This window comes from Pararge aegeria, chromosome 10 (assembly GCF_905163445.1).
Source record: "Pararge aegeria chromosome 10, ilParAegt1.1, whole genome shotgun sequence".
In the NCBI taxonomy this organism is placed as follows: Eukaryota; Metazoa; Arthropoda; class Insecta; order Lepidoptera; family Nymphalidae; genus Pararge; species Pararge aegeria.
This window is the reverse complement of record NC_053189.1, coordinates 9,169,275-9,313,453: the sequence shown is the minus strand read 5'-3', so window position 1 is coordinate 9,313,453 and position 144,179 is coordinate 9,169,275. Positions and strand designations below refer to the sequence as shown.

At 34.9% G+C, this 144,179-nt stretch overlaps 8 protein-coding genes across 11 annotated transcripts; 2 read left to right on the top strand and 6 right to left on the bottom strand.

Moving 5' to 3' along the window:
• Positions 1-46,247: 46,247 nt before the first annotated feature.
• Positions 46,248-59,813, bottom strand: LOC120626885 (WD repeat-containing protein 36). The gene is made up of 9 exons (XM_039894669.1): positions 59,770-59,813; positions 53,194-54,239; positions 52,283-52,452; positions 51,065-51,301; positions 50,435-50,617; positions 49,526-49,721; positions 48,731-48,809; positions 48,069-48,231; positions 46,248-46,958 (listed from the first exon to the last, which is right to left on the bottom strand). The coding sequence occupies exons 2-9, from the start codon at positions 54,138-54,140 to the stop codon at positions 46,258-46,260; spliced, it is 2,676 nt and encodes an 891-aa protein (XP_039750603.1). The 5' UTR covers positions 54,141-54,239; positions 59,770-59,813; the 3' UTR covers positions 46,248-46,257.
• A 1,067-nt stretch (positions 59,814-60,880) lies between these two features.
• On the bottom strand, positions 60,881-72,710 carry LOC120626993 (splicing factor 3A subunit 3). The gene is made up of 11 exons (XM_039894830.1): positions 72,454-72,710; positions 72,306-72,353; positions 71,452-71,610; positions 70,595-70,667; positions 69,059-69,150; positions 68,480-68,701; positions 66,872-67,032; positions 64,913-65,041; positions 62,151-62,343; positions 61,440-61,641; positions 60,881-61,072 (listed from the first exon to the last, which is right to left on the bottom strand). The coding sequence occupies exons 1-11, from the start codon at positions 72,547-72,549 to the stop codon at positions 60,939-60,941; spliced, it is 1,509 nt and encodes a 502-aa protein (XP_039750764.1). The 5' UTR covers positions 72,550-72,710; the 3' UTR covers positions 60,881-60,938.
• Positions 72,711-74,450: 1,740 nt separating this feature from the next.
• Positions 74,451-76,584, bottom strand: LOC120626905 (glucosidase 2 subunit beta). Its single transcript, XM_039894694.1, has one exon. The coding sequence runs from the start codon at positions 76,459-76,461 to the stop codon at positions 74,884-74,886; it is 1,578 nt and encodes a 525-aa protein (XP_039750628.1). The 5' UTR covers positions 76,462-76,584; the 3' UTR covers positions 74,451-74,883.
• Positions 76,585-76,755: 171 nt separating this feature from the next.
• On the top strand, positions 76,756-83,332 carry LOC120627031 (ATP-dependent RNA helicase DDX18-like). Its single transcript, XM_039894870.1, has 9 exons — positions 76,756-77,131; positions 77,711-77,860; positions 78,576-78,740; positions 78,994-79,132; positions 79,470-79,632; positions 80,424-80,576; positions 80,861-81,028; positions 81,452-81,629; positions 83,222-83,332. Exons 1-9 carry the CDS (start codon positions 76,882-76,884, stop codon positions 83,272-83,274), a joined length of 1,419 nt encoding a protein of 472 aa, XP_039750804.1. The 5' UTR covers positions 76,756-76,881; the 3' UTR covers positions 83,275-83,332.
• Positions 83,333-83,441: 109 nt separating this feature from the next.
• On the bottom strand, positions 83,442-91,364 carry LOC120627027 (probable ATP-dependent RNA helicase pitchoune). The gene is made up of 11 exons (XM_039894865.1): positions 91,083-91,364; positions 90,398-90,499; positions 89,767-89,901; positions 89,213-89,473; positions 88,575-88,724; positions 88,079-88,243; positions 87,534-87,675; positions 86,500-86,659; positions 86,078-86,230; positions 85,492-85,662; positions 83,442-84,868 (listed from the first exon to the last, which is right to left on the bottom strand). The coding sequence occupies exons 1-11, from the start codon at positions 91,186-91,188 to the stop codon at positions 84,545-84,547; spliced, it is 1,869 nt and encodes a 622-aa protein (XP_039750799.1). The 5' UTR covers positions 91,189-91,364; the 3' UTR covers positions 83,442-84,544.
• An 831-nt stretch (positions 91,365-92,195) lies between these two features.
• Positions 92,196-101,228, bottom strand: LOC120627028 (probable polyamine oxidase 5). 2 transcript variants are annotated; one of them, XM_039894867.1, is made up of 8 exons: positions 101,188-101,228; positions 95,257-95,439; positions 94,860-95,069; positions 94,420-94,636; positions 94,105-94,283; positions 93,708-93,972; positions 93,518-93,621; positions 92,196-92,968 (listed from the first exon to the last, which is right to left on the bottom strand). In XM_039894867.1, exons 1-8 carry the CDS (start codon positions 101,202-101,204, stop codon positions 92,731-92,733), a joined length of 1,413 nt encoding a protein of 470 aa, XP_039750801.1. In that variant the 5' UTR covers positions 101,205-101,228; the 3' UTR covers positions 92,196-92,730. The 2 variants fall into 2 exon arrangements, with proteins under 2 accessions (XP_039750801.1, XP_039750800.1); XM_039894866.1 differs by lacking the exon at positions 101,188-101,228 and adding an exon at positions 97,471-97,632.
• Positions 97,842-107,077, top strand: LOC120627029 (probable ATP-dependent RNA helicase pitchoune). 2 transcript variants are annotated; one of them, XM_039894869.1, is made up of 11 exons: positions 97,842-97,924; positions 98,194-98,268; positions 98,580-98,906; positions 99,588-99,740; positions 100,462-100,623; positions 102,326-102,467; positions 103,480-103,642; positions 104,541-104,693; positions 105,599-105,766; positions 106,592-106,766; positions 106,930-107,077. In XM_039894869.1, the coding sequence occupies exons 3-11, from the start codon at positions 98,663-98,665 to the stop codon at positions 107,013-107,015; spliced, it is 1,446 nt and encodes a 481-aa protein (XP_039750803.1). In that variant the 5' UTR covers positions 97,842-97,924; positions 98,194-98,268; positions 98,580-98,662; the 3' UTR covers positions 107,016-107,077. The 2 variants fall into 2 exon arrangements, with proteins under 2 accessions (XP_039750803.1, XP_039750802.1); XM_039894868.1 differs by lacking the exons at positions 97,842-97,924; positions 98,194-98,268 and adding an exon at positions 98,269-98,348.
• An 80-nt stretch (positions 107,078-107,157) lies between these two features.
• Positions 107,158-117,348, bottom strand: LOC120626811 (zinc finger and BTB domain-containing protein 43-like). 2 transcript variants are annotated; one of them, XM_039894563.1, is made up of 4 exons: positions 116,959-117,348; positions 116,345-116,490; positions 114,289-114,877; positions 107,158-109,270 (listed from the first exon to the last, which is right to left on the bottom strand). In XM_039894563.1, exons 1-4 carry the CDS (start codon positions 117,161-117,163, stop codon positions 108,963-108,965), a joined length of 1,248 nt encoding a protein of 415 aa, XP_039750497.1. In that variant the 5' UTR covers positions 117,164-117,348; the 3' UTR covers positions 107,158-108,962. The 2 variants fall into 2 exon arrangements, with proteins under 2 accessions (XP_039750497.1, XP_039750496.1); XM_039894562.1 differs by lacking the exon at positions 107,158-109,270 and adding an exon at positions 110,575-112,614.
• Between the last annotated feature and the right edge of the window lie 26,831 nt (positions 117,349-144,179).

Here is a 144,179-nt window from a genome sequence, read left to right as displayed (position 1 = left end):
TAACATGATCATGTACTAAAAAAATTGATTTGTAATTTTAATTGTAAGTGTAATTTAATGAAAGTCAATAATACTCTTAATTAGTAAGTATACTCAAGACTTTAATAATAATAAATAGTTAATTTAAATTGTAAATAGAAAAGAATTAACTAATTAATTATTTATGTAAATAGATAAAACAGGTGCTACACAAATAATATTATTTACAATGCCACGGAAAAAATCTAATATCGGAAGATCAACGAGAAATACGAAGCAACAGGCAACCAGAAGAACTACAGAAACACCGCAACAACAAACAACACGATTAGAATCAAACAGACTTTGAGCTTCGTTTTTGAGAGCTAATGAAACAGATAGTGAACGTGTTGTTCGAGTTACAGACCTACGATCAAGAGCGTCTTCATCAAGAGCTGCCGAAAAACCTGACGAACGAGCTCAACGTTTGGATGATCAAAGATTAAGACAAAATCAGTTAAGAACTAAAACCGATCTTAATAAAGCAGCCTTTAATTACGATAAGAAATATGATTACAAGATCCATCCCGATGTGGTCATTGGTTCAATGAATGTAGTATGTCCGCATTGTCGCGCTAAGAAGTTTCAAAAAGAAACTGCCGGTTTGTGTTGCTCCAACGGCAAAGTTCATTTACCACCACTGGTTGAACCACCAGAACCTCTTCTTACCTACGTATCTGGAACTACTAAGGAGTCTAAACATTTTCTTCAGCATATTAGAAAATACAACTCCTGTTTTCAAATGATATCGTTTGGAGCAACAAATATTGTAAAATATAATCATTTTATGCCCACATTTAAAGTGCAAGGACAAGTATACCATCAAATTGGTTCACTTCTCCCAGTACCTGAAGAAAATCCCCAATTTTTGCAAATTTATTTCATGGACAACGTAGAAAAAGAGATTGACCGACGATGCATGTTCAGTACGACAACTAACCGGGAAATTATTACTAAATTACGGATTATGCTTCATGAAAATAATTGTTTGATTAGAGATTTTAAATCTGCATTAGAAGGTGCGACAACAGATGATTTAAGGGTCATTATTAGAGCAGATAAAAAACCTTCGAATGAGCATGAAAGACGCTTTAATGCACCCGTGGCTTCTGAAGTCGCAGCTGTAATTGTTGGTACAGAAATTACAAAAAGAGATATTATTATCACTAAGCGAGATCAAACCAAGCAACGTGTAAATTTTATTAATTTTGTTTTTTTTTAAGCAGCAAGACCTTTTTTTAACCCTTTGTAGTAAATTTAACAAATCAAAAATAAAACTTAACGTGAGCGAAGCCGCGGGCAAAAGCTAGTTATAATATAAACACCCAGACACTGAAAAATATTCATGCTCATCACACAAACATTTTTCAGTTGTGGGAATCGAACCCACGGCCTTGGACTCAGAAAGCAGGGTCGCTGCAAACTGCGCCAATCGGCCGTCAAATTAGTTTCTGGATCTATTTTTATCGAAATATTCTCACTCACTCTCATAGGAGATAGAGATTTAGCCAAGCCATGCTTCAATTCATTTTGGCAGGTTTATAGATCATAGTCACATTTACATTCTACACTGCTCTTTCCTTTTTGTTGTACTAAAGTCTAAAGTCACACTTGCATTATTACTTTTGGATGCATTTCTATCGATCTATTAATGTAGACTACTCTGCACAGGACCCACTCTCATGGGAGAAAGATTAAAAAGTATATACCCGCCAAACTCCTTCAATGCAGGTTGGCAGGTTTATAAATCATCGTCACGTTATTATTATTATAACTTCTCACCCTGTGTAGAAGGATTAGGCTTAAAAGCTAAGACCATCTTGGTACTAGTACGGTATATACTTTTTAAAGCGGTGATGGCTCAGTGTGTTGGACTTCGCTTTTAGACGGCCGAGTTCGAATCCCAACATGCACCTCAAACTTCTATAATTATGTGTTTTTTAAGCAATTAAAATCTCGCTTCAAGCGTGAAGAAAAACATCGTGAGGAAACCTGCATGCCTGAGAGTTCTCCATAATGTTCTCAAAGGTGTTTCGAGGCAACCAATTCGCACTGGGCCAGCGTATTGGACCCCGCTCAACCCCTTCTCATTGTGACCCGTGCCCTATAGTGGGCCGGAAATGGGTTGATATGATGATGATGACATAGTTTATAGCTTCGATTAAAAATAACCTATAGGAACAACGCAATGATCTTTCCTAACAATACCTCTATATTTTAGACATTTGGTAGTACGCTGAACTTTACCGAAACTGATCTCAAAAAGTACTAACAATTTGTTTACCACTTCACGCTCCACAAAGAGCTGTTTCATCAATAAACCTTTTAAAGTTCAACCATTGACTTTTGCAACGACACTATTATGGGACCAATTAATCAGTGATCCCGGAAATGTAGGTGCTTTATTTCTTCCTCTAAATATAACGTATTACATACTCGACCAAGTTATATTCCTTGTAATTTTTCCGTCGATAAGAGAGTTTTTATTATTGAATTAAACAATCGTTATAATATTGTTTCCTCAAATAGAGTTTCGTTTTTAAATTGCACAAAAATAATGTACAAAAAATAACTTTGTCGTTTGGACATTGGATTGCAGGCGTTACTTTGCGGAAATCCATAATATATTATGAAAATTAAGCTTAATTTGCTAAACTCCGCGGCCAGCAGGAGAATCTGTATGGTGTAATTTATAATTACTTCAATCCGTATACTCCACACAAAACAGATCGCACTCGGCAATGTACCCTCCATTAGGAGGGAGTATACGGATTGAAGTAATTATAAATTACACCATACAGATTCTACTGCTGGTCGCGGAGTTTAGCAAATTAAGCTTAATTTTCATAATATATTTGTCTTTTGGAGTCCTACAGTCGGGCACAGGCAGGTCCTAGACGCTGCACAATTACGGTTATAATAACATGATTAGTGATAAAGGTAAGGAAAAACTTTACTATAAAAATCTCACAATATTGTTTTTTTACAGTGATAATGGACGGACCAAACAGACGGCCTACCTGACGGTCATTGAAAATCATCTCCTGAAGACAGAGCAACACTTCGTAGGACATGCCTAAACTCGTCCTCCAAAGTGACGCCCTGTGACCATAAATCTGAGGTGTGTGTTAAGCTTCATGTGCCTTCAATTGAGTAGCGTGCATACAGAATATGCACGGGGTATGCAGGCGATATAGAATAGAGAAAATCTGCAGCCTGGTTTATAAAAAACTTAAGGGTAGGCTATTTATATCTCTAACAATACCTACGGATGCGTATACGGATACGGTGTATGCACTTTAATATATTTATTGTCTTACAGCTTTGCAACAATGCAGCTTGACGGCAGAAATAAGCATGACGGTAATTTCGCACGATCTCTGTCACAATAAGCTCTACTACTACAAAAAAAATTACTGGGGAAACATTTCTACGGAAACTTTGCAAGGAGGTTTTAGAGACGCCGTTGTTTTTAGTCTGTTCCTCCCCCGCTCTGATGCATAAACATAACCTTTCGCTGCGCTAAATTACTTCTAGAAACTTCTACTGTTCTTGGTGCCAAACAGTATTAACATAACAGTAACAGAACAAAGCGGAGTTACAATAGATTGTAACCTGTCAGTGACGACCAACTAAACCTGAGCCGCAAGCAGAAGAAGAAACGGGCTCTTGGAGGTACGGGTGGCAACTGGAATATGCCTGAATGACGTATCATAATGACTTCATTCAATGACGCTTCAATACCTAACAAATTGGATCGGAAAAACCGACCTCAAGATCCTGTGATCTCTAATTTGACCGAATTATAGAATAGCTTTCATGAAAAACCAAAAAACAACGTATGAAGCCGCGGGCAACTACAATGCTAAGTTACATTTGCAATTTTTTTGCCATTATAATTATAATAAAACGTGACAGTTAATATTAATATATTTAAGTCAGTGTTTTAAATTTAAAAATTCTTAGCCTACAATGTGCCAAAAACTTGCGTAATAATCCAGCCCTGAGACACTTAAGTCGTAAGGTACAAAAACTTTTATAATAAACTCAGTTTTATAGCATTTATCTATGATTAAAATTTTCAAATATCATCTTTTACTATTCGTTATTCAAGTATGATAAATTTATGTTCAGATAAAATTAAATATCCCCTTATCTTTTAATGGAATGGAGGCAAAAAGCAATGTTAGTGTGGATGGTTTTGCGCAGAAATGTAAGTATTATATCTGATTAAAATAATAGCTCGGAAACCAATCTCTGGACTGAATTAAGAAAAATACTTCATTTACATAACATTTATTCTTCTGATAACAATAATGAAGCTTGATTATTTTATTAAATAACATGTTTAAATAAATACAATCCTTATACAAATAGAAGGGAATTTCGACCTTTCGTACTTACACCAATATGAACCAAAAATAAAGCTATTGTTTTTTTTTTAATTTTCTTAATTGTGGGCTACTTAATGGATTCGGAAAATATCTTTTGTATTTGATAGTCAACATTTTGGGATGGATTATACGCTACATACAATCACGCTGTGCGCCTTTTGAAGCCAAACAAGCGAACTGATAATGCTGTGTTTATTTTTGTTGTATATTTATTTATTATTCATTTATTTTCGAAAGGTCGAAATTTCCAGAAAGAAAACGTTTTCGTTTGCGACACCGCCGCCATACACTTTATTACCCTTCGAGCCATTTCTTCAGCATTGGTTTCACGATGGAACTCGTACTCGTAAATAACAAGATATTAGGTATATTTTATTAAATGAGTCAAGCAGAGAATAAACAAAAAGAAGAAAAAATAAATGAATAAGGGTTGTTAACACAAAGGCATGAGTAAATAAATAGCTGTATAAATTTGAAATTAGAATTCCTAGCCAAAGGGGAGATATTTGAGATCAAAGTGGCCATGTATGACAAAACGCCTATTTTATAAGTAAGGACCGAATATATTTAGTAGAATAGCCGATTAAATGAACCTTTGAGAGAAAATTACTTATCGTAAGTTGTATGCGAACAAAATTCCTCTAGTTATTTCTATAACATGAGAAAAGCATATTTCTTAAAACCACGTAAAGCTTATGCATAAAATAAACATTTATTTAATTGCAGTATTTTTACTGTCTTAGAATTTCACTTAAATAAAACACAGTGTTCTTTTGCTGAAAATTAAAACGTGTTGCAATTTTAATAAAATTACACGAGCTGTTGACTTTTACTGAAATACCTTGTTTGTTACGCATACCGTTTGCATACTAGAATTAAGTCGAGAATGAGAGTTGAAAATAATGTTGATTCTTTTTAAAATTATACATTCAAAAGTTTGGACTCTTGGATATTTTAATAAGTTTTAATAGTGTTTTTATCTACACTTGGAGGAATTATTAATTTTATAAATTTAAAATGCATATAAAAATTTTCGGAACGACTCTCTGGCAATCGCGGCCTGAGCGCTTTCTCCAATTACGCTACGGCTCTCCTAACGGCGATGCTGAAATTAGTATATGGCTTTCGAGGCTTTCGCATCAGTCTTATAGAGACTAGCGTCATCAAGAAGGAAACGTTGCAGTTTCGATCTACTTTTTCAAAGGTTCATATTACAATGAGACACATTTGAAACAAGAGATGACAGATTGCTTTTTTATAATTTTTATTAGTGTTTTTACCTAACTTGGAGGAATTATCAATTCTTGGATATTTGTCTCCTTCTCGACAAAATGACTACTTCTATTCAATAGAGATAACAAAATTAACACATAGACAATAAAACCTGATTAGAAATACGTCTATAAGAACCAAGGATATACTACTATGGGCATCCTATAATTTAAATTAAAACGCGCATAACTCCGAAAGGTCAGTGGTGCGTGCCGGGGCTCGAAATCGGTCTCCATGCAAGGAAGCCGAAGCCACTAGGCTATCACCGCGTACTCCCACTTCCTAGAAATCAATAATATTAGTACTAAGGTTTCATAAAATTGTCATTGGTCAGATTTAAAAAAAAAAAAAATACTAAGAAATCAAAGACACCGCTATTTCATATTAAAAGAAAAATTTTCTGAACATAAAAAAATCATGGCAACGAACTAAGAAAGCGACTCAATTACTATGATAATGAGAAAAGACATAAGAAGACGAACATAGACATAGCAATCAGCTCACAGTATTATTTTACAAGATAAAATATTTATTCTTATAATGAAAATGCTTCTTTTACTATTTTTTAGTTAATATCTTTGTCTACGTCTACCTTGAGGAAGAAATGTCATTGCTAAGGCTTTCTTTAATATAACAAACTTTATTTTTTATAAACCGTTGGAGAAAAGGACTGTTTTATAAAGACTTATGCCGAACGAAATAAAATATTCAACCTGAAGGGCCAGATATCTTTAGCGCAATTCAATCTTATAATATGGAAAATTCATCTCTTCTCTTCTCTACATAGTATATAACAAAGTCGGTTTCCGCTTTTGTCTGTTTACCCGCTAACTTCTCCACAATGGATTTTGATGCGGTTTTGACGATCGCTTATATAACTTTACACAGATGGTTTATGTATATATTAAAGCCTATTTTTTCATTCCTTAACAAGTTAGCCCTTTACTGCAATCTCACCAGGTGTTAAGTTATTACGCAGTCTAAGATTGTATTGGTCTAACCCGTTAGGGAGTATGGCATTTATATTAAACCCATATCCTTAATCGGTTTCTACCGGAACGCTAAATCCTTGGCAGCTCGTCTTTTTTTTTTGGCGTGATGGAAAAGCTTTATTGCTTCCTCCAACCCTCGGGAAGGACGGAGGTTATGTGGGACTCCCCCCTCCAACGGGGGGTATACCTAAACTAAAAACCACCACGACATAACCCTATTGTTGGCTTTGTTAGACGCATGATTGTTGGGGCTCACGCGCCCCCCGCCCCCCCAGACCGTAGAGAGGCTTGCGTATTGACGGGTAGCTAAACCACGGTGCAGTCTCCCACAAAACAAGACCAGATAAAAATAAAATTCAAAAATTATAAATTTCCAAATTGCCTCGCCTGGAATCGAACCCGGGACCTCTAACACCACTACGCTCACCGCTGCCCCAAATTAATATAAAAATAGAGTATTAGTATTAGTTAGTATTACAACCAATTTGCCGATACTTATAAAATACATGGCAGTAGAATCAGTCTTTTTTCTACTTTATGACTTTATGAACCTGAGATGTGAATCGCTAGTATAATTTAAATTGTTTTCTATCTATCACCCTACCTGCGTGCCTAAACTTAAGACACTTAATAACCATTCATTTAATTGTTGCATCTAAAGAAAAACATTACAAGTATTCATCCGCCCAAGGAAATCGATCGCCTGTGAACTGAGATAGACTTAGCAAGGCGTGCCAGAAACACGTTCTACAAAGTACCTCTCTATGTCCGCCAACCTTAGGCGTCGGATATTAGGCCTAATGTGTCTATAATTACACCGACAACCCCTTTAGAACGGAACACAACAATACTAGTTAGCGGCAGAAATATTCATAGCGATAGTACCTACTACTTACCTGGATGGGCTCTGTCGCTAAAAGCTCTTTAAGAATTATTTATTTTCGACAGGTCAACCCTAACTTTTAAAGAATTCATTTTTAAGAAATAAAAAATTGCATGATATATTTTAAAGTATCCTCTTCAAGATTCATTAAGTAAAAAAAAATCATAGCAAGACTACAAAGTTTCAAATCGAACAGACAGTAAAATAAATATTAACCGTTTAACTACAAACCGTAATAAATTTGAGTCTAGCATTTACTTGAACAAGTCACTGTTTGCTATTACGTAAATCAAGATTTTGCTGGCCTGCGTGTAACGAATAATCGCATTTCACGATCGAGGTGTGTTTGCTGTCGGACGGCGAATCAGTGATAATTGTGGTAAATCTGATGGGGGCGCACTTCGGCCACCCGTTGCATTCGTGATCGCAATCAAAGTGCGACGAATGCATACACTGCTATGAATATTTAACGAAAAGCGCCGTTTGCAACATCGATCAACAATGCAACTTTAAAAATCAAGCTTACTACCGACATTAATGCCACTAAAGACTTTTTTGTAATCTATACATTTTTGTACTGTATCGCATTTCATGATCGAGGTACTCGTATGTTTGCCGTCGGACGGCGAATCAGTGATAATTTTGATAAATCTGATGGGTGCGCACTTCGGCCACCCGTTGCATTCGTGATCGCAATAAAAGTGCGACGAATGCTTACACTGCTATGAATATTTAACGAAAAGCGCCGTTTGCCGATTACCAACTCAAATTGGTAAGCGTTAAAGTTGACAATGGTTAGGACTTCGGATCCCTTTAGTGGGAACCAGTTAGATCCCCGGCACGACTCTTACTTGCGGAGTTACGTGCGTTTTTATTTATAGCAATTAAAATATCACTTGCTTTAACGGTGATGGAAAACGTGAGGAAGCCTGCATGTCTGGAAATTCTCTATAACGTTCTTAAGTGCGTGTGAAGTCTGACAATCCGCGCTTGGCTAGCGTGGACTATGGCCTAAGTCCTTCTTATTCAGGAGGCGACCTGAGTAATAGGTTTATAATGATGAAAAATTAATAAACAGGCGATTACTATTCTTAGGATTATAGCAGATTGGATGCGTTTCTTTAATGTTGTTTTTCGATTGATTTAAGTCAGCGCATTTACAATAGCAAAATTCAAGTTGAACGGACAACTGGTAGAAAAATAAATATAGAAGAAGAAGAATAATCGCAGTTCACGATCGAGGTATGTTTGCTGAAGGGCGGCGAATCAGTGATAATTGTGGTAAATTTGATGGGGGCGCATTTCGGCCACCCGTTGCATTCGTGATCGCAATCAAAGTGCGACGAATGCAAACACTGCTATGAATATTTAACGAAAAGCGCCGTTTGCAACATCGATCAACAATGCAAGTTTAAAACCACTCCACACACTTATATTTATGCTGCAAAAAACTATTTTTTGGCACCGTTCATTTAATTAAAAGTACTTACTGTAAAGGCCCAACAGTGTAACACCCTGGCTCTTGTTAAATCTAAGAACAACAACATCGATAAAAAGATGATTTTATCTTCATGGATGAAGGTACACTGGCGATTGGTACAGATTTTACTTTATAAAAAATCAAATAGGTATTATGATTTATTCATCAAATTCACTTCTAATTAAAGTAAATATTCACGGTTTGACTACAAAACAATAGGCTTGAATAAGATTGCTACACAAAGTAGGCGCGGGTGTGACGTTTCATATATAAAATTATTGAAGATGACCGGCCGTTAACCTACCATTAACTTTTTATTAGGAAATAGCCTTTGTATTCGAGTGGTTATAACTAGTTGTTATATGATTTCTTATTTCTTATTTTAACACACGATTTTTGAAAATAGGTGCTATAAAGACTCCTTCGTAATTTTATGAATTTAAAAAGCATATAAAAATTTTCGGAACCGACAGGATTTGAACCTGCGACTCTCTGGTAATCGCGGCCTGAGCGCTTTTTCCAATTAAGCTACGGCTCTTCTACCATCGATGCCGAAAATAGTACCTTACCTTTTTACATCAGCCTTATAGCGACTGTAAACTCCTGCGTAATATTCAACTAGCCCAGTTTAGAAATTTTGGCGAGATTAGGAATTTTACCGGTTAGGTACCGGTTTTTTTTACTTAAAAAATACTAAGCTAATAATAAGTACCAGCAAGAAGTTAGGGCATTGGCGTTGTTAACTCACCCAGCCCTAAGTCTCGGTTATTATTATGAGCGTGTGATAATAATAGTTAAAGCCCGCCAACCTACATTGGGGTCTACGCCAAATATTGGGACATTAACAAGCTGAGGGTGATTACATTTAAAAGCGCAGCTGAAGTCCATCAGACGAAATAAAACAAGCTGCGAACGCAATAAATGCATTACTTCCGCAAAACCAGTATGCAGCATGCGTACGTAAAAACGCGCGCAGATTGCTAATATTAGTTGTTAAAGGATGGAAACTACCTAGTCATTGCAGGATGCTTTGTTAATGACTATGGTCTTTTGATTAAATCTTATCTCTTAAAATATAAGCCCAAAGAGGATATAAACACTTTGTCACAAGCCATCAAACTGCGGCCACACTTATTCAAAGTTAGATTCAAACGCAATTTTTGTAACGTGGCCTTAACTACAATCAAGTATGGTCTAGCTCAGACTATGAAATACAATGACAAAGACATTTGAATGGCATAAGGCTGTCCAAAGCAAAACTCACCAAATAAGCTACAGCAATTGGTAATGGCTTTGTTGTGTACTTGCAATTTGTCGGTAACGGAAATTCCTTACTGCAGTATTCGAATGCAAGCTACCGCTTGAGAGACGTAGGTATGTGTCGCAGGGAAATTATGAAATAAGGAATTCGTCTTATTATTGTAAAATAATTTCACGTATCTCTTGTATACCTAAGTTGTGATAGTCTATTTAAATTACGTATTTACCACTGAAAGCGGTATGCACTGCTTCAACACATCGTGAGGAAACCTTCATACCTAAGAATAGTCCATAATGTTCTCAAAGCCGTGTGGAGTCCACCAATCCGCGCTGGTCCAGCGTGATGGACTACGGCCTTCACTGTCGGAGGAAACCCGTGCCCTATAGTGGGCCGGTAATGATGATGATGATTTGACACTGAGCTACTATCGTTACGATTTACCGTCCAAATCGGTTGTGGTTAATTTTTATGCCTTTATCAAACCGAGCAAACACGGAAGAACCTTGTTTTTTTTTGAAGATACAGAAATAACTGGATTCCAAATATAATCTCTCATTATCATCTTGTTCGTTCTTCTATTCATCTGGCCATACTTCAAATAAATTACCATGTACTAATGTCTCATGATCTATCAAGTGTTAAACTTTTGTTATTGTTTGTATTCGGACCATATTAGTATCGACTTTTTTTGTTACATTGTAAATATCGAGAGAGTGATAATATGAATGTATGGTTCATTGTTGCATAGTTCCTAACTCATTTATTACGGGCAATAAAAGCCGAGCGTCTGTGTTACTTGTGCATTACGTGTGCAGCATTCAATCCCCTTCGTGCCTTCTACATGACGAAATCTCCTGTTTCCAGGTGGTTGAAGTGAAAGCCATTAAAAATAATCGGTTAGTAATAATTAGGAATTAAGTGAAATGACTGATTACGACATTTCCCTGCGACATAATATGTATACCTACTACGATGTTAAAATATGAGTACCTAAACAGCTAGCTAATTTATAGACAGCAAAAAGCACTACGGAACCTTGTCTTGGATTTTTTATTTTAGAATATAGTGGGTTTACCGATTTTGTTGTACCGGTTGACCGAACAACCCTGCCTAAACTATGTTTTAACTATTATGGTTTGAACTGGTAGATTTGTTATACTGTACTGTATTACAAATGCATCCTTTATTTTGAAATACCCACCGACACAATGTCTTAAACATTCTCCGTGAATGAAATATAATTTTAATTTTTCAACTATTCAATAATTAAGTAACAGTTATTAGTACATTTGTAAAAATTCTTATCAATATGATAAAACACCTCATGTCCTATTGACGCAGCGAACATTATAATTGTTAGTGTTTTTTTCTCTCTTATTTTTATAATTATTTGTATGTTGCTGCAAGAGTTGTTGTGGTCAATAAAGCTTTTTAAATTTTTAAATGGAGTTAGAGTTATCAGATATTTAATTGTTCACCCACTTTACAACATAACTAAAACAAAATATAAACTTTTACCTTAGCTTTAACCATTACGAGTGGACGTCAGTGTCACAACGCAGCGACAAAGCGTGTTTGCTATCGCGAAATGGCGCTCAGAAACTGATTTGCTCACAATTTGTGGTCGTTTCGCTGCTACTTTACGTAGCTACTTACAGTGTGTACAGTCAAGTGGAATAATGGACGGAGCATTTGATTCAATTTACGTAAAAGCTCGAGGAGCGGGAAGAGAGTAGATATTCTAGCAAATCTTTTGAATCTGAAAATCGTGAATAGGAAATGGATACGATTACATTTTTTATCCTAATATTATAAATGCGAAAGTGTGTTGGTTTGTTTGTCCCTAACTAAGCAACCAATAAACTTGATTTTTGACATGAATGAATGAATGAATATACTTTTATTGCACACCACAAAAAGTACATAGAAAAAAAAAGAAAAGTGTAACAAAACAACGTACACAATGTGGCGGCCTTATCGCTCCATAGCGATTTCTTCCAGGCAACCAATGGCGAAGATAAAAAACAGGTACAGAAAATAGTTACGTGGTGGCATATAGTTAGTTAAAGGATAGAAGGTAACATACTTTATATGCCAGGAAAAGAAACCGTTCCCACGAGAGAACGCAGGCGACAGCCATTTAATAAATATTAAATCCCGCAAGCCTGCAATGGACGGCATGGTCGATGTATTCTCAAATCCCTCTCTCCTATGAGTAAGACTGATGATAGTGAAGATGAATCCAAAAACAACGTTCAAAACATTACATAAATAACGTTCAGAAAATGATATAGTTTCGTAAAAATGTGAAGCGCAGAATAATAAAAAAAATAACTTACAACTAATGCTGCGTGGGCTCCAAACGCTCCTGGATCTAAAGGCCGTGCCCAGCCGTAACACATTAATAGCCTGGCTTTATAATGGATTATTAAATTGGCAAAAAGTTATGAGGAGTAATGAAAACTAAATTAAAATCTGTCACCGAAATGGGTTATTTGTAATAAATAGAACGCGCATTACTAATCCAATCATGTACCCAAAAAAAGCCAAACTATAAAATAAAACACTCGAAACTTTAAACGGTTCTTTAACGTTTCAAACAAATAATAATTAAAATACACTTTTCAATTTATCAATCAGAACTAAATAAATTTTTAACCGACTCCAAAGAAAGTATTTTTGTAAATTTTTGTTCACCGATTTCTCCATCAATAAGTTTGTTTTTTGTTTGTTTGTTTATAAAATATCTTTATTAATTAAATAATTGTATTACAGTTCATATCCTGGTGACTAGCCTAGGTTGAACAAATCAATAATATACTCACAGTTTAGCAGGTTACAACACCTTTTTAAAACTTTACAGCATATAAACTAAACATTTTGAACAACTTATTGAGCCACATAACAGATAATAATAACTTTTTTTACGTAGAACTTAGTACAGACGTACGTTTATATAAAAAAAATATATTAATCCATCAATAAGTAATTGAAAGGGTAAACAGGTAATACCATCTCGAATCGTGAGGATCCAACGAGAAGATCCCATGGAAATAGATGGAAAACCTGAAATTGTTCAACACTCTTAAATCAAATTAAACAAATGATTCAGATGTCCAAATCTGCTTTTTTACTAAAGCTCTTCTTCTAGAATGAACTTAAATATAAAACAACAACGATCTTTTATATAACTCACATGCTAACAATTTACAGATTAGAGTAATGTTTGTTCATGGTGCAGCTTTACTGGTGGCCCTTATTTTGTTTTGAGCAGTTAAGGTAAACATTGAGGATAATATCAGCATCCCTATTTTTGTAAATAAATTATATCACTTAAATTATTATTTAACTATTACAGACATAAGCTCTTAGACGATATAATTCCTTCACCACCAAACACCATTTGGCACAGTCGTAATTTCCATTCGAATATACTACTCAGTAATTAATTATGCACTTCGTCTAAAATGTCTTTCATTTAACAAGCGGAGCTGTGCAAGTTTAAATTTCGTGTCTCGTCTTTATTTGGCAAATTAATTCACAAACTCCTGCCCTTAAGACATAGGGACAGGGCAAAATCTGTTTGCTCGAATAAAGTTCGTTTGAGTGTTTTGACGCTTTCAATTAGTGCTCCAATTGATAGTCTTTTCGTTTTTGTTTTGTAAACCGATCGACGTCCACTGCTAGGTGTAGAAAATAAGACCTCGTGGGTCTGGTTAGTAAGTACACATACATTATTTTCCAAAAAGGCTCGCTATTTGGAAATTGGCATGGTTATCCTCTATGCCCCGGAGAGCCCGATAAGTCAGTAAGCATGTATTTATGAAAGCTTAAAGATAAAAGGCGCGTTACAAATATAATCAAAAATGTAGCAGAAAATAACACTAGGAGTGAAAGTTGTTACAAAATATAAACAAAATTAGACAGACGTCGGTCAGCTAGTCGTCGGTGCGGCAGTCGACGCACCCATTGGTAGTGTTTTCACTAGGCCATAGCCTCTCTGCACCAATATGCAGAAATTTCGAAAAATGTGCAGGAAGTGTTACATCTTGGAAGGCATAATCCGCAATTTTGAGGGAAGAAGCACAATAGAAACAAAAACACTAGACCAACTTCACTGTAAGAAAGCATTCGAGACACTTTTACAGTTAACTTAAAGGTTTTCTCGCGCAAGTTGTAACAGTTTAAAAGCACCGTTGTGAACAAAACTTGGCAGTGTTGCGTTGTATAGAGAATACACAGAGGCTTTCATTCAGAAGTCGGTGCGACGTTTTACAGTTGCAATTCCCGAAGGTTTCCTCCAAGCTACTTACAGCACACGCGAGTTTTCATACCGTCGCGAACGCTATACAAAATAGGAAATTTTCTGGTATCAAATCAAATCCGTTCGCGTTTGCCTGTTTATCCGCTAAGGCCTCCAATGAATTTCGATGCTGTTATTTACTATCGTTTAGATAATTTCACATATATGGTTTATATTATTATTATTATTATATAATAGACTAAGCAGCTTTCGCTGATGCGTCTATATCATTTCTGGCGCTCTTTGTCTTTTTGATGTTTATCCAGTCTATTCTTAAACTGATTCAGTGATTCTGCAGTCACTACATCTTCAGACAAGGCCACATTTGTATAACTCTATTGCTGATAAAGTGCTTGGAAGGATTAGACGATGCCTGCTGATATTCAAGTTTGAGACCATAGCTCCTTAATCCTTATATTGTATAGATGTAAAGCCTAATTACATTCTTTTGTGAGTAAAATAAACCGTAAACCGTAATTTTATCCGTGCTAAGTCGACGCTGGTCGCAAGTATATTATGTATTACAGATTTAAAGATTATCCTCTATTCAAGGACTTGCTGCTAACCTTTAGAATTAGTAGAGCTTTAAATTTCAGAGTTCATCCGAGAAAGTACTACCGCCATACTAATTTCTGCAGAAAAAGCAGCATCATTGTGTGCAACGCTGTATTCCGAACTGAAGGGTGTGTATACCGGCGTAGTGACAGGCAGATGAGGCCTAACACGCCTCAGGTTAATGGACGCAGGGCAGCACGGAGTGGCGTGCATATAGGGTATGCAAACGGTATGCAGATGATATAAAATGAAGAAAATCACAAGTTATAAATACTTAAAGAAAATTGTAAATTGTAAGAGTTATAAAAAGCCGGGTAGGCTCTTACAATTTCACTTTTACTATGTAACTCTTTCTATCCTTAAGTTTCTTATAACTCTTACGGGAAATTTTCTTCATTTTATATCATCTGCATACCCTCTACACACGCCACTGGCAGCACGTTGCAGGACGTGACGCTGTTTATAGGCGACGGTTTTCCAGTTACCATCAGGTGGGCCATCTTGGTCCGTCAATAAATACTATAAAAATGATAAATAAATAATGGAGGTGAAATTTCTTTCAGATATTATCGAACAAACGAAATATCGTTTACACATTTTAATCCACGCGGTATTCTGTATTAATCAAGTTGATTGCGTAATTAAGTTTTAATCCATAAACACGCGGCCGCTTCGGGCGCAGATGTCGTATGGTAATCCCGAGCGCCGCAAGTGTCTCGGTAAATTTATTTTGAACGCAAATAAATACAGATTCATCGCACCTGTAGCAATGTACGGAATATATTACGTCTGTTGCTTTTTGGGGTTCTGTACCTGAAGGGTGCCAACGGGGCAATTTAACTAAGCCTCTACTATCCTTCCGTCCGTCTGTCTGTCAGCAGGATATAATCTCATGAAACGTAATGGATACAAAGATAAAGTTTTCACGGAAATCAACCAGTCTTAGTTTATTGTCAGCTTTTTAGGGAACGTTTCAAACCCTCTTAGCTTTAGTTATACGTTCACGAATAGAGTTATCGCCATCATCTCACTACCATGTACCTACACATTCTTTATATATTGTAACCTACGCATCAAATTCATCTGTGGACATTTCAACATTTGACTTTAACTATTTAATTTTGCTGCTATAAGCAGCAAAGATAAAGCTCGAATGAATGAATGAATGAATATACTTTTATTACACAACAAAAAAGTACATAACAAAAGAGAAAAGTATAACCAAACAACGTTCACAACAAACCAGCGGAAGTACAGAAAGAAACGCGGCCAAAATTAAAATGGTGTAAAAACAATTTTAAGGAACAAACAATACGAAAACGTGGAAATTAAAAGATATCACTGAATTTATAAAAAGATTAAAATGGCTTACGACAGCACACACATTTCCTTACAAATCGAAAATGGACGAGACGTCACGGAATGATAACCGAGAGAAAACCGGATACCAAGAAAAGTGTGAGAAGATAATGTTAAAAAGGTAGTGGGACCAAAATAACGCAGAACAGCACTGAAGAGTACGAGTTGGAGGTTTTTGAAGAAGTTTTATGTGGCAATACAAGCTGATGCAAGAATAAAGGCTTTATAATATCCATCCATACGGCTACTAAACTCGGGAGTTTTGCTCTCTGCGTCTATATGAAGTCTCTGCGTCTCCCTGGTGCTGTGGTTCTCTCCGGGCAGGAGCAATTTGGGAAATTATAATTTTGGGATTTTGTCTGGTCTGGTCTGGTGGGACGCTTCGGACGTAGCTCTTTACCACCCTACCGACATAAATGTGTCGCCAAGCAATTAAACGTTCCAGTGCGAAGAAACAAACACACACTAAAACCCTTCCAGGTTCGCCCGCTACCATCTTAGACAGCATCATTACTTACCACCAGGTGAGATTGCAGTCAAGGGCTAACTTGTAGTGAAATATGAAATAAACAGAAAACAGCTGTCTGGACTCTGGAGCATATACCCACAACGCTGCACCAATGCGGGTTGGCCAGCTTTGGTGATAGCACGCATGCCTTACGAGGCAAGAGGTTCGATGATCGATCGCCAATTTCCTCGTGTGCTGGCAGGGAATAAATAATACATAGCATATTTGTACAGTGTTCTACTTACTAAGATACAGAAGATGTTTTGTATTAATTATGTAGATTCCCTTACAAAACATAATTTCTGTTCCAATTAAACTTTTTTTAACTTTTGTCTTTAAATAAAAAGGCAAAGTCTGTTATGTAATACTTTCAAAGATTCTTTGTGCTTGATAAATTAAATTATCTCATTTTATTACAATTGCTTTCTTCTAGTTTGTGACCATTATATTAATATTTAGATTTAATTATATTTTCAATTTCGCGTCCTTTGTTTAAACTTACTTTTATATTTTTACATGACTGCTTAAATACAAGAAGAAATTTTAAAGAAAAGGTGAAGAAAGTATTTTATTGAGGTAGTATATTCTTGGTCGAGTCAGCCCCAACGTTCCTTGTTGGATATAATAATTACTTACTTATAAAGTGAGATGTAGGGGACATAAAAATGCCAGGAGTTTTCTCCAACACGTGTTCAGCGCAAGCGGAAGCGGCGCGCTTATAAGCCATTTATCATTTTATCTTCTGCGCATTTCTTACACGTCTTTTTCATATTATTTGAATTTAATGTATGCGTATTATTTTAATTTGATTTAAGTAAATTATAATTTAGCGTAGGAATATTTAGGAGTTGTATATAACTAGATATACACAAAACCTTATCTATTTTCTATGCTCATCATCATCTCTATCCAAAGCACTACCTTGCCACAACAGGGCCCGAATCTCCTCTTAGAAAGACAAGGATTTGCTGGCCCAGGGCGGATTCTTTGAGAACATTATGGAGAACTCTCCAACGTGCTGGTTTCCTCACAAAGTGTCCCTTCAACAAAAAAGCAAGTGATATAAAATAACATAAATTTAAAAAGTTATGGACTATGAAAAGTTAGAGTTGCGTGCCGAGGATCGCACTCTGTCCCCCCTAATGAAGGTCGAAGCGTTAACCACTAACACATCATCGCTTCACATATTCTGTACAATTAAATTAAATTTAAGAGACTATTTGCAAAGTCTAAACATTCTTTCTTTCATGCATTTAGTAAAAAAAGTGGCTAAGTGGCTAAGTGGTAAAGTGGCTCCCTATTTGCCGTCGCCAGGATCTGCACGTTCTGTCGCTTCTGGACTGTGTGTTATTTAACCTAAAAACTCCCTCTTACCTAAAGGAGAAATTTAATTTTCTTGGAGTGCAGTCAGATTTACGTTCGTGTCGCACGCTGACTTTGAGCATGCCGTTTCATAAAACTAAGTTTTAGAAGCATTCATTCATTGTTCAAGGTACTGAACTGTGGAATGTACTCCCAATAAGCATACGACAGTCAAGGTCACTAGACATATTCAAAAATGCTGTTAAAGCCCATTATCTTGAGCAATAAAGACTAAGGAGAAGCTCTTACTCATATTTAAGTATGTTTCAGTGTATATTAGTTTATTATTTTTTATATTTATTATTATTAGTATTTTATGTCTATAATCTTGAAAAGTTTTAGTTTGTAATTGTTCGTAAGTATGTATATAATAATAATGCACCCCACCAATCGGTTTCCCTTGGTTTTCCTAATCCTAAGGTTGCCTGGATGAGATCGCTACTAAGCGATAAGGCTGCCCTTTGTATCCTACTTTTTAAGGTTATTTTTGTTGTGTCCATTGTTTTTTTTTTTTTTCTATTTTTGTTGTACAAATAAAGTGTATAAATAAATAAAATAAAACATTTTAATTATAAACGGTGTGTATACTTTTAACAGAAAAAGCTTTGTTATTCATCTGTCTGTTTATTTCATACTAGCTGTTTCCGCACTTCCAAACGTGGTGGACCTACGCTGGCCAAGTGCGGGTAGTCAACGTCACTTTTAAGACCGTTATGGAAGACACTTTGAGTACCTCAGATTTGTTCTCTTCACCGTTCTGGTAAGTCACATTTAATTGCTTAAAACGCACAAGTTTGACAAGTTTAATGTGCGTGCCGGGAATCGAACTCTTTCCCCCTAAAAGCTAGGCCGAAGTATTAACTATTAAGTTAATAATAAAAAGGTATATAAATAATATAGTTGCATAGTATTTAAATCTATCTAAAGTACGTAATAATAACTGAATGTCATACGTGACGTTCAGAATTACGTACCAAAATTTTACAACTGTACGTTAATGAAGCAATATGAATATTGTTTTCCATAACAATATGCATAGCAAAGTTTCCGCTTCTAATTTGTATAAACAGCAAAACACAGTTTAATGATAAGTAAGTTTCACTGTAGAACGGTCGTCTCTACGTGTTCCTTATGGCCTTCACACACCACATTGACTCAAAACCATCTTCATCATCATCTCAACCACAGGGCATCCACTGGTGGACATAGGTCTTTTGAAGAGATTTAAAGGTTTAACAAGGTTTTGTGCTGGTTTTATCAAGCACTACCTGCAACTCGATTTTATGTCGTCTGTCCACCTTGTCTACCAACACTAATATTTCCAGTATTTTTAGCTCGTGGTTTCCACTCCAGCCATTTGGGTCACCAACGTCCATCGGTTCTCCGAGCTATATGCCACACTATAGTTTTGCTACTGGTGGTAGCGAAGCGCCCAGTGATTAGGACTTCGGCTTCACTCTCGGGGGGCCGAGTTCAAATCCAGCACGCACCTCTAACTTTTCTAAATTATGTGCGTTTTAAGTAATTAAAATACAACTTTGCTTTAATGGTGAAGGAAAATATCGTGAGGAAACCGTGAGAGTTCTAGATAATGTTCCCAAAGACGGGTGAATTCCACTAATCCGCACTGGGCCAGCGTGGTACTATGGCCTAAAAACTTCTCATTGTGGAAGGAGACCCGTGCCCTGTAGTGGGCCGGTAATGGGTTGATAATATAATGACCTCGTTGATCTATCTCGGTGACAACGGTCGCCTATAATTCTTCTGGTGGCGAGGTGGCAATATGGTGTGTTAAGGCCTTAACACGGAGAAATGTCGCTGTTCTTTTGGAAGAACAAGTTCGTTTTTCCTTTATTTAAGTAGAGTAATGACGTGTTTTTGGAGACCTCATTTGAATAAATCGAATTATTATAAAATAATTACCTACCGCTAATTAATTATTTATATTATTTAATAAGTGTCACCGCGCAAATAATCTTGAACCTTTTCATGAGTTCAAGGACGAAGTGCCATTTATTCATGAGTTCAAACGACCTTAGTGGGTGTCAAATAGAGAATAATAAAATTAAAAATATATTATAAAAACAAGCGCAACCTTGTATGGGAAAATTCTATTACCTTACAAATGTCACGCAGAAAAAGGCACGGGAAACTGCTTCCGAATTTCTAAATGCAGAATTTAATGTTTTAATTTTTTAATGAACGGTGTGTTAAACTTAAATAATTATTGTTACTATAGATAGATTAAAAGGGACGACAAAAAAACAGTGTAGGTATATAACTTAAATAGATGTTTTGCGTTTTTTAAATCAAATTTTGAATTTAAGCACGTTAAAAGGGTCGCACGCCAATCGTAATAATTAGCATAGGTGATGTAGCAAAATATATTTCTTTGATATCCGAGGGATCGCTGTAATTATTTGTGGGCTTTTAATGTGGAACCTTTTAAAAGTTTCGCAAAAAAAGTGCTCTTTTCTTTATTTTTTTTATTAATTATTTGAATAAGCATTGTTTCGCTGCCTCTAGAGATAACCATGATCGGGCCAACATTCCAGTCTTAATGCCAGCCCTAAGTTAGGAAATAGGAACTGTCCACCCCATACGGAAAAATCATTTTAGTGGTAGGTCCCGGATATTAACGTTATGAAAAAAGTCCCGCCAATCCATTTCAGAACAGCATGGTATGTCGTGCTTGTACCTAGAACCTATCAAAAAGTGAATGATACACTTTTATTGTACTCAACAAATAAAATATATAACAGAAAACTAGAATACATAGAGCAAGTGATTATAACAGGTTAATTTGGCGACCTTTTTGCTACCAAAATCTTAAAAAGACACAGCTACAGCTTGTCGTTATATTTACATATAACCAATCTAATAAAGAATAATTAAAAATTGCCTCTTCGTATTCTTTTTCTCGCAAGGAATCTTTACGGTTGTGGGTACGTAAAGAATTCTGTCTAGTTCTGTAGGTAGCAACTTTTTAATTTTATTTTGAATAAGTACACACTAAATTACATTCTCATACATCGTAGACAAATGCTTAGCTTAAATATAGAAGAAGCCTATCCTCGTTGTTCCTATAGTTCGAAATACTGTAAAACAAGTAAGTAGACAGACCACGCAAAGCACGAATTTACTCCATTAAGTTCTGATGGAAATTGAGGGACACATCTAAATCCATGGTATTATACGAAAGTACTAGGGCCTCATAAACTCATGTCTAACTGGGGCACCAATTACAACCCTATTCCGACCCACGTTGACATATCCAGCCAAATTGTGCGGCCATAATTAAAGCAATAGGCACTACGGGAAGCAATACAAGCTGATCGAATGTGCATAGCTTTGGATCGCAGCCATCTTTAGTACAAGCAATGGTATTTTATTTGAAGCAATACATTACTATGAATGTATAATAGGCACAGCTACTTGGCAATCCAATTGTAGAGACTTGATTAATCAGTTTCTTACAAACAATTAAATTTAGGTATTTATTATTTATTTATTGAATTTTAATTTTAATTTTTTTTTTATATACTATAATTTATAAACTACGACAACGCACACATCGCTATCTAGCCCCAAAGTAAGCGTAGCTTGTGTTATGGGTACTGAGATGACTGATGAATATGTTTATGAATACATAAATACTTATAATGTACATATAAACACCCAGACACTGAAAAACAGTCATGCTCATCACACAAACATTTTGTAGTTGTGGGAATCGGCCTTGGACTCAGGAAGCAGGGTCGCTGCAATCTGCGCCAATCGGCCGTCCAAATGTGAATAGGGTAAGATTGCTGAATTAAAGCAATATTTCTTCTTCCGTTCCTGGGCTCGTATCCGTGCCTGGTTGGCCGGAATCGCTCCATAAGCTTAGCTACCCAGGTCGGAGTTATGCTAAGGTGCCAAGTTACGCTGCCCGTTGTTTTGCTACTCTGTTGCCTTGGAGCATTACGTGTATCGGTGTTTCATCTGCCTCCATGCATGCTCTGTGCAGAGGACTGCCAGTTATACTTAAAAACAAAGGTGTTTATTTAGTGGGCAATGCCCCGTTATCATACCTGCTACGTACTGTCCATAGTTTGACCCGATTTAGTCGTAGTAGTCTGTTTGTCATTCGTGGATTGAGGTCCGGCATGGCCTGCTTTGTGTGTTTACACTCATTTGCGTTAGTCCACAGCTCTGAGTATGTGGACTGCGTGTGTTTATGTAGCCATGTTTTGTATTCACTGAAGGGAACTGGTATGATTGGTTCTGGACCTACCACTTGCAGTAATGTGGCCACGCTAATTCGTCGGCTGCGTCGTTATCTGTATCCGTTATGACCTTGTATCCATCTCAGGGTCTATATATATGACAGTATAAGTCTTAGGCTTTTAGTACTGGCTGTCACTGACAATTCGATTATAGTAGATATGCAACGGTGCAATTCACATGTATTTTTTGCATTTCTAGGTTTTCTAGGTTTATTTCTAGCTTTGCTAGGAGTCGTCGAGTTATCAATTAAATTTTTTATTATTTATTTTATATACTTTATTTTATTTAAACAATAAACTTACATCATTAAATTTTTAATTTAAATCTCATAATATATTAAATCATTTATTTCTCTCGGTATTCATTCTCTTCTATTCTCTTCTCGAGCGGGTGAAGATCATTATCTACACCCATGTAGGTACACCCATTATAGGTATAAATTAATAAATAATTAAAAAGGTTAAAATAACCAATATACTCAGAAATACCTTCACATATATCAATTTTAATGAGTAACTAGAAAAAACGGTCACCCTTATGGGAGATGAGGGCTGTGCCCAGCTGTGGGACGCTTATAGATGCGGATGATACCGTAAACTTAAAAAAAACTATGACATTTTTTTCTATAAAGAAACGTTTTACTGGATCGTAAAAAGCTGATAAACATTTAGTCAGAAATAAGCTCAAGATTATTATATAATTTTTCGCTTCGACAAAAAACATACATACCTGTATTATCTCATCTTTTAAAAGACGGCAAATTTCTAAAGATTGTTAAACTATAAAATGATGTTGTATAAAAGCATTCTGCTGAGTTTCTTGGCGGCTCTTCTCGGTGGAATCTGCCTTCCGAACCGGTGGTAGAGAAACAGCAAACAAACTGACTTTCAAGCTGCTTATAAACCAGGCCTACTTGAAATAAATGAATTTTGAATTTGACTTCGATTTCGATAGTTTCGTTTAACCTCATTTAGCCGCACTCAGCACATTCAGATCAAGCAAAGTTATGGGACCGAATTACAAAATGTAAAGCTGGTGTCTTTTAATTATAGTTTTCTCAGACTATAATACAACGGCATATTTTAAAGAGCTATATGTCTACCAAACAGAGAAATTGAGCTCACAAGCTTAGTTGTAAGAGCACCCTTTTGGGTGACCTTTAACTTTTGTAGTTATGTGCGTTTTATAATCATCATCATCATCATCATATCAATTTATTACCGGCCCACTACAGGGCACGGGTTTCCTCCCACAATGAGAAGGGGTTAAGGCTGTAGTCCACCACGCTGGCCCAGTGCGGATTGGTCAACTTCACATACTTTTGAGAACCGTGAAACCGAAACCCTTACCATTAGGCTTGCATCGCTTCAGTTAGGTAATATATAGCACTAGTGTGAGAATAAACTGTGCCGGTAGTAGGTAGGTATATTCTACAATTATCACTAAATTTCCTATATGAAAACGTTTCCGACCGCGCGTATTACGCGGAAACAGTGTCGCTCGTAAATCGGAGCTTTTCCGTTAGTGGCGCGCCTGCAGGCGATTACTAACCATGTGAACTGCCAAAATGATATGTTAATTACAATTAATTGCATACTAATATTAATATTAGTATGGGGTGACCAGTAACCTAGTTTGACAGCGGGCGTTAATTTTTTTATTACTTTAAAAACGTATTCGCGTTTAATTAATGAAAAGCGTTAGGTACCCTTAAAATAAGGTTTATAAGCAATGCAATCTACTAGTTACTTTCGAGTTTCGAAACACCGTACTGTCAGAGTAAAATGGAACTCTACCTCGATTTAGTGTTCAAATTCTATTAGGTACATATCTACAGCCAACGCTATTGACGGATTGTTTGTAATCCAAAAACCTGTAGCCTTAGTACAAGATTTGCTCGCTTGCAATCGAAGACTCGTTTCCCTATTTCAAAACCCACACCGTCAAAGTAAAATGTAGTTTCAGAACACCGTACTGTCAGAGTAAAATGGAACTCTACCTGGATTTAAAGTTCAAATTCTATTAGGTACATATCTTCAGCCAGCGCTATTGGCGGATTGTTTGTAATCCAAAAACCTGTAGCCTTAGTACATAATTTGCTCGCTTGCAGTCAAGGCCTTGTTTTCGTATTTCAAAACCTACACCGTCAAAGTAAAATGTACCTCATAAAATTCGGTTGGAGTCGCAACGTACTTCAAATTTTTATTTTACTAATGGTTTGCCAAAATTTAAGACTTCTTGTAAATTCTAATTTAGTTGTCGTAAGCAAACAGGTACTTCATCATCTTCATCATCATGACATCAAACCGTTACCGGCCCACTACAGAGCACAGGTCACCTCCTACAATGAGAAGTGGCTAAGGCCGTTGTCCACCACGCTGGCCCAGTGCGGATTGGTGAACTCCACGCACCTTTGTGAACACTATTTGAAACTCTCAGGCATGCAGGTTTCCACATGATGTTTTTCTTCACCGTTGAAGCATGTAATATTTTAATTACTTACATGAGTAAAGCAGGTACTTATACGATTAAATATACGCGTTTACGCGTTACTTACAAATACGAGTGCGAAATTTAAATAATTATACAAATCGTTACGCTTAATAAATGATATATATGGTTATTAAATTTTATGTTCATCTGCACATAATAACAATATCCGACTTTCATAGAAATAAATATTAATGCGGAGCATAACATTCCACGTTACCAAGTTTTAACGATGAATTATAGTTTTAGTCGGAGAGCTGATGAAAAATATTATAAAGGTATTGCGTGCAGAACAGTACCTACACTAGGTTTTTTTTTTTATTTATTTATTTATTTATTTGTGAACAATAACATAACTTAATGGCTAATTAATGCAACGATGATCACTGTAAAAGTATGAAACTGCGCAGTCTTCGCACATTGTCTATACTTACTTATTAGTTTACTAGATGTTGGCGGCGTCTTCGCCCGCGTTTGTCAGATTTTATATATAACACGTGACAACTGTTTATTTTCCGGGGATAACAAGTAGCTTATGTTACTCTCCTTCCTTTCAGGTAACGCTATTAAAATCTCAAAAAACATGTTGGTTGGTTTCTTAGTTAAGGTGTTAAGGTAGGACAAACAAACAGACGTTCGCATTTATAATATTAGTCAGGACTTTAAAGAAAATTATTGAAAACAATATATATCGTAAGGTCAATAGATGGTACTCCATAGATGCTCGGAAGTACAAGCGATCATGTTTTTATTTTTAATTATTCTAAACTATGTGTCAAAATCACATAGTGTAGGTAAAGTGCAAGTTGTATATCTTGATATACAACTTGCATGTTAAACCTTTTTAAGGTTTCTTTTGTAAGGATTATCATTCTATTACTTATTAAATTACTTTGTCAATGAATATGTTAACGTGGCCATTTTAAAGCGCCACCGATAGAGAAGGTTGGAAAAGGCTACACCGACAAAAGCTTAGCTCTAAGTTAAAGAAGAGAAAGACAAGTATTTTAAATTAATATACCTAGTATTTATATATGTCATATTTAGTTGCGCACGTGAATAAAGCATCTCGATAACGCATTTTCTTCAGGCTGGCAATTAACATAATTTCTGTGAAAACTATTTTAATCAAATCTTTCCTCCTTATAATATAAAGAATATATGACGAAACCGGCGGGACACGACCCGCCACCGGCAGTCGCGACCGGAGCATCTAAACTGTAATGTTGTACTCTACGTGGCATAAAATAGATTATTAAATAATATAAGCAGTTTCGACGCCAAATTAGATAAAGGAGCTACGCGAACCCAAAGACATGAGGGACAGAGCCCTGTTGGTTTCGTAATAAAAAATAATATAAAATACAATAAAAATATAAGAGAAATACGTAAAAGAACTGTTTCTTCATTTTTCCCATATACCCATAGATGTAATTTATACATGCAGCATATTATTTTGCCAATATTTATCTTCATAAGATTGATTTTATAATAAAGATACTTTTTTGTAAGGATTAGTATTGTATGCCTTATAATGACGATATGAAACCACCTTATATTATTAAGCGCATAAGATGTTTTGGATGTCGTTGCATATCGTTTCTTAAATCCTGGTACATTCACGGAAATAAGGTTGAGGAGAAATTTCATTATTTAATCACTATAATACCCCATCCGCTTGAAACATATTAAATCGATGGCGTTGTAAATATATTTATTATATATCGAGTAAGGTACCTAAACCTACTTACTGAAAGCTTGTAATATAAAGTATATCTTACTTACCTGAGTACGTGCCAGCCGGTCTGTGATAGATTTACGATATTAAAGTTAGGTCAACCTGCCCGCCCCTTGTCTTACTGGCCTGTCATTACGTATACTGTATGGTAAGCACAAGTAATACTGTGTGTCAAAAAGACAGCACTTCTTTTAGACAGTATTGACGATGTTATTTTGACGACCTATATGACGCAGCGGTGAGCACTTTAGCTTTAAAGTGGGAGGTCTCGGCTTTAATCCCCAGGGCAATTTGGGAATTAATAATTTCTGAATTTTCTGGTCTGGTCTGGTGGAAGCTTTAGCATCTCTGGTCTGATCTAGTGGGAGGCTACATTGGCAAAGACATGCCTCTAAGCAACAAAGCATACCGGTATGATCTCGCGTAGAAACCAATCATTTATATGGGTTTGATATAACAGCTGTAGCTTCCTCTAACAGGTTAGTAGGTTACCATCTTACACTGTACCATTACTTAAAAACAATCGAGAGGCGTCAAGGGTTAACATGTATAAAAAAACCTATTGCCTTCCAAAATACCTATGGTATGGTATGTGAACTTCGATTAAAACTTTTTTTACCGTTTCTACCAAAAAAATACCTTTCTAAAATGATCCTGTCAGCTCTCGTACCATTATAACTACATCGTGCCGCCGTTTGACAGCGCTATCACGACGTTGCAAACTACTATGCCTAATGTTCAAAGGATTATGCTGTAATGGAAATTTCATTCAAGCACCTAATTTTAACTAGGTATACTCACTGTTTAATGTACTTTTTATCAAAGGTGGAACGATGACAGAAATAAAACCGGATATTATTTTATACTAGTTGTTCTATGCAAAGAAAAATGTCTATGTCATGCCCTGTTAAAAACCAAACGAAATCTAAACCACGGAATCGTGCATTTTTTCGGATATAAAAGTGGCCTATGTACTGTTCCAGACTATTAGCTTTCTTGGTGCTAAGTTTCATCCAAATCGATTCAGACTTACTAGCGTGATTGTGTAACGAATATCCAGACTTTCGCATTTTTATATTAATATCTATAGATTAAAAATGTGACCTTTAATATAGTGTACATTATTCTTCTTTTTTCCTTTCATTTGATTTATTTATTTAATTTATTTAAACAACTTTATTGCATAATATAGGAAACACACCCAGGAACACTTACTTAAATTTAATTATGTGCAAGAGATTTGATACCCATCCGTTCAGGAAATACGATACCACTGACAGACACATAAAAACGTGGACGCACGCACGCACGCACTCTCGCACGCACGCACGCACGCACTATTATTCCCAAAATGTAAGTGATATTATGTATGCATTACAGAAATAAGTTAATCATCAAATGCAAGCTTCTCGGGGGCGCGGTAATAGCTTTACTTCATAATGTAAGTGTAAGTTCATAAAGATGCGAAAGGATTGAAAAGGCCATTTTAATCACCGTACGCTGGAGCCACATCAAAAGGGAGAAATCAACCACATTTCACTCTCATCCATTGAGTTGATACGGACAGCCTCGGAGACGTAGCTGCAACAGACAACTTCTAGTAGTGCATTAAGGGAGCGGGAAACCGGTGTTCATAGAATTTTGATAATTAATATTTCAGACGATAGATTTATTGTAAACGAGTTGGCACGTAATTAATAATAGAGAGATAGGTACTAGTGATAAGCCTATAAGTAATAAATAATAAAATAAATAATAAATATACTACGACAATACACACATCGCTATCTAGCCCAAAGTAGGCGTAGCTTGTTTTATGAATAATATACTTTAAGACTTATAATATACAGACAAACACCCAGACACTGAACACTGCGCCAATCAGCCGTCTAAAAGTAATCGTATTAAGTAATAGTGTTAAATATTGTTTAAAGTGTTACGTAAACTTACCTATACTAAGAAAAAAAGAATTATATTATTTAAAATTTTATCCTGAAATAATTCCTTAATTCAGAATTCATGGGAATCAAAGGACATAGGGACATACGCACCGACAAACAGGAGTGCGGGCACTAGGACAAAATATATTTTGCCCGAATAAACTAGATTGGCTCGGTAGATTAGATGTATTATAATCTATTAATTTATATGTTTCTTAGTATAGTTTAAAATCCAATAATATGTTCAAAGGTGCAAAAACACATTAAATATTCTCTCTTTAAAAACCTGCCTTCGCTTTTGTGTGTAATTGGGCTGTTTCTTTGTTACAGGGGGTAAGATAGATAGATAGATGCTAGAGTTACTGATCTCTAGAGCGTCTTTCAAGGAATTGTCCGCGTTGCTTTCTGTTTTTCATCATATTAGCGTGAGAATGTTATTACAGTCATCCATGGGCACCGCGCGCCGGCAGAAAGATAGATGAGGGTGCGTTTGCACCCCCCCTAGCGTGGGTGTGTTTTTTAATCGTGTGTATCTAGAACTATACTTAAAGTTAGACCCGTTGATAGACCCCACTCTTTAGAAAGACAATGAAGATAGATTAAACAAGTACCAAAGTATGTATGTGGAAAATCCATACCGGTGACCTACTCGTATGTCTAGCAGTGGGCGTGCACAATTGAGATAATGACGATAATATTAGGTTATTTTCAAATTTCTTCCCATAATCGGAAATATTTATAAAATTGTAAACATTCAATTTCTTTTTAAAACTTCATTTTAGTAACAAAAAAGTTCTGGGGATGCAGGTTGCACTTCCTTGGTTCCTAAAAGGAACCTTTATCTTGTTTTTCCCACAAAACTAACTAACTAAAATAATAATTAGATTAAGAAGCTATTTTTTATTTCACTAGCCTCTAAATTCATTGTTAGCATCAACATCTTTAAAAAAAAAAATTAACAAAAGAGCTGTCTCTCGCATACGTTTATCACATTAAAATAGCATGATTTTATTATTCACAGAGCAGAGCTTTGAACATTTTTGTACATTCTATATATCACAATTTAGAAACAGTTATGAGTGCGAGCGACCCTCCCTTGAAATATCCTGCCGACGCCCATGTATTCGTCAACCATTGCGTCTATTAGGTAAAATATAGGTAGGAAAATGTAGTAACTGCCTAACTGTGATATTGTAGTACCCCTAGTCGACTATTCAACACGTTGTCCAGAGTTTGTCTGATAAAACCGCTGGACCTATTGTGAATGAAACTTTTGTTGTAAGAAAGATTTAAACACGCTTCACCTATGTACAAAATTGCTCCATAGGAAAAGGCAGGCAAAGCTAGAGGCAAAGACAACCAAATAAATAAATATTAAAACAAAATAAATCTAGTTTCTTTAACGGAATCTTTAGGAAAACTTATTATTTATTTGTAGCTTTTCTAAGAGCTTCTTTTAAGATAAAAACTCATTTCAGTCAAAATGAAAACTAGCGACAGTCGCCTCCACACCATAAATGTAACTTTAGGTTTTAATTTAATATTGAAGATTTGGGCCCCAAAATTTCAATTAACTGGTCTGACGCGAAGTGTAGATATTCAAAAGTTATTGTTAAGTGGGTTTCAGATTACAGGATTATATGAATTAGTTTTCACACAATAGGCGAGGTATGTTGGCTTTATACTAGACTTATCTCGAACATGCGCGGCAATATTCAATTTTCTTTACAAAAAAGGAATATAATTTTTTTGAGAATGCTTTATTTATGCCTCGGCGAAAATAAAAACTGTCTGACTCGTATGATTGAAGTCCTCGCCTTGGGCTCAGACTTCTCTACTTTCTTGGCCTCGATAATAATGGACTATTCATCACCCGCTTCATCACAACGTGAAATACATAGTTTTGGCGTAACACCGAAAACAAATGCACGGAGTAGTGATGATCTCAATTATGTTTATTACCGCTGCTATGACATGGTTTAATAGTTAATTACTTATGCTCTTCATTTAGTGATGTTCTTAATAGTTTAAACCTATAAAATTGCTGCTTATCAATTTTATATTGATAAAAAACGTTTAAACAAACGAACAACGCCCAATGAATTGCTGAGTATGTAGGGGTGTAGCTAATATAGGTACGTATGTATTTTCTGGCCTAAAGAGTAAAGGTTAGTTAGCCTAAAGAATTTTTACATCCAATTCAAATTTAAATTCAAATTCTTTATTTGGAAAAAATATGGTAAACACTTGTACATGTTATGGATGTTATCATTTTGTGTTTCACGCATATTTTGTCGTTCACATCGACGTCCAAATATTGAGGTCAATTAAAATGCATAATATTAAGTATAATGTCATTATAGGTAATTAGGTAGGTATATACATATCTAGTCAAATATTTTTGTGTTTTCTAAAAATTCCTGAAAAAAACGAATTTTGTAAGAGCCATCTCTTTAAAGCTGGTTTGAATCTTCTCAGAGGTAAAATCTATATATTTTGTGTTAACAGGTTGGAAATCTTAATGCACATTGCATAACAGCTATTTAAATAGGTAGCGGACTTTGAAGCTTTATAAAAGATCAATCTTTCTGGATTGCTAACATTTCTTGGGAGTTTGTCGTTAGCTTTTTTAAACAAGTGTAATTACATTTAACAAAAACTGCCAATTCGAATATGTATATGAATGGCAAAGTTAGTACCTCCAAACTTTTAAAAAGGCGCTTACATCTGCCGTAAAAGATTTACCACAAATTGCTCGTATGCATCTTTTTTGTGCTATAAAAGCTCCATTAAAATCATCTATTTCTTATTTATATAAATTAGTGTTTGTTATTTTGTTGGTAGACGGAACTAAGGTAGACGGAATTAAGAAACTATAAATTCCCAAAGGGGTTTTACCCAGGGTGGAATCATGACATCCGCTTTTCGCACGGCCCACGCACGGACCGGTCGACTACTACTTTTTTCAATTAGAGATACTACGAAAATAACTCTCTTCATAGCCCACCGAATTTCTTTTGTCAACATAAAGAATCAATCTTCAAGGAAAATACGGTTCAATACGAATAATAACTAAGAAGAGAAATAAAAACTTATTCAATTGACGATAAGTTTATTATAATGCAATACAAACAGCCACGAGGTACGGAAAAGTGCGAAGTTGTGAAATAAATTCTTAATTTAAGACCAGAGTTAACGGAACATAATAGGAAGTTGTATTCAGGCAACCTCACTTCCTACCGTTTCGAACATAGGTACTTATAGTTGGGAATAAAATCGAATGAAATAGAACACTGTAATCACATAAGTAATCAAAACTGATTACAGTACTAATTTTACAACTTTTAATTAAAGCAATTTAAATATCACTTTCTCTCAACGGTGAAGGAAAACGTCGTGGGAAAAACTGCATCCCTGAGAGTTCTCTATTATGTTCTCATCGGCGTGTGAAGTCTATCAATCCGCTCTTGGCCAGTGATAGATAGTGATAGACTACGGCCGAAACCCGTTCCCTGTAGTGGGCCGGTAAAGGGTTTATGATGATGGCTTATGTTCCATCACGAAAATAGATATAAAACGTCTAAGTCCGGATAGGCCTTGCAAACGGAAGGTATCAAAGGTGCAATAGTAATGTTTTGAATAATAACATCTGATGACTCTTCAATCTGCGTAATCTTTAATCTGCTCTTCAATTCCAGGTTCTAAACTTTCCACATTCAATTGTACGTTCGACGTAGTCCAGAATGGTAACCGAGGTAGTTTCCTTATTTGAACACTTGGTGTTGGTAACACTTCGATTCGCTCAGAGCAGACTGACTCCGTCTGATTTATAGTCGCTTTTATACCACTTCTAGGCATCACAGACTTGACAAATAATAGTTAAATTATAAGTTACTCCGTATGTAAGTCTGTGTGTGTTGTTCTGGTAAATAAACATTTTCTATTCTATTCTATTCTATTAGAGCCAGGAATGATCCAGAAATATTTCAAATCGAATCGATTTCACGTGCGATTTAAATTCCTTGTCATAACTTTCTTTGTTATTAACGTTATCAAGATCGAGTAAAAACACAAAAAAAACAACAGCGCGAGTTGGACTTGTACACGAAGAGTTCCGTACAAAGGTGCAAACATTAAATATCTGTTCATTTAGGTTGCGTTGAATAATTAATATTAATAACGTAGATATTTTTTTGTTAAAGTGGCAATAGAAATACACATTCTATGAAAACAATATAAATATTGACAATAATATTGCTTGATACTAATTGTATTATGATTTCAAAATTGATATAATATCTAGTGTCTGTCTATCTGTATTATATTAATTTTCATACAAAATTATATTTAAATTGGAAATAAACAGTATCAGTGCGAGCGTTGATTGAGTTCATTGGCGGCTAGTATTCGATATCCAACAGAACAGCCGTGCCAGCATCTTTGGCGAGCGAGCGTGGGTGCTATCTTAGTTTCTTTGTACTAAACGCTACATTCGTTTGTACAAAGTCACGTGCAAAAACTATTCAAAGGATGGTTTGATATTTCATACATCGTTCCAAAATTAATTTGTTCGAAATCATGAAACCGGTTTGACCTAAATAAATATCGGTGAATTCGATATGAGTTTCAATGCTGAAACAAGAAATAAACCAATGAAAAATCTAAATTAATTGAATAGTTCTGAAAACGGTCAACGTTTTTCATTTTGCGAATTAAATTAATCAAATACTTAGGGACATTCGTTATTAGTTATTAATAGGCATCGTGGCAGTACCAAAGAATGATAGAATCGCAAAAATATCGATTGCACACTCGGTTTCTACGCGGCATCGTACCGGCACGCTTAACCGCTTGGCGGCACACAATCCAACCTGCCAGAGAAAATATAGAAATTATGAAATTCAAATTGCTCCTGATGGGAGTTGAAACCAGGACCTCTTATTTATAAAACCATAGCGCAGTGACTTCGGAGATAAGAGAAGAATGCTAGTTCTTCGTATTTTAGGTATCCTCTAAAAGTCACAAGGGTTTAGGGCGTACTCCACCACGCTAGCCAAGTTAGGACTGCGGATTGGACACGCCTTTGAGAACATCTCTCAGGCATGTAAGTTTCCTCACAGTGCTTCAAATGCTTTAAATTAAAAGAAAGCGGTATTCGGCGACTGCCGGTAAAGTGAAAAATAAATCTATCTACATAATATATTATACACAGTATACCTACATATAGCCCACGGAAAAAGTGCGATGTCGATGACGCGAGTTTGACACTTTTTATTCACCCAAAAAGTACACATATACAACGTGTAATGGAATTTTGAAATACTGTTGAAGAGAGCATAAGTATATTTCATAAGGAATGTCCTTGTAAAATATGAAATCAAAAGGAGTATATTTATTTTTCCATACAAACGAATTCAAAACATTCCGAATGTGTACTTATGACAACCCTATTGAAGATAAAAGACCGATACGCGCATAGTACCTACGGTACCTAATAAATTGACTGGAGTCACATGATTTTAATTTTGCACGTAATGGCTGTATCTGATTTCAGTAAAAACTATTGCAGTGGTTTACTCAAAATCTTTTAAGTACCTCTTATGCTTGTGAAGTATTATATCGGTTTTTATTTACACTTCGTATGCCTACACAGTGCGATATAACTAATAGAGAACGTTCGGTGACGATGACGCGAGTTCCATGATTTGTACACCCAAAACGTGCTCAACTCGCTTTAAGAAGTTTTTACTTTAAAAAAATGCTTAAAAGGTAAGTATGTGGTAGACACAACGAATTTGTTGTTCAAATCTCAGTCGCTTTGAGTCCCGGAAATTATTCAAAGGCGAGTGCAGTACACGTTCGGGAATTGAAAACACGAGTTAATGTAACTGGGGGTCCCTCATAAATATTCCATATGAAACCCTTTTTTTTGTCATTACGTACGTATAAACGGACCCTTTTAATATTCCCATTGCTAATAGTAGGCTGGCTGGGATTAATTTTGTTATGAATATTATTTTAGCTCGTTTCGTCAATTTATTAAAGTCTCGGTTTATCTTTTTTTTCCTATAAGAAAGGTTGGAAGTGCAAAGCAATGGGATATTCATTTTGCCTTTTTATAGTATCTAATAATTGAGTAGGTTTAGGCATTTATAATATCATGATACCTAAGGTAATTTTGGACTTACCAATATAAAAAATAAGTTTTAACAAAACACATTTAATCACTCGTGGTTAATACACGATTGATGCATTTCTTAACCACAAGGCTGCTGGGAAGCAGGCCGCTCCGCTCTCATCTCTCCCAAGAAAATTCTAAAGATTCTAAAATGTGAATCTACCTTGTGAACCGGTGGTAGAGTCACTTCAAAATGAATGACTTCACGTTTCAAATATCGTTTCAATAATTTCCCTGATTACTTAACAGACTAATAAAGATGCTGCTTTGCTAGAGAAAACCTTTTTGTTATTCAGATAGGTTAAGGTATCCGGATGCGACCAAATCAATTATTTGTAACTTAAGCTTTTCTACAAAATTTACTGTTACTGTTGGATTCTTTGTTTTTAATTTATTTATTTTTTGTTCAAGCATAGCTTTGTCTTTTATAGACAGATTTGCAATTTATTTATTTTTGGACCATTTAAAGCTCGCATCAGATTAAGAGTCATCAGATTAAGATTTTCGGAGATACAACGGAACTCTTAAAAAAACAGACAACAGCAAATCAAACACGATTCCTGCCCTCCCATATACATGCATTGTTTACGCAATCAAACAACTTATCATCACGCCTGTACACTCGGATGGGTTATGCAGACGTATTCAGTTAATTGGGGTACACCAACACTTTCTATCAAAGTTAGTCGTAGTTGCAAATTCGCGACTGAAGGCTAGTAAAATGTATTTACATTTTAGTTGGTGTAAAATTTATGATAGGTTTTATTTTCGTTAAAAAGATACTCTCATGATTAACTTTTAGACGACATTTCGTAATCCAGTTTTCTACTTCTACTCTCTATCTACTTATTCGATAAAGACATTTAAAAGGCAATTATTGAAAGTATAATTTATCACTATTAGATATGTTAAACTCTTATTTATTTTTCATGACGATTAATTTTTTAATAAACATTTTTTTTTAGCTTTATTTCCTAGCTTTTTATATTATTTAGTTTTCATAACTCATCTCGTTAATTCCTCAGTGAACTAATAAATAAATAATGATAGGTAGGTACAGGTAAATCTACATGGGTACATTATTGCAGTAGAAACATTTGAATTTTCCGGGCTAAAGTATGTGCTAATTTGGGTTATAAGCTACATGCCTTTTAAATAACAGTACAAAAATAAAACTCAAACAATGTGGCGTGAAAGATTATCAAATATTCAAACAAACAAGCTTTCATTTAAAATCAGATTGGCATATAAGTAAATGTTATATTTATTCTTCTCAGATATTAAGTCCGCAGTAGAAACTTTTTCTTCCTTTTTTGTTAGAGAGGAACTGCCAAATGTACGAGAATAAATCACTGACGAGAACCGAGTAACCCATCCTACCTAAAGTCTTCTACCTGGAACCGCTAAAATTATTTGTAATTTCGCTCATTCCGAGTTGCTGTTGATTATTCTGTTCGTGAAATCAAGTGCTCGGAAATGAAAACAAGCATTTCCCAATGCGGGAAACACAAAGTGGTACTATAATGTTTGGTTTTAATTACTCTATGACCAACAATGCCTGATAGACTTTTAATGAAACATTTCTGAAACAGATTTTCCTGCAACCATCTAAAATTTCTGCTGAAATTACCTATATGTAAATGCACGATTGGGAAAGTATGCGTATACGTATAGTCATTGGTATGCTTCATTTTTTCTTACTCGTCTTATTATGTAAACATTTACTTATTATTGTAAAGTTGTTTTCATAATAAACAATAAAAGCATACATTCATAAAGTAAAGCTTTGTTTATTTTATTCATTTTAACATATTTGTGTTTCTTCTATTTTTTGTAATATATTTTACACGAAAGAGTAATCAAAAGATAAGATAGACATAATAAGACACAAGAGGCTGGAGTGGTGACCTCGAAATGTTAAACGCAGCGTTTAAGAACCCAAACGAGTAACAGATAGCCGCTGAACCAAATCGACACAAAACAGTGGTATGTTAAAGTCCCTACAAAAGGCAGTGAGCGTACCGTACCTATCACGCAAAAAGAGCGCTACAGAACTATATCATTTTATTCTCTTCATTTATTTTACAGGGTTTTACACAATATTCTGCAACTGACAGTCCTATCGTACCTTATTTATTAATAATCTATAAAACAAATTGTAATTCAAAAATGTTGCAAAGTGTAATCTAGACTTTTATATAATTTATTTGTGTATTTATAAATCTCTACTATCACCACAGAATTAAAAACTTACTGAAACCGTGTACTCGCCTTATATTGAAGCAACAAAAACCACTCCACTATAGAAACCTTTCTCGAACAGGCGGTCTAGGATGGTCACTTCATTAAGATGTTTTAAAAGTTTACCATAAAATGGGGAAAAAGGGAAAAGTTTGTGAGCTAGCTTCATTCCCCGGGTGTGAAGCGAGGCTTGCGCGGGACGTTTTCACTGTTTTTGGACAATAATGCACTGCAAACAATGAGGCTGAATGAGGATTCTGTATGTTCTTGATTCTGTGCTTAGCCCTGATCTATTCTTAACACTGATAATATAAAAAATAAATTGAGTTTTATCTGAATCGGATACTCAGTTTTCGCAATTTTAAAAACGTTCTATTGCGCAGGTCAACCCCGAGAGCACTTTTTACATGCCGCGACCTGTACTTATTTCAATAAATGAAACTCAAGATGAAATCAATAGGGTAGGAGGAGTGGATAGATTGATTCATAAGGCAAAGGAAGCGCAATTAGATTGTCATTGCAAACCCTCTCTTCCTACCTATCGAAGAAATGAATACTTATTGGAAATACGAGAAGGCCATTAATGAACGCCGCCTTCTGAAGCTGTGAGCGATGGCCGCGGTTTAATTCCCTTCAAAAAATATTCAATAAACGCCCGGGAGCCATTGTAGATCTATTCGCAGATATAATTACATGCAAATCCAATGTTTACCGTGAACTTAGGTAAAATTATATTAATTGTGTGTTTTTTCCCTTTATTTACAACTAGTTGTACCCTGCCACGCTTCGCTGTGGCACATTGTGATTGAATGGTTGAGAAAAATAGATAAAAACAATCCTTGATGTGTATCATGCTAAAATTTCAGCCCGAACATTGCAGAACTTTTTGAGTTTTTGAAGCGTACACATACCATGTTGGTTTGTGTACACAGTACAACATTTTCATATTGAAGCATTTTGTGGCCAAGCTTGTCCAGGGAAGTCCCTACTACCCCCATGCCTATTTAAGCTGCTAAGCTGCGTTCCAGTCCGAAGGGTGTCATTTCATAGGATGTGTTCCTTGCATGGCATTCAAAGTGTTCCTCTGTTTATGTATTAAAATATGGTTTTTCACTAACCATTAGGTTACCACAGCTTGGTCCATCACTTATTACTATAAAAAAACCTTTAGGATGTTATCAGCAATTATAATTATATAAATAATTTTAACGCCCCCACAATCTCCTCTAAGGCTAAAAAATTTTACATTTAACAATAATTAAACTTTTATTTAATTTTAAGTCTGTGAGAATTTTAGTATAAAATTTTCATTTTTTTTCATTAGCACCCCCGTAACCGATTTTGTGATTTAAACTTCATTCAATACATTCTTGTTTGCTCGTAACATAGCCCAAAAAAATCTGTCCAAATTTCATGTCTAAAAGAGTTAAAATTCAAAATTTTGTTTTTTATAATTTTTTCTAATCATTAACGCCCCCGCTATACTCTTCGGTGATTTAACACTTATAAAAAAGTTAGCCTATCCATTAAGTCAATGTATCCCCTACATGGATGCAAAATTTCATTTCAGACGGATGTATAGTTTAATAGTTTTAACGGAACAACCGTAAAAAACTCCATAGATTTATATATTAGTACTAGCTGTTGCCCGCGACTTCGTCTGCGTTTGATATTGTTTTTAAAGTATTCAGTATCGCTAAGCCTTAAATGAGTATAGTAGTATATATATAACATGTGACTGTAAATTAATTATAGACAAATAATTTGCAATAAAATAAAATTGCGACTATAATTAAAGATCTAAGCTATCCTATCTCTTAAGTTGGACCAGACTGCTCACGGTGTGTCAATTTAATTTAAAATCGGTTAAGTAGTTTAGGAGTCCATCGCGGACAAACATCGTGACAGGAGATTTATATATATTAAGATAGATATAGATAGATGTTACACTAAAACTCGAAAAATCCAAAATTCTAAATAATTTTTTTTAAGTATGCCTAATATAAGCACTTTTAAAACGTCAAGTATGTCTGTTTGTATTGACTCTAACACCGGTTCGGAAGGCGGATTCTACCGAGAAGAAGCTGGCAAGAATCCCAGCAGTTGCTCTTTTCCAACATCATTTTACAATTTAGCAAACATTGTTGTATCTTGTGTAAGATGAAAAGGGGCTGCTTGCTTCCAGGCAACCTTGTCATTAAGAAATTCAGCAATAGTTAAATGTAAGTGTAGTAGGTATAGTATTAAACGATGTATTAAATGTATTTTTATACATTCCTTAAACTTATGTCATGTTAAATCTAATATTACCATCGGTATCTTATTTCTCAGCCCAACAAAGATTTTCTGCTCTTTCCTAAGACGATATGCTGATATCACTAATTTATGACCGTTTCTAGTAATTCGATTGTTTATATCCACTTTTCTTTTATAAAGATTTATGTTTAGTTTTACGAAGATTAAATTGTTATAAATATATTGCGAAGCTACAGTAAGTATACCTACTTCTTTAAATTTGTCAAGGAGAGATTCGCGTGATCTATGTTTATATATTGATCGGACAGCTCTTTGTTGTAATATTAAGTATCTATGTCAGCTGCTTTGCCACATAGCAAGATCCCGTAGGACATAACACTATAAAAGTACGCAAATTAGTCAAGCCCAGCAGTTTCAACGTCTGTAAACTGTCAATTTTTTCGGACTGCATAGGCAGCTAAACTAAGTTTACCCGCTATTGTCTCTATATGGGCACCCCACTGAAGCCAAGGTCTCTCCTAGAAGAACTGTGGAATTCTCCATTTTTATCGTTGCTCACATTTGGTTAAATAAATTCCACTGGAAAAACTGGAATAAAAAGTAGCCTATCCCCCCTAAGTAGTACTCTCCCTCCTTTCAACTCCATGCCAAAAATCAAGATTGGTTGCTTTGTTAAGGCGTGTAAGAAGGACAAACAAACACCAAATTGCATTAATAATATTAGTAAAGATAACATAAATTTAATCCGTCAAGGAAACAGTATCTACCTACACGCTAAAACTTTACATAAAATAATGTTAGGTGAAGGATTCTTGCATAAATTTATTTCTCGTGGGAGTATAAATGCAATTTGCTAATCTAACATCTTACGTACTGCTCGGGATCTTGTGACTTGTATTATCAGTATGCGCCCCATTGAGCTTCAATGTTCGTTTTATCTAACTGCAGAGTCCAGAGAGTACCCACAGATTTCGCGTCCAGAATTAGTTCGGACTAAACAGAGTTGCTAATTACATTTTGAGCGATTTCAGATCTATTGTGAATTTCTCTTGCATGTCTCCCTAACGCTTAATCGCTTTTCTAATTACGGTTAATTAACTATTGGATAAAATTTAGATTTTGCGTCTATTAATCAAATTTTGAATAGCTTTGGAATTATTGTATCATTTTTATTTATTTCAGCTATCATATCGGAGCATCTCGGATTATTGCCTCGTTCGTCGGGTGGTTAGCATGTTTAACTATGATCATAAGGTCATGGGTTCAAAACCCGGGTCGTGCCGAAACTTGTGAGGTACGGGGTTTTTCTGTTAAATAATTCTCAGGGCCAGGAGCTATGAAATCGGCGTTGTAAACCCCGTGCCTCGGAGAGCACGTTAATGTTCGGTCCTGGTTATTAACACTAACATGTTGCATTCGAAAAAACGTAGTTGGTCCATGCTCCAAAACCCTCTCTCATATGAGAGAGGATGCGTTTACCCTGCAGTAGAACGGTAATTATTTAAGGGGATATTTTATAATCGCTTCAGCTTCAATCCTCCGCATCACATCGCACGCTTTTACTTCGTTTCTACGTTGTTTCTCTTTCTTTTTCTAGTTATAATGTAAAATATTCTTAGGAGGAGGGAATATTTGCGAATGTGCAGGTGCGAATGATATGAACAAATGGTGCTATTTAAAGGAAAATGCACAAGTTTCTATAAAAAATACCCCAATGCCTTAGGTGTGATAAGTAGCGTGCATACAGCGTAGGTATGCACAAAGCGGGTTATATGTATGTACGAGTTATAAAAAGCCAAGCCTTCAGTTTTTATAACTGGTAATCGTACTGGTAATTTTCTCAACTTTGTCATCTGGCCCGCTTCGTGCATAGGTACCCTATTTACGACCTGCACGCCTTGGAGGTTTACCTACCTACAATATTTGTAGAGTCGAGTTTGATTTCTCCAGATCCGACTTATACATTTCAATCTAATGATAATGGAACCGTTTCGAACAATTTTTTTTTTCAAGTCGGTTAATTAATGACGGACTTCTGAGGTTACGGGCATAAAAAATACGAAACAGATTTGAGAACCGCACTCTACGCCCACAAACAAGGAAAAAAAATCTCTGGTCTCTTTTTTAAAATATTTACAAATTCCAGTTTTCACTAACGACGGAGTATGTAACGCCTAAACAAAGAAGATTCCTACATTTAACTTTTACCTACCGATTTTCACTAGGCAACTAATATAACCTAACTTGTCTAGGGTTCTTGCCACAAGGTGTGGTATTTTGTGTTTGTATAATGATATTTTTCATTATTATGGATATGTTATGTTCCGTAAGGATTAAACGTTATTGAAAATAAAACCGAATTGATATTGTTTTCATCTGTCAAGTGTGTTACGAGTACCCTAAATTTTGCGACCCGCCAAATCGGTGTCGCAAAATTTAGCGCCCAAAATAAGTAATCCATTCAAAGGAAATTGTACAGAATTTTACAATAAACTACCAGTTGATATCTTGGAGATGTCTCTTAAACGTAATCTTATAGAAAAGTCCTATTATAATATTAGGTAAGGATACGTCAACGATAAAAATGCTTGGGTGTAAATTATCGCTCTAACCAGGTTCAAAAAAAAACAACCGGCTAAGTTTGTTGTGGGCTTCTGCTTAGACCAGGGAGCGTTTTAGAAGTAGCTTTAGTTTTAAGTTGACGAATTTAGTTATCGCCATCAAATCACTTCTATGTCATAATTTACATGAAATAATAATAATAATAAAATTTTATTTCAGGCATAGCCCATTACCATTTCAAAAAAAAACACAAAAAAAAGAAGCACAAATTAAATTAAACATAATACAAATAATAATAATAAAATATAATTTAAATAATAAAATAATAAAAAAATGTACGCATCAAAAGTGCCATCTATGTTCCTGTTTGAATAAAGAAATATTTGGCTTTGACTTTATTAAAGAGTAGAATAGTTACCAAAATACGTAGAGTTACCTAAAACACCTGCTGTTTTTGTGGTCCAAATTATTACCCGATGGATGTACCCTATGTGAACAAATTCGTCCTGCGAACTGCGATGTGCAAGGTAAACTGCAATGTTTGCTTTCAATTACCTATAGGTAAACAGTCAGCTACGCTCTATATACCTACACTTAATGCAGTTCCTTGTTTGCGTGCATTTTACGAACTGGTAAATTACTGCGTGTCAACAATTCCTCAGCATTAACAAGAGATTAAAACTGATTGCTTCATGATTACGTGATGAACTCTTGTTTGCCATTGTATGCTCGATAAATAGATTTTTTTATTGCCTCGCTGGTCTAATGGTGAGCATGTTCGGCTGCAGACCACGAGGTGCTGGTTTCGATCCTTGGGTCGGGCCAATGAATTGTACCTATAGGGTTTTTCTATCAAGAAATTCTTTGTCTCAGCCTGGAGTTTAGAATTTTGCGGATTCCCTCCCGTGCCTCCAAAAGCACTTTAAGTTGTTTGTCTTGCGCCTGATCCCTTTCTGGTCTTGTCAGACTATCAGAGTAAGGGAACAGAGAGTGGACCTATGTTAGCGCACTTGTGGATTACAGTATTCCCGCGTAGTTACAAAATCTCACTGAAGATTGACCACCGTAGCAGAAATCGGTCCGGGCTACTGGGACATAGATTTTCAAACCAGTTGGGCAACACCAACCCGCATCGGCGCAGCTTGGTGTGTCAAAACAGCATCTCCTATAAGAGAGGATACATGTGCCCACCAGTTGATCGTTAACAGGCTGCGAATTCTGAGGGTTGCACCAGTTGCGTACACAAAGTGGGAAGACGGCATAATAAAGGTAGGCTGTGTAGGTTTGCGCACGTATGAAGTGCACGCCACTAGGTGTACGAAATAGGTACGCGCAACGAGATAAATATGTCTACTAATTTCACGTCCTATTTTGGAAAGATAAGATGACTAAAAAAAATTGTTTCTTGCTTCTACCTTGGTTTACGCTTATTCAGTACAAGTACTTCCACCATGTTTATTTCTCCCACAAAGCCGCATTGTTGCAATGCTGCGTTTTGGGATGTATTGTGCGGTTGCCGGTGTAATTACAGGCACATGAGGCTTAAGGGGGCGTTCATAAAATACCTGAGATGTTTAGGGGGGGGAGGGGGTCGAGTCAAATCTAATCTAATCTTACGTTGGAGAGAAGGGGGTCTTGGCAAATATCCCGCAATTTTCCTGATTGAAACAAAAGAAAAAAAATATTCTGGTCCATTGGTCTTTTTAAAATAACAATCCAGAGCGTTAACGTAAGAAACCTATATTTTGGAAAATCTTACATGAGATTGAGGGATGGGGTAGGGGGTTGAATAAAATCTCACGACATCTTACCAGGGTCGGGAGGGAGGAACAGAAAATTAAAAAAAAACCTCACGTAAATTATGGACGCCCCCAACACCTATACCTCTGGTTAATGGGCACAGGGCGATACTTTGCAGGACATTTCCCTTGCATACCCTGAAAAGTGTTGTTCTATGTAATAAGCGATGCTGCTCTTAACATAAGATGGGTCCATCTGTCATAAAATTACCAATGTTGGGTTTTTTAATCTACATTTAGCAGTAATTAACTTCATAGATTTAATAATAGTAATAATATATGAAGACCAAAGACCAAAGTTTTCGAACAGTGCGTATTGCCTAGTGATGTATATATAGTGATGACCTATAGCTCCGAAACATGGTAGCTAACTATGGGCCTCATAAGAAGGCTCGAAGTCACTCAGCGGGCGATGGAGACAGCTCGACGAGACGCGAAGCTGAAGTGGCAATGGGCGGGGCATATAGTTCGGAGGAGGGGTGGACGTTGGGGTCCCAAGGTGAAATGGCAGCCCCGCACTGGTAAACCCAGCGTTGGTCGACCCCCTACGAGATGGACGGACGACATTAGGCGCAGGTAGCCGCTGGATTCAAGCGGCACAAAACCTTGGAATTTGGAACTCCAGACCTATGTCCAGCAGTGGACGTCTATCAGTTGAGATGATGATGATAAATAACATATTGTTTGAACCTAATTTTGGGATACTTAGCATCTTAAGCACAGGGTGAGATTTTGAGATGGGCCAGCGGAGCGAGAACTTAAACTATTAGTAACATTAATAATTCATATTTTAATAGTTTCTAGCTACTTACTTAACACATCGTCCGTTTAATCCCTGCGGACATAGCCGGCCGCAAGCTGTGGCCTGTTCTGTGTTCCACTTTAAGCGAAGTCTCAACAATCAACTGTCGAGGGAAAACTTTAAACGGCTCGGAACCGCATCGGTTATGGAAAATAAGAGCCAATCTTAATTTCTTTCTTTAATATTGGAGGTTACCTCGTGGAAGAGATCGCTACTAAGTGATAAGGCCGCCTTTTGTATCCTACTTTTTAACTTTCCTCTTGTTGTGTCCATTGTTTTTTTTTCTTTAATGTTATTGAAAATAATACTTCTTTTTTGTCGTCGGTTTAGATTTAGGTAACGAATTGGAGCCATGATAACCAACCATGCTTCAATGCGGGTTCCGCATCAATGAGTATTATCATTGTTAGACCAACGTGCTTTTTGAGGTGCCGCTAATTTACCTACTAACTCTGGTCTGAAACCTAAGACATTTCATCAAACATTGGAAAACAAACAATAATAAATAAATTGTTACAATACTTAATTATAGATCTTATACAAGCCAATAAAGTTTTCACTATTAGTAAATGATCTTAATGATACGGGACTTATATGGTTCAATAACTAAATGGACAACTAGCATATACTAACTAAAAAATATTCTAGACATAAAAACACCAAACAATATAGGTAGCTCTTCCCGACCCGGGATTCGAACCCAGGACCCTGTGATCCGTAGTCGAACATAATAATCATTATAGCGTCGAGACATGCTTCTGGCTTATTTATATTCAAAATAGAATAGAATCTAGGCAGCGAGTCATATCTATAGAGAAGTCCACAGAATTACGAACATACAGAAACCGTGTACACGACTGATATTGAAACTTCAAAAACCATTCGTCTCTAGTAGTGTTTCTCGAACAGGCGGTTAGTCACTTTATGACATTTATTTTATTCTATTTATTCTATATAAACGTTTACCATAAAATAGGGAAAATGGGAAAAGTTTGTGAGCTAGCATCAATCCGCAGGTGTAAACAGAGATGTGCGCGAGCGTTTTAACTGTTTTAGGATAAATGCACTGTATACAATAATGAGGGTTCTGTATTTTATTAATTCTGTGGAGAAGTCCTTGCAAAGTATGTCAATCCAACAAGTCGCGACTCTTTCTGTTTCTCTTATTGCGATATAATTTTACGTTTAATAATATCACTCCTTTAACTAGTCTTGCCTTGTGAAAAAATAGAAGAGCAAGCGAGAGAGAAAATGTGGTTAGGTAATAATATTATCTTTTGAGTCAAATAGAAAAGAAATATTTTAATTTATAATAGTTAATAATTCTTCGCCTTGTGTATTAAAACAACACAGTAATATATTAATGAAAGAGTACATGTGTCTGGTGGGAGATTTTGTCTGTGGCTGTGATCCTACCGACGAAGACGTATTACCATAGGATTTAGCGTACCTTCACTGTCGCATAGAAACCGATCAAAGGTTTTTCGTTATAATATAACTGCCATCCTCTTAATAGTTAGCCATTATCATTTACCACGAAGTGCAATAAAAGGAAACCATGTATGTAGGAAATAATAATAAAACATTGAGGGTATTCACATATCTTTTAATGCTTTAACAACGCATATATTATACAACAGATGGCTCTGCAATTTAGACCACGCCTGTGACGCCGATTCCTCAACAGATTCGAGTGTTTTACGCAAATCTTCGTTTTCCGAAATCGTTTTCGTGTGCACTTTTAAATACAAACTCAAATAAGATTGAGCTAATTCGAAATCTTTATTCGATTTTAATAATACGTCGATCATTCTTAGATAGTGTTTCATAACGTCTATTGAACCTCCAACATCTGGGGCCATACTGGTGACCTCTGCTTCGATTGAAGATGGCGACAAAGTTTTTAACTTCTCCAAACATTCTTTATAGTCCGCGGATTTTTCGCAACCGTTCAGTTTCTTTGCGAATGGAGTTAATGTCGATAAAGACTCCGGGATCAGAAGCTTCTTATCTGAGCTAAGTTTGTCTTTCTCTAAATCGAACTCCAGTTCGAGACTGGGAATTGTGGGTAAGAAGAAAGGAGCTGATTTGGGCACCGTTAGAGATGTTTTCGGTTTATTGCGCTTTTTAACAATGTCCAAATTGAGTAAATTCAGCCATCTTGAAGTGGATTGGCCGGATAAAGTGAGTAGTTCTTCACTAATTTGTTCCGGAGATTTGTATTCCGGTTCTTCGTATAACTCTAAAACACCTATGTCTTCGATATCTGGTTTTTCAGCGGCGGTGGTTGGTAGATCTGTTTAAATTTAAGAGTGTTAAATATTTGCTCAGAATAATTATATACGCATACATTGACAACTTTCTTTATTTTTCGAGACTATGAAAACCCACAAAAAAATATATGATGCTTGAATACTATGCTTGAGTAAATCCGTGAGCTTAGGGTGTCAAAAATTCAAAACAGTTTCATAAAATTAAACCGACCTAAAATACTATAATTTGTTTCCTATAAGGTGAGTGATAATATTATCTACTCCAACATTCTAAGAGCAAAAGTTTCTAAGCTCGGACTTTTCCTACATCCAAAACGAAAAATGTCTGAAACTTATCATCTGATTGCAAAAATTATTTCACTCATACAGACACCTATGGAATTTAAAAAAGCCCGTAAAAATTGTCTACGGCAATGTGGGCAAGGTTTAACGGCCCCTATTAATAAACATGGCAAAACGTCGGAGTAGTTTCGTGGCTAGTTAATACCCTATCCAAAAAGACGTGCCGCTAAGCGATTCAGCGTTCCGGTACGATGTCGCGTAGAAACCGATGAGGTATATGGGTTTTATATAACTGCCATACCCCTAACAGGTTAGCCCGCTATCATCTTAGACTGCATCACCCACCACCAGGTGAGACTGCAGTCAAAGGCTTGCTTTTAGTAGAATAAAAAAAAAAAAAAACGTTATGTAGTGTTCTGACACACTGGCAATCGCGGCCTGAGCGCTTTAAATTGGTTAAATTTAATAAGCTACGGCTCTCCTACCGTCGATGCCGAAATTAGTATACATCAGTGTATATAATTAGGTTTTATATCAGTATTATAGCGACTGTAAAAAAAATTATATACATTTTAAATATATAAATTTGATAATTCCTCCATGTGTACACTAATAAGAAAAATAGAAAAGTTACAGGACCTTTCAAATGCCAAAACGCAAAAAGCACGGCTTTTTACAAATATTAAACACACTCGTAACACAAGTTACCTTAGTAAATGTGTTTAAGCACTCCTTTGTGCACAAATCAATACAGCATGACTGTGTCTAGTCCATATGAAGATTCCTGCTGTACACATTTTTCTATATGAAATAAATAAATTATCATTATTATTATTAAATGGATAACTTACTCAATCGAGGAATATCAATAGATTTCCTATCGATAGGTCTAAGGAAGACTTTATCGTATAACAGCTTGTTGGCCCAGAGGAATACGCCCAGCTCTCCCACGTGGGTACTCGCTAAGAAGTCTCCAGTAGGGGACATACTGAGCGATGTGCACGGCTGCTCTACCTGAAAACATAACGGATAATTATTAATTAACCTATTAATGTTGCACTGGCTTTAAATAATCCCAAACACAGACATGTTTCCATTCGACATGTCTGTGTCGAGGCAAATAAATCTTTGACCCTCCGCACTGCACCAAAACACTCCTAATTTGGAGGAGTCTGAAGGAGAGAGAAGCTTCAACGATAGTTATCACATGTAAGTGATGATTATTACTCAGACCGACTATTAAAGTGCTTTTCAAGATATGGTGTGTGCGAAGCTAACTGAAAGATAACTGAAAATTTTAAATAGAAATATCCTATGCCAAAAAATATTTGGCTCTTCTGCGGGAATAAAAACTTTAAGGATTCAATTCTCAATATATTTACAATACATACTTAACTAGCGTAACCAGCCTAACCCTTCTTATTCCGAGAGGAGACCCATGGCCTGTAGTGGGTAGGTTTTAGGTTGATAACAATAAAAAAAACTTAAACTCTTAGTTATGACATTTACTTACCGAGAATATATCAACAAGTTGCCCACTCGGTATATCCCATGTGCATATAGTGCAGTCCATTGATGAAGTAACTAGCCATCTAAAACATAATAACTAAGTTTTATATATATATTATTAGCTAATTAATAAATAAATTAGTTTTAAGTTTTAAGTTTACGAATGTGGTTATCGCCATCATCGCCATCATCTCACTACCATGTAATTCTTATCAAAAGTGCCACCAATGGGCCTACTTGAATAAAGATATTTTTGACTTTGACTCACATAATAACGGGAAAAGTTTGTTTATTTATTCGAACGTGGTAATCTCTGGAACTTCCAGTCAGATTGGAAAGATAAAAAGATAAAAACATTTAGCGGGAGCTTCGAAGATTGATGCCTTGTCTGATATATTTGAAGGAACTTTGAGGTTTTTTTTTTTAAATTTATATATAGTTTTTGCAATAGGTTTTCGCATTATTACCTATTGCAAATAACTTTGACATTCAGGCCATCTGGATCAGATCAAAGACAATATTTGATAACAGTTGTTAAAGTTCTCCAACCCGCATTAGAGTGTGGTGGGTCTATGCTCTAAAACTGCCTTCCCTATTTAATGAGTAGGAGTCCCAGCAATGGGACAATTTTACTGGGAGTACGCCGGTCCTTAAGTTATTATAATATAAATTCATCAATGGCTTTAATTTTTTTATTTGTAGTTTAATAGTGTGATATAAATGTAGCTTGGGGATATGATTTTGAAAAATGTAATGTCTCTCTGGGTATAAATAAATAAATAAAATCAATACAACTTACCGACTCTGACAATCAAAATCAATATCATTTATCTTCCCTATGTGGCCTTCAAATTTTCGCACCACGTTCATAGTGTCAATATCTACAAGGGTAATTGAAAAGTCCTCATTCGCCAATGCCAGTAAGCCGCTGTCTCTATGACATTTCGTCATATTCACGGATTCGTCTAATCTTAACACGTGATAAGGCGATGTAGCTGAAAATTACTTTTAATAAAAATAAGGCTGAATTTTTAGAGGTTTTTATTTACGCTCAGTGCATTTTTATTTTTTTACTATTACCAGGCTTTAATAACTTGCTTATACTCTTGTCAGTTGGAGTAATTTTTTTTTGACCAAGTAGTATTGGTCTATACAACATATAGATCTACAGTAGACCCCCGGTAATCTGACCCCTGTCCAATCGGGGAATATATTTCTGTCAATCCTCGTTAATATAGACAATGCATGATTGGAAAGGTTATACACTTTGAATCTTATCATTGGATTGTTATTTGTCGGATTACAAGGGGTCTCCTCTGTAAAAATTATCCAGACTAGGGGGTCTTAGGTAGTACTCTATAATCCGAAAAATTGTTTAGTTCGACAATGCTGTGCGTTTTCCAACTCCCCGGGGTCCACTGTAAATACAATATAAAGAAACTTCTTGATGAGCTGGGGGATTGAAATTCTAACTATAACTAAAAATCCCACGATAATACGAAAAAGAAAAACTATGGGAAGATTTAAAAAAAACTCAAATAAGTATTTTTTTTTTTTGGATAAGAGTTTTTATCGAGAAATTTCATGTTTGATGTTTTAAAAGTGCTTATTATTTCAACTACATTTTAAGTTATGGGTTCTAGCATCAAACATCAAACTAGGGGCACGACAGTATTGCAATATTTATTTTATAAAAACACATACATACCATCTTTAAAATGCCAAAATTTGAGTTTATCGTCCGCCCCAACTGTGATCACCCTCTGATTGCACAAATCTGTCTCCACTCCTCTCAAAGCTCCTTTGTGAGCCTTCCTATTTTCTTTGCCATAGTGACCCCTGTATATACCAGACTGCATGTTGAATTTGTGAACCTGACCATTGCTGTAACCTAAAAATTTAATATATATCAATAACAATTAATTATACCAATTAAAAATAAGTAACAAGTATGTTTCTCTCCATCTGTTTATTGTAAATTATTTATATATATGACACAGAGGTATATTATAATATGTATCTTGGGCCAGACCTGTTAATCTCTGTGCAAGCAGAAGCTAAAGTGTGACTAAGGTTAAATTATTGCTTTTAAACTGCGAAACTATGTCACAGGCACCAAGAAAAAAAAATTATAGAATAATGCATCCAGTTTTCTTCAAAACTTTACATAAGTAATCATTGTAAGCATTTTATTTTATTTTCAAGTTTCTCACAAATTTTTTAATTTAAAAAAATGCCCGAATGAATAAAATGTAGAAAAAACATCAAATCTTATCATGACAATATGTCTATATTATACATAGACTAGTATATAAATTATGTATAGACTGGTAATCACCTATGACAACAAAATTTCCGCAATGTGTGACTGTTAAACAAGTTGCTAGTACACCCTTTTCCATTTCTGGGGGTTTCAGTATATGCTTTCCCATACAGATTTTGTTGTAAGACCATGTACTGGTGAGGTACTTATTCTCGTGTAGTGAGGCAATGCTGTCCCATTGCTTATCCCTTTGCATGCAGGAACTTAATTTAGTTATCGATGGTAGGATTAAACTGTCTACTTGATTTCTTTCTGTAACAAAAGAGGACAACTTAGTTATTTAGGTAGTGAATTGTGAACTCGATCCTTGTGAAAAAATTTCAAGCTAGAAAATTTACTAGTTATAAGAATACATTTAGTATTCCATAAACTTTATTTGAGTTTGAATTTAATAGGAAAGTTCTCTTGCTTTCTTTTATTTTAACTGTGGTAAGTTTTTAGCGATGACTGTGAACAGTTTTTTTTTATTGGTATATAATAAATAAATATACTACGACAATACACACATCGCCACCTAGCCCCAAAGTAAGCGTAGCTTGTGTTATGGGTACTAAGATGACTGATGAATATTTTTATGAATTATATATACATAAATACTTAGAAAATACATATAAACACCCAGACACTGAAAAACACTTTCCAGTTGTGGGAATCGAACCCACGGCCTTGGACTCAGAAAGCAGGGTCGCTGCCCACTGCGCCAGTCGGCCGTCAAATATGAACATATCAAGTATGTTTTAAATCACTAACAATAAATATTTCTTGGAAAACTTTTTGCATACCATCTCTTTTCTAAATAATACTTATACCAATAGTTCATATTTAAGTAGACCACACTGTGGCCACACAACTCTTGTGAGAAAAATTTAATCTTTGTATGCATGCTTTAGAAACACATAGCACATACCAAAACCATTGAGTATTGCTAACTTGGTTTCAGTGACATGGTACAGGCCAGAATTCCAAACGGCTAATTAAATATTTCAGCAAGAGAATCACACAGCTGATAATCTGTGCACTTTGGTGAAATGGAAATTTCATGTACCTAAATTTCAAATAAAAAATACATGATATTTATATAATGTATTTAAGTCTTCTGAAAAAATTATTTGCAATAACAAAACACACATAATTATTCACTTACAAATAGAAAACTAATAGTGTATTTACGCCATTTCAAGCCCTACATAACTTGCATGTATATAAGTCAAAATGCATTGGAATGTCTCTTACTTTTTTTCTTTGAAGCTTTCCTATTTTTAGACGCTCGTCCCATACTCTTGTTGAATGTTTCAGTGACTGTATTCATGATATGAAGACTGCTATCTCTGCCTGCAGCTAGAATGTTTTCACCAGTTGGCTCACAATACCGCACCAGGTTTGGAGGTAATGCATGACCTTCTCTGAAAAAATCCATCATTTAATGTATATTCCTAAACATTAAGCATCTAATACTAAAGGCCAATATAAATGTAGAAGAATATTTTAAACTAGAATTTAAGGCAAATAGATGTAGATCCAAGTCTTGGATAAAAGCAGGCGTTACTTTGTGGCGATCCATAATATATTATGAATATAAAGCTTAATTTGCTGTAGTCTGCAACCAGCAGGAGAATCTGTATGGTGTAATTTATAATTTCTTCGCTCCTCCAATTTCTTAAATTAAGTGGTACTTAACAATTATTCATTGTAAGGCAACATCTCCTGAGGATGCTTCGGAGCAAAACATGCGTAGAGGGTACATTGCTGAAAATCTGTTTGGTGTGGAGTATAAGGCTTAAAGATATTACAAATTACACAGACAGACAGATTCTCCTGCAGTTTGCGGGAGTATAGCAAATTAAGCTTAATTTTCATAATGTATCCAAGTCTGTTAAAGTTTGTATAAAATAATTGAATAATATATCATTTTAATTTGTGAAATTTTTTCTTTCATTGTTTCAATTTGTTCATGTCATTAATTGACCACAATATTAAAGTTGCAAACAAATCAATATTACAAAAGGTATGGCAATTATCATCATTGGATGATGATGATAATTGCCGATTGAGATGACAATTCATATTGCCCCATCATAGGCCCACTACAGGGCTCAGATCTCAATTGAAAATATTATTTAAAGAAGAAGGAATTTGACGATTACCTTTTTTTCAGCAACCTCGCTCCACCATCAGGCATGTCAAATATCCACATCTTCAGAGAATTATCTTGAGAGTTAGTTACCATCAATGGCTCTGACATTAAACATTGTAATCCAGCAATACTAGAAAAGTGTGCTGACTGTATCTGCGACTTCACTTTTTTCTCTTCCAAATCCCACATAACCAAGTTTCCCTTTGCACTACCAGTTATCATTATGGGTACTCCGTCCATTCTGAATGTTAAGCTAGTTACCATACCCCAGTCATGTATGAATTCCATAACAACCTGATTATAGCGGATATTATGTAGAATAATTTTCCCATTAGCCAGAGCAATTGCCACCACATCTACTGCAGGAGCCGGCTCAGTTACATTAACCCTAGACTTCCATCCATCAAATGTAAATACTAATTTAGAAGTTCTTATGTTCCATAGCTGAAGTTGGCCCTGTTTGCTACCAAGTAATATCTTATTAAGGTAAGTAGGTGGATGACACATTGTTGTAATTTGAAAATGTTTTAGATCAAATCGGAGGTCTAGAAACTCGGATTCATCTTTAATATCGAATATTTTTAGAACATTATCTTCGTCAATGGATATTATGTGTATACCGAAAGGTAGGATCTTATGTACAGGCGCTTGGTGTCCTTTATATACATGTTTAAGTTCGCAGCCTCGTCTCCATGCGTAGATATCATTATCACTAGCTGTGTACACGTGAAAGCTGTCCCCACTCATACATGTTATGGGACCAGGATGTTCCCCACTAACACTTAGCAAACGGAATTTATCGCATCCGTATGTATGAAACCACTTTCCTACACTAGTGCATAACAAAGTTTCACCTCGTCTCTTTATAAATCTAGATACAAATGGTACGTGTGTACTGACATAACCTAACACTCGCGCACCGGTAAATATTTGGCTGCGCCTGTTTTCTTCTGCCATTTTTAATTTACTATTTCGATAAAGCAAACATTAAAGGATTCGTTCATCAGGTTATGAACATCGATTTACTTAAGCTTTCGTAAAAACACATAACACCACCACTTTGTTCAATTCAATTCAATTCTTGTTTATGGCTTTTGTCTGTGCCAACTGGGCACAAGGTACTTCGCCAGTGTCTTGTAGATGAAGAAGGCACGAAGGAGATTGATCGGTGAAACTAATGAAAAGTTAATTTTGAATTTGTACCAAGAAATAGTTGTTATTAGCTAGTTAGCTCTTTAACCTAAGGCAGCACAGACAACACATGCATATATATCTAACACGGATATTTTTTGTACATTATACTTTAATTTTATTACTTACTATATATTTACATAAAAATCTACAATAAGGACTGAAAACAAACATTAAAAAACATTTAACACTCAAAGGACGGGGGACTTTGGGAGGAAGAACGTCATAGAGGGGATAGGTAAGTTTGGGACAGTTAAAAATAATATGAGTTATAGTGCCCTCATCCAAGCCACACTCACAGATGGAGTTGTCCCTTATCCGGAGTTTGGCCAGATGTACAGGTGTGCTAGCATGACCAAGACGCAATCGGGAAATTGTGGATGAAGTCCAGCGATTTGTACTCCGAGAGTGACAAAACCAGGGTTGTCTTGGTATGTTTTGTTGGATGGTAGCGTAAAACTTACCCTTAACCAATTTGGAATCATTCCAAAAAATTTTCCAGGCTGTTTCCATATATGTTTTGGCAAGAGTACATAGGTCCTGCGATGAATTTTTAAAATGATCTAGAGAACCTGACTCAACAGCTGTTTTGGCACATGAGTCAGCAGTCTCGTTTCCTGGAATACCTGAGTGGCTTGGAATCCAAACCAGTAAGATGAATAGTCCTTTTTGATTGCAAGAGAGCAGAGCCTTCCGGATTTTTAAGATAATGGGAAATCGTGATTTGCTGCGAAAGGGGTTTTCTTTAATAGACATTAAACAGCTTAAAGAGTCAGTCAGAATAACCGTCTGTTGTACGTTATGGGACAGTGCAAACAGGATTGCTTCCAAAAGAGCAATGGCCTCTCCGGTAAACACAGAAGACTCGGGAGGGCATTTAAATTTTAAAACAATTCTGTAAACAGGAACCCAACATGCAGCACCAACACAACCTTCTGGAGACAGCTTTGAAGCATCAGTATATAAAATAAGATGATTTGACCAATTTTGACTAATATGCTTTTGTAGTTTGATATTGGTATCTGGGGATCCTTTACTCAGACCTAGATCTGTGATGATGGAAGGGTTGTATATTAATGCTTTAAATGGGGTTGAATATAGTGGGTTGATTGTGAAAGATGTCAGGGGATTAGGAAGGCTGGTATACTTTAGGAAACTATCTAGCAAGTAGGAAGACGAGTTACGGGAGCAAGGTGCGTGTGATAGTTGGCTTAGTCGGTGCCAAAGAGGATGGGATGACAGCTGTAACATCTTGCTGATAAAGCGGTCACATAGATATTGTCGACGGATGGATAGAGGAGGGTCAACGCATTCTACCTGCAAAGCATTAGTGGGGGAGGATTTCATTGCACCTAGAATAATTCTAAGGCATCTATACTGAATTTTATTTAACTTTTCAGCAGCTGATTTATTAAAAGGCTCTAAAACAAACATACAGTAATCCATGTGGCTACGTACTAAGGCATTATATAATAATTTTAAAGTATAGGGGTGAGCACCCCACCAAACTCCCGCTATTGCTCGTAGTACATTGATGCCTTTTTCACATTTTTTGATAATGTGTTCAGAATGAGCAATTCCATTTAGTCGTGTGTCTAAATAAACACCTAAAAATTTAGCTTTAACTGCAAGGTTGATTGCTTGACCTTCAAATGAGATGTTGAGGTTCGGGAGGTATCTTTTCCTTGTAAATACCACTGCCTGACATTTGCCCACTGATATGGACAAGCCATGGTCAGACAGCCACTGGCCTAGATAATACAAAGCAGAATTGATACGACAGGATACTTCCTCTATACTGCCTGAGCTGTGATAGAGGACAATATCATCAGCATATTGTAAAATGGTACAAAAACTAGAAACAGACAATTCGAGGTTGTGGGTATATATGCTATAGAGCAGAGGACTGAGAACAGAGCCTTGAGGGAGGCCTTTCCAGATTAATCTGGGGGGAAGAGAATTATTCTGATGCTTTACCAGAACATATCTGCAAAACAGCAGATTACATATGAAATGAACCATCCTCGAGGGAACACTCAGCTTAAGTAGTTTCTGCCTGAGCACCGGAAGTAGGACATTATCATATGCAGAAGCAATATCAAGAAAAGCACCCACAAGGTACTCTCCTTTTGTAAAGGCTAATCTAATATCTGTTGTTAATACACTGAGACTGTCTGTTGTACTCATACCCTTCCGAAACCCAAATTGGGAGGAGGGGAGAATATTTCTACTTTCCATTAACCATTCCAGTCGGTTTTTAAGGAGATGTTCTGTAACTTTAGCTAAAGTAGATGACAAAGCTATGGGTCTATATGAATTTGAATTAAGGGGATTTTTATAAGGTTTAAGGATAGGAATAACAATTTGAGATTTCCAGGAGTTTGGGATAGAACCAGTTTCCAAACATTTATTGATTATTTTAAGGTAATAAATTTTAGCTTTGTCATTTAAGTTAGCCAGGAAAGAATATGGAACGCCATCTTCCCCTGGAGCTGTATCTTTTAGACCATTGAGAGCAATTTGAAGCTCAGAAAAGGAAAAGGGGGCATCCATTTCATCCGTAGCTGGAGCTGGCGTAGTAGTTAGAAATGAGTCCACATAGGGAACATAAGGTGGAGCTAATTTGTCTGCAAAGTTGTTAAGCCAGTCAGAAGGATTATTAGAGGAAGGATCAACGTGGCTCAGGGAGCGACGGAATCTCCTCATATTTTCCCACACAATGGTGGAGGGTGAACGAGGGCTAAGCGATTCACAGAACTGCGTCCAACTTGCTCTTTTCTTTTTGAAGACTAATCTTTTAATTTTAGCATCTAGTTTTTGGTAACTATTAAAGTTATCCTGAGTCATGCAGGCTGAGTATAATTCTTCTGCAGCAGATCTTTTACCAAATAAATCGCTGCATTCATCATCCCACCAAGGAGAGGAAAGCAGCGGATTTTTCACAGGGTGTTTTTTTGGAATATGGGAATCGGCCGAAGATATAAGAGATTTTAAAAAGAGATCATAGCATACCAGAATGTTTCCATCACTTTCCAAATCGGGCAGAGTGTCTACAATGCAATCAACGGATAGGGCATAATCTTCCCAATTTGCTTTTTTAAGTTTATACTTTAAAAGGGGATCATAGTTAGGGGTAGGTAAGGATTTATTATTTAATGTAACAATTATAGGAAAATGATCACTGCCACAGGTTGACTGTAGCACGTTCCAAGTCAGGCGCGATGCTAGGTTAGCCGAACATAGGGTGAGATCAACCGCTGATTTAGGGTTCTGATTGGGGTATACCCTTCGAGTAGGAGAACCGTCATTGAGGATGCAAAGACTGACATCATCAAGTAAATCAATCAGCAATGGAGAAAACCCGTCACTAGCATGGCACCCCCACATCGTGTGGTGAGTGTTAAAATCACCCATGGTTATGATAGGGCTGGGAAGGGACGACAAGATTGCTTGTAATTCGGGAATAATAGAAGATGAGGGATGAGGAATATACAGAGATACAAAAGATATGTCTAGGGTACGGACAGCAACAGCATTGATATGTTGACTGTGGGAAGGAAGAGCGATTTGGGTGTAGGGGAGGGAGTGCCGTAGAAATACAGCACTGCCTGCATACCCATCACTCCTGTCATCCCTCAAACAAGAGAAGCCCGGCACCCGTAATCGTGAACCAGGCCTCAACCATGTCTCCGAGATGGCAAGAATGGTGGGATTATGAAGGTTAATCAGAGAGATTAACTCATGTTTCTTGGGACGTAAACTTTTACAGTTCCACTGTAGCAGGGTTATTGGGCCCATTTTGGAGTAGTTTAAAAAGTTGGCTTAAGTTTTTGGCAACGTTGGGCGGTAAGGGAATTTCACTACATGGAGCGACAATACTAAGTAGAAATTCGGAGATAAACTCAAGCATTTTACCTTGGGAGGGAGGGTTCTCAACATTGTTGTTGAGAGCGCATCCATTAGGAAGGGATGAGGAGTAATCACCGACAATAGTCTGAACAGCTTTTTTATCGTAGCCCTTTGCTAGAGGAGCTCGGGGACGAGGAGAGCGGAAAACTGTTTGCCGGTAGGAGGTTTTGGTGGAAGTTACATTAGTAGGAGTAAACATTTCTTTTGTTATCTCAGCATAGGACCTGCGGACAGGAGGAAACTGAGATGATGCTTCAATGTAAGATTTATTATTCTGAGACATGACCATTTTAATAGATTGCTGCCTGGAGAATTCTGGGCAGTCTTTATCAGTAGCAAAATGACTACCAGAGCAGTGTAAACATGTAGATAATTCCTTGATGACCAAACATGAGTCACCTGTATGGGGCTGAGCACATCTGTAGCATCTGGGCTTAGATCTGCAGATTGTTTTAATGTGGCCAAAACGGCAGCAGTTCTGGCACTGTATTGTTGGAAGTTTATATGTTTCAACTGGCAGTGAGGTGTGGTATGAATATACCTTAGCAGGAAGCATTTGCCCCCTGAAGGTTAGGACAACAGATTGGGTAGGCACCCAAGTGATGACACCCTCTGTGACAGATTTTCTGTTCAGTCGCCTTGATTTCAGAACCTCACCACAGCCAGGCGGGAGCTCTAGCGAATCAACAAGCTCGTCCATCGACCAGTCCACGGGAACTCCTTTCACCAGCCCCATTCTGGTTATGTTGTATGTGGGAATTATAGCTCTATATTTGCATAACTTCAAAACTGGACTAACCAGAAAGTTGTTGGCAGCTTGGGCAGAAGTAAACTCTACAGTAATTTTGTTGCGGCCTATATTTTTGACGCCGTCGTGGATAATTGAACCAATTTTGTGTTTGTGCAAGAATTGACCGAAATTTATAGCCCGTAATGACGCTCCAGAGGATGGGTCCTCCACTTCCCGTGAGACTTGGACGATAAAAGGCCCATTATCATCGTCAGAGTATGACTTGGCGCCTTCGGTGAAGGAAGGATGTATGTAAAGGCTTTGAACGGATGGGTTTACCTGAGTAGGATCAGTTATAGTTTTTTTGGCCGCATATACGTTGGTATCCTCTCCTTGTCGTTTGCGAGACGAGGCTGATGCCCCCGGGTCGGGCGGCTCAGGAGGTGTATCTAGATCCATTTTACTGGAAACACTATAACTACAGACACATAATAAATATTTAACCAACACCAAATACGGTTAGATTTATACGAATATCACCAATGACAACTATTTCTGCTGCTGTGTAAATTCACATAAAACACCGAAATTACACCGGAATCTCACTAACACGTGTGCACAAATTGACAGGCCAAGTTACAGTTCAATATAAACAACACCAAATCCTTTTCAAGACGAGTTTACAATAAAATCAAAGGAAAATTTGAAAAAACCGCGTCCGCCATGTACGAAGTTTCCCGCCGAAAAAAACACCACCACTTTGTTATGACATGCTTTATGGCACCACGGTCCACGAGTAGATGACATTGACATATAATATTTAAATGACAGCTGTCACATTTAACCATAGATACTTTTACACTTTTTAATTATGGAGGGTAGAGTCATCTTATATGGGAGAAAAGTTGAAAAAGTGTCCAGTTGTTGCGCTAAATAACAGTTCAAAAATCCTCCACAATGGCGCTGGTGGATGCACAGGGTATGGTATGAATGTAGCAATCGTAGATGAATTGAAGTATGCCGAGTTAAAAAATTTAATGTCATTATCGACTAAAGTAGTTAATTATTGAGAATTTCAACAACTTACGTTGTACAAAATATTGTGGTAAATATAACCTTACTTCCTTGTATCTCCATACTTCCTTGTTTATTTTTCAAGCCTACTCTAACAATATTTATATATGGCGCTTCTTTTAAGAGTTACCCTGATGCAAATGTGGCGCCATCCTAATTTAATACATTTTGACGACACTTTTTCATATACACAGATGACTCTCCTTAACTCTACCCTCCATATTTTTAATGCAAAATAAGATCTGGAATTGCATCAGACTAATTCAGCGTTCATTACGTAAAAATAAAATCATTACGTGCGCCAGGTTTTAGAAAGCACCAAATGAAATTCAACTTATTTTCAATACATCCTCTTATTGATTTTGCCAAATTTTGTTAGCATTGCTCATACTGTGTTTGTGCCTGTGTAATTTTGTTAAATCGAGAGGAAAACCAAAAAAAACGATGCGAAATGATAAGTTAGTGTAGTGGGCATGTTAAAACCGCCCTTATTCGTGTGCGAGGCCGCGAATCAGCCGCGACACACAAGTGCAACCAATTCACATATTTTTCTCGCTTAGCACATGTTCGCACCTTGTTCCCACAGTTTGGTGTTTTGTTGAACACGCCCAATTGGGTGTTTGAGGTGGGAACTTGACAATTTTTACTGCAATACACGCAGTAATCTTTAACCTTACAGCACTTATGCTAAGTAAGACTAAAGGGCATGCTAAGAATGCGTGAAAGCAATGAAAACTAATTTGTTCATAACAGCCTTTCGTTCTCTTTACAGCAAAATAAAATTTACTTTTTACTTTTAAAAACATTTAATCCTAGCACACAAAGATTGTTGCAATATTACACTATATTATTTATAGAAGCCCTTGTCTTTTCAAATCCTCATACGTCTTCCTGTTAACAACATTTCCTTGCGAATCCTCATATTCTTCATCATTCTCTGCCACAAATCTCTCACCCTCCTTTTGGTTTTTAATTTTTTCCCACACTGAAATAAAAGAAATACTTAGTTTATATTTGTATTATTAATAAAATTTTGGAACCTCAATTCAGATTACCTAAAAAAATATTGGATAATAGATTAGATTAAATTAAACCTGTCTAAATAGACAAACAATCGATCTGCAGGTTTACTAACATTTCCTAAAGCAATATTAATTTAAATGTTTAATGGCACAATTTAGCGTACCTAAAATAATTTTACTTTAAGCTGTGGTAGTAGGTTTCAATACTCAAATACATGTAGTTACCTTAGTTTAAACTTCTGTCTGTTATAATATTTGACAAAAGATTTATTCAGACTATTAGAGAGAGTTTATCCACCAAGGCGGGTTGACAAAGAGGTGTGTACTTACAAGCAAGAGCATCCTCAATCTGTGTAACATTGGCGAAATGAGCCGTGTTGGGAATGCCAAGACACCGCATGCCGTGAGCGTGCCGCCACTCGGCGAAGTGACGCTGGAATGCTTTGGGCCCCTTGTATGTGAAATTACCACATATTTCGCACGAGTAACTGATATTCAGCCCGTGCAGTTTGTACAACCAATATGGAATGGGCTGAAAATAAAATAAAATAATTTTAATTCATTCGGTTTCCTTTACACAGTGCCGGAGATGAATTATCGCTCAACATGGTCGCTCACACAGCTTAGTAAGAAAGCGTTAGTGAGAGGTCTGGAATTAATTACAGTAATCATAAGATCCCCGCCTGAAATACTAAATACCCGTATTAAACCGATTTAGAAGAAAAATGTACGCGATGTGTTTCCTCTGTTATCTTAATGGCCGGTCATTTGATGTGATTTGAATCGTCTTGTTAAGAAAACATTACCCTTACAGCATGTTATGTTATGAAAAATTACTAGTACGAGATATACGGGAGAGACTTACGCGTATGAGTAAGGTAACCGCAGGGCCAATATAACCCTACGTTAAGACCTTTAATTAACGCGGCTGAATTCACGGGGACGGAGCCCTAACCATCTGTGGCTGCATCATCAATTAGCAGGCGAGATTCAAGGGCTATCTTGTATCGAGATATAAAAAAAGGTAACTAATAGAATTACCTTTCCGTCCCAACCCAACGGCAAGTTCTTCGGGTTGTATGGCACTTCATCGTCGTCCGAGTCGACGTCGCCTGTAACGGACGTGTCACTCTCTTCATCGCTCTCGTCACGACGCTCGCCTGCGGCTCGGGCGGCGCGTCTTGTCACGTTTTCAATTGTGGCTGCACGAGTACTGCTCACTATATTTGCGAATCTGTTGCAAAAATATTTTTTACTATATTAGGTTACTGCGGGTTTTTACACATAAAAAAACACATCCGAATCGGTCCACCCGTTTGGTCGCTGCTATAGCACAGAGACCAACACACAGAAAGACAATGCAACCAAACTAATAACGTAACACACATTGTTTTGTGTCCGGGATTAAGAAAGCGCAACGACTAAGTACCACCGAATCGTCGTAAGCGTTCCTACCGCCAAAGGATTAAAGTTTTAAGTACAATGGCGCCTAAATAACGTTTCTATGTTTAGGGGTAGCGTATAAATAATTTACCCTTGACACGTCACAATTATCTCGAGCTATATGTACGTATTGTTAGTAGCGCGACTGGCTTCCTCGTGGTATAGTGTCCCCATATGATTTGCAAGCTCCTATATTATAATCTATCTTAAAAGGGCCTTATGTTAGTCGTTTGATGCCCGTTTTCACGAAAGCTAGGCATCGCCGAAATCGATTTGATGTCTATAGAAAAAACCCATTTCACCAACTCTTAGGTGATAACTAATGGTGAACGGTTTTTTTTATGCCAATACAAGTTAACCCTTGACTGCAATCTCACCGGAACACTAAATAGAATAGAATAGAATAGAATAGAATTTGTTTATTTATCAGAACAACACAAACAGACTTACATACGGAGTAACTTAAACATTTAGGTAGTACTTATTTAATAATAGCTTAAGTCTAAGATTTGTGTCACGTTCACAAAATCACTTAGTGGCACGTTTTTGGTGGTAGAGTGGTAACTAGCCAAGGTCAAAGCCTCCCACTAGACCAGGCCAGAGAAAATTCAGAAATTATAAATTCCTAAACCCGGACCTCATACTTAAATTCACAGCGTTCACCGCTGCGCCAGGGAGGTCGTCGAAAATGGACGTTGATATTTCATATGCCTATGAAATTAGTGACAACGAGCATTAAGAGTCTCAAATATAGCCTTAAAACCAGGTATATAAGTTTTAGTGGTCTATCGTTTTAGTGTTTCCATATTCCTTGAAGATTATAACTGCCTCGTTGGTCTAGTCGTGTGTACGTTCGGCAGATCAAAATACCCTGGGTTCGATCCCCGGGTCGGGCCAATTAATTGTATCGTGTTTTTCTATCAAGACATTCTTAGTACCAGCCCGGATTTTAGAACTTCGCGGTGATTCACCTCCGCGTGTCTCGGAGGGCACCCTAAGCTGTCAGCTTACCTCGGCCAGATCTCTTTGCGGTCGTGTAGGATCTTCCGTAGCATTCGACTATGTGAGTGAGAGAATAGAGAAGGTACACCTGTGTTTGCGCACACGATTGTCCACTATAATATCTCCCGCGTAGTGGCAGATTGCACACCGTGGCCGATATCGGGCAAAATAACTATTTGTTTTTTTAATCAGCAAGTGACGTGCGCGTATAATAATGATATCATTTTTCTTTGATAAACAATGGAATAAGCATTACGATTGTTGTAGATATGATAGTATGAGGAAAACTATTTTAATCAGTGTATGTTCTACAGTTATACGGTTAATTATTTAATTACTATTCCTGATTCATATTATAGAATAGTTTATAAGACTAATTAAATCCCCCGTTAAATGTGAAACATGATATTGAAAATACAATTAGTACGTTAAGTTAAGTTTAGTAAATATGTATGATATATATAAAATATTAATTTGCATAAATAAAAATGGTACACGGTTGCACGTTCATACACAGGAACACACACACACACACACACACACATACACACACGCTTATACACATAAAATTGAATGTTGATAATGTAAACTTCTAAATATGTATCTCTATGTCATTTCTGTCTAATCTCGATGCTCATATGGGAATACACTGACACTGGGTAATCTAACAAGAAAAAAATTGTAATTTTAATCAATTAAATCTATTATTATTATTATATCGCACGTGACTAACTCACGGGAAACACTACGATGCATGCTAAAAATTATCAATTTAGATGTCTGTTGATAAATTAATTTTTCATCCTAGATCCTATCCTAGATGGAAAAAGACTTTTTCATGGTGAAATTCGAAAGTATAGCATGTGGTACTTAACTAGAACGTAAAGAATTGTTAACTGTAACTGTGAACACAGTTAAGATGTGCATAATTTGTAATACCTATTTCACCTGTACAAGCAAACAAATTTAATTTAATTTGACGGCCGATTGGCGCAGTTTTCAGCGACCCTGCTTCCTGAGTCCAAGGCCGTCGGTTCGATTCCCACTACTGGAAATTTTGTGTGATTAGCATGAATGTTTTCCAGTGTCTGGGTGTTTATATGTATATTCTAAGTATTTATGTATATTGTTTATAAAAAATATTCATCAATCATCTTAGTACCCATAACACAAGCTACGCTTAAATTGGGGCTAGATGGCGATGTGTGTATTGTCGTAGTATAAATTTTATTAAAAAAAAAAAAAATTTAATTGCAACATTGAATAACGCAATACTTATATTTATATTGAATTAGCGGGAAAAAATTGAGTGTATATTTTGTTTTAGCACAAAGACAATTTAGAAAAGAAAACTTTACCTGTAAACTTGGGCTTCAATAGCTGCAATATCTTTGTGCCGTTGCTGCGTTGTTGCCTTGGCCTTATTTGCCCCTTTCTTTGCGACCAGAGATTTATCAAGAGCCGTTTGACCTTTCGTGCTAAATAATCTGTAAAAAAAAGCACTCCTTTACCAAAACTGATAAAACATATATTAATTAGGTAAACATGCTTATCAATGCACTTTATAGGTTAACAAGTTTTGTTATCGGAATCAAATAAAATTGGAAACATTTATGCAAAAATTCGTTGAATTGTATTTTCATGTTGATTTATTTTCCAGTGGTTCTATCTTAATTTTAAAATAACTTCATCACAGGCATTAGGTCCATAAATCACGTGAGGTGTTTTTTTTTAATTTTCTGTCCCGGCGTGTCTAATTCTAATCAGTTCCTCCGCGGTTTAGCCGTGAAAAACCAACAAACGTACGGACACAATTATATTAATATTGTGGATTAGTCGTAGAGCAATTAACAGTAATTAGTATATTATAATTATTATTATTCCTGGGACTGTTGTTAATGAATGCTTAGAATCTCACTGTTGATTCAAATGAATCATAACACAACTTGCAACACAAAATACGGACTTTTCTCTGGAAAGTGAAGGTTTTGTGTTGCAAGAAACTATGCGATAATTATGATCAATGAAGTAAATAATATAATCAATAGAAATTATAGATAAGGCTATGAACTTTATTACATCATATCAACTTACTACGTGTTCGTTATTAAATAGTAATTACGGGCGAGAATTTATTATCAACATTTAATCGTACAACAAGGTTAATACTCTTCGAAATGTCGATGGGTTTTACTAAGTTCTGCGTTAGACACGCTTGTCTAGAAAATATATATTTCTATAATGCCTTGTAACACTGACACTGGACAAACGATCAAGGCCTTAACAATCGTATCAGAAACTAACCATACTACATAATTAATAGAAAACATAAAAATTGCGAGAATCTATCTAGCAAGGTTCTACGAATTATGAGATCTGTGTGCCAAGCTTTAGCATTGGCACACACAACATATACATATACATATTATATATAATTGTCATCCACGCATGACATCATACACATATTATATTATATACTTATAGTATATATAATATGTGCAAGGAAATATAAATATTTAATATGCAAACAAGTTTAGTGAACTTTAAATCTAGTTATGAATTAAGGAAATTATTTAAGGAATGCATCCACATCATAACTTTAAGAATTACTCATTTATTGCATTCATTATGGAACGTTATAGAAGATTGGGGGCCAACTGCCACAATACTTGTTACTTGTTACTTGCTGGGATAACCGTACATGTATTATTGGTACCAAAGTAAATTTGTCAGATGGTGCTGCAGTCAGTTTTAACTCATAACTTAGTTGTATCCATACTAATATTATGAATGCGAAAGTGTGTCTATTTGTTCATTTATTTGTTTGTTACCTCTAATCGACTCAACCGCTACAGCAATCTTAGTGAAATTTCACACATACATAGCGTGAATTTTGGAAATTGACATAGGTTTTTTTTATTCCGGGAAAAACACGCTCCCACGGGATTTAAAAGAGAAGAAGTAAAAAAAATGCGGACTTAATCGGGGACAACAGCTAGTTTAATATAGACTATATTTTAATAAAAAAATATTCCTCAATCGCCAATCCACTTTGGAGCAATGTGGTGGGTCTCAGCTCCAACCCGTGTGCCCAGTTGAAAGAACAACTGCGTGAGTTTGTTTCGCCGTTGAAACGGTATTTCATGTGTTGAGTCATTTCATAATACAATTCCATAAATTATATCAGAATGAAGGCCCGATTTCACGGTTGTAACTAAACGCGTTCAAACTGGGTTCAAGGCTGCGGATTGCAAGTTTGAATGTATAGCAAAACGTAATTTTATTAAGTTTTATTTACGGTGAAATCTGCTACATACCTTTGTGCCCTTTCTTCTAAAGTCCCGCCGCATTTTAAACCAAGCGCCATAAGAGCTGACTTCAATCTATCTAACCCAAGTGACGCAAGTTCCTCCCACGACGAGAAGGCGGATAAGTCCAAATGTGCACCTACATTAGTCAAGGCACCGCCGGTTTCTTTCTAAAATTAAATACATAACAAAATAATATTGACAATCTGCTTACCTTAAATAAACAGAAATAAAATGCCGCTCGTTAGATGTCTGGAGTCTCGACCGATTTCACTGTTTCCTTTTTAACTTAATATGTTCATATCGCTCCAAACAAAAAAAATCATATTCCAATTCAAAATTCATTTATTTCAAGTAGACCTACTATATAAGCACTTTTGAAACGTCAACTATGTATGTTTGTAGCGACTCTACCACCGGTTGAGACAGAGAGACCACAGAATTAAGAACATGCAGAAACCGTGTACACGACTAATATTGAAGCATCAAAAACCACTCCACTTTAGTAGTGTCTCATGAACAGGTGGTCACTTCATTCCATTTTGCAACTGACCGTAATTATTTTACCTATAATGATTTAATCGTTTACATTAAAATGGGGAAAATGGGAAAGTTCTTGAGCTAGTAACATTCCGCGGGTGGTTTTACAGTTTTTGGACACAATGCACTTCATAAAATAATGGCTGAATGTCTGTGGTTCCAAATATGGTTATTAATGAAAAAAATTGATACGTTGTCGCGGAAAACAGATAAACACAGAAAATTGAAACTGCGTTTCACTATGAAGTTTGTATGATTTAGTGACCGCTGACCAAGATTGAGTCGAATGGCACAAAATCGTCCGAAAGGTCGTAAGTGAAAGGGGTCACGTCCCTCAGCAATCAGGAACACGACGTAGAGAGAGAGAGAGAGAGAGAGACCAAGATGGACAAAACAAAATCGTGGCATTTCGGAGCTAAACAGCCAAACTGATTTGCGCAAAAATGAGGCAATCTTTCAGCCCCCAGTTGAGTCAGTTAAACGCCGTGTAATATTGAATTAAACGCCATGTTTAGCTAAGCGCGGTTTATTATGGCATTTACAAGCCTGTATTCAAGTTTGAAAAAGACATGTTGTATCGAACCCACACGACAAGATATCATTTTGCTTTAATGCGATATAATCTAATACTTTATGAAGCTGTAGAGTTTGTTTGTTTACTTGAACGCGATTATCTCAGGAACTACTGGTCCGATTTGTTAAAATATTACAGTGTTAGATAGCCCATTTATCGAGGAAGGCTATAGGATATATCATCACGCTAAGACAAATGGGAGCATAGCACCAATTAAGAATGTTTCAAAAACGGGGTTTCGCTGCGTAAATGATAATAATTAGCTAAAATTAATATAATATTTAGTTTCGATAAAATCATGTAAGATAAAATTGTTCCTTTTTAAAAGTTCTGACAGCATATATCTATCATTCTTTTAAGATTGACTTAAACGCGGACGAAATCGAGAGGGACCGCTTGCATCACATAAAACGCTTTGTAATATTGAATTAAACGCTGTGTTATATTGAATTAAACGCGGTGTAATAACGACCAAAAGGAAATAATATATATAATATACGTACCGGCCAACCAGGAAACATCCCAGGTTCCCAAACTTTAAGAAACTCCTGATGCGCCGCAGCCATTTCTTGCGCCTGATCTTGAAGGGGCTTCACTCTACTCACGAAGTCTTTGAGATACGTCAGCAGTGCCCTTATATAGTTCCTGTATTCGCTGTTCTTGCGCTCTCGCGGTATGTCAAAAAGATGGTCGAATAAACTTAAATACGTAATGTAATCGACTTTCTGAAATTATGACAATAAAGTTAGCCTATAATCTTTCCTTACGCTAGAGTTTGTCGCATTCAAACTTACTAAATCTGTAGCTTTATATCATGAAGTTTAGGTTTTTTCGAATTTCCAAAAACGATTGAATGAATGTTTGAACGAATGAATACACTTTTATTGTAGACCACAAAAAGTACATAAAGCAAAAAATCAATAACAACACAGCCTAAAACAATGTTGCGGCTTGTGTAAGTTACAAAAATACATGAAAATGAAAAAGTATGTAATATTTAATATAAATCTAGTTGAGTACTGTGGTTTACCATTAAGGAAGTAAAAAAAAAACAGTTCCAACTGTTTATATTATGATAATACCTCTATTCCCTTCAAGTTGATATATTTTTCATAACATTCGTGCAAGTCTAAGTATTTTCCATAGCCCTCCTCATCGGAAAACTCAACTGGTGCTGTAATAAAAGAATTATATCAGCATACTCACCATTTTACGTCTATTGACCCCCCTGTTTTCAAGTGTATGTTACGGACATTCAAGAAGTATCTATCTACCTTTTTAGGTTATTGTTATTATCCGCTAAGAAAGAGTTTAGAGTTTAGAAAGAGTTTTTAATATATCCATGCAGGAGGGGTGAATAAGAGAAACAAAGTGCTATTTTTTAAAATAAAATAACTCTTACACAGTTTCATTTGTAGAGTAGGAGGTAAAAGATTGTATGCTTTCGTTTTATATTATAAATAATGGTCAGTAACAAAGTCAGGACTACTTTTTTTTTTCCACTCAAGTTAGCCCTTGACTGCAACCTCACTTGTTCTACGTGATGATGCAGTCTAAGATGGTAGCTGACTAACCTGTTAGGGAGTATGGCCGTTATAATAAAAAAATAAATAAATATACTAAGACAATACACACACCGCCATCTAGTCCCAAAGTAAGCGTAGCTTGTGTTATGGGTATACTAAGATAACTGATGAATATTTTTATGAATTGTATACATAAATACTTATAAACACATATAATACACATATAAACACCCAGACACTAAAAAACATTCATGTTCATCACACAAACATTTTCCAGTTGGGGGAATCGAAGGCACGGCCTTGGACTCAGAAAGCAGGGTCGCTGCCCACTGCGCCAATCGGCCGTCGTTTTATTAAAGTCATACTCCTAATCGGTTTCCACGCGACATCCTGACGCATCCCACCAGACCAGACCATTGAAAATTCAGAAATAATAAATTCCTAAATTGCCCTGCCAGGAATCGAAACCGGGTCATCTCACTTAAATTCACTGCTTAACTACTGCTAGTAACAAAGTCAAAGTCAAAGTCAAAAATATCTTTATTCAAGTAGGCCCACAGGTGGCACTTTTGATGTGTACATAAGAACCACACAGTAGTGAGATGATGGCGATAACCACATTCGTTAGCTTAAAACTAAAGCTACGAGGGTTCCAAACACGTCCTGGTCTAAGAAGAAGCCCACAACAAACCTAGCCGGGTGTTTTTTTTTGTTATCACCATCTCACAATCTCATTTTAAATTATTAGAAGAGCAATCTGGTTAGAGTAATAATTTACACCCAAGCTTTTTTATCGTTTACGTAGTCCTTTATACTATAATAGGACTTTTCTATAAGCTTACGTTTAATACAAACTTTGAACTTTATAAGAGACATCTCCAAGATGACAATTGGTAGTTTATTGTAGAATTGTATGCAATTTCCTTTAAACTAATTATGAATTTTATGTAACCTAGTATATTGCACTAACAATGTGTGTACTTAAATTACTATTATTTGTCTGCACACATAAGGCAACTTCTATTCAGGATGGCAATCAATGACAAACAAGGGAGAAATGACAAAATACAATTAATTTTAATTTCTACTTACTTGTATAATCTTCGGAGGGATTCTCTCTCATTTTCGCAATTTCCTCAAATTCAACTGACATAGGTACACATATCTGAAAAAAAACCATACATTGTAAGGAAACTCTTGTTTTTACTTCTAAGAACACTGTTAAAAATATGTAATATTATGTAGGTATGTTAAAACTGGAACATATGTTATTTATATTTACAGTCATAACTCTGAATCTACAACTATCTTTTATTTTTTTATTTTTGGTATCCTAGTACCCCTTCTCCATATTATCTTGAGTAAAAGTAATGAAAACATAATAATAATACAACATGGTGATAGCCTAGTCTTCACACTTATGTCTTCACTTTGGGACCAAATTTGATCTCCGGCACACACCTCTATCTTTTTGGAGTTTTTCGTTTTAATTTAAAAAAATATATATATTATACACTTGCTTTAACAATGAAGGAAAACACATGAGGAAAACTGTGTCTTAGAGGTTTCCATGATGACCTCAAAAAGCATGTGAAGTCTACTAAACTGCACACTTAAGGCCATGGTAACCAAAACAGGTGAAGGAAGCTGTAAGGACACCTGCAAGGATGTATGAAGTCAACCAATGTGCTAGCGTAATTGGCTAGCGTAGTGGACTATGGGTTAGTTCCCTTTTCAATCTGAAAGGTATCAGTCCAATGGCAACAGTTGGAGGAGACCTTTGCCAAAATGCACACAGAAACAAGGGACATTTTATGACTTGTTTTCTGCAATAGTATAGTAGCCAATGACCTCTTAAATTGTGCACCCCCTCTGTGAACTGTCCACTCTAACATACATAATCAACTATTGATCAACAAATAATATAACTTAAATCTATTTTCACAAACCTCATTGGGATGTTTTCTATGAAATTCTTTAATCTGTTTAAGTCTTGCATAGAACTCCTGAAACTCATTAGGACCAGACAAAGCTGCAATTTCCTCTTTGCGCAAACCATCTTTGTCTTCATACAGCTCTTTAAGCCTTATTGAAGATTCTATGTACCTCTGTAAAAGTAATTTAAAAGCACTTCTGTTTAAAGTAAAGAGATAAAATTATTGAGTAAGATATTACATCAAAAGCAATATTTATAATCAATTCAATAATTTGAGATTTGACATATATAGGTAGATCAGCTCATACTCTTGATACAGCAAATAAAGTTCTTATAATATTAATTAATTAATATTATTAATTTGCCAAATAGCATCCTTGATGAAAAGAATGTGGGTAAGCAGTAATAGCATTCTGAAAGCACTAGTAAATCGATACAACTCTCCAATTTACATGTTGTATATTAAACTCCACGTAGGGCTGCCTGGACGCAGAAATTTTAATTTGTAACTTTTTTCTTATATTAATATTTAATATAACTTTTTTTTATTTAGTTAAGTTTTTAATTATTCTATTTATGGTATAGTGTAGTGTGTAGTGACGGGTCATAGATACCAAATTATTTAATTAATTAATTTTTGTCTGCATACACATCTGCTAAAAACATTTTTCGAAAAAGTAACCCCTCAGTTTTATAATTTTAGTATAGAAAGTACAACTTATTTTTATTACAGCAGTTTACACAGCTTGTTGGAGTTCACTTTCCTGTTGTCATTACCTAAGCATCTATGATTGGTGTAAACGTCGATACCATTAGACAATTTTTTTTCTATTTTACCTAAACATTTCAAACCATTATTTAACTTACGTCATGTAAATTTTTAAGACGGTGGTCTGCATTGATAGTTTCGCGATGCTGAAAGTAAAATTTTAGGTTAGTTTTCATAGATTATTTTGGTATATACTATTTCATTACAATTCAAGATTTAACAAAAAAAAAATCCTCATTAACATACCCCAGTCTTTTTGTGCAAAATCTCTTTAACCATTGCATCCATAGCTCGTTCCCTCTCTTCATGGTAACTTCGTTGTTGTTCCAATATAGTCTCCATTTTCAATAGTTGTATTCTTACGTAAAATATTATAGGAGAACGCTTTTGATTATTATTCTTATTTAGTTAGTTAATTAACAAGATTTTACGTTATTTTAGAAGAAAACAGTAAAGTATTATTGTAAACAAGCAAAGCGAGCACAAAGTTTAGCTGTTTTAGATTTGTGACATTGACAAATTATATTTTTTTATTGTCTGTTTTCTTTCACGTTTGGTAGAGACAAAGGTATATCACTGTACAGCCATGTCTTAATTGTAATCTTATTTGATTGTAAGGCATAAAGCCATTCAACAAAAGGGCCGCTTCTGAGGCATTAGCACTCAACAGAAAAAACCTATGCATCCTAGTGCGAGCGCTTACGGGGCACCGTGGGCTTAACAGACACATGTTCAACCTAAAGCTGCAGGACACAGATCTATGTAGACTCTGTAAGGAGGCTGCGGAGACGCCGCTGCATTTGATCTGTTCCTGCCCCGCGCTGATGCATAAACGCAGCACTCTTTTGGGGAAGCACATAATGCGACCAGAGGATGCTAAACTTCTTCCAGCAAGGAAAGTGCTGCTTTTCCTGAAGGCGACCAACGCTTGCTGGGATATCTAGACAGCAGCGTCACAATAGATCGTAGCCGGTCGACGTGACACCAGGGACCAGACGAACCTGAGCCGCAAGCAGAAGAAGAAGAAAAAGGCATAAAGCCATGTCATTAGTGTTTAAATTTTCACATTCAATCTCATTGTAAGACGTAAAACCATGTCCTAACTCTTAAATATTTATATCCAATGCCATAGTAAGGCATAAAGCCATGTCTTCAGAGGAGTATTTTTTCCTAATTTGGATAATTAAATGTATTAAATTGTTGATGTAATATATAATTTTGTAAGCTTCAGACTTCTGTAAAAGCTCATGAATAGTGCGCATCGTAATAATCTTTGGTGGTTTATAAATCTGATAATTTGACAATGTACGGAAAAAAAGCAGGAACCCCCGAAGCAAAAAGGCGCGCCTATAAGCAAAAGTCTAACCTATCTTATATCTTCTATGACAAACATCCACACACAACAATTTCACACATCCAATCCTTATTTTCCCTGTTTCAATTGATATCTCCGCCCTCTGCAGTCTGCAGCCTCTACGAACACCGTAGACTCACGCACCTACTGAAGAGTGAAGACTCGATGAACGCTTGCACTTCCTTTTCTTCCCCTCCACGTTACTTCAGACTCTCCTTCTCTATATATCTAAAACCAAAACTTCGTGAGATCCAAAAAACGCGCCCTCACGCCGCGTTTTCCCGCCGTTCTTTATTTACGTTAAACATAGAACTTGGCCACAGATATCTATTATTTATTGCGTAGCTAAAGAGAATTTATGTTTTGAATTTAATTTTGCTTCATATATATATATATATAGACTTCAATATTTTTACACTGTACTTCCTAAATCCTACTTTGAATTTTTTTTGTTTTTCAGTTCATTTAAGTTCAAATTATTATGTTACATAATAAGATAATATTAAAATTATCAGATCACCTACATTACCTAATATGGCTATGCAGTATGTTTTTATCTTGAAATTGTTTAAAACCATTCAATCTCTAATCTAGAATCATTAACTGTAACTCTCGTATTGCATTTGTTGATCTGAAAGTACTTATCTCAAAAATAAACATAAACAGGTTTACAGGTCACTGTGGTTTACTTTTTAAGAAAGTCTGGTATGGGCTTAAATATTTCAGTTTTTACTTGAAAATAGTGAATCACAATTTGATTTCTAGATCACTACCTTCTATAGGTTCATATCATACTACCTGAACATAATCATGTAGCTTATAAAAATATTAAAAAGTAGTAACAAATAGCTGCTTAAAAAAAATACAAATAAATAACTATACCACACCATAATCAAAAACAAGATTTTATTAATCACTTACAATGTTTTGTTCACATCATGATTTATCATCTCATATGTATAAGAAAATAATACAACTTCAACTTAAGGAATGTGTAAAAACAAATGTTAGCCAGGACAGTCTTTACTTGAAATAATTATTTTTAATGAAATAAATAAGATTATCTTAAATGTAACATGTGATAAATGCTTTCTACAAGTTCAACAAGAATGTTAATAATATATGAGAGAACTACTTTTTTGTCACATTATGAATGTGGAACACTCAACATTTGATACCTAGTACATATTTAAAATAAATCTAGAAATATGACCTGACAAATCTACATTTTCATTTAGGCTTAGTGACAAAAGATGATCAAAATGAGTGACTTATTTCTAACTTTCAACACACATCACATACAAAATGAATTATCTAAATACCTACAGCTCATCATGTGTGGCTTCTTGTGTTAGGTTAGAGTCATCACAAGCAGCTGGTGTAGTTAATTCTATTTTATATTCACAACGGAATGGTTCTGTGACTGATGTTAACTTAGATTCCAAACCACAATTAATATTGACAATAGACATTCTACTCGGTCCATTCCAGCAGGCCATTCCATTTGTGTACTTCATAACTGAGTACTTGTTACCTTCTCTTCCAGCCCATTCTCCCCATTCGCCAAGTCCAACTTCCATGCCCCCATTCTTTGACTTTTGAGTGACTTTCTGGAAGAGACATAGTTTATAAATATACTCCTTGTCTTCATATTCTAAACATTGACCATCTAGGGTGGCATATTCCTGCTGTAAACCATAATCTTTTTCAAGGTTTTGCTGGAATGTTCTTATGTTGGATTCTATTTCCCGTACAGTACGTTCGGCATCTGTAAGCTGGCGTCTTGCCTCTGTAGCTTCATCAATCAATTTTTGTGTTTCATCATCATACGCTCTGGATTGCTCTGGTTCAACATCCTGCTCATCTGCGTCATCATGTGGGATTTCTTCAATGTTTTCATCATCACCACCTACATCTTCTGTGTCCTCAACTCTTTGAGTCTCTTCTTCTTCATCAACTTCAGGTTCATCATCTTCTTCTTCTTTAACAGCTGGACGGAACATACCTTGGTCTAACATTAATAAGGGTTTTACCATCGGCCAAGTTGTTGACATAAAGTCTTCCATATTTACACTATCTTTGTCACCAAAGAAATGCAGAATTTCCTCTTGATCAACTTCACCGTCCTTATTCTTATCAAAAACATTAACTACTTTAATTTCATCAGTTGTTAATACACCATCACTGTTTGAATCAAACCTAGCAAACTGTTCACTTGCTTCCGTCTCTTGTTGCTGTCGCTCTAACTCTGCTTTCCTCTGCCTATCTTTCTCTTCTGCATCTCTGTACACTTGAAGAGCTTCATTTTCTTTGGCTTCCAATTCAGACTTTAGCACCTCTTTCTCATTTTTAATTATTTCAGCTTCAGCTTTATCTTTTTCTAATTGTAATAGCTGCAGAGCCATTTCACTCCGCTTTTTATTACCTTTCTCTATTAGTTCTAATCTTATATGGTTTCCAGACTTATGTAGGTCTGCCAATTGTTGCGCCTTGGCTCTAGCTTCTTTACCCAATTCTTCGCAAATATTCGAACACGTACCGGGCGTAGCGTACTCGTCCGTACCATCACAGCAATCACAGATACCATCATTAACTCGAGAGCTAGGAATGTTTTGCGGTCGATGTCCTGCATTTGTACAGTAAAAAACTCCGTTCAAACATGCAGCAGTTCCTGGTTCATCACTGCCATCGAAGCAGTCACAGTAGTCGTCATTTACATAGCTGAAAGGAATAGTGCTTGTTCCGTCGAAACACGTAAAATCTTTAGTCGGCGAATAGAGCGACGCTTTAGATAAAGAAACTCCGCGCGGACGCGGTACGTCCGTTTGAGCCGAAATTATGAACGTAAATATGACTATTGTTAGCGACTGTAGTTGCCTAATCCAAGCAGAATAAATCATGATTAACTGCAACACCTACTCTTGAACAAGTAATCAGTAAATATGAATTAAAACTTGATAAATATAACGTGTAGAAAAATGACAGCCGCTGACGATGACCGAATGACCGAATGACATTCACTAAGATGACGTTGTTGACACCTTGATATTGACAACTGCCCTAAAGAGTAGAAGCTCATATCATCATAGACGAAAATAATTGATGTTGGTCGTCTGTGATCGTAGTTGTCTACGGCGAAATGTCGCTTTTTCTGGTTTTTGCAGCCTTGAGCCTTTCAATAAAAAGTTATCTGTGGTGTCTGGTATGATGATTGATGATCGTCTGTAACCGTATTTATATTTTTAGGTTATATTTTTAAAATTGTATTCATTATTTTATTTTGATGGTATTCATTTTATTTGTGTGTTTGATCAGACACGATGGGAGGCGATGAAAATATTTCCCATTTCACTTTTTCTATGTTAGAAAGTAAAGTTGACAGTCGCATCTTGAAATCACTAAAATCAATGGGGTTTCTAAAGCCAACACAAATTCAAGCCAAAGCATTACCCCACATGCTTCTTGGGCACGATATCATCGGTGCCGCGAAGACGGGCAGTGGGAAAACTTTGGCGTTCTTAATACCAGCTGTAGAAAAATTAATCAACATGGAATTCAGTAAGAAACATGGTAAGATTAAGAGTAAGATGTTCAATTTTCGCATAGTCAGCCGAACGGTGGTTTTGTGCGATTTAAGGAGAACAAAGAGAGGAAGCTGGTATGCGTGCGAGTTTTCCATAATGTTCTTGGAAGATTGTTAAGTCTACTAATCCACACATTCCTTAACACCTTAGCACATTCTGAGAGGAGAACCGTGCCCCATAGTAGGCATGTAACGGTTTGATAATGATGATGTGCTAAACCTATACTAGGTGAATAAGGTAAGAGGACTATTCATCTGAATCTGGCGAAAAAATCTTACATGTAGCCCAAATTTGCATTGGATACTACTGCTAGTTTTGTCAGTTGTTATGGAATTAAATATTTTTAACTTAGATCTAGTGCATAGTTACTAAACCAATAATAGGTACTAAGTACTGCAATTTCAAAGTTCTAAGATTTAGATGTTATGTATACACACGCTTAGGTCTTTTATGCTTTTTATCAACCTCAACCAAACCTTTGTATATGTTACATAGTGTGCTGAGACTCCTTTTGAAAAATACCTTTTTGTTACATAATATAATTAGGTACTAAGACATGTTTCAGGTGTTGGTTGTTTGATTATTACTCCAACCAGGGAGTTAGCTCTACAAATTAATGTGGTGCTCAAGAAACTGTTGACGGAAATTAATTTAACACACAGCTTGCTTGTTGGAGGTGAAAAGAAATTGAAAGAAATTGCATCATTGCAAAAAGGTAACTTTCTAACAAAATTGTTAGCTTAAGCATTATTAAATTTCTAGCAGTGCATGTACATACAACTTCTACTATTTAATTATTGTAAACTGATAAAATACCAACTTTTATCTGCTATGCTACGCAATATACACAGATCCACTTACATTTTTGCCTGTTCTTTTTTTACACATTAGCATTATTTTAAGTAAGTAATACATAGATATTAATTTAAACTCCACTATATATTTAAGCTCCTGCCAATAGTAATTACACAAGCATTTTTGTCAAAAAGACAATTTAGCTGGAATACACGTTTTTTATTGAATGACTGTAATGCACATTCGATTTAAAATAAGCTCTTTGTGTATTTTAGATTTTAGTTGATAATGACTATATAGTAAAACTGTAACGTGTGTGATTATCATTCTTTTGTCTATACTTACCTTTATACATGGATCCCTAAATTTAAAGTATGGCTATATTACAACCTCAATATGTATGTAATGAACAACACTATCCACATGATATTGTTAGGAGAAATAGGGTCATCACATGAAATTAGCATTCATAGCAAGTTATGCAAAATTTGCATAGTACTGATAAAAAGAGAAAACAAAGAAAATAAATAATTAACAAACACATTTAACTTAGAAAAAACAAAATAAATACTCTACAATAAAACAGGTATTTTAATTAAGAGCTTTAATGAATGAATGATATAATTATTTTTTAGGTGTTAATATTATAGTTGGGACACCTGGCCGTATATTAGATCACTTAGAGAATACTTCTGGTTTTAACTGTAATAATCTTAAATGCCTCGTCCTGGATGAAGCTGATAAATTACTTGAAGCTGGCTTTCAGAAACACATTTCTGGAATTATAAGGAGATTGCCAAGTGAGTAAGTCATATTTTATTGTTTTAATTCTCTTTTGTTAGCTTGTGTTCATGCTATAAGGATAAATAAAAACATTAAAAGGAATTTAATGCTTCAGAGCCTACCTTATCGGCTGAATGCTGTCCTACACACCTAAAACTTGTACTTGTTAATAGTGGGCATAATAATGATTATGCCATACAATTCTTCTAAAGTGTAGGCCTTTATTTTTTCTGATTATCATATCATATCATATTCTTATTTCTCTTACAGAAAAAAGACAAACAGTATTATTCAGTGCAACTATAGATGAGAAAGTTGAGAATCTTGCAAGATTGGCATTGAAGGATAACCCTAAATTAATATCTGTGAAAGATGAAAGACAGTCAACAGCTGCAGGTCTAGAGCAAGGGTAATTTTGCAGAACATCTTTTAGTAATTATTTATTTTAAAATAAGCCACTTATTTTACGTAATTTTTGTATCAGCAAATTAATAAAGAAATATATGTTTAGAGTTAGATCAACTGTACGTTGATATTTCAACTATTGTGGTTGGAGGGATTGAATTCATTTATTTTGATCTGTAGAACTATTGTCATAAAATAGGATTAAATGTACGACAAACTGAAAATGAAATTCAAGTTAGACAAAAAGGTAAGTATGACAAAAAAATAATTCGTACAGCTACACTCTTTTACGCAAAGTTACCAGAGTCCATTCATTTATGACCTGTTATATTATTTTTCAGTTATTGCATTTGCCCAGTGGAAAAGAGATTGTGTTGGCTGTATAAAATGCTGAAGAAGTGCAAAAAGTTAAAAGTAATGGTATTCTTTTCTTCCTGCAAATCTGTTGATTTCCACTATGAGTTCTTCAAAGTACATTGTAAGGCAGCAGTAATTAGTATCCATGTGAGTATGAGAATATGTTGAAAAACCTATTAGCAGGGTACCTATGTTATGAGTGCTTGGTGTAAGAGTTGTGTGATTGTCTGTATGTTAGTTAACGTTTTCTCACTACTGTTATACTTTACAATTATGTTGCTATTGGCAGGTTTCATCATCATCATCATCCATAATAGGTGGATATGGTATTGTGTGCTTTAAAAGCCCAGAAAAAAATTTGGTACATCTAGAGGGATACATAGATCTTCCTTCTTCCAATCAAACACGGATTTTTTGTATTAATGTTATAAAATAAGCAAAATTGAGTTTGTATTGTCCTTCTTCTGCTTTCGGCTTAAGTTCCCCTGATCTGACGTCACGGCGAAGCGTCCAGATCTCCCTGCAATTGGTTGCCACCAGAAACTCTTGAGTCTGGTTGTATTATACATATTTCCCCAAAAGCTTGCTAAAGTCAAAGTCAAAAATATCTTTATTCAAGTTGGCCCATAGGTGGCACATTTGATGCGTACATGAGACTTACACGGTAGTGAGATGATGGCGATAACCACATTCGTAAACTTAAAACTAAAGCTACAAGGGTTCCAAACGCTTCCTGGTCTAAGAAGAAACCCACAACAAACTTAGCCGGGTGTTTTTTTTTACGCTACGTTTATGCGTCAATGTGAGGCAGGTACAGATTAAATGCAGTCTTCATACTCCTTACAGTCAGATTCGGCCCTTAAAATTGCTCTTGTATTGACCCTATTTCTTGCAGCAACTTACATTAATAAAATTATATATACTGCTGTCATTTACAGGGTAAGCAAAGTCAACCTAGAAGAAAAGATGCATACCAAACATTTGTTCAAGCAAAAAAAGGAGCATTGTTTTGCACTGATGTAGCAGCTAGAGGTTTAGATATTCCATCAGTCAATTGGATTGTACAGTATGATCCCCCTACAGATATGAAGGTAGCTCATTATAGCCTATATATTTTTTGCTTAACATGGACTCTTTAAAACGAGGAAGTAACCGATTCGATGTTTTTATTTTTGTTTCGGTGATGTTAGTTGGTATTACAATGTTTTTCTTTTCATTTTAAAGGGTCTACTTACATTTAAAGTCAAACAAAGTGGTTGTCTTAAGGTGCGTGAATGCCTAGGTAACCTAGCGTATATAGCCTCATTGCCAAGACTTAAATACTGTGTCTTTATACTCTCTCCCATATTATTTTTATATGAATATTGTATTTTAGGAATACATTCACAGAGTTGGACGTACGGCGAGAGGTTTAAATAACACTGGCAAAGCTGTAATATTGCTACGAGAGGAGGAAGAGAAATTTGTTGAATATTTGAAGAGAGAAAAAGTTTATTTAGACAAATACAATTTTGGCGAAACTCCCGATGATGTACAAAAAATGGTAAGTATAGGTATGTTTGGAGCCTTCTGCTTAAACACAAATAAAAATATCCCTTATCACTTATTAAAAATACTATTTTTAGATGAATAAATAAAAGATTTTAAACTAAGATTTTCGTGGTTAATCAACATTTTGTAAGTCTAGTTCAACGGGTACCATGATAATATTTTGTATTTGTCGACATTTCGACCCAGTTACATGGATCGTGATCGATCACGATCCATGTAACTGGGAAAGAAATATATTTAGATGCTTAGCGAAAACTAGCTGCAAAAAAGAAACAAAAATAGTCTAGATCTAGGCTGATATCTCGGATAACTCAAGTAAAATGCGGTTAAAAAAGGCAATACTAGGAAGTTCCGCCTTTTTGGAAATTGACTGAAATCTATTATAGTGTTTATTAATTTTATAAGCTATTTCCAGCTACAAGACATTATTCAAAAGGACGGCACTATGAAGATTCTAGCTCGAAAAGCATACCTTTCATTTCTAAGATGCTACAAAAAACATCCACATAGTGAAGTTTTTGATATAAAGAACTTGGATTTAAAACTTGCAGCTACAGCGTTCGGATTTTCGGAGCAACCTCACGTCGATTTCCGTATCCTTTCAGAATATATTTTAGTATTATTTGCCGTTTCTCGTATTGAATGAATTAAACAAAAAACATATTCTTTTTTTTCTAATTTTGTCTTTTATAACTATGGGCTATGCCTGAAATAAAGATTATAAAAAATAAATAAAAGAATAGGTAAGATCCTATACAATTTAAATCAAATTTAGAACAGTAAGTTATTTGTTTATACTGAACTAATTTTTTGGACATTTTGTGGAGATTTACAAGTGTCAAACAATTTTGTAGGTGACCCTAATTTGTTTACTGTTAAGGCCCATATCAATTGCTGGCATAATCGCAAAGGTATTGGATATTCTGCTTGACATTCACCTTGCGGAAACGCTGAAGTTTCATGACGCCCAGTTTGGTTTTCAAGCTGGGTTATCTACAGAGACCGCTATACTAAGCCTAAAGCAGACTGTACAATACTACACCAGCAAAAATACTCCGGTGTACGCCTGCTTCCTTGATCTTTCCAAAGCTTTTGACTTAGTATCATACGATGTCCTTTGGGATAAGATGAAGCGAGCGGGCGTGCAACCGGAGGTGCTAAATATTATGCGGTTTTGGTATGCAAACCAACTTAACTGCGTCAGGTGGGGAAGGGAATTTTCTGAGCCTTACAGGTTGGAGTGCGGGGTGAGGCAGGGGGGGTTAACCTCACCTAAGCTCTTCAACCTGTATGTTAATGACCTGATCGTGGAGCTCAGCAAAAAGCCAGTCGGTTGCTGGATTGACGGCATTTGCGTGAATAATTTAAGCTACGCCGATGACATGGTGCTGCTGGGTCCCACGGCCGGTTCTATCAGGGAGTTGTTAAAAGTGTGTGAGGACTATGCTACTAGCCATGGTCTGATATACAATGTGGCTAAAAGTGAATACCTGATCTTTAAGGCCCCACGTAAGCAAGTGCAATACGAGCCAATTATAACACTCAAAGGGGCTGTACTTAATCGTGTGACCCAATTTAAATATTTGGGCCATTATTTAACGGAGGACCTTAAGGATCACGTCGACATAGAACGAGAACGTAGATCTCTGGCTGTCAAATGTAACATTTTGGCCCGCAGGTTCGCTCGATGTAGCAAGGAAGTGAAAGTAACGTTGTTTAAGGCCTATTGTCAAACCTTCTACACGGGAGGCCTGTGGGTTAAATATACTCAAAGGGCACTGAACACATTACGTGTACAGTATAATAATGGGTTTAGGATACTGTTGGGTTTGCCGAGGTTCTGTTCAGCGTCTGGGATGTTCGCTCAGGAGCGAATCGATGATTTTTACGCCATTATAAGGAAAAAGACGGCATCCCTCCTGACAAGGTTGCGGTCGAGCTCAAACAGTATCCTGAATATGTTAGCGGGAAAGTTTGATTCACCTATCTTGCAACACTTCATGTCGGTGCTTGTACGGTGAAGCAAATTATATTGAATTTATTCTTTAATCTAATGTAATCAATTAATACTAACATAGTCGTTTAAGATGTATTACTAACAAAGTGGGACCTTAGTTGTCTTAATAAAGAGATTATTATTATTATTATTATTATTAAATTTATTTCCTTAACTTTTTGATCTCAGTGAAAACTAGGAAACGCAAGCAAACGAATGTTGATGCAACAACTGCAAGTTAAAACTTTGTTATTACGTTATGTATATATTTTATATGAATAAACAACGAATTTAATGTGATTTAAATTTTTTATTTAAAAAATATTAATATTTTCAAATAATTTATACATACACAAGTACTCACAATTTATTTATTGTAACAATATATTAACCATATACTTGTTTGAGAAAAGTAAATAAAATCATGTAATAAAAAGCTTTGTCATTACAAAACAGCACAACTCTACTCAAAACAATGCATTTAAAAACTGTTAGCCCACATTCTTTTAGTTTTAATTTGAATTTTGTTGATGTGGAGTGAATGTATGTAGTTCATCATTCATCTTTTATTTTCCTCAGTAAATCAACTACGTATATGATTAACTTAATGCAGATGTATTCAAATTAATCGAGGTTTTCTATAACATGCTATGCTATGCTATTCATTGTACAGTAAGACTAATTTGAATGAACCCTGCTGGTTAATGCACGTAGAGGCCAGACCCCTAATTCTCTATAACATTCAAAATTCATTTAGTACAAGTAGGCCCAGTTTATAAGCATTTTTGAAAGTCAAGTCAGTCTATTTGTAGTGACTCGACAACCGGTTCGGGGCGGCAAGAAACTCAGCAGATTAGATTGCGCTTTCACAACATTATTTTGTCACTAATTTATGTCAGTTTCGAGTAAGGCGATTGTTTATTTGTAAAGAGTAGTGTTTGTTACAAATACTATATTGTTATAAATATCTTGTGAGACTACGATATGATTTGGTTCCTGTGGGATTTTTAATAACTTAGTAATATGTAAGTATGATGCAAAAACTATTTATATTATTTGGTTCAATTCATATTAAATTTATGACAACGTGAACATTTCTCATTCGCGCTAATTCGACAGTGCGCACTTCTCTTTTCAAGAACAGTATTCTTGAAAAGAGAAGAACATGCATAATTTAGCCTAAAATTAATAAATATCGCGTGCCTAGAAACATCTGATTGATAAGTGTATTAAAAACCTCATTAGCACACAATATAGTTTCCATACATTTTAATTATGCACATAAAAAAGGCTAATTTATTACCTTTATCTTTTGTTTATTATATATATATATATATAATAAAGTAAATTAGAGAGGCTGGAGTAAAATACTTTCTTTAATAATTGTTTGAAATGCCATAGAGAATCAGGGTAACGTCATTTAGCAAAAAACCTTTTGTCATCAAAATTGTCGGCGCAAAAACGAATCAAAGAGGACATTTTGCAATGCATTTTCAATATTAACACGTAACTTTAGCTCACCGACCTTTTATTGTTACCCTTTTGTCTGTAAACCTTAGTTTTTTCATTTTTCTTATGATGCGGAGCGTTTAAAGTCTTGAAATAACCAAAACCGCCGCCACCTTTCCTCTTTTGCGGAGGTCCTTTGTTAGCAACCTTCAGTTCGATTGCCGGTGGTACGGTAAAACCGAACGATTTAGAGACTTTAGCCAAATCTATCGTGTCGATATCGAATATGGTTTTTAGATGGTGCGAGTCGTACGCCCTTAAGTAGCTCTTGAAGGCTTCTTTTGCGGACTGATTAAGGAAGTAGTTTCTTGATATTAATTTCTCCAACTAAAAATAACGATTATAGTCAGTACATTCGAAAAAAAATGCAAATTAAATTAACTTCTGTGAATAAATCTGATAGGACTTAAAATAGCCAAAACATGCTAAAGCAATTTGTTACCAGATATCATAATAGTTAAAGGTATGTAATGAGGTAACTTTGCTTACATATTATAGACAACTTGGATGTATTAATTTTAATAACAATAAAAAAGGTTTTAAAACAAAGATAGTCTAGTTGGCATTTTATAAATTGAAGGTTTTGATAATACTTTACATTTTTATTTAATTTTCTTATATAAAATAAGATTCTGAGGGTAGATTTTTAATAATTTATATGTATACCTAGTAATAAGTTTAATATAATTACTGCTAATCAAATATTATTAGATCAATATGATTTCTTTGTAAGTGAATATATTAAACTAATCTTGAGAAATAAATGATTCTTAAACCTCATTCTTAAAATGATATTAAAGTTACATGATCCTAAAGATCACAAATTTTACACTTGAAAAAGGTGTGATTGGATCCAGCCAAAATCATATTTTCTGTTAACTTACAATGTGAAGTTTAAAGCTAAATTATCACACACAGCACATTTCTTATAAGGTATTGTAAATAATTACCTGCAGCTGAATGTCAGAGACTTTATTCCAGGAGAATTCAAATTCATTCAGGGTGACTTTAGACTGCTTCAGGTATCTAAGGAACCCTATTTCCTCTGGACGTAAGAACAATAAGGCGTGTCCGCTTGTACCAAGTCCTCTTGCGGTTCGACCCACTCTGTGTATATATTCCTATAAAATTACAAAAACATGGATATTAATAATATAATCCTTACTATATGCATAGTACACACATATATTTGTTATAAACTTGCGTAATACCGTGGTTGTAACCGTAATAACATTATACATTCACACAATCGGTAAATTATATTGTATCTAAAAAAATGAAACGAGCGAGCGAGCAAGCAAGCGAGATTGAATACATTGCAATCACAACATTGTTTATTGGCAAACTTTCAGCAAAGTCAAGTTGTGCCTCAGTTGTGCCCTAAATATATTCCTATATAGCGTGTATAGGAGTTTGTTTATATCTTTTATAAAGTGTCCAGGACACTTTTTTTCTTTGTATTTTTATGGTTGTTTCTTAAATTTATTAATGAAACAAAACAAATGTTGTCTCTTTTTTAAATCAGCCTTCCCTTACCTTTGGATCATCTGGGGGATCATATTGTACGATCCAATCCACAGCCGGTATATCTAGACCTCTAGCGGCAACATCAGTACACAAAAGTATACCAGTCTCTGCATTACAAAACTGGAAGAATGTGGTTGTGCGTTTAGATTGTTGCTGTTTACCCTGTGAACGAATTATGTATGAAATGCAGCACCACTTTTATATGTATTTTAATTTTTGAATATATTTACTTTAATAATATTTTGTTGTATAAATTTTTTTGAGAAATAAGAAATAAAATTAGTTTTCTCTTCATCAACTTTCTAAATGCACATTGATTTTGGACTGGTGTGCTATTTTAAGTTCAATTAAGTTTATCTAAGTGTGATGATGTATCATTATTGAAGAAATTGTATCGAAATTCTAAGTCACCAGACAAAATTGGTACTTACATGTATAGACATCACTGGTAGGTCAATGTAGTTGAAAAGTTCATTGTGGAATTTGACAGACATACACGTGGAAAGGAAAACCATAACTTTCTTTTTCCTATTCTTTTTGAGGAATGTGAACAGAACCATCATACGCTTATCTGATGGGCATACAATATATCTGGGAAAAAAATAACGTTTTCTTAAATGCAGCAATTTAATAGAAGTGAATGCAATGCGAATATATTTGGCAATTGTAAAGATTTAAGTTAGCTTATATTAGAATCAAGACATCTGTTGCAACACTAAGGTGAAAGTTATATTACCTCAGCCGTAAGGCCAGCAAGATAGGACAGAGAAATTCTGAATAGTATTTATAATTTTTTCTATTAGCATTTGTTTTTAACTTTGAACTTCATTTTATATTTAACTAGCTGTTGCCCGCGACTTCGTCTGCGTTTGATATTGTTTTTAAAGTATTCAGTATCGCTAAGCCTTAAATGAGTATAGTAGTATATATATAACATGTGACTGTCAATTAATTATAGACAAATAATTTGCAATAAAATAAAATTGCGACTATAATTAAATATCTAAGCTATCCTATCTCTTAAGTTGGACCAGACTGCTCACGGTGTGTCAATTTAATTTAAAATCGGTAAAGTAGTTTAGGAGTCCATCGCGGACAAACATCGTGACAGGAGATTTATATATATTAAGATTAATGAGATGTCTGTAGTAAAACAAATGCAGATGCTTTGCTTGCAATCTCACCTGATGTATAGGGAGTATAAGGAGGCATTATAAACATATTGGTCATAAATAAAGTAGATGCACCAATCAATAGAACTGCATTTTTTGTTTATGTCAGAACCTAACTTCTAAATCCTTCTTTACTAAGTTCTACCATGACCATATCAGAAAGAAAATATTTTTCAAAATATCCCCTTAATAGCATAAAACATTAATTTTGATAGTATTAATTTTTATTTTTTTTTATTTAATTTTTTTTATGACCTTTGAGAAATAATGTTTAGATAATATTATGTTCTTACCCTTGTTCTAATGAGTCCACTGTAGCCTGTTCTCTATGGTCATCAACACCTACATACACAGGTTCATGCTTGACCGCTAAAGCTGTTAAAGATTCTGTCTTTTTTGTCTGTGTTGCACTGAATAGCATAGTTTGCCTCCGTTCTGAAATATTTTTTTATGTTTGTTTAATTTTGTCATGTTTGGCACATCACAGGAATCAACATTATTTATTGCTTTAAGTTTTCAAAGAGAGCACTATGTAGTCCAGGAGACAACAAAACTTTATTTAAGTTTTCGAATCTTCAGTGAATACTTGAACTTTGACGGAGGTCCAAACTCCGGTTTTAAATTGTCTGCAATAACTGCCGAGGTATCAATTGAGCCCAGATCTGATTATAGATCTGAGCTTACAAAATTTGTTCCTTAGCGAGATAAAAAGATTAGACATATCAAAGATTTTTCTTGTAAAAAAATCTTAAGCATTAAAAGAAAATGTTCTTACTGGAAATGAGCAATAAAACTTTTGAAAACTTATGAAAAACTATGGCAATATTTGAATACTCACTTGGTAAAAGTTTAATAATCTGCTTAACTTCTTCTTCAAAACCAATTTCTAGTATTCTGTCTGCCTCATCAATTACAAGACATTGAAGGTTTTTATACAAGAAATCAGGTGTGTTTTGCAAGTGATCTAGTAATCTACCTGGTGTTGCTACTAGAATATTAATTCCTGCAAAAATTTACTAAATTTAATACTTATCATACTGTTGACTTGACTACGAAACTCAAGATTTTCGGTTTGGTTTAAAGAAGTTCAGTATTACTTAGGTTTACCTTACACAATATTTTATTGCCAGCCTGGAGTTAGAAATTAGGCACTGTCAGAATGTGAAATGTTTGAAAAACAGTGCATGGAAGAAGCAAGTTAAGTTTGTGGTTCCAATTTTTATCACTATTGTCAATAAGAGTTAAGTCCCAGCAACCAGCATTTTAACAGAAACAATGAGAGATGAGAAACTTTATTATTATTGGAATAATAATAATAATTTATAACAACAAACCTTTTGAAAGTTTCTGTGCTTCAGTACTCCTATTTGCTCCACCCATAACCAGCCCATAGGTATGGTGATGATACTTCATCAGTTCCATGAGAACGCCAAATGTTTGCATTGACAGCTCTCTAGTTGGCGACAAAATTATAACTCCAGTACCTAGAAAACTTATCTTTATGACATAACTATATAAAATAATAATATTTAATTATTTAAAATTAACAATTGAATCAGATATCCATTCTTTGTTCATGAAATAACTCTAGACATACCATAATTTTGTGTTATACAGTTTTTAAACAAAAATAGATGTGTCTCAACAGATCACTGGAGGCTCTACCTATTTTTGTTTCATTACAGAAACATTATGGGGTCCAATTTTCACATTCGCCTTTTTTATCATCATGTTCAAACTACAAGCAACATTTAAATGTGTACAATTTTTCCATATAAACCTGTTTAGGTAACCTCTTTGTCTCAACATGTTCCCTTTATTTAACCAAGATCTGCTAACTTACTACTCAGATGGTTCTTTTATTTTTTAATATCCCTTAGCTGCAATCTGACCCGATGGTTGAAGATGATCACATAGTCTTATATCCTTTATATCCAAAAAAAATTCCTAAAACATAATCAAAAACTCTTACCATTTCTAGGTTTGAACTTCAATTTGTATATAAGATCAATAGCAGGTATTAGAAAGGCTAATGTTTTTCCTGATCCTGTTCTTGCTGCTCCAACTAGATCCCTTCCTTCTAACAAAGGGGGAATAGCTTTTGCCTGTATTTCTGTCATTGTAGTAAAACCCATATCCTTAATGCCCATGAGGGTGGCCTCACACACTTTTTCTTCCAGGGAAGAGAACTTCTGATCTGATAGAATTCCTAGGCATAGACTTGAGCCAGGTACTGTAAGAGAATTATATTATTAGTTATGTTTTCCAAGGGCTAGCAGGTTAATCATTAACAGGCATAAAAATATTTAATTTTGTCATGTTTGGAAAAGAAAACAATGAAAATATATTAATTGGATTGGTACTCATTTTAAAACTGACAATAAAACCTTTCAGTGAGAAATGTATCCTCAAATTCTTAAAGTATACTTATTTCATTTAAGTCAACATAAAGAGGTTTCTCTTTAGTTGATTATATTTCTATTTAATCACAAAGGTATGAAAAATTAACTTTTATATAATGCTTACACTGACTATCTGCATTTGCCTTTAACTCATCTTCATTATCATCTGTAGGTTCCTGGACTAATTCACTATCTGATGCTGGTTCATCTTTTATTTCTTCTTGGTCTTTCTTGGCGACTACTTGCTTTTTTTTCTTTTCTAAAAAATCAAAAGTATTATTACTCTTTTTCTACATTCTATCCCAGCTTTATGTTCTCTCCTGTGGGCCTGTGCCCAAAATGATAAATTAATTTGTCCAATCCTGAATTATTCATTTTTACATACATTTTGTCCTATAATTTATCAACCTCTCAGGCTTAGTAATTAATTATTAACTGGTAACCCACACCTATAACATTACATTGCTGTGCAGTCTATTATGCCCATTTTTCCTTAGGGCTTACTACCACCAATAAAAGCAGCAATATTTTAATTTAATTTTGGAATTATAATCCTTATTCTTAGGTCTGTCATACAAACTGTCATTATTAAATAACATTGCTTTATGTGATGGGAATAAGCCCCCTTGAATCCACACTTCAATAATAAATAGAAGGCTAAACTATTTTTTTTAAATTCTACCTTAACAATTTTGTTCTTGTAATAAGTTTAATTTTATAGCAAGTCAATATTAAAAGATTTTAATTATCCTTACTCTTTGCCAGTGTTACATTATTATTCTGTTGTTCCTCAAGGGGCCTTTTCTTTAGTTCCTTTTGAGACACCTCAACCTCATCACAAGCCCCAGTAGAAGGTTCTATGCCAAAAAATTTAGTAAAACATGAGAATAACAATAAATAAAACAAAACTGTAAGAGTAAACTTCTGAATGAATGAATGCCTTTGAATTTAACATGAACCAACGAAACCAAATTGATTACATTTGACACAATTTAAGGTGGCTGGAATTAATACCACTGTATTAAATCCAGCCTGAGCAGATATTTGATTTTAAGGAATAGATGAGTTATATTTTTTTAATGCTGAAAATACAAATGTGTACATGAACCACCTTCCTGCTACCCAAGCAAGATGGTATATTCTACCACAACCCTCTGAAATGATCAGGTCTCATTTCAAAGGTAACAATATAATTAATAAAATTAATCTAAAAAGTGTAGGTAGCTAGTAGTAGAAGTGTTAGGTGACAAATTGTTTTCAACTTAACACAACCGAATACACGCTGCATTCTTTCAAAAAAATTGCTAAGTTATTCGTCAGTGATTTTACGCGGCAAGGTAGTATATAATGTTTAATTAAAGACTATTTTAATTAAATAAGACACTTATTTATTCAATGTGTGCTACATTTAACAATAAGAAGAAGTTATGTTGAGGTTACCTGTGTCATTTTTTGCAACGCCGTTTGCCTTTTGTGTAATAAGTTTCAATTTCTTCTTTTCACGTTTCTTGATTTTTCGCATTAGTATTTTATCTGGAGTCGGCATTTTTAGAAATTTTACATTTATTTAATTGACATGTATCTAACCATATAAATTCTAGCACAGTCAAAACTCAAGAACATGAACGAGATAAATAAAATTAACACATGCTCTAAAAATCAAAATTATTCACGCAGACCAAATCATTAATTGTCTGTGACACAGAGTACAGACTACAGACAGACGGCAAATGTCAGTCCAGGTGGGTTCTTTTATAACTTCCTTTATGGCTCTGGCCTCTGGCCTTAGCGAACAGCTTTAGCGGTGAATATCATGGAGGGTAGAGGTAAGGAGAGTCATGCTATATGGGAGAAAAGTTGAAAAAGTGTCCAGTTGTATGCGCTAAATAACAGTTCAAAAATCCTCCACAATGGCGCTGGTGGATGCACAGGGTATGGTATGGTATGAATGTAGCAATCGTAGATGTATTGAAGTATGCCAAGTTAAAAAATTTAATGTCATTATCGACTAAAGTAGTTTATTATTGAGAATTTCAACAACTTACGTTGTACAAAATATTGTGGTAAATATAACCTTACTTCCTTGTTTATTTTTCAAGCCTACTCTAACAATATTTGGTTTGGCGCTTCTTTTAAGAGTTACCTTGATGCAAATGTGGCGCCATCATAATTTAATACATTTTGACGACACTTTTTCATATACATAGATGATCCTCCTTACCTCTACCCTCCATAGGTGAATATATCGTTACCATAGACACTACTAAACATTGATTTAATAATAATACATGCTATGTTACTATAAAGATATGATATGATATGTTATACTACTAAAGATTATCACCATTGATTGCGCTTTTATCAAAGAGGACACTACGTTTTTAGACGATGTTTTAGGGTTCCGACACCAAAAAGGTACAAATGGGCGCATTGGTTCTACTTTCGTCTGTTACAGCTTTATTTTGGGATAACGATGACTGGAATTTAAAAATCGTTTTAATAATAATATCCTTGTCCGGTAAACAGAAAGAGGCATTGAAATAAAAGAAACGATAAATAACATTACGCTTTATTGAAAAACCACTTTCACATATGACGGGTCATTATGCCCGTTGACTTTTTAATATATTTTATCGTATAATACAATAATTTGCTTCATCTATTCGTATTACTTTCAACATTGAGGCTAAAGCACTGGCCCCTTGTACACTATTGTACCTACGCGTAGTATAGAAATATTATGCCCGTTTACATTTTTTTTCCGTATAATACTAAAGTTGCCTCATACCTACATTAGTTTTAATTTCAACATTGAGTCTGCGGCTCTGCCCTTTATTTTACTATTGTGCGCGTAGTATAGAAAAAGGTTAGTGGTCTGCCGATTTCAGGGTGATGGCTATGTCAGATTTGAAGCAACTGTACTTACGTGTTTTAAAATTCGAATAGGTAGATTGAAACTCCAAGTTTCAATCTACCTATTCGAATGCAAGAAAATACATGCAGGTCTTCACACAATCATTATAATTATTTACCGTAAATATATTTTGGTGAAATTTCCAGAAAAATATGAACAAAAATGCTTTTAGTGCTATTCGACAGTTTGTGGCAACAATCGCAAAGCTTCCCGGTACCCCGATTCGCTCGCCCCGTGGACGGTTGAAAAATGCGTCAAATCTGTCGCCTCGCCCGCAAAGAGCACCTTGGGACTTCCTGTTGCATCAAGTAAGGGCTCTCCTAGTATGGCACGAGCATAAGGGTAGTCGTGCTTTAGAAGATTATCATATGTGTAGCTGCCTCTTGTGAACGGATTTGAGTACCATTTTGATCTATAAAAATAAATAAAAAGCTATATAATAAGTCATGTCTCCTGCCCGCAAGTAAGTAGGTACCAACCTACAGTTGTTTAGCATTCAAAATTGAGAATGTGAGTTGCTACTTATACAAAAAACGATTTATTTAATTTACACCTTACTACCACGACTACAAAAGTATGTAATGCTTTCATCGAATTTAATACATTTTGAGCAGGTTTTCGATCGTATTTCAGATTTCCGTGTTTTAGCAATTGAGATATAAAGTACTGATACAAAATACCTTAATACTAAGATAGTTCCCCGAAGCGCAATACATATATTTTGTTTAGGGGCCCTGTTTGCTTGTATGATCCTTATTTATACCTACGCTAGAAGATCCAAGTTTTTTCAAGCAAAGTAAGATGTGTTGGTGCAAGAATCGATTATTCTGTACCTACTCTATAGTAGAATGCTGGCCGAATAAATAAACGGGCCAGGAGAAACAAGTTTCTCCAACTTATTAGTTAAAATATGTTGACGTCATTCAATTATCAGGCTAAAAGTCGCCACGTATTTGCTCACCTGATCATACCAGTTGGTTCTGGCACAGTCACGTTTTTTCCTAAAAACTTTTTCAGTACTTCCATCATCTTGCTCTTAACAACATCTTCTGGTAATGTTTCTATCTAAAAGAACATGGACATCGTAATATAACCGTTTTTACAATAAACAGAAGGAAAACACATGAAACGTTTAAGTTTCCTAAACTTACTAATTTAGCCGTATCTCCATTGGCCCAGAAAGTCAATGTATTGCCAGATCCCATCGGTGTGGCCACGTCTTTTAATTGGAGTACCCATGGATCATTTTTGTATACCTCTCGATCCTCGGGAGACCAAAAGAGTATAAATCCAACTACATCAGGCCACCAGGCCCGCTGGAATGAAAATATGGTTTTGCCTACTACTCCGATTGATAATTTGTCTATGACAGTAAGTTTTCTATCCGGAATCGTTGGTGAGAATAAGGTTAAAGCTCTGGAAATATAGATAATCGTTTATTTGCATGTAGACAGCCAGATAAATAATGTTATTTATTCATTTTATTTTGTATCAAAAATAATTTACTTTCGATGGAAGCTTTGTTACTTAAATACAGTGCATACTGACCTTTCCTTCAGCACTCCGAGAGACACGGTGACAATGACATTGTTAGCTATATATACGGAACCGTCTTTACATAGCACTTCCACGTTGCCTGTAGAATTTTTCGGCCACTTTATTAATGTTACCTCTTTATTTAGCTTAATTTCTAATGATGGCCAGCCTGGTCCATTATTGTATGTATTCTGTATAAACATAATAAATTTAATAGGTATGCAAGTATCATTCGGTCTTAATAAATGGAAAAGCAGTCATAAATCAAGAGCATAAAAAAGTTTTCCGTGTAAGCAGTAAAGCACACTCAAACAATGTCAAACTTACCAACAATAGATCCAAGAATGTTTTATAACCATATCGGTGCCAGCTTATTTCCTGATTCCCTTCAAGCGCTTCATAATCGGATTGGGCAGTCACGTCATTCCAATCGTTAGATGCTTGGTAACTATTGATGATGAAGTTCATTAAATCACGAAATTCGTTGATGAAATCTTGATCACTAAGGATTTCTGGATGCTTCTCTTTAATGTAGTTCATCAGTCTGCAAAATTTTTTGAGTGCAAGTAATAAGTTATTTCTATTTCTACAATTCAAGTTAAAGATATATTAAGGAAAACCAGAAACATGAAGTAACTAGTAGAATACAAATAGCGGCGTCTTAGCCTTGCAACCTAAACTGATGAACCTTAATCGTTTTTTTGGCAAAAAAGGAAGATTTTCTGCCATCAAATGATACGTTCAGTTTGATAGTTTCAAATTCTTACTTCTTATTTAAGAATTTTCCAAGCTGCTCTGGCTTATCCGGCGGGTGACCGACAGTCTCTAAACAAAAGTCCAAAAGTTCCTTGATGAGTTCCTTGTTACCTAAAGAGCCATCGGATTTGTAAACTGCGAAACTTGTGTCTTGAGGAAATACCGATATGTTGTTTTTTACAGCGGTTTCGTAGACACGGCTATGTTCTGTACCATGAATCCTATAAAATGTTAGGTATGCTTTAGTTAAGTTTCTCAATTCCCTATTTGAACTTCGTTACCATAATGCGTATATTCTTATTAATTAATTTTTGTTTTGCATTGGTTCGAAAGTGGTGAAAAATAATACTGCATTAAAAAGGCATTTGAATTTGACTACGAATTATAAAAAAACATTATATATCTCACCATTCCGCTCCAAGCTCTACAACTCCATCACCAAATGGCACGGTCATCACTCTCCCGCCAATCCTGTCCTGGGCTTCCAATGCAAGAACCCTTTTACCAGCTTTAGCCAAAGTTGAGGCGGCTGTAGTGCCAGCTGATCCAAGGCCGATGACTATAGTTTCGTAAGATTGCCATGTTTGGGATCTATAACAAAAAAAAGTAGAGATCATTGCATACATTCTTATGTTTCAGATGTAATTTCAACTACCATTGATTTTATTCAAAAAGTCTTAATTGCTGTTAGAGCACTTTGGTCGAGTCATCCGGGCTTTGTCAGACCAAATTTTCTTTCGACACCCTAACAGAATAAGTACAAATGAAAGTAGTTTAAAAGTAATCGAATTCAATACAATATATTATTCAAAAACTTTAGGTAAGTATGTATATTTTTAAGTGAAACTTTTATTACAGACTCAGACTTTTTGTGTGTTGCATGTCGCGTGACGGTCGGCCGCGGAGTAGGGATAAAGTGACAGCGCTAGTCAGAGCAGCCGAGGCCAATATGGCGGCGCCTTTAGTTCGCATCAGCTGATCGTGTAGTGTATAGACTATCATTCATTTGTGCTAGGGCTCCAAAAAATATTGGTTACATTTATAAACTGTGAAACTCATGATGAAGTTGGAATTGATAATATAATGATATAAAAATAATTGAAAAACGGATCAAAATGACTGAACAATTTTAAAATATTGTTTTCAGTATAAAATATTTTTTTAATATGTGTAAATCATCTAAATAATTGTTAAGTATTATGTATGTCGTACTCCAAGACACAGAGTTCAATAACATATTATATTAGTTGGAGACCTAGTCTCCTTTCATCATTTCCCATTATCATTCCCAGTTTCCAAGTATAAAAATAAGATTAATGAAGCGATTTTTATACCATTAATTGAATTTTATTCCGAAAATTTAGTTAAATAACCATAATGGGAAAAAACTTTTACCGTGGTTTCATAAAACCACACAATCCTTTTATTGATAAAATTACGTTTTTTTTAAATATAAGTACTACGACAATACACACATTGCCATTTAGCCCCAACGTAAGCGTGGCTGTTTTGTACTACCTATAACATGACCATGATGATGCATAATGAAATCTTTTGTAAATAATGTACAAAAATACTTATATTATAAACACCCAGACACTGAAAAACATTCATGTCCATCACACAAACATTTTCCAGTTGTTGGAATCGAACCCACAGCCTTGGACTCAAAAACCAGAGTCGCTGCCCACTGCGTCAATCGGCTGTCAATTAGACTAATAATATGAATAGAAACAATGTTATTTTGACCTTCTAACCTGAGTAAGTGATGTTAGTCATTATCAATCATCTTTGAACTTATTTTATATAAGCGATTTGAATAATATAATATCGTAGAAGTCTCATGTCACATAATTAGTTGAAACCCTTACAAATAAGTTTTCAGTAGCCACTGCAATTTATTTTAATGTGATGGCAGTAATATCCGAACCAAATGCCGTCACAGAAAATGGCATTATATTTTCCTTCTATCCTTCTATGCGCGTGCATAGGAAGACATCATTGTGATCATCATAGTATGTCATAGGAAGGTCCCAAGGTTCAAAGGGGGATAATTTTAATTATTTTCGAGTTTATACACTGATTTTAAGATATTCTGATTTTAATATTTCTCTCTGTTATTTGAATTCGAACGTTATGTATCCTGTAATTATTATCCTTAATATTTAATTAAAAATCTTTGTTCAAATTATTTTTAATACTTTGGTTTCCACGGGATTAGAATTCCGTCTCAGGAGGAATACTACATATTTGCAAATTTTTGCTGACTGGTTTAGCTTTGAATCCATGCACTATGCACGGCTTTAAAGATACCTGGTAACCTTAGCCTCGGTACTTTTTTGAAATTAAAAGTATATAGTTTATTTGATGCAAGTGGCTATATTCTATCTAAAACGAACTAAGCGAAATTCCATTAACATTTTTTAGTGAATTTTTCAGGCCTAACTGGTAACAAACATACAAACACACCAACATTTATGGATATTGTTGAATTCAGGAGATACCGCGACACTATTGATTCGCAAAGATTACTTCGTGTATGTACTTACATATAGTATTTACTATATACCTACATTAAGTTTAATAAAAAAAAAATTGGAACTTTTTGAACCACTAACTTACACGTAACAAACAGCGTACCCAAAAAATAAAGCGAGATAAAACAATTTTAAAATATTTCTTTCCATGATCACATCCACGACGTTGTGTAATGATCGGGACTCAACTACTGCTGTAGAGCGTGGCGGCCGGCGCGGCGGGTGGGTGACGGATCATCATTTATTAAATTAAATAGGAAGCGAAGGGTGACTGATGTTTGTTATCAAAGTTCCTATCTATATATCTATACTAATATGGTATTTCAAATAGGAATGTGTTTCTGTTTGTTTATGTGCTTGTAATTTTTTTTACAAAAATATAAAGGAACTAAATTAGTGAATCTATCAAATACCTATAAATATTATACTTGTATTTTAAACCGAAAATTAAAAACAAAAGAATTAAACTCAAACATAACCTTTACAGTGAGAAGTAAATAACAACATCATAGTCCTAAGCCAACCGTGAAATAATTAAGGTAAACGAAATATTACTGTTGAAAGTGCGCAATTACCAACTTTTGATGCGATGGTGCTTCGAAAGTCGAAACTTACAATTTTCAATTTATTTAGTGTGTGCTCAAAGATGCAATTTTATATTATTACCTACTTTTTGAGGTGACTTTTTGCCTGTAAGTTCCATTTTAGTGGAATTTCCTTTATGGAACAATAAGGTAAAACGGCTAATAGCTGAAAGCTAGTACATGATTTATTTAGGTACTAAAATAAATTAATTTTTGTATTACAGACTGCTTATCTCAGTTATACTGTCAATGTTATGTCAATGTCAATGTCAAAACCATGCGGACAACTAATAATAGATGTGAGTTGTTGACAAAGTTCAGTGAAATATTAAAACTATTATTTTAACAAAATTAAATGTAGTATCGATGAAAATATATTGTAAGTTAATTTTTAATTTTGTTGTATCAGCTTCTTCACTTGGTAGCAATTTTTAGTCTTTTTTTAATTAAAATACATTTGTTACTACACTTATGCAAAGTACGTGCGAAATATTTCTATTTTATAGAAAATATCAATAGCTTCATTAATTAATGAACTTCAGCCCTGGGGCTGCCCCCCCCCCATTCAACAGTATATTAATATTAATAATAATATTATTTTTTTTTGCAGAGAAATACAGTATTCTCTTTTGAAATCTGCCCTAGTGATTAATACTGAGCAAATATGAAAGATGTAATGTAATCTTTGCAAATATGGAAGAAAAAATTAAAAATCTAAGATTTAAGGACCTCAACGATAAGATCTCAAAGGCCACTTTGAGTGCAATTAAAAGCATGGGTTTCAAACGAATGACTGATATTCAATCGGAAGTGCTTCCTAAAGCTCTAAATGGTGATGATGTAGTAGCCACTGCTAAGACTGGCTCAGGAAAAACTTTAGCCTTTTTAATACCATCTGTTGAAACAGTAATAAAAGCTTTAAGCGAATCTAAACAAGGTATGTTCTTTAAGCATTTAAAGCTGTAGCATTTGTTTTGTATAATATTAGTTATAACCTTAGAGTTTGCCGTCCTTTCAGGGTGACCAAGTTCAAATACTTTAGTTATATCCAACAGTTACGTGCATTCTTAATTTAAGGCATTTAAATTATCACTATCTGGCTGGAGCGTTGGCTGTAATGTTCTCAAAAATGTGTGAAATCTCTCATTCTCTCATTCTGAGAGGAGACCTGTGCCCAGTATTCTGCGTGTAATGGGTTGATGATGATGATGGAGGTATGATTAACATACCAACAAAAAGTTCTGAATTATTAGTGTTATATTATGATTCTCCTGCTGTTTGTGGAGTATGGCAAGTGAAGCTTCATTTTCACAATATATTATGGATTTCTGCAAAGTAACGCCTGCCTCTATCCAATATCCAATATTTATTAGTATTAGCTTAGATACAAAATTTGAAAGTTGAACATAATATACTACAAAGTTGTTTGAAATTTAATGAATAACACGATTGCAAATTTGCTGGATTTGTGATTCATCCTTTAGTAATGGATGCATACATTCACAATTCTTTATCAAATAAAAAAATATACCCTACATACATCCTTGAGTCAGTGGGATCTGAGAGGTGTTGTGAGAAAAAAGTGTACTAATTGTGTCTACATTCTTTGTTATTTCAGGAACATTCTGTATAATAATATCACCGACAAGAGAACTGGCAACACAAACATACACTGTGCTACAAGATATTATTTCTCATTATGAAACCATTACATCAACTTTAGTAATAGGGGGAGAAAGCAGAAAAGTTCAAAGTGCTGAACTTGCTACAGGTACTGTAGTACATTCATATTGTAAAAGGAACAAGGTAACTGCTAGTAAGGAGAACAAATGAAACAATTTCTGTTTTACTTAGAAGATGAGTGTGCATTATTTAAATTTATAAATTAATGTATGCAATATTTTATTGTCATTGTTATCAGCTTGCTAACACTTCAATGAATAGTAAATGATGTTCAGTAGTTTAAAATAAAATAAAGTTCAGTAAGTATTTTTTAATGTTTACTCTCGTCTCATGATTATAATCATTGTCTTTGAAACCATTATTAAATAAGATACATACAGTAGAGGTCTTGAAGGCGCACAGTAATTAAGGTCTGGTTGTCGAGTTATTTTTTTATATAATACCAGTGAAACTGCTGGAGTCATCGCTAAACACTAATATAAATATGCAATACAGTCTAAAAACTGTCTAAAGCAGTAAAGAAGGAATCAACTCTCCCAAAATAAAATGAAATTCATTGAGTCTGAAAGTGGTTTATTTTAAATTAAGTTACTAATATTATACTAGTTGTCCCAGTATTCAGTATATTTCATGCAACTTAAAACAACCCAATAATTATTCATAATAATATTTGGACAATTCCTTTGTGTTTTCTTTTGTTACTAAACCACCCTAGTATGAAGCCAAAACTTTGAGCAAATTCTGAATTTGTGCGAGACATGCATAGCTAATGATTTTTTTATAAAGATTATTTTAATTCCTGGTTTTAGGAGTTAATGTAGTTGTTGCTACACCAGGAAGGTTGTTTGACCACATGAGAACTAAAGAGTTTGATTACAGACATGTTAATTGTCTTGTATTAGATGAAGCTGATAAAATATTCCAATATGGTTTTGAAGAGGACTTGAAACAAATCATTAGCCGTCTTCCAAGTGAGTACTTTAATTAAAAAGGACATTGAAAGATTATCACGACATAGCATAAACAGCAAAGTCTAAATCCCCCGAATCTGTACCAACATGCAAACCAGCGTACAACACCTGCCGAGTCTTTGAAGTCAATCGATGCTACCCTTCGGCATGAGTCGGCGGCCACTTTACATCGGCTTAACGTAGCGTGAAAACTTTAAGTATACAATTTAATTATTATCCAAATTGGTTCAGTAATTTTTCTACGAAATTATAAAGCAGAAACGACAAAAATTTTTCTGTATGATTGTTCGAAAAAAAGAAAATAAACTCAGAAGTAAATCATGCCTATGTTGCTGCATTTTTTATTCCATACTTCTATGCTAATAGGTACCTATTGTCATAGAGGTATTACGCTTATTATATTATACGCTTGTTATCTAACTTCTTCTCTATCTCTTTGGCTAGCTGCTTCACCAATCTTGGTGAAATTTCGCTGGGTTATGTTTACTTCAAAGTTAATTTTCTTCTTTAAGACGGTTGCTTCGAAAAATAATTATCTATCTATTGCTCAATAAAATCACATACCCAGATATGTCATTCATGACAACACAGAAGAATGTAGCAACTCCCAAATAATTAATTACACTAGATATTTTTAGCTACCAAAAGGAAACCTTACAATTGGAAAACTATATAGTTATGTGTAATTTTTGTTGAAACAGTTTTATCTAACAAATAATGCTTATTAATTGCTCATTAAGAAAAACAAACATTACAAGATGTCCCAGGAAGCCATTATGTAATTAGAAATGTCAATATAAATATAGTATGTGCGAGGTGTATTGAGATTATCGGACATTCTAGAATAAAACTGAGTGTCCATAATGCCAAAACAAAAAATCTTATACAGCAAGTTAAGTCTAAACCGATCGATTTAATACCTACCAAAAATGCACTCCATTTATTAATACTTCTGGATTTGTTAGTATACATACAATTTTTACTGTAGAACCTGAACAAAAAAGATGTTCATCATAATAAAAGTGTTTTTTATGTTTAATTTCTTTGATTTGTGTTTTATGTTTGAACATATTAATCAAAGAAACAAATATTAATCTCTAAAAATACTAATCTCCTATTTACTCGCAACATCCCTACTAATATTATAAATGTCAATGTTAGTTTGTTTGTTACGCTTTCACGCAAAAACTACTTAACCGATCCTCATGAAACTTTGTACACATATTCTTGGAAGTGTTAGAAGTAATATAGGATACTTTTTATCCCGACATTAAGCTCGGTTCCTTTGGGAGAGGGGATGAAAGTGTTTGACGATTTTACACCATAACTCCGACAAATTATAACCGATTTAAATAATTATTTTTGTACTATAGACGTTATAATATGTGTTTAGTTTTGCCCAAACTTTGTGTAGATCTGAATGTGGTTGGAGATAGAGGACAGAACTCCTCATTTAAGACTTAGCGATACTAAATACTTTAAATTTTTTTAGAACTACAACTAAATTGAATGCCACATCAAAAAACAAAATCAAACGCAGACGAAGTCGCGGGCAACAGCTAGTAATTTTATAAATTTTATGAATTAATTCCGAGTAAACCTTGGGATAGCCACTGCTTAGAGTTTTATATACTACCAGCTTCAAATATGTAGTTCAACTGAAATATTGATATATAATTATATAATTAATATTTTATCATAGAAAACAGACAAACCATGCTGTTCAGTGCAACACTATCAGAGACGACCGAAGCATTAATCAAATCTGCTATGAAGGATGATGTGAAGTCAATCAACACAAATGAAGATAATGACAGGGCTACTGTTGAAGGACTTAAACAAGGGTAATTTTTACTAAGTTTGAAGATGACGGCTTGGAAAGCTAGGAAATATGAATATTGAAATTATTGTTGTTTAGCCCAATATTTGATGATATTTTTAACACTTAGATAATAATTAATAGTCAAATTCAAATCCTATGTTTACGAATGTAGTTATCAATCAAAGTAACAAAATTAAGTACATTTTAGTATGTTCACATCATAAGCTTCGGCTTTCCTTCTCTGGAGACGAGTTCGAGCCCCGGCACGCACCACTGGCTTTTCGGAGTTATTTGCGTTTTTAATTTAAGTAATTTAAAGATCACTTGCTTTAAACGGTGAAGGGAAACATCGTGAGGAAATCTGCATGCCTGAGAGTTCTCCATTATGTTTTCAACGTCTACCAATCCGCACTTGGCCAGCGTGCTAGACTACGGCCTAAACCGTACCCGTGCACTGTAGAGAGCCGATGATGATGATAACATCAAAAGTTCCTTCTTTTTATACACGAATATTGGACTTAAATTACATGATTGGTGATTTTTAAACATTAATTAATTTAATGGCTGTTATCATTGCATTCACCCGCGTACTTTCGATTTTTTAAAAATGGAATAGTCAGATTGGTGATTTTTAAATATTAATTAATTTTATGGCTCTTATCATTGGTTTCACCCGCGTACTTTCGATTTTTTTTAAATGGAATAGTCAGATTGGTGATTTTTAAATATTAATTAATTTAATGGCTGTTATCATTGCATTCACCCGCGTACTTTCGATTTTTTAAAAATGGAATAGTCAGTTTGGTGTTTTTTTAAATATTAATTAATTTAATGGCTGTTATCATTGCATTCACCCGCATATTTTTTTTTTAAATGGAATATGGTCAGCTTTCCCGAGTTTTAAAGTATGCATTCTATATCAGGATGCAAGGTATATATTTGCCGCATATCATTAAAATCGGCGCAGTGTTTGAGACGAACATTGATAAGAAAAAGTCACACTGTCTCATTTATAATATTAATATGATTTTCAGATATGTTATATGCGACACAGAATTCAGACTTCATTGGTTACACAAATTGTTGAAGAAGACACAAAATTCCAAAATAATGATTTTCTTTTCAAGCTGCAAGTCAGTGGAGTTTCATCATGAGTTTCTCAGTAAGCACTGTAACATGCGAGTGCTATGCATACACGTGAGTAATTTTAAGAAATATAACTTTTTAATAAGATTAAATAAATTCATGTTCCGAGTTGCAAAAAAAAGTAAGGTAAAAATCAGTATTATCATTATGTGATCACGTTACTTTTCAAATATCACTGACTATAACGACAAAGGAAAAACATTGTGGGAAAACCTGCGTGTGAAGTCCAACAATCCGCATTGGGCCAGCGTGGTGGACTGCATCCTAAATAAACCTAAAAATTGATATGATGATGATGATCACTTTACTTGACTGTAATTTTTTGCGAGTTTGATAAATAAAAAAATAGATCGAATAGACAACTAAATATCCGATGAAAACGCATAAACGTACCTAAGAATACAGTAGCAGTACAGGTAATATAATTTTTTCTAACTTGCCTTGAAAGTAAGGTAATTAAATAAAGTAAGTAACTTGCCTATTATCATATGTATACCATAGTGATTTCTTTCTTTTTCCTTGATTTAATTTTAAATATAAATTTGTTGTTACTTATTACGTAAATAAAGGGAAGAAAATGCCTCCTGGTATACAGTTTAAACTGTTTATTTGATAAACTAAGATAAATAAATAAATAAATATACTACGACACATCTACGTCTAGCCTGTGTTATGGGTACTCAGATATCTGATGAATATTTGTATGAATATAGTACACATGTTCATCACACAACCATTTTCCAGTTGCGGGAATCGAACCCACCACCTTGGACTCCGAAAGCAGCCCTGCCCACTGCGCCAGTCGGCCGTCAAAACAAAAAAATAATAACATAATTTTTGTTATTTTAATTAATGCAAGAATCTGCAATTTTGTACTAGAAGTTGCGTTTTCATTTCATATAACACATTTAAAATATTTCAGTTTTTGTATAAGGATGGTTTTTTTTAGGGTAAAATGAACCAAGCTGATAGAACATCTACAATTAATAGTTTTTACAATGCTCAAAAAATGGCTTTGTTATGCACTGACTTGGCCGCGAGAGGGCTAGACATACCAGCTGTGGATTGGATAGTTCAATTCGATCCACCTTCGGATACTAATGTAAGTGCATTTCTTATGATTTTAAGGTTATTTTCATTTACAGATGAACTTACGAAATATTGACCCGATTTAATTTATTTATTTTTATCACATTATACATGAGTAAAAAGTCAGTCAAATCTGTTATAATACCGATATCAACCGCAATCATCTTTTGAGTTAACCTTACGGAAATTGTTTCATAACTGAGTACCTAGCATGAGATTTCCTACCTATTAAACTACGATTTGTATAGAAATGCAGGAGCGCCATCTAGTGGCATTACTATTTCCCCTTACAGATGTTAACAACGATTTGTACTTGACTTATCTACTGACTATAATGTTTAATTATTTACTTTGTACTTTTAGGGGTTTTTACCACAATAAAGAAAAATTATTATGTTATTATTATAATGTTACCCAGTATTGTAACTAGATCAAGTCAATAGAAATCATAGCCTATATTTAACCTATATTAATCATTTTATATTTTCTAATGACAATGTGAGATGGTGATAACAAAAAGAACACCCGGCTAAGTTTGTTGTGGGCTTCTTAGACCAGGGCGCGATTGGAACCCTCGTAGCTTTAGTTTTAAGTTTACGATTGTAGTTATCGCCATCACTACTCACTGCTATGTACACATTTTGTATATAATAACGCATCAACAGTGCCATCTATGTGCCTATTTGAATAAAGAAATATTTGACTTTGACTTTAGCCGTCGTATCGTAACCGTCACACGATTGAATAGGTGGAAAATATCACACTGTTTTTTTCTCTCGTTTTGATGCATAGATCCATCTCTTTTTTTTAATACACCGTAGTGAACATCAAATATCTTTCCTATATTTCGACTTAAATTTATTCTCGTGGATGCCGATTTTATTCTCATAGTGATGTGAAAAAAATATATATTTCAAGGAATACATTCATAGAGTGGGCAGAACTGCACGTGGACTCGGCGCGGAAGGTCGCGCGGTATTGTTGCTAAGGCCAGAGGAAAAAGAGTTCCTAGATTACCTGCAGGACGCCAGAATATACCTCGACAAGTATGAGCTATGGGATCGATATAGCGATTTAAAATCAAAGGTACGGGCGCTATTTCGACAGCCGATTGGCGTAGTGGGCAGCGACCCTGCTTTCCAAGGCCGTGGGTTCGATTCCTACAAATGGAAAATGTGTATGTGATGAAAACGAATGTTTTTCTGTGACTGGGTATTTATGAATATTATAAGTATTTATGTTTGTTATTTATAAAAATCATCACACATCTTAGTATCCATGATACAACAAGCGACGCTTACTTTGGGGCTAGGTTTATTGTCGTAGTATATTTTTACTAATTAATAAAAAATAAAAAATTTTTTACCAATCTGCACTAGTACTACGGCCTAAACATTTTTGAAACTTAATTCGAAATAAGCTCTATTTAGGATTCAATAAAATAAATTGATTTCGCCATATCAAAGCGTTAATAAAAACTCAGAAAAAAGCGTCCTCGCTGACAACCCGTTTTCAAATATTGTCGGTTTAAAGTAAACTTTTCACAACAAATATCAATGATAAATGCACTTGTTACTACATGTTACAGTAAATTAATAAATAAAGTAGTAAATATAAAAGTAAATACAGTAAATTTACAATATAAATAATTAAACTTTTGATATCTATAAATTCATATTTGCCAGATATTTATGTTCATAACATTGACTTTTGATATAAACTGGGTATTTTTATATAAATACGACTGCATTAACATGGACTCGAACGATGCAAAGATACCTCCCGGAGTCTTAGTCGTTTATAATACATCTGCCTAACTAAAAACAAAATATATGCTAGTAAAGTAATATAATTAATTATTTACGCGATTGTTGAATACTTCACTAACTAAATAGCTTTTATATATTTCAGATTAATAAAGCAATGGGGGATCCTGAATTCCGCAAGTTAGCGATTGAAGCCTTCGAGGGCTACATACGAGCGTTCGAAGTCAAAAGGTTGAAGCACGTCTTCAATTTACTGAAGATGGATCTCGATGCAGTGGCTCGATCGTTCGGACTCGACAAGAAACCTGATGTTGATATCCGTAAGTATATACCATTACTAACTGAACTCCGTGTCTGTACACATACTAAAATAACGTGAACTAAACAGCATCTTGGCTCTTGCAGATTTTTTTTACGTTTGCTTTCGTTTCTATTTACTAATAATATTGATATCGTTTAAAAATCTATAAATATTCGTTTCAGGTGTCGGTTTCAGTAAAAAGCATAGACCAAGAAAACGGATGGCTTCGGTTATGACAAACAAACCAATAAAACAATGTAAAACTTAGATAATTTATTATTATAAGTGTAAATAAATGTTTTATAGTTACAAAATAAACGTTATTATTTACACGATAGTTTATTTTAAAACTCGTAACTGCCTTTTTTAAATGTTATTGCAATAATTATTATGACTAGATATGTCGAAAAACAAAATAAAACAATATAATAGATGGTGATGGGATACTTTTTAAACTACCTATATACATCTTCTAGTAAAAATGATCCATAAAATAGATTATATAAAATAGTTTTACGTAAAACAGATTCTTTATTGAGTAAATATTACGTAATACCTAAACGTTACGTCTACTTAATATATAGGAACTTTACACTTTTTATGTACTAAAAATTTCCGAATAATACTGCAACTAATGTTAATTATAATTGTGGTTTCGTACAACAATTACTGTGATTTTTTAAACTTTACACTCTGGTGTCCTTATAAATTAGTGACAACGCTGGAATAGTTATTCAATGTTTTTTATTCTTTGTTCCTAGGTTTTGGCTCACTTCAACTGACAGCACCATTCACGTGACATACTACGTAACTATTCCAACGTTATGCAACTTTTATTATTAAGGTCCCGTCAGTTTAGGAAAATTACATAACTTAAACAAAACTTATACTAGTTCTTTAAGAAAGTGGACATTGGCCATTATTGCAAGTATTTAAGTTTTCATATCAAAGAAATCATAAAACGCGGTGCCTCAATGGTTTAATATTATTCAGAAGATAAACCTTCCAAACCACAGAAGTTCGTGATTTAAAATTAAGTACAACACAGCTGTGTTATACTTACTGGCATGGTTGTCACGGCGTATTTTTGTTATTAAAGCTCGTTATTTCTTTATCCCATGAAAAAGTTGGCTGAAAATTTATTTTATGATTAACTGTAATACCCCCTATGACATCGTGCCCTTAATCGAAGTAGGCTTATATTTCGTTCGATTACAGATTCTTAAGTGAATATTTAAAGACTGTAATTACCTAAACGGACAGAGAATAGGCGCGATAACTTATTAATTAAACAAAGGCCAACGAGACAAGATAAATAATGTAAACAAAGTATCCTCAGACACGCTATTAGCGTTTTGTTGTTAATGATTATCTATTTTCGTTGGCCTTTATTTTGTTTCGAGGTTTAAAGCATTTTCCATTACTGAAAATGCCAATGACGTCACACGCAAACGAGCCTTTCTTTGCGCATTGCTATTGCCCGTCTGGCTACATTACCAGATGCATGTAAGATGTTATTGCAGCAATGTGTAATTACTTTATGCACTCTTCATTATTGCAACACCATATTTTTTGGCATGCAGCGTTTTTGAAAAGGACAATATTTTGAATCTAGCTTGGTTAAAAATCAATATTGGTAAGTTCGTCTATTCAGACGGGACCTAAAATATTATTTCTAAAACAATATCATATATTTTAAATGTTAAGTTAAGTTTGCTTGCAACGTCAAAAATTCTTACCAAAATAATATACAATAAGAAGTCGTGTTTGTTAGAATTAAAATGTGGCGGTAAAGGTGTAAGGGACATCTTGACGTCACTGCATATCGTTAGGCGACGTTAAACTGGCAAGAGAAAATGCGAGCAGCAATACAATTACTGCTTCATATTACAACCAATTATTTTGAATCATAATAAAATATACATTTTCCTAACCTCTAGACTAGATAGACTTTTCTATAACCTGTTCAGGTTTAGGAATTCAGCGATTTATATAATATATAATAAAAATGGATATTAATAACTAGTTACAGTAATCGCTGTACAAGTAGTCTCATCTGAATACGAGGCGTATAAAATCGGACCTGGGACAACTTCACATTGGATTACTTTTTGCGAGTCCAATACTAGTTTAACTTATATGTGGTATTTGCAGTTGCGTAAGAAATATTACTCATAATTAAACACAGGCCACTTTCCATTACTAATATGTAACTTTATTTATCCTGAAGCCCGTCCATTTCGAAAATTTTATTCTTCAACAGCTTCTCGTAACAGTCCTCGTGATTGTGTTTATGGTTCACAGCGTATATCATGTGGTCTATGGTCTCTACGGTTGCTGGGCATCTGTTCAAAGAGAAGTACTGTACGCATCTCCACGACGTCTTGCCGTGAGTTGTTGAATGCTTGGTGTATACAAAGTTCATATAAACAAGCTGTTTGTGTCCTTTTCTACTGTAAATATATTTGTACCGGACCGGTAACTGAGATTCGCATGTGCCGTTTATAACCAGCGATAGGGCATCTGCAATAGAGTAGAGAAAAATATAATTTTGATATGAAAAAAATTTAAAAGTTCATTTTAAACAAAGACCAAGGAATAAGGAGTGTAAAGTGATGTCATTTTCGATTTCATTCACATTTAATGATGTCTTAGTTTAAATTTCATGTCTGACAATCGATTATACATTTGATTTTAGTACATAGCCTAGATCCCTTTATCCATGCCAGGAAACTTTCTGTCGTCGCATAGAAAAATTCCAAGGAAAGGCCAATGCCAAGTTTGCCCCGTCCTGTAAAATCGTAGACCCGGTGCTAAAAGTTAGTACCTACGAATAGGATATATTTAATTAAAAGAGCAAAAATATTTGTATATATCATACTTTAATATTCATATAAAACACTCGTACTGAGTTATAAAAATTCACACACGCAATACAAAAATACTTTGTTTACTATTTATTAAATACGTACATATTTTCCATCATTTATAATTTTAAGGAGCTTAGCCGATACATTTCGAATTTAAATATTTATCACGTTTAGGAATGTAAATATAATTCTTATACAAAAAATTTCGCTTCATCAATACAAAATAGAGATCACTAAAATATATCATAAGTCACGGATAAAGACGTAAAATTTAGGTTGTGTTCATAATTAATGACAAGATTGCCTCTTTAGCGGCGATGCTTTCCGAGTACCATTTAAACAAATCGAAACGTTTTATTTAAATAAAATGTACTCAAGTTAAAATACCATTGTCTACAGATTCTATCATAGTGAATAGTGACTCAAGAAAACGTAAGTTTACCGTCGCATAAAAAACTGTTTTTCGTACATTAATCTACAAAGGCCAGATACGGACACTTTGCAAAATAAAAATTAAACTTTGTCTTTTATATTCTGTCATTAGTATAACTATATAAAAAAAAAACATTTACGTTTGCGAGGTCAACAATCTCGTTATATAGGCCTGCTTTCATTGGTTGATAAGCATGGTATTTATTCAAGGTGCGAGAGAATGCTAAGTGGTCCGTAAAGGCTCATTTTCATTGGTCAATAGGGTCTGCATGCTAGCTGCAGGAGATTTAAATTTATACGCTTACATTGTTTGACGAAAGCGCAAGCTGGGTGCAGGATATTTTTATTTGTAATTCGGTTAAACGAGCATCAATTTTTTTCTCGCTAATCGTCAACTGACACTTAACAAATGAAAAAAAATATAAACTTAGTTTTTTTAAATATCCATACGGATAATGAAAAGTATGTAAATACAAACACAGGATACCTCACCATATGGCAAGAATCATAGACAAGTTAGGTTAAATGAGTTGCCAAGTGAAAATTGGTGAAAGGTAAATGTTTGCTTACGAATCTTCTTCGATTAGGCATTGCCTTGTTCGGCCTTAGTGAAAACGGGCACAAGGGCATAGGTATAGAAGTCCAAGATTAGGATCATATTGCGATTACCGGTACCTAAATTGCCAAGATCAATGAACCTGCATTTTTTTGGTAGGTACATTTCACTGCAACATCAGATTGCAATCAATGTAATAGGTAACACAACCTAATATTTGAGTAGCTTACGTAATAATCCCTTATTAAATACAATAAATAGACTAGAATATGAGCAATCAAGTCTTGAATAATATGGCAGAGGATTGATGGCACAAAATATTCAGAGTTAAAGAAACTAGGCGAGTAGTGTATTGGCACTGGAGAAGTCTTAAGTATCTATCACATGCTACCAACATTATGAGTTAGTATATACTATTGGTAAAAAAATGCAAAAATATAGACTTTTCACTTATCTTTGTTTGTAACATTGAGTTAGTATAAAATTGTAATGATATTTCTCTTTTTGTTTTTATAAAATAGTTTATAGTATAAATAGTTTCAGTCAATTTGTGCAATGGTACTTTAGCGAACGTTAATTGTTAGTGAAATTTTTAAACAATTAAATTCATCTGATATGTAAATACTGTTTTGTCTATTATGGTTCTTTTATTATCTGTTATTATAAACATGTATAGCAAAATAAAAAAAAAATACGGTGCACTAAGCTTTGCTCAAATGAGATTTGTTAGATTTTGCCATTTTGAGCTCACGTAATTAATGTTTACTGGCTGAGTCATGGTACATTTAATTATAAAGTAATTCCATCACTTCTAACTGTATTAAATAGCTCAGTAAAAAAGTATTATAAAAAAGTATATCTTTGTAGCTTATAACTTTGCACAGAAGATTACAAAAAAAATATCTTACTGTGTAGATGTCCCAATGATGGAGTTTCTTTTGTTTGTAGGAAAGAGGGTATTCGAGTGAGTGACTGGACTGGAGAGATAAATATACTGAGTTGCGTTTTATTTGCATTCACTAAAACCCAGCGCACATATGAGTGAAACTATCTACCATTATGTTTTTAAAGGCAAGGCAAAACCGCGGCGTCTAAATTGCGTCCGGAGCGGCGTTCAAAATTTTTTGTTATTCCACACAATTACAATTTCGCCCTTGACTGCAATCTCACCTGGTAAGTGATAATGCAGTCTAAAATAGTAGCGGCTAACCTGTTAAGGGTATGGCAGTTATATTTAACTATAACCCTAATCAGTTTCTACGCGACATCGTACCTGACAGTTAAATCGCTTGTCAGTAATAAGCCGCGGCCCGGGTTATAGATAATTCAGAAAATATTACTTCTCAAATTGCCTGAACTGCACTTATCAGATCAGAGCGCTCACCACGAACCAGGTAGGTCGCCTATTTTCAAGATTGCCCCTAACGAACGACCAATCACAACAAGAGACCTGGGATTAGTAGCAGGACGCAAAATTAAACGCCTATAAGCGTAGTTTAGACGCGGCGGTGTTGCCCTCGCTTGAATAATTGTAAGATATATTTCTTCCGTAGACATTTTGGTCCCAATCTTAACTGAATCTATGATTCATCTATACTGTTTTTATGCATTATCACTTGTGATTATAAAAATATACTTTTCCTAAAAACTAGCACCCCTTAAGGGGCGAAAGCAATAGCAAACCTAAAGCTAGTTGGCATAATAATCCCCCTGTAGTTGTGAAACTTTGAACATATCGTTAAAATGTATTTCGAAGCAAGGCGATTTGCAAAACGGTAATTCGCAAGCGCTACACATGAATCGTGTGTCTCGACGTCGACCTATTCTCCAGCAAAGTCTACAGGACCTTTGGGGATACTTCTTTTTGCCATCTTCTTTCTGTGGTATTGTCACAAGACGATGGTCCATGGCGTTTTTTGGAAATTCCTCATTACTCTTTAAAGTGTTCGTAACTTTGCCGTTCACTAAGTTTTTAAGGTCCGCAAATAACGCAGTCAGGCTCGTGCAATCTGAAATCACGATGGGCATTTTCAATAAAAACGTATTTCACAAGAAATGAAATTTGGAAATTTTAAGAAATTAATCGACAATGTTGAAAATGCCATCGTGTTTTCATAGCATGAAGAGTTTGCAAAAGAAAACAACATATGCTAGAAAAATTTACAAATGATTGCATTTTCAACACAATCTCTATTTCTACTTGCAAATGAAAGAGTGTTAGCAAGCAAAAAAATTGTAATATACACTAGATTAGGCGGCCATTTAATTTGCATTTATAATAAACGTTTTATACAGCAGCTGCAGAACAATTTAGGTATAATTATTTATTCATGGTATGACTCAGCTAGAGAAAGATGAATGTACTTAGTTGCATATTATATGAAAAGTTCACTAAAACCAGTGCCTTAATGTGTAAAACTATCTATCTTTATGATTTTAAAGGCAAGGCTCAATGGTATGACACGGCTAGAGAAAGATAAATGCACTTAGTTGCATATTATATGAAAAGTTCACTAAAACCAGTGCCTTAATGTGTAAAACTATCTATCTTTATGATTTTAAAGGCAAGGCTCAATGGTATGACACGGCTAGAGAAAGATAAATAAATAAATAAATAAATAATAAATAAATAAATATACTACGACAATACACACATCGCCATCTAGCCCCAAAGTAAGCGTAGCTTGTGTTATGGTTACTAAGATGACTGATGAATATTTTTATGAATTATATATACATAAATACTTAGAAAATACATATAAACACCCAGACACTGAAAAACACTTAATGCTCATCACACAAACATTTTCCAGTTGTGGGAATCGAACCCACGGCCTTGGACTCAGAAAGCAGGGTCGCTGCCAACTGCGCCAGTCGGCCGTCCAAAGATAAATGTACTTTGTTGCATATTATATGAAAAGTTCACTAAAACCAGTGCCTTAATGTGTGAAACTATCTATCTTTATGATTTTAAAGGCAAGGCTCAATGGTATGACACGGCTAGAGAAAGATAAATGTACTTTGTTGCATATTATATGAAAAGTTCACTAAAACCAGTGCCTTAATGTGTGAAACTATCTATCTTTATGATTTTAAAGGCAAGGCAAAACCGCGGCGTTTGAATTGCGTCCGTAGCGGCGTTAAAGATTTTTTTTTACACACAACTACATGTTAGCCTTTGACTAACGTCATGTTGTATCACGCAGCTGCAGAACAGTTCAGGATTTTTTCTTAATTTTTGTTTGAGTGTTTTCTCCTAAGCTTGTAGAAAATATGCTCTCACATAAACAATATAAAACAGTTTTCTTGCCTTTTCTTTTCCTTTCTGGCTTCTTTATGACATATAAGTATATATTGTATATATTATGAGTAGGTATATATTATTTAATTTATTATTATTTTTCTATTTTTGTACCTAACCTAAGTAAGTCTTGACTTCATGTTCTTTGGTGGGTTACCTGGTAGAGATCTCTTTTAAAAGATAAGGCCACATTTATTTTATATAAATTGTGTTTGTTCTGGTTTCGTGCAAGGTGTACAATATATAGTATTTGATTGATTGATTGTATTTTAAATTTAGATTGCACAGTATGTTTTTAACATAGTGTCTTATAATTAAAAATCATAATAAATAGAAAGAAAATGCGAAATCAGAATCAGAATTAAAATGTAAAAATACTCACTTTCCTGTGGTGATTGATACTCCACTGGCCCTAGAAGGCTTTGCTTTCCATCTCTTGAGTTATCGTAACTCTTTGGAGTAGTACATACAGCTGGATCTGTTACTATAATATCACTGTCGTCACATTCAGTTTTTAATTCTATTGTGTTATCCGTTAATGAATTATTTTTGTCTTCCCATACTTCTTTCTCTGTACATAGCTTTTGCATACTTGGATTAAGAGATGTTGTAATTTCCACAGTGTTTTCTTCATATAAATTTCTAATATTCTCAATCTTACTAGATTGCAGTAACTGATTATTAGATTTGTTGTATGCAATCTTATCTATCACCTTTGGTCGTTTTTCAACATCTGAGTAGTAATTCTTTTGTAAGAATTCATCTGATTTTCTTTTAAGGCTGCTTAGCCTTTGCAATTTTTCGATGAATTGCCTTTGTTTTCTTAAATCTATGTCATTATTTTCTGCCACTTCATTTGTTGTGGAGTCGTATGCATCAGATGTGCTTGATTCTGCATCTGGACTATCATTTTGAGGTCCCAGAGGTTGCTTAGATGTTTCTTTTTCTGTTTCAAACACTTCTTCTTCAGTCTGCAAAACAAAAGATTGAAGTAAGCACCCAAATAAAGTGCAGTTTTAATCTTTCAATCTATAAATAGGGACTGAGTTAAGGTCATTCGAATATATTGTTATAGTTGTAACATATTCTAAGTACAGTTTTAAGTCCAAATTAGGTTCCTCAGATGCTATTTAAATAAGCTAAAATGTAATCAATGGTAATATTATAAATCTAAAGAGTTTGTATTCCACTACAAGTTGGCCCTTGACTGTAATCTCAACATAACAGCAAATATTTCAGTACTAACTTCAATATTGATGATACAGTGATGAAGGCCCTAGCAGTGCCATCAATTTAGATATGGTATGTAGGTTACTCTAAAAAAAAAAGGGACAGGTGCAACAGCAGGTGTTTTAATGGGATTTATAAAACCTTTGAAAGTTAAGCTCTAAGTTCTTAGTACTAATTCTTGTTGAATTAGAACTAAGAACTTAGAGCTTAGAGCTTAACGCTTAAGTTTTGTGTAACTGCTGTCATAGTCGTCATATTTGGGTAATTACTGGAGTAAAACACAGAGCAATTATTGCACAAACTTTTTTTTCAGGATTATATTCTGCCTTTCTATTGGGCTTAATTATAAGCACTTTTGAATTTATTTTATCAAATCTGTCTGTTCGGTCTGTTCTGTCTGAACCACCGGTTTGGAGGGCCGATTCTACCAAGAAGTCAGCTAAAAACTCAGCAGTTGCCCATAAGCAGCATGCTGGGTAGTCGGACTTAAAATCACAGTTTATTTTTTCTTTATTTCACTACGAGCTAGCAATCTCACCTGATGGTAAGTGATGATGCAGTCTATTCCTAATATGTTTCAATGAGACATGCAAAATTGTTTTGTTGGTAGTGTGGAAACTTGCTACAGCCTAAGCTTCCCACCAGACTAAATAGTAGTAGAAGCACAGAGGATATTGCTGCCCATTCACTCTATTTAGTTGCTTTGTACATCATCCACAGAAAGATAAGGGGTGGTAACAACATTACTTCATATTGGGCTTAATTATAAGCACTTTTGAATTTATTTTATCAAATCTGTGTGTTCGGTCTGTTCTGTCTGAACCACCGGTTCGGAGGGCCGATTCTACCAAGAAGTCAGCTAAAAACTCAGCAGTTGCCCATAAGCAGCATGCTGGGTAGTCGGACTTAAAATCACAGTTTATTTTTTCTTTATTTCACTACGAGCTAGCAATCTCACCTGATGGTAAGTGATGATGCAGTCTATTCCTAATATGTTTCAATGAGACATGCAAAATTGTTTTGTTGGTAGTGTGGAAACTTGCTACAGCCTAAGCTTCCCACCAGACTAAATAGTAGTAGAAGCACAGAGGATATTGCTGCCCATTCACTCTATTTAGTTGCTTTGTACATCATCCACAGAAAGATAAGGGGTGGTAACAACATTACTTCATCTGCCGTCATCACACGGTAACAATCTTAGAGCTTACCTCCTTATTAGTTAATCCTTTGATTTGTAACACTTCTGCTGTGCCTATAAAGCTTGTGAGATCTTCCCTTTTCACACTCACTTCACCATGGTACATGAATTGCAATAAATCTCTCATAGCTTTGTGGGTGACGTCTCTCAATACAACTGTAAAACATACGTATGCTAATAAAAAAAAACTTAAAATTATAGAAAATTGAATATAGGTTTTGCAATTTCTTTACAAAAGGACTTTAGAATTTGAAATGCAATTTAAAAGCATACATAATATCAAGAATTGTGATTTGTATTTGAATTAGCTAACTACTAGAAAAATTAAGCAGAGAATTTTATAAAATAAACATTGCATTAGAAAACCATTATTTTTTTATGCTGGCTCTCTTCTTTATCTCATTACCTACCTTTGATAGTTGTTTAACTAGAATTACCATAGCTCAACTACACAAGAATGTGCATACATTGTATACAAGAATGTATACCCTGTATTAAATAAAATTAAAGTAAATGTGTGCTATGAAAAGTCTATGGGTTACTGTTACTATTTCATTTTATGAATAGGCTTCAATTCATTCAATGTAAAACACATTATTACACTAATCATTTATAATTGCTTACCAATTGGATGCTGACAGGGATTTAATTGGAACATCTTTTTGAAATAGGGAGAACATATTGAAAGTATAACTTTATGCGCTTGTAGTAAGTGACCGTCCACTGCGATGGTTACATCGACGAATTCACTGTTTCCTAGTAAACTAGCGAACCCTTTGCTGAGGTTCCCGTGGAAATTGTTCCAAGACAATGAGAATTGTTGATCCATTTCTAATCACTTTTTTTGACACAAATAAGGCTGTTATTTGTCCCTTTGCATTGTTAAACTGGTAAAATATCATCTGAGAGGATAATTACATAAACTGAAAACCCTAACACGAGATTTTTTTTGAAACAGCAATGTTTTTGCGAATAATGAGATGAAAGCAAAGTGTATTTTTGACATTAGTTAGCGGCGCGTCGCATAGTGTTGAGTATAGAGGAACTAGTAGAACAATCACAGATTGAAGATATGGCAAAGAGAATAGTAACCTGATAAAGAACGAAGACACTGTTCGTTAGAGTTTATTCGAATTCTCTTTGAAAATTTAACTGAAATAATTTGAGGATGTTAAAGAAGATAAAAGAAATTAATTTCCTCACCCCACTGACTTCGATATACTACCTACCTATAGTATAATTATAAAGGTCAGTGCTCAATCCATATTTTTTATGTAGTGTTTATATTCTCATTGGTATTTAAGTTTCGTCAGCTTGGGTTCTTGCCTTTTTTAGCATGGTTGAGAGTGCTTGCCGATTAAAGTAGGCGCGAAGCAAGTGCGCGGACTGTAGCTAATTTGAAAAGAGAGGCTTGAATTACATTACTTTGTGTTAACCTTCAGAAAATAGTTTTAGTACTAGATAAGTATCTAGTTTCAAAAATACTTTTCGTACTTTCATCTAAGAAAATTTTACGTTAACTATCATATATGGTTGCGATATATAAAAATATGGAAGACAATAATATGTTAGGGAATTCCCCACTAAGTATTGTGGTTTTGTAAACATGCAAGTCGCAACATCATAATCATAAAATTGTGTGACCAGCACTAGTGTACTAGGGACTACCAATAGGATAGTGGGTGGTAGATGAAAACCTCGACAGGTTTTTAATGTGCGAGAGGTTTGTTGCAACTTGCATTTGCTCATTCTTGCTACGTGACGTGGCTAATCCAGCACTTTTGATATCGTTGGCTATTGATTACTTTTATAACTTACCTTGTTAGTATTTTGCTGCCATGTACTTACATACTATCGTTACCTTTGTTTCACTTTTCATACATAAAACACAAAGAAGATAAAATCTTTCATTTGGAATGATTTTATTGCATCATTTACAAAATGTTGCTAATGATATCTAGTAGGTAATTTATGTAAGATTTGCTGTTGGTTTGTAATTTATCGTCAATGTATCTTGATTTAAAGCAATGTATAGGTAATACTCATTCAACTGTGAAGATATATTTTTTTATAAACACTGACTGTGTTACTCTACATTTAAATTAATAATGTTTATGCTTTGCACTCGGCTAGAGGCTAGGCACGGGCAGACAGAACAATTTACACCGAAAGTGCGTTAAATAGTTCTGTATTATTGTTATACTTACTCGTTAGTGTAGAAATAGTTCTGCGCCTGAAATAGATAGTTCGAAGCAGAAAACAATCGAATGCGATTTTATCTACCACAAACAGACAGTTGACTGATTTTTCGTGATAAGTTTAGGTTAGTTGAAAATACCACACTAATGGTTACACTAGTTTCCGACTTTCGGTGCCTCTGGCGCTGACAGTAAAATTGCACAAATTGCTCGAGTTGCACGACCTTAGGCACCAAGAGCCCACGGTCAGTACACCTACTCTGTATTATAAATGCTTTATCTCTGTGTAGAAATGAAGGGTCTTATTAAAAAACGTAGCATAACGTCGGAACACCTATGTGTGTTTATGATTATTTATTTATTTATTTATTTATTTATTTATTTATTACATAAAGTTTCCAAAAAAAATAAAAAATACTTATAGCTAGCATCAGAAAACCACGCAGGTTTGTAATATATGCTAACAGAGAATTAAATCTAGGTACGTTACTACAGAACATTATTGCCAGTTTACCATGTTGTGTATAAAAATGATCACAAGTTACTTAAAAAGAAGGACTTCAGTTTTTTCTTAATATTACGAGGATTAATATTGTCTCGTACATCAGTGGGTAATTCATTAATAAGGCGAGGAACTAGGTAAACGTTCGTGCGCTCGCCATACCTATTGAACGCGCCCGAAGTGCATAACCGGCCTCGACTGACGGCCCGCGTGCATACAGGATGTTGTACTTTGTTCCAGTATATGTTATTGAAAAAGTTTTCTTTTAAAATTGAATATTTCAACTGTACATGCACTGGTAAAACTTTACACTGTTTAAAAAGTTCAGCTTCGGAATAGTTACTATGGTTATTGTTAAGGATAACTTTTAAAATTCTTTTTTGCAGCTTGAATATTTCTTTTAAATAAGAGTTATATGTACGGCCATAACTGCTCAAACCATACTGGATATATGATTGAGCTAGAGAATTATACAATATTAATTTTATTTTGAAGGGAATACGATTTCTTAGAATTATTATATTAGCTAAAAATTGCCTAAGCTTATTGCAAACGTGTTCAATATGATAACTCCAATTAAATTTACTATCTATATGTAATCCTAAATATGTAACAGTTTCAACCACTTCAATGACGGGGCATTTACAACTGGTGTCATTCGAGTGTAGGCAACTATGGTCATGGGCAAGAATATGGTTCATTGGGAGTTTTGCAAGATGCGGAGATTTTATGAGTATTAATTTAGTTTTACCTGGGTTGATTACTAAACCAGAATCGTGACACCACTTATTCAACATATTAAAATCAGACTGTAGAAGGTCACGAGCATTATCAGGATCTTTATCAGCAATCAGTAAGCATGTATCATCCGCAAATTGGTAAACCGTGGAGTACTTTATGCAGTTAGGCATATCATTAACATATGAGAGAAAGTGAAGAGGGCCCAACACTGAGCCCTGCGCTGTACCCTCAGTAGATGCTACATGCCTACTATATGCAGTATCAATCTTAACCGTAAACGTTCTATTATAGAGATAATTCTCGCACCATTTTAATAATGGTCCACGAACCCCACATCTACCCTCTCTACATCTATGATGCTCTGTCGGTTGAAGTGTGACCATTCCGTCGATTTACCACGGTTATGCTAATCATAATCTATAGGATGCGGATATTTAAAATTTAAAAATCATAGTAAACATTTCAGGTACTACGAAGATACATATAACATATTAGTACCGCGGTATATAGAAAAAAGATACAGTAGTTCGAAATAATACGTCTTAATAAGTTAATAGAACTTAATGTACACGCGAGGTCGAGATAGATCTGTAGTGCGTTTGTGTTTGCGCTTTTAGGTTTTCACTTTGTTTTATAAAAATATAGCATGGTGGTTGGTATATGCTCTAAAACTCTCTCATAGGAGAAGACCGTGCCGAGTTGCCCAGCAGTAGACGTTAATAGGCTGCTTATACATGTTATAGGTACATTATATCAAATCCTCATCCTTCAATAGAGTCTACACACATTCAACATTTCTGCCGTGATTCTATAAAGTAGATCCGACGGTTATGGGCTCTCCCTCTATTACAAATACCTACATTTCTAACTCAGTTTCTAGTGATTTTGTTCGCTTTCCATTAGTATAGAGCTCGCTGAAACTTTTCACCAGTGACCGCAAACCAGTCTAGCTAAATTAAGTTTCCACACAACTTTACAAAGTTGTCGTAGATCCAAGATTGTACATTAACCAAATGTGTGTCAGGCGACTACATTCATACAGACGGAAAACTTCGAGGTTACATACAAAACGTGGACCCTATCTAAGGATCTTGTCTGGTCTGGGAGATCTATAGAAATTTTATTAAGTACTCTACAAATTTCATATATATATATTGTACTTTTATGAATTGCAATAATACTCATATTATGTTCTCATATTTTAACTAACTTAATAGTAGGTAAGGGTTAGAGATTTCATCCCTACTGACTCTTACTCTCTACCTTGGATTACGACTTAAAATGGAGAACCCAAATGAAATAGGTATATCAAAAATTAACTTTCTTCATTGATGGGATAACTGCGAAATATAGTTCACTGCCTTCCCCATCGAGTACGTAAGTTAATAGACAACTCCTTGGTAAAACCACATCTATACTTAATTGAAATTTGGGGTTTTGCACTAAAGACTCATTTAAAAGACCTAGAAATGACACAAAACAAAATGATTAAAATGTTATCTAATTATGACTATTTAACACCTAAAACTGAATTGTACTAAAACACAACACTTATGAACATCAAACAGCTACATACCTACTGTACTTGCGTATTAATAAGAAAAATTCTTAACAAATCCATTCATACACACATCACATTTACAAAAATACACTAAGTGCAGAGTAGAATCAATCGTAGAGGAGACTATATTTTACTTCCAAGTCTTAGAACCTACCTCGGGCGAAGAAATGTGAAATTTGAAGGAGTACAACTCTACAATAAATTACCCACGGAAGTGAAAAATGCGCAGTCGTTTACAATTTTCAAACGCAAACTAAAAAATCGCATACTATCTCAGTTGTAATGTTGTAATACCGCTTATGACTGCACTATGGCAACGACTTCGCATTTCGCAACATACGGATATAGAAGTTTCTGAGGGTAGATTTTTAATAATTAATATGTATACCTAATAATAAGTTTAATATGATTGCTAATCAAATAATATAAGATCAATATGATTTCTCTGTAAGTGAATATTTAAAATTAGTTTTTAAGAAAAATAAATGATTCTTTAACCTGATATACAGAGATGAATAACATAGCAAAGCACATCAACACATTTCTATGCTATCATTAATAAGTCACGGTAAATAATGATGATGAGGTATCTACCTGCTCGGTACAGGCATCATCTAATGAGAGGGGGTTCGAGCCCTCTTTGCTGCTCCAATACGGTATGTTAGTGATAATAACCGGGATCGTGGCTTACCGTGGTCTCCGAGGCTTGGTTGGACAGTGTCATTATAATTGAATAGCGGTAATACTTTAATGATAAGAACTTCAGTCTTTATTTCGGGGGGACCGAGTTCGAACCCCGGCCGGGAATATTTCTATCAAAATAAAAAATAAAAATGAACATAAAAGGACAGGAAGTGGACAAGGACAACTTATCTGTAAAGATACCTACATAAAGATTTCTTCCAGAAGTCCTTACACTTTTCTTATTTATGTCATATGTGCGTTTTAAGAAATAAAATATCAATTGCTTTTATCTGTGCAAGAAATCATCGTGAAAAAACCTGCGTACCTAAGAGTTTACCAAAATGTTCTGAAGTCTACCAATTCGCACTAGGCTGGTGTGATTGAGTACGGCCTAAACCCTCTTCATTATCGACCCGTGCACTTGGTGGGCCGGTAATAGATTAGTAATAATAATGCTGCTGATGTCCCAGAAATCATGAGTCGTATTTAAACACTCTAACCAAGACATCAACGAGGCAGTTCAACAGTCACCAAATACCAAATCTGATAATATTTTTAGCTTCAACCAATTTAAATTCGAATAAAATCTTGGAAATGTTTTGTGTAGTTATATTTTAGAAACGTCCGGTCCAGTTGAAGTACCAATTAATTAAGCTTTGTAAGAGCACAGTCACCCTATTCCCTAAGATAGCCCAACCGTGACGGCGCACTTTTAATTTTCTGGTGTCACGAGTTACAGCGATAAGGCCGTTCCCCTTTTCACCCTCTGACGAAAGTATGCAATGAATGGGCTTCTTATTAAAAGTATAGAAAACTTTCATCATCAAGATAAACTTCTTTTTTATTCTTTAGACATAACTGCGATATTCACCCTTATATACTAGGTATGTAATACAAAGAAGTTTTAAAGCATTCACTCTTCTGTGACTCGCAATACGTGTCCTTGGAATATCTTACTACCACTATGTTACGTGTGGTTCACGGGATGCAAACAACTTCAATAGTGAATATTCTTATGATACGTGCTAGGTTGCAATTGTTTTGATTTGGGTATACATCTATGATATGGGACTGAGAATTTAAATCGTACTTTTGGCTACTTCATAAACAGCACTATTTCCTAACGGAATTATTATTTTGATTTGGAATAAATTTGCTGAAAGTGATGACTTGATGGCTACAGGATCAAGTCTTAATCAGTTGAAGAACAGACGAGTTACAAGCTTAATTGACATACCCACAATAAAATTAAATATTGCCATAATATATGAATAATTATATTTTACTAACTACCTAAATAGTAAATTATAATGTTTTAGTGTTGTGAGGGCTGAAACCGGATCAAAATTTTAATTAAGTCAGAGAATGATTAGCTTCTTCTAACTATGTTTGTCCTGACTGACTGTCAGAAAACCTACCGCCAAAACGGCTGGAAGTATAAATTTTAAATTATCGGAGAATATTCTTTAACAGTCCACTACAGTACAAGGGCTTTTTTAATTTGTTTTTTTAATTAGAGTTAAACGGGGAAGATAAATTTTATAAAAGTCTGTCAGTTTTCAACTTATGTCCATTGAACTTTGCTTCTAAAAATAATAAACTCGCGTTTTTAAAAATAGCAGGTGATGCAATAGTAAAGTAGGCGATCCGCGAGTTTACTATAAAACACAATAGATCATTTAATTACGCAATTTCAATCCGTACCCGATTCCTTATCGTCGAACTTTACCTATTATAGTCAGTCTATCAACTAAATCTATCAGATAGAGCCCAAAGTTACAGGTATGTGTTGTATAGTAAATAGGTCGGTCCGAAGTTGCGGTGGCGCGCGCTCGAACCTGAAATGCAATAGATATCGCAATGCTGCAAAGGTGCACACTCACTGACAGCTGTAAAACATGTAGAACGTTATTTCATGTTAAAAGTCTCTCGAATGACATCCTAGACTTGCTCTAGAATACCCGCAACTGGGGGCTAATGTTACGAACGTCATAATGATCCTAACTAATATTATAAATGCAAAAGTGTGTTTGTTTGTTCTTATTACATGCTCTAACTAACCAACTTATCAACTTGATTTTTGTAATGGGTTAGTTGAAAGAACGGAGACTAAAGTAGTCTACTTTTTATCCCAGAAAATCCCAGAAGATTAGTAAAAATCGTAAATTTACTATTGTTAGGGTACCTACTGTTTTAATGCTACTCTTGTAAGAAGGTCAAAATTCAAAATTCAGCCCAGTATTCCCGAGTGAAGTTATCATGTAACCGGTAGTTGCAGCCTAAAATTTAAAATTCTTTAAAAGTAGACTGAAACTGTAATGTTTTTAATGTTTTGATAAAAACGCATATAATACTCGTAATTAGAAAGCACTCAAGCCTGTGATTAGAAAGCACTCAAGCCAAAATCAAGAAAATTTGAAGCATTAAGGTGAATTCTATTTAAGTGCGATTGTTTCTCTGTTGAGACTTAAACATGGTCAGTTTAAATGCAGTACAGTGAACGGACAAAGAATAAAAAATTATACTACGACAGTACAGTGTACACACATCAACATCCAGACCCAAAATAGTCGAATCAATAGTCAAATTTTATGAATAACATACATAAATACTTACAATATACATATGAACACCCAGACACTGAAAAACATTTATGTTTATCACACAAACATTTTCCAGTTGTGATAATCTAAACCAAAGCCTTGGAAACCAGATTCGCTGCCCATTGCGTTGGCCGTCAACACAATGTTGTATAACAATGTTGTGCAACAATGTTTTGGTACAGTGAGTGCTCACCACTATAATTATCAAACTCGCACAATAGAGACGTCGGCTATTATCTTGCTAAGTTAATATCATAGATATGTAGTGTATTTAGATAATAATATATCCTCCTCTCTAGGTATTGTTCTGTCTTAGAATAATATCTATAAGTCATTGATATTATTGTTTGTTTTGGAGAATTGAGTAACTGTTATTATAATAATTATGCTCAGATTAATAATTAACTAATCAATTAAGTAAAACTTTATATATTAAGCAAAGTTAGCAAGTTTATCTTAAAAAACCGGGTGTATAGTGAGTGCTACGTAACTACGAAAAAACAAAGCCTTGCTACGTATCCGAATCGTAGCATATTTTAGCATTCTATTTAAATGTAAGGTTTGATATAAAAACATTTTTTAAACTAGGTAGGTATACCTTTCTTATTTTATTAATGAGTATATTTGGAACGTCTGTTTGTTTTTCCTTTCCCACCCGAGGGGGGCGATTCTATCGATCAGTAGCCGACAAGAAACTCAGCAGTTGCACTTGTCCAACATCAATATTTTAGAATTTTGCAGTCTATATATATTTTATGAACTAAAAGCAGAGTTAACTGCTTCAAAGTAGCTTTGTCACGAATAAATTCATCTATCGTACTTAAGTAACCTAACTGTAAGGTTTGTGTTTATAAATGTAAAGTACAAAAATACAACGTGTAAATGAAAACCGAAATATCACTTCACGGGCTTTAGAAGTTTAGAGGTACATTATTTACTGTCTCTAAGACTTACCTGTGAAATCAAAAAGTCTGTTTAATAAACCACTGCCATAGTTTTGCCTGAAAGAAATCAGATACAGTCCTAACATCACATGCAAAATTAAAATCAAGTGTCTCCTGTCAGTTTATGAGTTTTGTCGCGTAACGTAGGTACCTACTATACGCGTGTCGGTATTTTTACTTCAATAAGTAAACACTTTATATCTTTAACAAGTAAATACATTAGAATGTTGTAAATAACTTAAATATGCTTGTTTTAATTCAATATTTTTAAAACTTTATGAAATATAGTTATGCTACTTTCGACAGTATTTCGTAATTCGGTCACAAGTTGTATATTTATTTTAGTAAACTTTTCACTTACCACCTTTTAATCAGCTTTGCGAGCTCATGTAAGCTATACAAGATAATTTATTTTGACACTCTTGCACTAAGTACTATCTGTTTTCTTGTATTGTATTGTTTTTCTCATATCCGTTTTCTTGTACTGTTTCAATTGTCTTTTGTTGCAATAAAGTTTTTTAGTCTATGCTATTCTTTATTCATTCCGAAATATCACAGCTTAGTTATGATGTCAAAAGTCATTAATTTAAACCAAAAAGGAGTCGTGAGTCTACAAACTCAGAAGTGTGGCACGTGCTTCCAAAGGTCTTGAAAGTTCCACAAATGTGTCTGATTAGCTCCATTGTAAACTATCTCAGCAGTCGAGACTGCAAAGAGATTTATCTTTTTACGGTTTTACTTATTACTTTAATGGATAGCATTACATTTTTAATACGAAATGTAGCGCTGCTTTAAATTCAGTATACGTAATAAATGTACAAATAAAACACCCATAACTCACTCCCCTGTCACTCATTATATTCTCTGTAGTTTGGTTGCCTGGCAGCGATACCAAATCGCTTTTAGTGATGAGGCCGCCAATTTTAGAACTATTGGATAGAAGCAGGCGTTACTTCTATCCAATAGTTCTAAAATACTTACTCTAGATCTAGATACTCCACACCAAACAGATCTTTGGCAATGTACCCTCTACACACGTTATGTTCCGAAAACGAAGCATCCTCAGGAGATGTTGATTTTACAATGAATTCTTTTTGTGTGTTTGTGTTTTCTTCATTGCATTGTTCATTACATACAATGAATAATTGTTATTATTCATTGTAAAGTCATTACTACACCATACAGATTCTCCTGCTTTTTGCGGAGTATAGCAAACTAAGCTTAATTTTCATAATTGTAAAACTTAAGTAAAAATGTGTCGTTTTATGTCGTTCTTGTATGTGTTTCTAGGTGTGCAATAAAGTATACTTTTTAAATATATAGAATTACAAAAATCCTTATCTAATGATTCCTAAACTTCGAGATTTCCTAACTCTTTAACGGAAATGTTACTAAAATCTACTGACTCTTTACTAAAATTTCTTTAACAGAATACAAACAATACATCACCAGTAGTATAGCCCGACCCGGGATTCGAACCCAGGACCTCGTCATCCGTAATTGAACATGCTAACCACTATACCAATGATACAATCAACAAAGAGCGAGTATTGGTGGTTATTTTGCGTTTCCATTACATTTCCCATTTTAATCATCCTGTTAATGACCTACTTCTGGCCACAGGCCTGCTATATTATAGGACCGTTGAGAGGCTGCTCCAATGTGGGGTGGTGGGCTTAAACAAACACATGTTATTAAAAATAATCTATAGTGAAATTAAAGTGCCCTCCGAGGCAATTTCTATGCTCCGGTCTCCGGTGTACTTAAAATTGTAACAGAAAAATCCTTTAACAAATCATGGCTCGACCTCGGAATCGAACTCAGGACCTAATGATCACTAACCTAAAAAAATAGTTGATTAGCGTTCAGTTTTTAAATAAGTTTCAAAAGAGGAATGCATGCAAATATCACGGTGGCGTAACGATTGACGTGATCCCTCGTAAGCCGAGATTAGGTCGGATTTAAATCGTACATCCACATAACTACCACGTGTGTCGGAATTTGTACGTTCTTGCGTATTACTAACCTTTGCACTGATGTTTAATTTACTTCTGGCACACAAGGGAACCTACCCTACTAACTTAGGTTCAGATTTATATGTATATGTTAGCAAATCAGTCTTTGTACGTACATTTGGTTAAAGATAAAAAGGTATTTTCGTTTAGACTGGTCAAAACTATGCATAATATATTCAAAAATGCTGTTAAAGCCTATTATCTTGAACAATAAAGACGACAGTAATTAACTCTTACTCATATTTAAGTATGTTTTGGTATATATTAGTTTATTATTTTTTATATTTATTATTATTAATATTTTATGTGTGTAATCGTGATAAGTATTAGTGTGTAATTGTTCGTAAGTATGTATATAATAATAATACACCCCACCAATCGGTTTCCCTTGGTTTTCCTAATCCTAAGGTTGCCTGGAAGAGATCGCTACTAAGCGATAAGGCCGCCCTTTGTATCCTACTTTTTAAGTTTATTTTTGTTGTGTCCATTGTTTTTTTTTTACTATTTGTGGTTTACAAATAAAGTGTATAAATAAAAATAAAATAAAATAAATAATCTGTGTGACAGAAGTTACAAGAGAAGATTGTAGAAGTTATCGCTTTGTAGTTAATTGAAAGAGTGCTATACGTTCACATTGCTTTATGTTTTAGTTTATAATGTGCTATGTTGTAATTAGAGATACTTAAACGATTAAACGCTGTAACATATGAACATGGCTAAGTTTATTTTATATATAACTTTTACCCGCAACTTACTGCGCGTTTTTTTTTTGATTTTACAAACCTCTATACTCCTCTGAACCGTTTGGTGTCCTGGGTTTTTAAATTTCTTATGTTTTTTTTATTCCACTACAGGTTATCCCTTGACTTCATTCTCACCTATGGAAGTAAGTTATGATGCAGTCTAAGATGGTAGCGGGTTAACCTGCGAGGGAGTATGGTAGTAATATCGAATTACCGGTTACATGACATCGCACCGTAACACTAAATCGCTTAGCCATCTCGGCCAAAGCCTCTCACCAGACAAGACCAGAGAAAAGTCAGAAATAATAAATTCCCAAATGGCCTCTTCCGGGAATCGACCCCGGGACGTCCTACTTAAATTCAGGGAGTAGGAGGGGAATATAATACAGGGAGGTCGTCAAAATTAACGATTATAATTATCAAAATTTTAGCTTAAGCTTGGCTGTAACACTGCAGATGTAACGAAGGGCATTTTTCTTAATCCAGTGGTAATTTTCGTATACTTTTCCGGAAAAAAACAACCTAAAAAACAAAACAAACAACGTCTCCCTCATTCAGGAGGAGTCGGTATATAAAGCTAAGACCCTCCACGGTGTTCTATCGGATTGGGGAGCATTACTTGCTCTCAAAAGTAAGGGGTGATACCATTCCAAGTTTGGGTACACACTGAGAATTTCTAGATACAAAATCTCAATACCCTACAATTCTTGACCCCCAAGTGTACTTTTTATGGTTAGTCTAATTAAGAAGAAGAAGAAACGCTTTTTTTCGCTATTAAATACCGGAAAAGAAACAGTAAGGAGTATACAGTAGACAATGTAGACATGCAAAGGCGGCCTTATTGCTGCAAGCAATCTCTTACAGGCATCGTTTATAGACAGCACTTACAGCAAGAAGCAACTTGGGTTATAAACTCATCTGAATCCTAATATATAAATGAGAAAATGGGTTCTTTGTTTGTCCTATTTTGGCGCCACAAATAAGCAACCAATCAGCCATTATAAACGCGGGCAACAGCTATTTAACCATAAATCAACCAAGAAAAGAATTAAATTTAACAATGATACCGCTTTGTTAGGTTATTGGCACTATATGCGTAAAAGATGTGTTGCAAATATTTAATTGTAATAAATCCTCATTTTCGAAATTGCGGACAACATTTTGCTTAGACTCATTGGTTAACTTTCAGCCACGAATATATGAAACGAAGATTATTTTATAAAGGTTTTACGGTGTGCCTGAGGCGGGTTGCGTGCTGGAATATAATAATAGTCGTCGGGGCACGGAGGAATATCATCTCGGTACATTGTGAAGCGCAGGATGCTCATTAGATGACGCCTGGGGCCGCTACCGTCCTACCTTCTATACCTACTAGTCAGCGGTCGCCCAAATTAGTTTTATTATACCTTCGCTCAATACTCCACCATGCTACTTAAACCTTTAGCTCGTCGCCTCATTTTCTTTGCCGTTTGAATAATTAACACATTTTCCTCTCTGTCGCTCTTTATATTTCAAAAAGAGGGAATTCTATTTTAATGTCTATAAGTTCTTTATACTAGTTCGAATCCCAGCACGCACCTCTAACTTTAGTAAGTTATTTGCGTTTTAACCAATTAATATTTTACTTGTTACAAGGAAAACATCATGAGAAAACCTTCATGCCAGAGAGTTCTCCATGTGTTCTCCAGTGGCCTTTAGTGAGTCGGAAATAGGTTGATATGATGAAGTTCTATGTTGAGTAATCATTTTGGAATGAAAAAGGGCAATTTAGAGTTTGGAGTGTACAATCTTGCAAGTTTTGCTGTTATGACATACTATGCATGTCATGTCTTATGAAGAAACTTTGATCCTTATTACTACTTTCAAGAGAAGTTGCTAACAGCCATACTTTCTCACTCCCTGTAACTTAAGCACATTTCTTAAGAGTAGCTGCATGTCCTGAAATTTGGTAGTGTAATTATTATCACGCATATATATATTCTAAATCATTATGCTAAGCCTTGCCTTAGACAATATGATTTAACGTATCTACTTGTATATTTTATTTCCGATCTAGCTGTGATAAATGGATACAACGTGTCATTTACACTTTGTTATCGTATTTATTTACCATAATTCGTTATAATATATGTACCGTTATAGAGCTAAATGTAAATGTCGGTAATGTAGTTAGGTATAACCAACCAATGATTTTAAACGGCACAAGGAGGACAGTATGCCTTATAAGTTTAATTACCATTATTCGTTATAATATATGTACCGTTATAGAGCTAAATGTAAATGTCGGTAATGTAGTTAGGTATAACCAACCAATGATTTTAAACGGCACAAGGAGGACAGTATGCCTTATAAGTTTAATTACCATTATTCGTTATAATATATGTACCGTTATAGAGCTAAATGTAAATGTCAGTAATGTAGTTAGGTATATTACTGACATTTAATAAATTCACGTCATCATTTGTAATGACAAGAGATAAATTGTATCTGCCTAAAAAGTGTAAGCAGCAGATAGCGTTTTTACTAGCTTATAATTTAAATGATACTGTTACAACTGTTGTAACAAAGTCTATTGACACTTTTACAAATTGTACTTCAAGTACTTCTATTTCTATTACTGACCCTAGTACTTGCGCTAGTACTATTAAGAAATTTAATAATGATTTAAACTAGTTAATAAGACAACGGAGGAGCTCTGCCATATGAACATTGTACACCAAAATATACAGAGCTTCACCGGCAAAGAATTAGAAATAGAGCTGTTTGTGGAGAAACTCAATGTACATATTTTGTGTATAACTGAGCACTGGCTCACTGGTACACAAGTAGCAGTAAACATCGATAACTTTATATTGTCAAGTGCGTTCTTCAGAAGGACTGCAATTCACGGTGGATCTTTAATTTTTGTACGTAATAATATAATTTGTAAAGAACGAAAAGACATAGTTGGTCTTTCTGTTGAACGCATTGCAGAACTGTCTTGTGTGGAGCTGGAGCGATTTATAATAGTGAGTGTATACCGACCCCCTTCAGGTGATTTTAGCGATTTCGAGAATGTCATGGAGGATGTACTAAAGCGTTTGTGTCTTTCTACTAAAAAAGTAATTGTATGTGGCGATTTCAATGTCGACATTTTACTAGAAAATGCAACAACTGCTAGATTGCTTAACTTATTTAAATGTTTTAATTTGTGTCACACTTTTAGTGAACCTACTAGAGTAACTGCAACTTCAGCATCCTGCTTAGATAATATTTTTTTCAATTGTGACATTTTAGATAAAAGAATAATTAATAATTTAAGGTCAGATCATTGTGGTCAACTTATTACTGTTTTAAATACTATCAATAAAAGCAGACAAATTATAAAGTGTAGGCCAATAACTAAGACTAAATTAATGCGATTCAAACGTGAAATTACTGCGAAAATCCCTGGTATTGCGTGCGAACATTTTCATCCGGACAGTCTTTATAGTGCACTATTTAATACTATAAACAACGAATTTAATAGAGTATTCAACTTTAAGCACATCAATGTCAGTAATAAATTAAAATTTAGTGACTGGGCTACTGTAGGTATATATAAAAGTAGGGAGAAGTTGTATGAGCTGTATGATGAAAAACAATTTAATCATACTCCAACTTTCGTAGAACACGTAAAAAAATACTCTAAAATATTTAAGAATGTTTGCACTAATGCGAAATCGCTACACATTAAATATAGTATAATGAAATCTGATAACAAAATACAAACAACCTGGAAAATAGTTAATTACGAGTCAGGAAAAACTAAATCTCGTGATGTGGATTTTGAACTTATTGTTGATAACAATAAAGTGACGTCTGACAGGGAGGTTGCTAATACTTTCGAAAACTTCTTTCAGAATGTTCCCATTTTGTTAACAGATTCTCTAAGCTCTTCACCAATAGCAGCTCAGCGTATATTGAGAGATAATGTTAAAGAGTGCAATGTTTTATTTAATTTTAAACATATATCTGCAATAGATATTGTAAAGAATTTCAGGTTATTAAAGTTGAAAAAAACCGGTGATCTGTGGGGTATGTCGGTGATGGTCATTTCTAACATTATTGACGTTATTGCCCCTTATCTAGCTGTAATTTTTAATGAATGTGTTGATATGGGTATTTTTCCGAACCTAATGAAATGTAGTAAATTAATACCCCTTTTTAAATCCGGTCAGAAAAATGACCTTAACAATTACAGGCCTATTTCAATCTTGCCAACTCTTAGTAAGGTCTTTGAAAAAATTATACTTTATCAACTTTTAAATCATTTTAATGTAAATAACTTACTTCATCCGGAGCAGTACGGCTTCACTAAAGGTCGTAGTACAACGGATGCAGGCGCAAGACTCATAAAGCATATTTACGATGCCTGGGAACGTTCGCAGAATGCCATTGGTGTTTTCTGTGATCTGTCCAAAGCATTCGATTGCGTTGAACACAAAACGTTGTTATTAAAACTAAGCCACTATGGCATCAAAAACGTTGCACTCAATTTAATTGCCTCTTATCTAAGTGATAGAGTTCAAAGGGTATGCGTAAAAGACATAAAGTCTAAGGGATCATCTGCCTTAATGGGTGTCCCACAAGGCTCAATTTTGGGTCCCTTATTGTTTCTGGTGTATATAAATGATCTGCCACACCATGTCAGGGGCACTTGTGAGATTGTACTGTTCGCAGATGATACATCTCTCATTTTTAAGACTGATAGAAACAAAGATAATTTTGACGATGTAAACCGTGCTTTGTCACATGTGTCAGACTGGTTTACTGTTAATAACTTACTTTTAAATGCAAAAAAAACTAAGTGTTTGGAATTTGTTTTGCCTAACGTAAAAAAAAATGATAAAAACATCATAATAAATGGAGAAACACTTGAAATAGAAAACTCCACTGTTTTTCTAGGAGTGACCTTAGATTGTAAGCTACAGTGGGGTACCCATATAGAAAGCCTAGCGAGTAAACTCAGCTCAGCTGCATATGCAATCAGGAAAATTAGACAGCTTACCGATGTTGAAACAGCTAGGCTTGTTTATTTCGCATACTTTCACAGTATTATGTCCTATGGGATCTTGCTGTGGGGAAAAGCTGCAGATATTGAAAGTATATTTATACTACAGAAAAGAGCCGTACGATCAATATATAAACTTGGATCACGCGAATCGCTTCGTGAAAAATTTAAACAAATAGGTATTCTTACAGTAGCTTCGCAATACATTTATAGTAATATAGTCTTTGTGAGGCAAAATATTACTCTTTATAAATCAAAAGCTGAAATTAACAATCGACTTACCAGAAACGGTCATAAATTGGTGATATCTGCATATCGTCTGCGAAAGGTGCAGAACTCCTTTCTTGGGTTGAGTATACGCTTTTACAACATGATTCCTAAGGAAATTCTTGACCTACCAATGCATACATTTAAAAAATGTGTAAAAACGCATCTAGTACAGCGAGGTTACTATACATTTGATGAATTCCTCAATGACAAGGTAGAATGGAAGCAGCCAGCCTCGCTCTCATCTCCCGCAAGATAGCAAAATGATTGTAAATGTTGATGTTGGAAAAGAGCAACTACTGAGTTTCTTGCCGGCTCTTCTCGGTAGAATCTGCTTTCCGAACCGGTGGTAGAGTCACACAAACATGCATACTTGACGTTTCAAAAGTGCTTATAAAGTAGGCCTACTTGAAATAAATGAATTTGAATTTGAAAATTTGAATTTGAATATAACCAACCAATGATTTTAAACGGTACAAGGAAGACAGTATGTCTGATAAGGTGAACTGTTACAACTGCTCTTTAAGCTACGAATATATGTATAAGTTATTTGGCTTATAACAGTTAAACTAATTATAAAATCGTGCATGGAGTACTGTTCCCATTTATGGGATGGCTCTGCCAAGTATCAGCTTGATGCCCTGGATTCGGTTGATCGCCGTGCTAGAAGGCTCATCGGTGACCTAGCCAATAAAAAACTTAAGAGTTTGGAACATCGTCGCAAGGTTGCCTGCCTTTCGGTATTCTATAGGATATATTTCGGAGAGTGTGCTCAAGAACTATTTGATCTAGTTCCCCCCTCGTCTTTTTACCATCGAACCGCGAGGCACCGGAAGGATCTGCATCCCTACGTGGTCGATATACCGCGGACGCGTACGAAGCGCTTCGCATCTTCGTTTCTAATTCGCACCGCTAGGATCTGGAATGCTCTTCCAGCTTCCATTTTCCCCAGTTCTTACAACATTAGTACCTTCAAATCAAGAGTGAATAGGCATCTTCTAGGCAAGCGCGCTCCACCTTAGGCTGCATCATCGCTTACCATCAGGTGTGATTGCAGTCAAGCGCTCGTCTATAAATATAAAAAAAAAAAAAAAAAAAAAATAAAAGATTGATTTTCGCGGTAAAGTTAAAATCGGAAGAAGGATGCAAAAGACGTTGCAGTAACAGCTACTTTAGTAAAGAAAGAGTCGAGTTCGTGCATCTATTTTTTTGTATAGATATAGTTTGTGGGTCGGATAATGCCATAAGTTACCTTTTATATCTGGATTTCAAGCAACAAATTTCGCATTTGTATCTTTAGAATGGAAAGACATAAATTGCGACCTCCATGGCGCAGTGGTGAGCTGTGGTCTTATAAGTTCGATGCTCGGCAGTTTGGGAATTCATAATTGCTGGTATTTTCTCTGGTCTGGTCTTGTGGAAGGCTTCCGCCGCTAGTTACCACCCTATCGAGGAAGACGTGCCGCAAAGCGATAAGACTTCCGGTACGGTTATGGGTTTAATATAACTGCCATATCTCTAACAGGTTAGCCCTAGCCAAGGGGCTTACTTATAGTAAAAAAAACCATACACACGAATAGTACACGCGGATGAAGACCCGGGTAGAACTTGTTAATATACAAATTTCACTCTAAATACAGACTAAAGTTGTCTTATTCATAAATAGTATTGTATATTTGCTGTTACATCGATTTATCTCCATCGATTAAATCGACCAGATGCTCATGTCGCGAACTATACCGATAGCCGAATAAAGTAGCGCTGGACATCGATTTCCTGTCATCGGCAGCCTTGTGTGACCGCAGCAGGTCCGCGGAGAATGTATAACATTCTAAACCCTCTTTAAAATTGTTTCTGTATTGCTTGGTTGATTAATTTACCCGGTGGATAAGTTGATTAAGACATTTAGATTTTATGACGTTGTTTGGAAAGAGAGATTGTTGTTAGTACACGCGAATGATACGCGAATTAGTTCATAGCCACGGGGCTATCTAAAAACATGGCTTCGTTGTCTTGTTTTATTTATTTTTAGATTTATCTCCATCAATTAAATTTACTAGATTTTCATGCACATATCTAGTTATAAATGATGATTATGCAGATGATATAAAATGAAGAAAATCCCCAGTATGAGTTATAAATACTTGATGGTAGGCTTTTTATAACTCTTACAATGTCTATTCCTTAAGTTCATAAAATCAAACAACCATGTAAACCTGTGTTATCCCTTTATTAATTTTAAATTAATATATGTCTTTTGTGACAAGTTTTCGAATTCAGAATTTGTTAAAATAATCAGATCACAATCACTCATTTAACTAACACCAAATTCTGCGATGTCGTATCCTTCAACTCGGAAGTGTGGTACGTGCCTCCAAAGGTCTTCAAAGTTGGAGACGCCTGATTGCCTCCATTGTAGACAGTCAATACTCCATCTCAAGACGCAAAGCGGATCGCTTCATCTTATTAAATGTTTGGTTTTTCCTTCTTTATTTCGATCTCGAAATATTTATTTTAAAACATAGGTAAAATATATAGAGATATATAATTTCAAAAGTTACATCTATTGGGCCTATTTATGCTATCCTTTTTACTATGCTGTCATAGTACGATTGCAAACGTGCGAACTCATATAAACGGGAAAAGTTTTTCTATCTAAAAATGCAACAGCGCTAAACAAAGATTTTGGAAATATTTGTTTTTACTAAAAGAGCTATTGTTAGTGTGGATTCGGAATAAAAATATAAAAAATGCATCGTTATTTTTGTACGTTGGTCCATTTTTTTTATAAATATCGAAAATATTCCTAGGCATTTCAGTTTCCCGTTTCCAATACATATCCGCATTCAATGTATTGTGGTTTTTAGTCCTCACGAGCGACGATGATTTTGAGCTATTCTGTGAGATGGTAGACAATAGTTGCTTTCAGGGAAATGAAGGAAAATATCGGTATTTAAAAGTGGTCAGCCGCGGCTTTAAATACAGAAATACTAAGTCTGTCTTTTAGGAATGCATGGCAGGTACATATTATTTTGTAACACATAATGTATTTTGCCCAGTGGGTAAATATTCGGCTTTCCTTTCGGGGGACGTAATTTGATCATCGACACGAACCTCTAACATTTCGGAGTTTGCGTTTAAAGGAAGTGCGTTTTTAATATCAGCAATTAACGTTTCGCTTTAATTCGTTGGTTCTAAATTTTAAATACCTAAGTTCTTCTTCTTTTGCTTTTCGGCTTATAGGTGTACCAATTCGAAAATTCTTCACCGATTCATTCGAAAAACACGTGACTTCGCATTAAATTTCACGCGTGATTATATTATTATTCATTGTTCCCAGGTTTACATTCAATTTAGTTTAGTATTTTGTCCTACTAAGTAAACAATATTTTTATAAGTTTATAGTGAAAGGTATGGTCTATAAATTGTAAAATAAATAAACATAAAATAAATATATAAAACATTCGTTTGCGTAGAAGTATCGTTTTGAATGCATGTTTTAATTATATTTGTAATATTCTTAAAATATACTCTAGACTAAAAGTATTATTTTACAAAATAAGAAGAGTAAGAAAAAGTGGATCATAATTTTATTAATCTTCGAAAAAAAGGGTCATCTATTGGATGTAAACGCTATGAGCTAAATATTTAGGATGCTTGGATCTATTTTAAGACATAATTTTCGTTATCAATAGATCGTAATTCAACATGAAGCGGTGAATGGTGATATCGCATTGGGTAGCTCAACTTCACTTTCGGGAGGCCGAGTTCGAATCCCAGCTCGCACATCTAACTTTTCTAAGTAATGTGCTTTTTAAGTTATAAAAAATTCATTTGCTTCAACGGTGAAGGAAAAACATCGTGCCTGAGAGTTCTTCATAATGTTATTAGAACCACAAATTGTGTGGAGTGCATAAATTAATAATTAAACAAGTAATTGTTCTACAATTTTGGGCTCTTTATTTGTAATGATAAAGTGGTGACGTAATTAAGATAACGCCTCTATTTACCTGACCTTTACGTCAGTATTAATGTCTCCAGATGTAAATTCTAAATTTGAAGTAAACAACGTAGTCCTTAAGCGAAGTATCTGAAAGGGCTCCTGACAGGCGCTTATGTCTCTATCAACTGTCTGTCGTGGTCTACACCAAGACGCTTAGTACCTCTTTGGAAGGATTATTTCGGGAAACGATTTTGCTATCTCTAACTTACAAAAGTATTGAAAGATGTACGAGTTTGAATTTTTTATGTACGATAAGGCTCTAATAAGAACTAACTGGTAAATAGGAATAAAAGTTACAATAAGGTGGGCCGCAGTTTTGTTTTAACGTAATGTTATTCAATGTTTTAAGTTTAAATAGGTTTAAATACGACAGAGTATGATTTAGTTTTTATCCGAAGTGTCCTCTAATTAACTTTGCTATCACAACTGGATATACGCTTATTTACATGGGCGATAGTAAGCAATGAAGTAAGTAACTATATGAGAAGCTATAATAATATATATAAATGAACTAGCTGTTGCCCGCGACTTCGTCTGCGTTTGATTTTGTTTTTAAAGTATTCAGTATCGCTAAGCCTTAAATGAGTATAGTTGTATATACATATAACATATGTGACTGTCAATTAATTATAGACAAATAATTTGCAATAAAATAAAATTGTGACTTTACTTAAAGATCTAAGCTATCCTATCTCTTAAGTTGGACCAGACTGCTCACGGTGTGCCAATTTAATTTAAAATCGGTTCAGTAGTTTAGGAGTCCATCGCGGACAAACATCGTGACAGGAGATTTATATATATTAAGATAAGGATTCCACATAACTGCATGCATATATTTTTTGTGTGCGTGTGTATGTCACTGAACTCCTCCTAAACGGCTGGACTGATTTGAATGAATTTTTTGGCATGCGTTTGGTTGGCACCCTGGATGGTTTATATTAACAAATCAAACCGACAGATGGCGCTGGGGTCCGCTAGTATCTATATATATATTTCATTTAATAAGTGTTTATTTTCTGTTTCAACTTTAAATTTTATTAACACTTTTTGTTTAATTTAATTCCAATTTGTGTACACATATTTTGGGTTGTAGCTTAGAACAAAACTTGTTATTACTTATATTTAGATCTACCTTTAGTTATTACCCGTTTTGTGTACCTAACAAAAATAGATAAATAGATTTGTTCTAGATTGTTTTTCTACGTATGCGCCTGATGCCGAGCTCATATCATAAAACGGCTGAAGATTTAATGGCAAAGCTAGGTTATACGGTAAGTATATTATTTGGAGTAATAGCACAGGAGGGTCTGTTTATCTTCATTTTCACATAAATGCTAAGAGCATTCCGTAGCAGACATTAGAATAAGAGCACAACAATGCATCGGCGAGGGTTTGCTAATACCTCTCCAGAGCGGATTAGTTCAGAAATGGTCGTGCTTAAAATCTCTTAGCGTGAAAGCTGATCCGTTCGTACCGCTCTACAAACTCAGCAGTACAATCAAGTGCCTACCAGCTTTCAAATGCTATATTGTAAAACGGTTAAGCGCTCCGACATGTCTACCGACAGTGCTTTATTAGAAATATTGTTGCAAATTTTAAACATATCGGACGTCGATTTATTTATTTACTAGGCACACTTACACACACATTTTACATAAAAAAAATGTGTGTGATTGATGTAAAGCGGTTATAGCGCATTGAGGAACTAAACTTCACTTTGTGGGGGCAGAGTTCGAAACCCAACGCACCTCTAACTTTTCTAAGCAATGTGCGTTTTAAGTAATTAAAATATGACTGCTTCAGCGCTTATGAAAAACATCGTGAGGAAACCTGCATGTCTGAGAGTTCTACAAAATGTTCTCAAAGGTGTGTCCATCAATCCGCACTGTTTAAGCGTGGTGGACTGCGGCCTTAAACCATTCTCATTGTTGGAGGAGACTCGTGCTCTTTATTGGGCCGGTAATGTTGATGATGATGATGGTGATAAAAAAAGAGTAGGCTTAAAACAAATACACATTAAACTAAGCAAGGTAAATTATTATCCTCAACCATCCACAAAAGCACGGCTTCGATTGATGGTATGGTTTATGATTACAATGGTTATAAAATAACTATATTTTTTGCAATTTTATCTTCTATTTATTTCTACATAGTTTCAACGTGTCAACGTGGGTTGGCAGTAATCAAAATATTGAATATTTCTTTACCACCTCAAAAATGGCTTTAAATGGTGTAAAAATACTAATATATAAAAATGTTACAAAGTATTAATTTAGAATTTCTTCTATTTTCTTTAATTCTTCTATTTTATTAATTTGGATATTTTATATTGATATTCAGTGAAAACAATTTACTTTTTTTGCTTTCAAGCAGTGTTTTGTCTTTTTTTAGTTTTCGAATACGAGGTGCGACAAACTAGTAGGTATAGCTAGGCATCATCACTTAACGTTGAGTATAAAGTATATATTTTTTCATGAGGTTACTAAACTAGATTTTTCATTAGTTATCTAGTGAAGGATACATCTATTCTTATTAATAATAATGTGATGAGAAAAATATCACAAGTTATATAACGATACTTGTAGGTACTTTATGTTATGTACTGTGTAATTATCATCATCATTCAGCACAGGGCCACCTCTATAATATGCGAGGTGGTATTAGAGCATATACCCACCACGCTACTCCACTGACGAGCTCGAATGTTTTCACGTCTTAAAAATGATATAACTGGTACCAACGGCTTAACGTGCTGCAGCAGCAAACCCCAATAAGTGTAATATTTTTCACAACCCGGGAATCGAATGCAGGGCCTCTTGATTTACAGCTGAACATGCGAATCACTAGCCAGACGAGGTAGATATAGATCCATACGTCATGAATGTACAACCTATTCAAATTTCATGAAAATGTTTAACGTTAATGATATTTCTTGGTTATCACAAGAGGCGAACTTTTGGCAGATTTGTTATACCAAACGGGTTATAACAAAACTGTTACAAAGTTAGCAGGTATTCTTAGTGAGTTCCTGTGAGCGTTGTAATATTTTAATCTTATCATTCGAGTCAAGTTTCGTGTCTGACGAGGAAACTTTGATCCGTGTGAAACTTTCCAAAGAGCTCGCAACTTCCAACGAGTTGCCTTACCTACTTCTTAATGGTGCATGAGGTCCATATAATTTATTTGTTTATTATTAATTTTATATATTATATTAAATCATTTACACTAATATGTTATTATAATAAAAATCTTATATATTTATTTATATATTTATTTTGACGGCCGATTGGCGCAGTTTGCAGCGACCCTGCTTTCTGCGTCCAACGCGGTGGGTTCGATTCCCACAACTGGTAAAATGTTCGTGTGATGAACATGAATGTTTTTCAGTGTCTAAAAATATTCATCAGGTATCTTAGTACCCAAAACACAAGCTACGCTTACTTTGGGGCTAGGTGGCGCTGTTTGTATTGTCGTAGTATATTTATTTAAAAAAGTGCACGCCACTGTGGGTTCGCTATCTGCTTAGTGCTTGGACCGTCAACTATTACAAAAAAACACATTAACGGGAAGGAATATCGTGAACATTCCCAGAAAAAAGGCTTAGCCTTCGAGCTAAATAAATCATAGTGAGTATATATGGTACCTGATGTTTGACTTTGGTCACTGGCAGAAACTGCTGTACCTATAAAGTCATCGCTAAGCGATTGCTCTTTCAGTATTCACAAATAACATTATGGTTCCCAAATTTGCAGTGAAAAAACATTTGTAGGCTGGAGGGAACATTGCGGGTGGCAGATTTCAGGTGGCAAAAAATCCAAATCGCCTTTGAACTCACTCATGCAAAACTATTTCTACAATAATTCTTAAGACATAAAAGACGCACAGAAGAAATTTAAGCACGTTATACTACACGTATGCTTTATTATGTAATTTCACACTCATTTATAATTTAACTCCTGTGTAGTGATATTTAAGTATTAAATAGGTACTTGCATGCTGGTTTCTGATTATACATTGATATTTTGAAGGATGATGCAATTAAACGTCGATAAGTATTTTACGCGTTTCGCAAATCATGTAACAACATGTGGATTGTCGGGCGGCAAAAGCCCACGCAGCTCCACTGAAAACACCTACTACCTACGTGGTTTTTATTTAAAAAGGATGTCTGATGAGTTTTATTAGAACTCGAAATTACGTCAATATCGTTATGGATTACTCGTATCTGCCTACTGGTGTATAGAGCAGATACACTTGTCCAAACTGTATCGATAGCCGAATAAACTAGTAAACCACATCGATTACCTGTCACTTGCAGCCCCCTTTGACCGCGATAGACCCGCCTAGACCGTATCGATATCCACTGCTAAATAGTCATACCTATGCATCTATATAACACATTCAATATTATGTTCTACCGATATATGCATGCGTTTTTATATACATTATAATTTGCAAACAGAACGTATGCACCCACAATATTCACACATCCATACAGTTATTATTATAATATGTACGTGAAATGGTTTGAACCATTGCCTCGTTTAGTGTAAAACTAAAACATCACACGGTTAAGATCATATCAATTAATAGACAAATGGTCAATTGACAGTCAAAACTCGCAGTTTAGTCATTATATGAAAATCGTATTACGTAACGTACATTTTTATTTATGAAATAAAACTGTTTTTGCCGTTGAGAGGTCGTATTTATCCTAACTAGTTGGACTACGGGTCTGCGATACAGATGGAAGACGACAGATTTATTACTGTCAATAAATTTGATTTTAACTAATTCTAAAACTACACATAGTTTACGATAAAATTCTTAAATGCTTTGATTTTAAATTTCATATTTGGAGATTTTATATTGATATTCAGTGGAAACAATTTACTATTTTTGCTTTCAAGTAGTGTTTTGTCTTTTTTTAGTTTTCGAATATTAGGTGCGACAAACTAGTAGGTACATACAGATTTATGAACCTATAGACCGGCAGACGGAACGAAACTAAGGGACTTAGAATATACCTAGGTATAAAATAAATTGCGTTTGCCGTAAATTTTCATTTTCATAATTATTATCTACGGAATTTTTCAGTCGCAAATTCTTCAAGTCGGAAGAGTAATACGTGCTTCGGAAGGTCTTCAAAGTTGGTGAGGCGCTGTTTGATTGACTCTATTGTATCCACTCAATAGTCTATTTCAACATGCTAACCGAACTGCTCCGTTTTATTAAGAAAATTCTTCCTTCGTTACCGATATGGCGATGGATAGGGCCAAGTTTGAAGTTTCATTAAGTGGTCAAATCAGATATAGAAAGATCCGTAGAAGCATCCGTTAAAGCGAGCATTCTACATCCGTAGAAGATTAGTTAAAACAACAAAGGGGTGCGATTTAGTATTTCTTCGTGATGCTGCATAGAAACCGATTAGGATTATGGGTTCAATATAACTAGAATACGGCATCATCACCTAACGTTGAGGTTGAGATTGTGCTTCACAGTGAAGTGAAGCACGGTGTGGAAGAAAAAACGGTATTCTCCCTTATAGGAGAAAGGGTTAGTTGAGATAACACAGAGCTAATGTGGGTTTAGGAGATTTGATGGACGTTATTATCACGTACTAGTGGTTCCTCGCGACTTCGTCCGCGTAGGTATAATGTTGTCGCGGACTGCTTTTTATAACTTTTAATGGGGAACAATTCCGTCATCCTTACTACGCCAAAACGAAACAATGGAAGCACCATTGTGTCGTTTTGGCGTAAAGTTTACCGTTTACGCATCGCACGTATCGGAATCTCACAAATTAGATATTTCTTGCAGTTTTTTAGCAACATTTCTCACTTATGATTGTGGCGTGGTCGTGGTAGCTATTCGTAGAAACATGGTATTCTATAGCCCTAAGCCAAGATACTATCAACACAAGAAAAAAAGTCAAAACAGCAGTTTTTTAGATCAGCGAAACAAACTCAAAAGCTTTATTGATTGGATTTAATATCTTTTTTAATATATAAAAACTTATTTTGTTATTCCAATAAACAAGTTATACATATGCTGTCGCGGACTTTTATGCAAGCATTATTAAGCTCTACAACTTTTTCTAGAACATGAGAGATTCTCATCGTTAAGGCAGCGTTCGTGAGAAACGTTGTCCTTTCTCCGACTTTGCAAATCTAACTACTACGAAAATTTATTTTTAGTTTTCAGGTTAATAGATAGACCTCACAAATAATGTTATAGCACTCACAAATTATGTTGGCTTTATATTAGTGAAAGAATTTTCAAAAACGGTTCAGTAGATCCAGAGGTTATCCCCAAAATCTCACAAATTCACAAAATCATAAACTTTACCTCTTTATAATATTAGTATGGAAGTATAGATTAGTGATAATAAGCGGGATCGACGGTCGATACTGCCCCCTAGTGAGCGCCGGCTTAATAGCGGGCGGTATCGCCCCGTTGGGAATCTTTGCTCTAAACTAAACAGAATGAACAGTTCTGAAATAAATGCTCTTTACTACAGGGAATATTGTTAGAAGGATTTATTAACGCTAT

What these genes read in the sequence shown, in the direction of transcription:
- LOC120626885 (XM_039894669.1), bottom strand. Translation starts at nt 54,140, where the DNA reads ATGGCAGAAGAAAACAGGCGCAGCCAAATATTTACCGGTGCGCGAGTG. An exon ending in GCGAGGTTGCTGAAAAAAAG is followed by an intron (nt 52,453 to 53,193) that starts GTAATCGTCAAA and finishes GGATTTTTTCAG; the next exon opens with AGAAGGTCATGCATTACCTC. An exon ending in ATTTTGGCATTTTAAAGATG is followed by an intron (nt 49,722 to 50,434) that starts GTATGTATGTGT and finishes AGTAATTTTCAG; the next exon opens with CTACATCGCCTTATCACGTG.
- LOC120626993 (XM_039894830.1), bottom strand. Translation starts at nt 72,549, where the DNA reads ATGGAGACTATATTGGAACAACAACGAAGTTACCATGAAGAGAGGGAA. An exon ending in GTCTTAAAAATTTACATGAC is followed by an intron (nt 71,611 to 72,305) that starts GTAAGTTAAATA and finishes TTACTTTTACAG; the next exon opens with AGGTACATAGAATCTTCAAT. An exon ending in TCAACTTGAAGGGAATAGAG is followed by an intron (nt 68,702 to 69,058) that starts GTATTATCATAA and finishes TCATAATTTCAG; the next exon opens with AAAGTCGATTACATTACGTA.
- LOC120626905 (XM_039894694.1), bottom strand. Translation starts at nt 76,461, where the DNA reads ATGATTTATTCTGCTTGGATTAGGCAACTACAGTCGCTAACAATAGTC.
- LOC120627031 (XM_039894870.1), top strand. Translation starts at nt 76,882, where the DNA reads ATGGGAGGCGATGAAAATATTTCCCATTTCACTTTTTCTATGTTAGAA. An exon ending in AATTATAAGGAGATTGCCAA is followed by an intron (nt 78,741 to 78,993) that starts GTGAGTAAGTCA and finishes TTTCTCTTACAG; the next exon opens with AAAAAAGACAAACAGTATTA. An exon ending in GCTGCAGGTCTAGAGCAAGG is followed by an intron (nt 79,133 to 79,469) that starts GTAATTTTGCAG and finishes ATTATTTTTCAG; the next exon opens with TTATTGCATTTGCCCAGTGG.
- LOC120627027 (XM_039894865.1), bottom strand. Translation starts at nt 91,188, where the DNA reads ATGCCGACTCCAGATAAAATACTAATGCGAAAAATCAAGAAACGTGAA. An exon ending in ATCCCCCAGATGATCCAAAG is followed by an intron (nt 85,663 to 86,077) that starts GTAAGGGAAGGC and finishes GTAATTTTATAG; the next exon opens with GAATATATACACAGAGTGGG. An exon ending in TCTCTGACATTCAGCTGCAG is followed by an intron (nt 84,869 to 85,491) that starts GTAATTATTTAC and finishes CGTTATTTTTAG; the next exon opens with TTGGAGAAATTAATATCAAG.
- LOC120627028 (XM_039894866.1), bottom strand. Translation starts at nt 97,535, where the DNA reads ATGGAAAGAAATATTTTAAAATTGTTTTATCTCGCTTTATTTTTTGGG. An exon ending in GGGTACGCTGTTTGTTACGT is followed by an intron (nt 95,440 to 97,470) that starts GTAAGTTAGTGG and finishes TTTTTGTTATAG; the next exon opens with ATCCCAAACATGGCAATCTT. An exon ending in CATTCTTGGATCTATTGTTG is followed by an intron (nt 94,284 to 94,419) that starts GTAAGTTTGACA and finishes ATGTTTATACAG; the next exon opens with AATACATACAATAATGGACC.
- LOC120627029 (XM_039894869.1), top strand. Translation starts at nt 98,663, where the DNA reads ATGGAAGAAAAAATTAAAAATCTAAGATTTAAGGACCTCAACGATAAG. An exon ending in TTTAAGCGAATCTAAACAAG is followed by an intron (nt 98,907 to 99,587) that starts GTATGTTCTTTA and finishes TTGTTATTTCAG; the next exon opens with GAACATTCTGTATAATAATA. An exon ending in GTTGAAGGACTTAAACAAGG is followed by an intron (nt 102,468 to 103,479) that starts GTAATTTTTACT and finishes TATGATTTTCAG; the next exon opens with ATATGTTATATGCGACACAG.
- LOC120626811 (XM_039894562.1), bottom strand. Translation starts at nt 117,163, where the DNA reads ATGGATCAACAATTCTCATTGTCTTGGAACAATTTCCACGGGAACCTC. An exon ending in TCCCTGTCAGCATCCAATTG is followed by an intron (nt 116,491 to 116,958) that starts GTAAGCAATTAT and finishes TATGTTTTACAG; the next exon opens with TTGTATTGAGAGACGTCACC. An exon ending in GTATCAATCACCACAGGAAA is followed by an intron (nt 112,615 to 114,288) that starts GTGAGTATTTTT and finishes TCGTGATTTCAG; the next exon opens with ATTGCACGAGCCTGACTGCG.